The following is a 142,115-nucleotide window of genomic DNA, read 5'->3' as shown; positions in this document are numbered from 1 at the left end:
ATATAATCTCAACCGTAAAGCCATGTTGGCCAATCAGAAGCCTGAAAAAGTTTCCAGTAGGTGGAGATAACAGTGCATGCTCCGACATCACAAGCCAAAATCTCCGGTTTCGCTGTCTACAGAACACTGCAACCAGAGTTTTTGAAAAACTTGACCCTGGCATGAGTTTTCAAAAATGTTCGGTTTCAGCGACCTGGTGCAGCATTTGTGTGGACGAATGGCCAAACCGCATAGAAAAAGCTGCGGTTTTGAAAATAACCGCGTTCTTGTGGACAGGGCCTCAGATGGCCATTGTGCTTTTTACAACAGTGTTTCCTCAACCCTGTTTTTGAAAGTACATCAATAGACATTTTTGAAGTCCTAATCAAACACACCAACTCATCAGCTCCTTAATAGAGACTCCAACACCTGAAATAGATCAGTCAGATTAAGACATCCAAAATGTGTGCTGTTGGTGTGAATCCAACGCGTCGACTAGAAGCATAACTAGTTCACTATTTGGTGCACCCCATACTACTGAAATGCCTCCATTTGGTTGATACATTAGACACATCATTCCCCGTCTATGATATCCCAACAACTGGTTCAGTGGTTACTCGAAAAGTGTCTGATGGAGCAGTTAAAAGAAGTAATTTATAAATATTTACAAAGAAATAGGTGGGAATCGACAGATCTGAGGATATAGGGTTTTTGAAGCATGTCTAAAAACTTTAGGGCACAGTTCCATGGAGGGCCACTGCCCTCAAGAGTTTAACTCCAGCTGTTTTTTTTAAAGATTTATTTTTGCCGTTTTTTATTTGGATAGGACACTATTTAAGACAGGAAGCAAAGTGGGAGAGAGAACGGGGCAGGATTGGGAAAGATCTGCGTGCTGGAACTCAAACTCGGGACACCAGGGGCCTCATTCATAAAGCGTGCATACGCTCAGGTTTGAGTGTGCGTACACTTAAATCCATGCCAACGCACATATTTGTAAAAATTGTCTTTGACGTAGAAAAGTGCTTAATGTCACATCAGGGTCTGAGCAAACGTACGCACTTTTTCTTTCAAGTACTGCAGGTTTTTGAAAATGTAAGCTGTTCTTGCAGCTCGCTGTTCTAAATTTAAGAATTTGGATGATGACTGGTGATCTTTTACATGTTAATGGCATTAATTAGAGGAGTCGTTTACAAGACAGAGCTGAAATCATTCGTGCGCAAAGTTCAAGATCATTTGCGACTCATAGATTTCACATCTGAAAGAGGCGTACGTGCGCGTATTCAAGAAATGATCATAAGATCAATTTTAGGATGGTTTCGGCGCAAAATTTTATAAATGAGACCCCAGGCACAGATTTGAGGAACGCTGCCTTGAGGTTAACCTTCATCCAAAAAAAGTGATTGGGCAGCAGTTTCTTTGTTTCGGACACAGCCAATCTGTCTTTCTCTTTCTATGTCAAACAGCACTACGATACTCTCTCCCAGGTTTCATGTTCTCAGAAAGGGGCACAGGAAGTGACATGAGGATAATGCTCTCTGCTACCCACCTCATGCAACGTTCCTCCTTACAGATGCACATTTCTCTTTCTCTCTCTCGAACTCTGCAAGAGCACTTGAACGGTCACTCCTACCAAAATTGCACAACCTTCCAAGGAGTCAGGGAGAGATACTTTGGGAGCCATCATTGGAAGATCCTTCAGGAATTTCAGTGTGTCTGTTGGGCAAGTGGTGTATGAAACCAGCAAAAACACTCTTTTAGACGGTAGACCAATATCGGAGTGTGGCTGGAAGACTGATCACATCTCATTCAGGGTGGCGTGGGAGGGAGTTTTTATTTGTCGATTTGTTTATTTGTATGAAATGTAACTGACACACAATGTACAGTCCTTTTCCCCCCAATGCTGCAGGGTTACATTTGATTCGTGTTCAAATGTGTCAAGCTGTGTGATTCAGCCAAATTTCTTACCTTTGCCTTTCTTACATTACTGATGCTGATGTTTGTATTCAAATTCTATGCGAGAAAAAAAGTGCTAAACTCAAGTATTTTTAAAACACGGAGAGCAAACGATAGGCGAACATTTCAGGTATACAGTATTAGAAGATTTTTATGAGAAATTATGGTTAGAATGTTGTATAACCCTAAACCTTAACCCCCATCCGAATAGCATGAGCCTTTGAAAAGATCTATCTGCTTTCTGACTAAGGCAAATTAACCCTGTGTTATCGACAAGGGATTTTATTAACTGATAATGGAAGAGATTGTCAAGCAAATAAAAGTTGGGAAATTCAAACTTCCAGTGTCAGGTTTGTTGTAGTAGTAAACATGTATATGCTCGGAATTGCTTACACTGAATATTTTGGCATTCTAGAAAACAACAAATAATAGTTTAATGGTCGTGTGAGAATGAGTAACAACCAAAGCACAAGAAGTAGTGTTTATTGGATCACTTCAGTGAACATTCAGGGACAGACGGCTACATTATTAAAATATAACAAACAACAAGTTATTGTCATCTATTTGTGGAAGTATGTCAAGACCACCATAAGACAGCCATCTACAACTGCTGTATAAATGAGCTCTACTCCACTGAAGTCAGTATACAGCAGGGATATCCAATCCTGCTTCTGGAGGGCCAATGTCCTGCATAATTTAGCTCCGACACATCAGCCTGGATGTTTCTAGTAATCCTGAACATCCTTATTAGCTGGCTCAGGTGTGTTTAATTAGGGTTGGAGCTGAACTCAGCAGGACAGTAGGTATCCAGGAGCAGACTTGGACAACCCTAAATTAGCTTTGAAAAACAAAACCACCGGCCATATGTCACTTAATTCTTTTATTAAAAGAAATGGTTTAATGTTTACATTTAAGTAAATATGTGTGTTCTGGAGAAAAATCACATTCAGGAAGTGAGCATCAATGGAGCGTTGGCTCGGAGCTTCTTAAGGCAGGTTCCTAGTGAAGTTCTCCAGGTGAGTACCATCTTCCTGAGGAGTATCACTTTTTCAAGGCTTCGGTCAACTCCGGTACAACCTACAAATGGATACATTGATACATAAACTGGCCCAAATCTTTCAACACCCTGGCCCTGTTTACACCTGGTATTAAGATGCGTTTTTGACACATTTAGCATTTTAACATTTTGCGAAGTGTCAAATGTGGTTTCATCAACCATATGCATTTACACTTCTCCAGTTTCATCTGGAATGCGTCCCAGACCACCTCCTGAAGTGGTTTGAGTGATCGGATGATCTGTCTCGAAAGCATTTTAAAGGGCATTTACACCTGGTCTTTTCACGATCAACAGCAATCCGATTAAAGAAAATGCATGAAGTGACCAGGTGTAAACAGGCCCTAAAACGCATTCGACCGGATTACTTGTGACTGAAATTGTAGGTTTACTATTAAGGCAAAAAAAGTCAAAAGCACAATATTCTCTTAGCAGTCCTGATTCTAACCAACCCACAGTGTTTGGTGTAGTCTTGGGCCTATCAGAACAAATGAAAGCTGCTGCTCGGTTTCATTTTCTGTTGTCTCATTCTGCATTCCCATATAAATTGCGCAAGCTTATTTTGCATATATATATGTACCCGTCCATAGACTCTCCCTTCAAAGAAATCAGGACATTGGTCAAAAGTGGACAAAACACCAGGTGTAAATGGGAATGCGTGTCTCCCTCATCTGCTTGTGATCCGATTTACCAAAACCAAGTGTAAACAGGGTCCCTTAAAGCATTTGTATCCGTCAAACTTTTCTCCATCGTTTAAGCACCCTAGGCTCAATGGTATCATTTGAGAACATCCTGAACTTTTCCTATACGTCGAGTTTCTCATCCAAAACCGAGGTGAGGTATTCCAGAGCGCCCTGAAAAACCATATCATCACCCCAATATGTCCCCGGCTCACATTTCCATTTAAGGAAGGAGGAGAAAGCCCATACATTTTAATCAGTTATCTGAGGAGTGATCATGTGTAAGCTGATCTGAGAGCTGCCCCTGCTCATCGGCAATCACTTTTACACAGTTTACCTGCACACCTGTGTCTAGCACGCACTGCCTGAATAAAAGATGAGCGACAGGGCAAACACAGGGAAATAAACGATGCTAGCGTTACACAAGGTAAACACCAACAACAGATGGACGTGGTGTGTGTGGCAGCCCTCTGGCACCATGAGCGCGTGTGCCACCTTGAACTATGGCGCGCAGCCGGGCGTGTAAAGCTCTGGTGAGAGGAGACAGAAAATAAAGGTGAAAAACTACACCCGCACACTTGTGCCGACTATCAATTACTTTTCTGCTCCGAAAGAAGGAGAAGTTGTGTATAAGGCTTCTGGTTGGAGCCACGAGTCGCCACTGATTAATTCAGCAACTCAATAATTCAGAAGTTGCACACTCTCCATTAGGTGGAATAATGCTCCCTGCAAAATTTAAAAGGGAAATATGGGACAGCTTTTTTGAGTCGCTCTGGTTTTGGTTGTAGATGGGGTTTGGTTGAAGAAATTAATACCAGGTCATTTGAAATTTACAACGCTATTAATAATAAACTTGAGCGGTACTGCTGATTGTCTGAGGCACTGGATTAAAATGTCTCTGATGACCTGACGAGGATGTTTTGTGTAAATGAGATCTGTGTTTTAGAGGAAGAAGATTGTATCTTTCTTGTTACGTTTACTTTAGCCTTAGTTGGAGCTTAAAAAGGCAAAAGCCTTCTCATCCCTGTCCTGAGGAATTGGGCCTTTTTTTTTTTTTGACACTTTTATTGATGATGTTTTATTGATTATTGTCCAAAACAAACAAAAAAAACATTTGTTTTAACAAAAAAAAAAAAAAAAAAAGAGGGTTAGTATTTTCTCTTTGGAGTTGATTTTCATGGCATTTTTATCTTCATGAGGAGATTTATGTTAAATACTTGCATTTAATCAATTCATTTAAATAAATTCTTCAACTAAATATTACAAAGGCTGTTAACAAGACATTTCATGTAACTAAACAGAATTTTAAAACATCAGATGTTACAATAACAAATAATAAAAAAACAATCATTATAATAAAATTATGTAAACTATTATTCTAAATGATTATAGGCAGATCAAACAAAAAAAAACTTGGTATATTAATTATATTCATAACGCCTAAATATGAATTATATTACAAGATAACAAAATAAAAAACTTGCATGAAAATTTTAATTCTAAAACATCAGATGTTACAATAACAAATATATAAATTATATCAACTCATTCTAAATGATTATAGGCTGATCAATAAAATATAAAATGCTCAAAATATCAAGTGCTCTCTAATATAATTATTAGAACACTTGGACTTAAAACCATGTTTTAGCTGGTGAAAATCCAAGTGTATATATATATAGCTAATTGCTAGGTCACAGATACAAATAGGAGTCTTACCTTAAACAGATCTGCCACTAGGCCATAGTCAGCCACCTGGAAAATGGGGGCTTCTGGGTCCTTGTTGATGGCCACGATGGTCTGTAAAACAATTAAATTAATTATTTAGCATAGTGGGCTGTATTGAATAGAAAGCCTCTATGAGTTGAGCGCTGATGGGCTACAGTCTCCATAATTCCCAAAAGTCAATTCCCAGAACACGTGCAGTAGTAACAAAAAATGCTAACACATTATTCTTGTAAACATCTCATCAACATGATGCTCCTATACGCTACATATGGAGGAAGGTGGTTGTGATGGGCTCTGACAGATAAAGCAGTGCTACCAGAAACTCTATTCCAGAGATGCGGAATGGAAAATGCAGATGAATTATGGATGCAGGTAAAAGGCTCCTCCATTCCAACACAGCGTCACACTTAAGAGTGAGTTAACTTGGCATATTCTGGAAACTCTTGGAGACACCGCTGGTCATGGGCAGGGTTGCCTTTGATTGCAGATATTATAACAAAAATTATATCTTCTTAGTGTACTACAGTGTGTGGTGTGTATTTTGACATGTATTGCTAACTGTACCTTGCTATCCTTCATTCCAGCAAGATGTTGGATCGCTCCAGAGATGCCAACCGCGATGTACAGCTCCTGTGTAGTAATCAAAAAAGTATTTAAATGATCTATATATTAATCCTGGCCAATAATCATGTATCATATTCATTTAAATCAAAGGATATTGAGAACAATGTTCTCACACTGAGAACATTAATAACAGATAAACCGTAAAGCAAATCAATTATTTCTCTCATTTATCTAAATATATTACATACATATAACATTCTCTCTTCACGTGCAAAAGTAGCCAGTTATGAATCACTTGTGACAGGAAGCTCATTTAATATGCTTTCAGAATCACGTTATGCAAAAGCCCGATTGGCTAATGCCTCTGGCAACAATATAGTGTGGCATGTTTCAATTAGCAGCACTTAAAATGAACTGCAACAAGCCTGGTGCTTAAAGTTAAATCATGAGCTAGACTCCAGCTTGCATATTAAACAGAAATATGACTGAAAAGCCTCAACAAGCGACAATTTAGCCACAGTACAGGTTGCTATTGATACAATAAGGAAGGACGTTTAAAGATGTAAATTGAGCTAAACCGGGCAGGCTCTCAGCGTTGGTACGGAAGCGTTCTGCTGACCTCCCGTCCCGGAGTACAGGCCACAACATCCTCACAATTACTCAAAAGAGGAGCACTTGGGGGATGTGGCAGGGAGCCCCCCCTCGCCTCCACCCTTGTCCCGAGGGAGTGGTACATCAGTGGCTCTCAGCTTAATGCACTGCTCCATGAATATTTCAGTGCAGTTTAATGCGGCTGCGGCTCTCTCCCGGGGGCCACCGCTTCAATTTGCGAACACGCGGCCGGCCGGAGCTCTAAAAGCCAGTGGGAGAGGAAGGAGGGCAGGGCTGGTGTTTCAGATGGGCTGAAGTGATGGAGTCTCAATATCTACAGGATGGAGGAGGTTGTAGTGGGTGGTGGATAAAAGTGTGCTGAAGATTTCTTGTAGTTATCAGATAACTGTTGCCAAGCGTCTAAAAACCGATATAATCTTTGACATCCTCCACCTCCCCATCTACTTCATAAATTCAATTCTTCTTTTTTGTCCATCAAAATGTAATTTCTTCACCTCTAAAACACTTTTTCCGCTGATGTAACAAAGGCTGCACAGGCAAGGAAAAATAGTATTAACCAAAAATATCAGTCTAACTTCTCAATCAAATCAACTCCTGCACTAATGTATTTTTTGCTGAATGTTTCAATACACAAGAAACAGAAAAATCTTATGAAAAGATTATGAAAATTGCCACTTTACATGAATAGGGCACAAAATGGGCCTGAATGCCTGGAAACCTTCCTACCATACAGCTTTCTTTTATTTATTTTTTCAATAAATTGTCTGTGAAAACTGGTTCTTAACCTTCAGTAAAAGTTGAATGGCACAATAAATATTACAAGCTAAACTAAATATTACAAGAGCAAACTGAAATGTATATACTGGTTTAAAACTTTGAATAAAAACAAAACATATTAATAAAAAAGTATATACATTTTTTGTTAACATTGTTAAAAAAATTTTTTTAATTTTACTTCAAGTTTTAGTCAAATTGTTGTTTTTTTGTTGGTTTTTTTCCACTATAATAACCCTGGTAAGGACTAGCTTGTTTGGGACCAGATGTTGTTGTTTTTTTAACTAATAAACATTTATATTACCAAAAACTTTATCAACGAAAATAATTTTTTCTTACAATATATTGGACAATAGGGTTGAAAAGTTATACACACATACACACAATTATAATTACACTACACTCTAAAAAAAATGGTGCTATTTATCACTAAAGGTGGTTCTTTGGCTCGTAATCATAATGGAACCACTTTTGGTGCTGTATAGCACCAAATCTTGGTGCTTCAGCAGTTCTTTGGCATGACTGTGAGGGACTATATAGCACCACTGCCGTACAAAGAACCTGTTAAGCCCCTTTAAGAGCCAAAAAAAAACACTGTTGGTGCTGTTTAGCACCATTTATGTTGAAGAAATACAATTCAATATGGCACCTCTTATGGTTCTTCATAGCACCATTTGACAAAGGCGCTGTATAGCACCTTTAAAGATATGGTGCTATATAGCACCAAAAGGAGTTCCCCTATGATCACGAGCCAAGAACCACTTTTAGTGCTACATAGCACCATTTGTTTTTTTTTTGAGTGTACAGTCAAAGCTACTCCATGTCATACTTAAATAGTTGTATTTGCAACAACATGGTGCACATCTTTAATTGTGCATTTTACACAAAAAAATTGGGGAAAAAAACCCCTCCAAATCATGTACATACAGTCATCAAAACATCTCCCTGAGGGATAAAAGACTATGATTAACCACAAAAGGCACATTCAATTGACCCAAAACAACACTCATCCATCTTGACTCGAGTTCATTTCACTGGACTCTTCGCCAGCAGAACTCATTCGGGACTTGTTCAGGGTGAATACTAATGCACAACGGTCGCGTTGTGCTTGACAAGCTTGTCAAAACATTTAGAGAATTGGGTTTGGGGCTGATTTGCCCGGTTTGAGCTCAGGGCGGACCTGTGCGGTGCACGGTTCCACTAATGGCTCTGGTAAATCATTTAGAAGCTGGAATGTGCCATTAACTACATCACAACGCCTCAAAGCTACGCTAATGTGTGGATAATGACAGCAGGGAGGTCCCACTCGCAGCGGATAATGGAAAATTAACCTTTTTAAAGGGCAACATGGATCCATCTTTCTGAACTCAAACAGAAACAACAATTAGATGTTGTTGTATTCAAAGTGGAGATGGTTTAGCAAACCTAAAAACCTGGTGGTTTTATAACTTTGAGAGATTTTATTTTTTATCTCTGTAGAGGCAATTAGTGCATATGATGGACTGTAGGACACACTGAGAAATCAGACAACTTGTTTTGGACAGCGATACTTACAGGAGCCACAATCTTTCCAGTCTGTCCAACCTGCATGTCGTTGGGAACATAACCAGCATCAACTGCGGCTCTGGAGGCACCGACTACAAGAACATTTGGTGGTTTCATTTTAAATTCATATAGCTCGATTAAAAACACTAAAGATTAAACCTAGAGTAAAAATCAAGAAAACAAACATCATACCGGCTGCGTTCATTTTGTCGGCGAGGTCGTAGAGCAGTTTGAAGTTCTCGCCGTTCTTCAAGCCCCTCCCTGTTATGACAGAAAGACGGCAGATGGGCATAAAATATGAAATTACTGACAAGGTTATGACTCCAGTAGGATCAATACGGTCTCGGTTTACCATTGATTTTCTGAGCAAAAAAAAAAAAAAAAAGGCTGGTAATTTCTAGGGAATACCCAACATCATGAGCTACAGTTCAAACAAACAATGAACGTAAACACAAAGATGATGTAGTCCCTGTGGAAAGCAGTTTCAGTTTATTGTAATTGATTCATGTTATTTTTCTATGATTAAGCAATAAAATGAGAGTTTGTGCTTCATTGCTTTTATAAATTAATACATTTGTTTATAATAAAATACAATAAAGTACATGCAAAAAGCAAATTACATGATATCTATATTTAAAATTCCTTTATTTATTTAGTCATACCAGCCTCAAAAGCTATATACGTGGCAAAAAGACACAGATTAGTAATAATACAATATACAATACAATTTTTTTTTAAAAACTTAATTTAAAAAAATAATAAAATAGAAAAAATAATAGTTATTATAACAGTGAATGTAGTAGTAGTATATTTTTATTTAATGCCATGTCAGCATCTTAGGCTATTTTCATAGCAAAAAATACAAGTAAAACAAATACGATAAAAACCAGCAAACAAACAAGTTATATTACACAAGATTTTATAAAGTATTTATAATGTAAACACAAAGATGACGTAGTTTTAATTGCAATCGTTATTTTTTAGTGCTGTCAAACGATTAATCGCATCCAAAATAAAGGTTTTTGTTTACAAAATATGCGTGTGTGCTGTGCATATTTATTATGTACATGTAAATACAAACTCATGCATGTATACATTTAAGAAAATGGTTTATATATTAAATATAATATAATGAATATAAATGTTTATGCATGTATATATTTCCAAAATATATGCTGTATGTGAGTATCTATATATACATAATGTGTGTGTACTGTGTATATTTATTATGTAAACAAAAACCTTTATTTTGTATGCGATTAATCGTTTGACAGCACTATTATTTTTCTTTAAGCAATAAATAAGAGTTTGTGCCTTATTGCTTTTATAAAAAAAACTTGTTTAGAATAAAATATCATAATACAAAAAATACAATTAGAAAAATGAAATTTCATTAAAATTTATTTTTAAAAGAAAATTAATGACATGGTAATCTACTGCTAGATTTTCTAAATTTATAAATGCAGTTCATTTGTCTGTATGTCATAAGTTATATTCATGGTAAAAATAAAATGTAATACAATATACATGGAAACTTCATACAACATTATGATAACAGTTGCATAAAAAAAATATATATAAAAAATAAGAGTTCAGATGCAAAAGCCTCCAAGTGCCATCTGAAATTTTCTTCTAAAATTAGCATTTTTCTCAGGCTCCTATATTTTTGTTCAGTTATTTCTGAATAAAATCATTGTATAGTAACATTAAAAGTAGCTCAGGCCAGTAAAAATATAGAGATACCTTACTAAAAAGTAGATATTAGTGATTCTTCTGCTTAAAAAATGGTTTAGTGAAGTGATATAGATAGGTGAACAGGTTATCGTGTTATATTATTCTAGCATGTGTTTCATTATAGCTGAAACACTGAGTTAACTATGAATTCTATAACGTGCATTAGTTAATATAAGGACACTTTCATGTAATATCCAATGGATGATTGTGGTTCTAGTGCGAGGTTCTTACCTCCAGACACCACGACTTTAGCACTGGTGAGTTCTGGACGGTCACTCTTGGTCAGAGTTTGTTCTAGCCACTCAGAAACTCCAACAGGGGCAGACGGAGAAACTGCAAAAGCAACAACATCTCGTGAGGAGACGTCCAAATAAACAGGCAGAGTTGTTCCAAAATGCCCTTTACGATCCCTTTAAAGCCAATGTTTAAACAAACTAGCCCATCAAAACCTTGCAGCAGAGTGGAAGATTATATACAAGACTAAATACTATAAACCTTTGTGTGTGGTATCAAAGTCAGCATGGCCTTAAAGCAAAGCATGAACAAACAACAGTGTTTAACTTTATCAAACAATTCAGTACCTTGCTCTGAAGATGCGCCGCCCCCATCCACGGCCGCAGGTTCAAAGGAAGTGCCTCTAACGGTAAAGACCTTGATGCTTTCATTGCACTTGACTGTGCTGAGGGCATTTCCTGTGAACGAAAAAAAAAGGGAAATGAAGTGTTTAAAATGATATTGTTAATAGCGAAATATATAGTATAACAAAATATAAAACAATAGAGAACAAAATTAAATTAAAAATATAAAAGGAAAAAAACAAATACAAATATAAGATATTTAAAATAAGTTTTTAATGTTGGACTCTCCCACTATTTTTTGTTAAAAGGAGCTTAGATTCTCACTTCGTAATAGATTGTATTAAGGTCATTAATGCATATTACTACACTGCACAATGAAAAACATATCATCATAAAATGTCCATTCAAATACTTAAGATAATTTAAGAAACTATTATAAATCATATGCTCAGAACCTTTGTGGATCCCCCTGGTTGAAAACCATGAACATAAATGATCAGCACAAGTGGCAAACCACCACTTTTCATTTGATGTTTCGCATGAAAAACGTTTATATCAGATTTAAAATAACATTTAAATAAAAGTCTCATGAATAATATTTTTCTACACAAGCGCTTTGGGCTTGCCAAAGATAAAGTGGATAGAGTAATTAGGAAGTATTTATGGCAGTAGATTTAATGGATGAGAAACGGTGAACAGAAAATTAATACATGCAAAGTGGGACAAAAAGGCTCCAGGGTCCCCCTTAGATTTAAAAATGAAAATATACGATTTGTTTCAAGTCAGCGTGAGTCATTGTGCGTCTCTGTGCACGAAGGCCAGACTCCTAAATCACAAACTGTGTGCTGAACAACGAGAAGAATATGGAACAAATTAGGAAGGTTATTTGAAAGCAAACAAATTTAAAGCAAGCGGTTCATTGAGAAGTGCTACTTGCGCATGTTTACCGGCGTAAATGGTCCTCACAAAGGTGTCTGGAGATTTGATCTCAATTATATCTGAAATGGGAGCCACATCCAACTTGGCAGCCACTCTTGGAAGGAGATTCTACAAATAAAGACACACACACCCTTAAAGACAAACGGATGTATCCAAAGGATAAGTTCGAGCCATTAAAACATGTCCATTCTTATCTGCAGATGTGGTCAAATTTGATTTGTTTGGAAATAGCATTATTTCGGCAGACATTGATCAAAAGCCAGTTTCACCGCATGTCTGAAAACTTTGGCCATCCTGCATCGCAGACGGAATAAATATCGTTGAGTCTGAAAAAGAGCTCTAAGTTATGTCTGGAGGTGAAAAATATTGCATAGTGGTAATTCAAGTGTTTTATATAGTGACATAATGAAACCAAATCCACCACTTAAGAATCCATCAAATAAAATACGTTTAGCCAGTGAGGAAATTGAGACTAATACATCTCTTTGGTCTGGGGTTAGGCGACATAAGATACGGTTTAATGTATTACAATTCAATTTAAATACCATTAGATCTGCTGCCTGACAGTTTGGCTGTGGAATGACAAATAACCGTGCATATAACAGAGCCGCACTTATTGAGGACGGACTTCTCCCACCGTTCCAAAAGTAAGAAGCTTGATAGGGGCTCGGCAGTATGAGAGTTTCTAATCCATTTCCCATTTGTGCTTTTGCGCTTTGGGAAATAATCAAATAACTTCTGAATGAGAGCAACTAAAAAAAAAAAAAAAAAAAAAAAAAAAGGTTTGCATTTTGATCTGAACAATATTCATCAGCAAAAATAAAACCGGAACAAAAAAGGCGAAATATTTGGCAATTTTGTACAATCTGATAAAAGTTATTTTATCAGATTGTCAATTATGATGTCATCAAATAAAAAAAATTAAGGCAAAAATGTAAACACAAATGTAGTTTGATCTGATAAAAATTCATGATCAAATAAAAAATACCAACAAGGCAAAAACAAAAAGGTGTAAAATTAGCTTGATCTGATAACAATTAAATATATTATTATTATGTTTGAATTTTTTGCAATTTATACAAAGATTATCATCAAATAAAGCTATCAAAAACTTCTGTTCAATATAATAAATGTTTGTCATCAAAAAGTTCAAGGCAAAAATGTAATGTTAAATTCATAAAAATTTGATAAGTTTACAATAAAAAAAACAAAATACATAAAAGTATGAAATCAAACAAAAAAGGATGAGGCACATTTTTTACAATTTTAATTGTCCAAACTTTGTCATCAAATAAAAAAGATCAAGGAAAAACATACATCACTTTTGTTCCATCTAATAAAAACTTGTCATTTTGTTCGGTCTGATAAAAGTTTGTCACTGCAATAATAACATGACTACAGTATTGTTTTAACATTCAAGATAGACTGTTGAATAAAAGCATTAGAAATAATAATTATACATTTAGCCTGCTATTTTATTCTGACCATTTTAGGCCCATTTGTTCCATCTGATTAACTCATTCCTTTAATATTGTACATACTTGCTCAGTACACGTAATCTCATATAGATGCCGCATTTCATTAAAAACATACAATTCAAATGTAACCACAGTAAATGATAAAGCCCGTCAGCCCAACTTTCTCAACCTCTGTCTAGAACTTACCTTTCCGAAAGCAGACGCTCCCGCACAGATGTGTGTGAAACCGAACTGTTTCTGGGTTGCCAAGATGAGAGGTGTCAGCTCCTCTGTGAAAGAAAGCTTTTCATTTAAATCACTCAATACCTCACCTGTCAGACGCTTTATGCAAAGTTACTTGTATAAATCTTCCATAAAGAACAGTACAACAATCAAATACTTTCCAAATGTATGAACAAAACCAAATCAAGTTGGGTTTACCTGGCAATAAACCTTTGTAGGCTTCATGCTGGGCTACCAGAACTTTCTTCACCCCTTGAACTTTGGACAACTGCTCGGCAACCTGTCCAAAAACCCATAATCATACCCTTTTAAATTGCTACACATAAAACAATGTGCATGAACAGATAATACCTTTGCACAATTTGTTCCAGCAACCAAACAGGACACATCACTGCCGAGTTTCGCAGCAGCAGTGATGGTGTTCAGGGTGATGGGGGTCAGCGTCTCATTATTGTGCTCGGCAACAACCAGAGTACTCTGAAACCTCTGAATCAGACCAGACTGGAAAGATAAAAAAACAGGTTTGGTTAACTACCGAATCTGATACAGCAAGATATAAATATCTGGCAGGCCCTTTCACCCAAATAAATGATATGAGGAGACTATTTAATGCAGTGCAGCCATACATTGTTCTGTAGCCCACAGAGGTCATTAGAAATCTGAGACATAGAGATCAGATCCTACTTAGGGTCTGACCTAATATATTAACATATCAAATGCAATGTAGGTCACATTTTAAATGCATTGTAGGTCAAACAGTTACTTAAGGACAGTGAAGAGGTTTCATAATGCACTGTTTACATATTGCATAACCTTGACAGATAGTTAGCCAGCTGTTTATGAACTGATCACATACCAGTGCCTAAAAGTGTTATGAACAATGTTATATTCATTAAATATTGTTCAAAAGGTCAACATTTCTCTTTAGAGCTATTAAAAGCTGTGAGAATATGAAACTTAACGTTTAGACGCCTAGCTAACATACTGTATAACCATGAAAAATAGGTTAGCAAGGTAACCAAATATTTGACATTGCGTTTTAATGATCACGTCAACAATAAAACAAGATTATATGGAAAGGAATTTAGTAACATATTGCACAACTTCTGCTGAACTGAATGAGCGAGTTAGCCAGCATGCTAAGCTATTTATTCAAGTATATTTCTGTCGAACGAGTAACAGCTTTAAAAGAAAGTGCGCAGTGGTTAATGCATCGTTTCGACGGATTTGTCTTACCAACTGCCTGAGATGTGTCTTGTTTACTGCTTTGAGCATGATTGCAGCAGCACACTGTCACCGCTTTTGTAACAGAGGATAGAGGTCGAGTCGAGTTCTCGCGAGATCATAGAAGACACGCCCCCTCTTACGTATAAGTCACGGCTCAAATGTGTTTTTTAGGTGGTAATGTTCCTCAGGATGTGTGCGTAGTCAAAAATATATGTTTGAGAAAATTAATAAGCAATAAACTTAATAGAAATCGAAATATTACTGTCTAATAGTAGAGTGGGCGGAGTCGGGGTGGATATTTAATTAGGGGGTGTGGTTTAATCATCTTTGGAGCTTCTATTTTTACACGGAGACTGTAACATTTTTATTACTTTATTTATGATTTTATATTATAGGCAGGACACTGCTGGACCAAACGCATTGGCTTTTTTTTATTATTATTATTAAGCAAAATAGCCTAATACATTTTGGTATGAATCTGAGCTTTTTCAGTTCTTTTAAGGGTATGATTTTTATTAACGTGCTTTTTGGTTGTTTTATTTACTATTTTAGCCTATGTAATTTACTGATTTGATAGACTGTTTAGATGTTGCTTTGCATTCACGTGCAAAATTAAGTCATTAAAAAGAAAAAAAAAAAGTTGAAGACAAAAGAGAAAGATGATTGATTATTTATGATTTTTTGCATGTAGTTAGCCAATTAAAATAAGCATTTAACGTTCAAGATAGGCTGTTCGATAAAACCATAAAATAAAAAAAATATACATGCTAAAATCATAAATGTGTTATTATAGCCTACACGCTTTTTCAGAAAGAAAATAGCTTCTGGCCATTTTTAGGCCTTTAACTCATTCGTTTGAATTGACATTATAAATAGCCGACACGACTAAATGTTTCAACTACGATTAAAGCAAATTAAAACACTTATATTGTGTTCTGTACGTCTCTTTTCAACCCCCTCATGGAGACAACATGGTTTCTTGGTACAGCCTAAATGAAATGTATTTCTTTGCTGGGTGAGAGGTCAAAGGTGAGCTTCGACACGTGGTCACTCAGTGAGAGTAAGTGGATTTGCAACAACACGACTTTCAACATGATTGCCCGATTCATTTTCAGGGTGCAATACACGAAATTATTCATTATGGTCGCTTTTAAAATAGGCTGTACTTTAATCCACATAAAAATGCTGGAGAAGAAGTGTTTATCTATATTGAAGTAGGCTACAAATATGATAAAAGGACAGAGTAAAAGATTTAAGTTTAGGCTAATTGAGCGAGAAGCACAAATTATTTGCAATAACTGCAGAGTTTATTACCAGTTAGCTGTTATAAGCAAATTTGTGCTCTGAATCATTTCTGACAATTTCAATAGAAGCGATTAAATAGGCTATAGGAGAAGAATGTATATGTAGGCTAGATCAATTATGATAATATGCGTTTTATTCGCAGTCAAATTAAACTGCTTACAGTCCTTACTCCAAGCAATGTTTATTTTTCTAATATGCACTGCTGTAATTTTGCAATGTTGTTAAATTTATCACATTTAGTAAATTATTTTCTACCGGAATTATTCTCTTTTTTAGACTTCAAAGGCTTGGAATGGCAAAAATGTAACTAACTATGAACTGCATTACATATTTGACATATCAAACAATGTGTGATGTTATTGTGATGTCCAGTAGAGGGCTCACGAGAACACATGGACTTAAATTCATATGGATTTACCTATGCTCCGTCAGACTCGTTTTGCAACAATATATAGTGATATTCTCAATGTTACTCAGAAAACAGGATACAGGAGGTTTAACTCATTCGAAATACTTCTGCTTAATGTTACACTGTTATATATGCAAAATAAATCTCTCCTATCTCTTGCTCTGGCTATAGACCGCCAGGGCCATATACAGATTTCCTAAAAGAATTTGCAGATTTCCTCTCAGATCTATTGGTTAATGTTGATAAAGTGCTAATTGTCTGAGATTTTAACCTTCACGTTGATAATACAAATGATGCGTTTACTGACCTAATAAACTCTTTTGGAGTCAAGCAAAACATCACCAGGCCCACTCATCGTTAAATAAATACACATGAACTAGACGAAATGACTAGCAACATGGGCACTATCTTCTCTAATACATTAGAAGCTGTTGCCCCCCTCAAACTGAAAAAGGTTAGAGAAAAATGTACTGTGCCATGGTACAACAGTTATACCCATTCTCTCAAGAAAGAAACTCGTAATCTTGAGTGCAAATGGAGAAAAACTAACTTGGAAGTTTTTAGAATTGCGTGGAAAAACATGTCCAGCTATAGACAGGCTCTAAAAGCTGCCAGGGCAGAGCATATCCGCAAACTCATAGATAATAACCAAAACAATCCAAGGTTCTTATTTAGCACAGTGGCTAGATTAACAAATAAACAGACACCGCCTGGTCTAAATATTGCCTCACAGTTTAATAGTAATGACTTTATGAATTTCTTTACTGATAAAATAGATATCATCAGAAACACAATATCAAATGTAGATTCTACTGCGTCTAGTATTTCAGCTTCATTCATCGCACCCAAAGAAAAACTGCAGTGCTTTACAACTATAGGACAGGAAGAGCTAAATAAACTTATCAGAGCATCTAAACCAACAACATGTTTATTAGATCCTGTACCCACTAAACTACTGAAAGAGTTGTTACCTGTAGTAGAAGAACCGCTTCTCAATATTATTAACTCATCGTTATCTTTAGGTCACGTCCCAAAACCATTCAAGCTGCCGGTTATTAAGTCTCGTATTAAGAAAACACAACTAGATTCTAATGAACTGGCAAATTACAGACCCATTTCAAATCTTCCGTTTATGTCTAAAAAATTTTAAAAAGTTGTGTCTGCTCAATTGTGCTCCTTCTTGCAAAAAAATGATCTCTATGAAGAATTTCAGTCAGGTTTCAGGCCTCACCATAGTACAGAAACTGCACTTGTTAAAATTACAAATGACTTGCTTCTTGCATCAGACCAAGGCTGCATCTCATTGCTAGTTTTACTTGATCTTAGTGCTGCGTTCGACACTATAGACCATGACATACTCATAGATCGATTACAAAACTATACTGGTATTCAAGGGCAGGCTTTAAGATGGTTTAGATCCTACCTGTCCGATCGCTACCAATTTGTTAATTTAAATGGGGAGTCATCTCAATTATCACAAGTAAAGTATGGAGTACCACAAGGATCTGTTCTAGGTCCTCTGCTATTTTCAATATACATGTTGCCCCTTGGTAATATTATTAGAAAATACGGGATTAGTTTTCATTGTTATGCTGATGATACTCAACTATATATCTCAACAAGACCAGATGAAACTTCTCAACTAAGTGAGATAGTGTGTAAAAAATGTCAAAGATTGGATGACCAATAATTTCCTCCTATTAAATTCAGATAAGACAGAGATATTACTTATTGGACCAAAAAACATTACACAGAATCTCTTGGATTACAATTTACAACTAGACGGATGTACTGTTACGTCCTCTAAAGTCAAAAATCTGGGTGTTATATTAGACAGCAACTTGTCCTTTGAAAATCATATTTCCCATGTTACAAAAACAGCATTCTTCCATCTTAGAAACATTGCCAAGCTTCGAAACATGCTACCTCCTTCTGATGCAGAAAAGCTAGTTCATGCATTCATGACCTCTAGACTGGACTATTGTAATGCACTGCTAGGTGGTTGTCCTGCATCTTCAATAAACAAGCTACAGATAGTCCAAAATGCAGCGGCTAGAGTTCTTACCAGGTCAAGAAAATATGATCATATTACCCCAATTTTACAGTCTCTGCACTGGCTACCTATTAAGTTCTGTATCATTTACAAAATATTATTACTTGTCTATAAGGCCCTAAATGGTTTAGCTCCTGCGTACCTAACTCGTCTTCTACCACGCTACAATCCAACCCGCTCCCTAAGGTCGCAAAACTCTGGACTTTTGGTAGTACCTAGGATAGCAAAGTCCACTAAAGGAGGTAGAGCTTTTTCACATTTGGCTCCCAAACTCTGGAATAGCCTTCCTGATAACGTTCGGGGTTCAGACACACTCTCTATGTTTAAATCTAGATTAAAGACACATCTCTTTAGCCAAGCATTCACATAATGCATCTTATAATCTTGTACTGCAGTTATATCTGATCAAATGTACATTATTATTATTCTTTAGCTTGGGTTGAACAAATCATTTTTGCTTAGATGGAACAGCAGCTACGATAATTATGTCTCTATTTGTTTCTCTGTTTCTGCAACATTAACATCCCGTGGTAACTAGGAATGACAGAAGCTTCCGTCTGGATCCAACCCTTAAATGATCTGAGATGACCGAGGATGCCAACGCTCAGACAACATACAGAATTACCAAATTTTGCCATAAGTTAAATATATGAAGGTTCTGCAAAATATAAATATATTGTGGAAGCTTAATTTCCTGTAGAGCTGCTTTGCAACGATTTGTATCGTAAAAGGCGCTATACAAATAAACTTGAACTATAGAGAAAAGTAACGAAGACGCATAGCCTATGTGTTCCTTTGTTTTGAGAAAGTGCTCATTTTAGAGAGTAGGCCTATTAATTTTGAAGAGGATCAAAAAAAGTTAATCAAAGTTGTCCTAAGACAAGAACGCATTTTGAAGTTAGGTTTTAGGACAACTTTGATGAAAGGTTTTGATCCACTTTAAATGTTGACTGTGTGTGTGTGTGTATATAGCCTATATATATATAGCTATACACACCAGTCAACATTTGAAGTGGATCAAAATATATAGCCTATTATAAACTATTTATGAACTTAAAATATTCCCTGTTTAATGCATTTCAGCTACTTCTCTTGCCTGTTCACTGCAGCCCTCCGTACTGTCTCACAGTTATGTTTGGACAAGCAGGAGTGTGAGTTTAATCTTCAGTTCCTCGGTATCCAATATTCAAAGCACAACTTCCCGTGGTCGGATCTGCTCGCCCGGCTGCTGGTTTCTCGGGAGCGAGCGTGTGTCCAGGTTTGCATGTGACGTCAGGCCCCGGTGACGTCAGAGCCAGTGTCTGTGTGTTGCTCTTCCCACAGGCTCCTCGGCCAGAAGTTATTAGTCAGCTCGGGACGAGGCAGTTTCCCATTCCATTTCCTCATCTGTAGCCTTCTGCCTTAACCCTCCTGTATGGTGGATATTCTACCCCATCCTTCTTTCTTGGGTGATATGGGGGATCATTCAAAAAGTAAGTGCTGGATGTTTATTTTACCTACACGTTTTTCCTCACTGAAGTTTGAATATCGTTTATGCAAAAGTAGTTTTTGGCTACACCGTTTTGCAAACAATAATGACATTTAACATGTCAAATTAATAACACTTATTATTTTTCTCCTAAATTAAAAAAAGCACGACTCGTTTGCACACAGTTTTTGGTGCAGCCATAAACACGAAGTATTATAGCCCAATGAAATAAAACAAGGAATCGACATTTTTGTGGTCTAGCGACATTCAAAACAAGCATGCATGCATGAAACATGAGCTCTTATGTATAATGATATATTTACTCGACGCCGGTGTTTTGCGGGATTGAATAGGGGTACAGTCGGTGGACACTAATCCCTGCTTTCCATATCCAGAGAAGTCTGGAATCGCCATGTGTGTAGGCTGTGGAAGTCAGATCCATGATCAGTACATCCTGCGAGTGTCCCCGGACCTGGAGTGGCACGCAGCCTGTCTGAAGTGCGCAGAATGCAGTCAGTATCTGGACGAGACGTGCACTTGCTTCGTCCGAGACGGCAAGACTTATTGCAAGAGAGATTATGTACGGTACGAGCCACTCTATATTTGTGATTTCACAGCTTTGGAATTCCGTCGAGGCCCCTGTTTTCACAGATTCATGGCCCAAACAGATATGGGAAAACTGCAAAAGAGATTTTACCATGAACTAATGAATAAAAAGCCTTTGCTGCGAAGGTAAAAGTGTAGATTACAATTAGATATATTAGCTAGCTATTACATTAGGCCTATACTATAATATATAATTGTAAACAAAACAAAAAAAGCTAAGATATCTAGCGGAATTTAATTAATTTTTTTCAGCAAAATTCCAATTGCATGTAAATATTTCATGGAGTAGCCATGAATTTAGATCATATATTGCCATCATGTTTGATTTAGGCTTGCCATGCTTGTTTTCTAGTACCGGTGTTTGTTCAGCTTTGTTTTCAAGTTTGCTTTGTAATTCCGTTGTAACAGTTTCTGTAAGGGACTGCTGCATTATAATGCGTCTAAAACACATTATAGGCAATCAGCTGCATGCTCTAATAAATATGCTATAGCCTAATACACTAACGTAATTTTGTAAAGGCTATAACGTATTAAAACAATTGTCAAACACTCAGTGTTAGAATGTATAGGCCTATAAATTCATTTGCGCCCAGAAATAAATGCGTAACTGTGCTTACAAATAATCATGAAAGAATAAATGCATGTAGGCTATTATAATATGTGATTTTATAGCCTAATGCATTAAGAAAAGAGTGGCCTGTCGTTGCGTTTACGGTCCGTGTTTCTCTGCCTTGTAAAATCAAGCTGAGGTGGGCTGAACGATTTTGAAAACGAACTCTAAAATAAGAGAATGTTTCTTCTGGAAACTGCAGGTTATTCGGGATCAAATGCGCCAAATGTAACATCGGTTTCTGCAGCAGTGACCTGGTGATGAGGGCCCGGGATAACGTCTATCACATGGAGTGTTTTAGATGCTCGGTGTGCAGCAGGCATTTGCTCCCGGGAGATGAGTTCTCTCTGCGGGACGAGGAGCTCCTCTGCCGGGCGGACCACGGGCTGCTGATGGAGCGCGCCTCAGCCGGGAGCCCCATCAGTCCCGGCAACATTCACCCCAACAGGCCCCTGCACATCCCAGGTAGCAGTAATAATACTATTAATAATAATAATAATTACAGTGCCCAAGATGCGCATATTTATAGTCGGGAACTTATTAGGCTAAATAATTCAAATCCTGCCAGTTTACAACAATAACAACAACGTTATAATACATAATAATGTCGTTGTAAAATTATTGAAGTACGACCAGTGTGGGTGTCTTTATTTCTGTGTGTTACAGCTAATCAGCTTGTGAAACTGTTAACAGACTGAACCGAGCTTGTGTTCTGTGTCTGCAGGCCAGTTTGATGATATTGTTTTCGTGTAAAATCCCTGATGGCAGACTTGTAACTGGCTGAGATTGTTTGAGGATATTCTTGATTGAATTAACATGACCTGAAATTAATCTGAAACCGGTTATTGGCATAAGGATTTGAAATGATGGCCGTAGCGTTTTAGTTCATTAAAATTGCTGTAATATTGCGATCTTTTAAATCAAGAGGTCTGTTATGTGTTGGCTGCTAGATATCAGAGCTATCACAGAAAATATTTTTTTGTTGTTGTTTTTGTAGTTAAATACATTATTGGTTATTTAGGCGTCATATTTAACTAAACATTTCGAACTAAAACTGCCTTTAGATAATTTGACTAAATAACCAATGTAAATGTTGAACTGTATAATGCTTTGATATCTGGCTTACTTAAAGCTTAAGAAGCATTAAACCATACAAATAGTATTGTGTTCGATTATGTGTCACTACTTAACCCTCTTATTACTCTGCAAGATGGTGCACTTATTGCATGCTATACTTTTATATTTATGTCGATTTTTGAACATTTTGCACAAACAGCAAGGTTGTGCGTAAAGGCCCTATGGTGTTCTGACTGACACGCACTTGGCTACACACCGATGTGTTTATGCACAATTTAACCTTCAAGTAAGCGTGCTCTTCTGCAGTGTGTCTAAATGATGAAATGACCTCTTAAGCCGAAAAGTGATTTATATGCCTTGTATTCGCAGAACCTGTGCCAGTTCGACAGCCACCCCACCGGAACCACGTTCATAAGCAGTCTGAGAAGACCACGCGTGTGCGGACAGTATTAAACGAAAAGCAGCTTCACACTCTCCGGACGTGTTATAACGCAAACCCTCGGCCGGACGCGCTAATGAAAGAGCAGCTCGTGGAAATGACCGGCCTGAGCCCACGAGTCATACGAGTGTGGTTTCAAAACAAACGCTGCAAAGACAAGAAGAGGTCCATTCTTATGAAACAGCTCCAGCAACAGCAACACAGCGACAAAACGGTATGAATTTAGCAACTCTAATGACTAATAAAATATCAAGGAGGTTTAACTTAAACTTGTTTCGTTGTCGTGGTTACAGCACCTTATCAACCCAAATTTAATCCTCATCATTGTGCTGACTGTAAAGCTGCTTTGGAGATTCAAATAAATTCCTGATGTTACATAATAGGTTTTTCGGCTTTTTCTATGGTATCAGGCAAGTTCTCGTTCTGTCGTTTATTTTTTATATTGACATGTGAACGATGTAGACTAGCTACACTCTTAAAAATAAAGGTTACATAAGAAGAACCATTTTGGGTTCCTCGGAGAACCTTTCAGTGAACGCTTCTTTAAATAGGCCCATTTATTTATTTTAATTTATTTATTTATTGTTTTAGTGTGAAGAACATTTTACTCATCTAAAAAACCTTTTCCCACTATCTATCTATCTATCTATCTATCTATCTATCTATCTATCTATCTAAACACTTTTGCGCAGTAGAAAGGTTCCATGAATGTTAAAGGTTCTTAATGGAACCTTAGATGCCAATAAAGAACCTTAAGTTGTAAAAGTCTGTCTGTCTATCTATCTATCTATCTATCTATCTATCTATCTATCTATCTCTTCATTAAAGCACTAGTAATTAATGCATCATTCATTCATAATATACATTTTACAAATCAGACTATATTATTACATATATCTGTGATCTTTGAAATTACGCCCAAAGTGTTAAGCTTTGAAAATTGAAATGTGATAGATAGCCTATCTCATACCTTTCTGCAGAATCTTCAAGGTCTCACGGGAACGCCTCTGGTGGCAGGCAGCCCGATTAGACATGACACCACAGTCCAGGGAAATCCTGTAGAAGTTCAAACCTATCAGCCTCCGTGGAAAGCCTTAAGCGAATTTGCCTTACAGAGTGACCTGGACCAGCCTGCTTTCCAACAGCTGGTGAGGACTGCCATCCCCGAACAGACTATCATGCCGACTGTGTTTCTTTAAATCAAAATGATCAATCATACAATTTAAACATTTTTTACATTTTAAACTTTTGTTATATTGGCTTGGCTTTGTACGTTTGCCAGTTATTTCAAATGGATATTTTGCTTAAAATCAAGCGAGCACTGTATTGTAGCCTAATTCTTTTCTTAATAGAAGAAATATGTCCTAGTCGTTGTTTTTAAGTGTTTCAGTAACTATTAGCTACAAATTTGTCTGAACATTTTCCGTATAGGCCTATCGCTGTACATCGACAAAATCAAGTGTAATTATTTATTATAAAATTTAGCTACATGTTGCAAGCGTAAGATAAAAAAAAAAAAAAATCACTTTTTTGTTGTAAGTGCGCGGAAATACTATCTTTGCGAACAGATTGCGCGAAATATCTAATGGAAGTTTCTTGGACAAGTTGAGCCCACACTGGTTGTTATCTGTTGCCATAATGTCTGTTATTGTACTGCATAGTTGTGTAGGCTTTTGTAAATGTCAATTGCAAATCGTATGTAAAACTCTGATATTTAATCAAATTCGGGTCATAGGTGTATATTGGCCTCAGACAGCAATCGAACAGCCCACTGATTCCCAACTCTCCCCTCTTTTCTATATAGGTGTCATTTTCCGAGTCGGGTTCGCTGGGTAACTCGTCTGGTAGTGATGTGACCTCTCTGTCATCGCAGTTACCCGACACCCCCAACAGCATGGTGCCCAGTCCCGTGGAGACGTGAGAGCCCACCGGAGACTCCTGCCCCAGCATGCCCTCACCCGCCCTGCATGAAAACCCATCACCTCACCGCCTCAAACGGAAAAAAGGGATTAACCGAGATGGATTTAAACAGTTTGCCAAACGGAGGAGCCTGTCCAAGCGACTTTGGGGTTTCCAGACGTGTTACAAAACTGATTATAAAGCATTTGGACCGTATATCGAGGACGTCCAGAGGAATATGAACAAGTTATTTTGGTTTTGATTATGGACCACTTACGAAACAACAGTCTTAACAGTGTTTATTCAAGACCATCATTGTGTAGCTTTATCAACAAGTGGTATTTTCCTTAGCCTATAAGACAAAAATCTACTTTTTGTCTTAATGCGCATGATTTCTCCGAAGATGTATAAAACTGAGCTGTAAAATATTTTATCGTAACGAATGGAGGACAGATTGTATAAACTTCTCGATTTAAAAAAGTAAGTTATTGTTATTTATTGTCAGGACAACCGTCCATACCAAAAATTGAGAAATTACCTAAATAAACGACGTTAAATGCTGTTTATGTCTGAGAAAGCCTGCATGCATATCATGTTACATATCTTTTTATATTAAAACAAGAGACACTTCAGTTACAAAGGTATAGGCTGGAAAGAAAAATAGAATTAAATAGTGAATGACATTTCAGTGTCCTGATATCGGAATTTATTCTGAAAATAATTTGGAAATTGCATTTTGCTTTTATATATATATATATATATATATATATATATATATATATATATATATATATATATATATATATATATATATATATATATATATATATACATACACACACACACACACACAGACGTACTACTATTTTAAACAATAGTTGGGTTAAATGATACATTTGCTTTTTTAAATGATAGAAATAAAGACGGAATATTTGGAACTGTACTAAATATAAAGAACCGCATTACGCAGAATTTGTTCTTTGTTTTGGGGAATACCTTCAATCTAATTGTGTTCTTTCAAAGCACGGCTATGGAACCTCTAAGACTGAGCACCAAAATGTTAAAAAGAGAAAGTGATAGGCCCTATTTATAAGAAGCTGCTGGCCAATCACTAATAAAGGTGCATTGCCATATTGAGTCCATAACTTGATCACCGGAACTGTCACATTCAACTCTTAACGGAGGCTACGAATGAACAACTGATACGGATACTGAAAGAGTACTTGAACCCCTCCCGTAGCAGTGATCAATCTCGTGTTGCTCGTAAAGCTGAGTCTAGACGGAGGACAGGGACCGGCGGCCGCTTATCTGCGCTCGGCATCACCTGCAAATGATCCACTGAATGGAAGCACGACAAACCCGAAGCCTTTCTCTTAACGGGACTCCCTTTCGGCAAACGCACCCTTGCATGTCCAGGGTTTATTTTCAATGCGAGTCAGAAGATAGCCGCTGGACACCAGAAGATCCTGCGGGCCATTGTGGCAAGATAATCCCAGTTTTTCAGATAACCAAACTAAAGATAAGCAGTTGTAAGACAGAGCTAAAACAGCTCTATAGCCTATTAATTTCTGTTGCTTCAGTTATTTTTCCGCAATTAATTCAGGAATTTAAACGTTGTTTTTTTTTAAATAAATATTTGACTCTTAAAGCCTGGAAAATCACAAAGGGAGCTTTAGTCCATGCATATTTAAGATGATGTTCTGCTAAACGTTATCAAACACTTCTGTCAAATATGTGGATTTAATGCGTATTTTCTTCGTGCAAAACAGAACAACATTATTGATGACTCATCCTGCACTACTGATTTTTGTCCAATCAAACGCTCTCTAAAATGACAACGCCCCTCCCTCCAACAATGACTAGCATCTATGAAATCATTCAGATATGCCTCCGTTTCTATATATTATGCAAAAAGCAGTCTGCTATTAACAGTGACATCCTTTAATGTCCTCTCTTTTTAACTTTAAGTGTTAGAGATAGCAAGAAAGATTAAATGTGTGGTTAAATAGCACCCATGTTAAGTAGCCTAAGTATTTTCACAGACATTGCTTACATGATGTGTATTATAGCCTATGTCCATAAATGTAGGCCTATACACAATGCATAGAACATCCTTTAATAATTAAGTTCTTCATCTTACATACTCTGAAAGAATGGGAATTTCGTCGAAGCTATAAATCTGTTTTCCAAAACAAGCCCTTGAACATGTTCTCCTCTAGCTTCCTGTTTCAATGGGAAATGCGTAAACGCAAAAACAGCGATAGTTACGCGATTTCACGGGGTCTTTAGGAAATACACCAAAATCTGAAATCTTACACTGAGGTGTTGTTACAATGTTATCTATTCAAAATCGAACAGCAAAATTTCACAGCGATTAAATACTCAAAAATATAAGATTTGCATAGGTTATTAAATTTCGATAGGATAACTGAAGCTTTAACCTATGTACTTAAACTTTACCACTTCTTTTGCTGTCTTGTAAGCAGGTTACTGGCATTTCCTTCAGAAAAATGCGAATTTAACTGCAATTGAAAAATGAAATGTTGCCTAAACTGTATCAAGCCACGTTTCAAAAGCAGAAGTCTTCTTGTAAAATACCATATTTCTTAAAAAATATAAAGCGTTTAAATTCCAGTCAAATGACCAATCTTAAAATGATTTTTCATTGCTAAACTGTCTTCAGATCTGATCCCGATTACAGCCCATTAAATCGACTGAAATGAAGACATCAGATGTCATGGCCAGAGGTCAAGAGCCGCATCTTGGTTCAAATTCCGACACTAATTTAATAATTTAGGTCTAATTAAATAAACGCACACTTAAGCCAAGTTCATGTTTGCATAAAACAAATCTTGAAATTTTTGTAAATTACAACTCGTGTCATTTTAATCTGAAAAGTCAAAGTATTTAGGCCAACCTTTGGTTTATAAATCTAAAAACCAACTTAAAACAAATATTCGACTCTTAAAGCTAAACATCTAATACATGTCCCTTTATGGAAATGCTGTGTTAGTTCATACATTCATGTTTAAATTATTCCTTGCAATTCATTTAGAAAACTGTCACAATAAACAACCCTTAAACCTTGAAATATAACGAAATCATCTATATCCAAATATTTTGGATGCTGACAACAGGCAAGAAATGTCAAACACATTCAGGGCTTTTCTTCAACCATTTAGTTTTTGCCTGTTGTAAAAAAATATTTATTTGCCTAAAATATAAATTTCGTTGGCCTATATATATATATATATATATATATATATATATATATATATATATATATATATATATATATATATATATATATATATATATAAACAGACAAGGTAAACGAAAATCAAATGGGGGAAAACTGGAAAAATTACAAAGACATTTAGGCTAAATAAGAAAAATAACCAATAACGCAGGCTGCATAAAATGCAGTTAAAATAACTCTCGACATTCAACACAATTAAACTAGCCTAATAAACTCTAATTAAATAAAATCCCGAAGCCTATTAATTAAACCCGTAATGTACCCAAATAATCAGAATAATCCATTTTTTTGACTAATTTTCCCACATAACGAAAAGCGTGATTTTGCCGCAGATACACTGCTAATCTGTATTTCTTAGTATGATGCATGCGGTTATTAATGATGTAGATTTAATAAAGCTGTGTTTTGCACACAAAACATTTTCACGCGTTCACAGCCGCGTTTCTCAATTAAATGTAGACTCTCAGATAACAGATTTAGCAAACAAATTCATGCAAAACATCGAGTTGACTTCAGTCTGCCAAAATTACGAGAACGTCAAGATCTCAAATAAATAAAAACAGCTCCCTTTCGAGTTGGCACATTTACACCCGCTTCAATTTCAAAGTCCCCCAACTAGATCTCACATAAAATACATCCATTTTACAAGACTGCATCTAAAAGTAATATATATATAAAAGTCTCGGGCAATCCAAGTGACCTTAATTGAAAATTTTTTCCACATTTGGAGCAGAGGCTCCAGCGCATGTTGACACATCGGTGACTCACACAGGTACAGAAAAGAGAGGAACGGTGTATATACACCAGTGTGAGAAGAAAAAGTGTATGAAAGAGAGAAGGATTGAGTGGAAGAACAGCGGGCTGTTTGTGGTGCCCCGAGGACCCTGGTTAGGAGGCCACAACCCTTTTACAATGCCTTGAACAAACATTGCAGGTTCCAACTCCACTGCTTTTCCCAGCAAATAAGCAAGTTAGCCAATAAAAGCTCTCAATTAAAACATCCCATGTTGCTTATTTGATTTTTTTATATATAGAGAGAGATGTTCCTATAGCTAAAAAAGCGTACTTAAAATATGCGTAAACATCACAATTAGGCTTGGGAATAGTGTAGAACGAAATGATAGATATATAAACTCTTAAAAGTAAAGGTGCTTCACGATGCAATAGAAGAACCTTTTTGTCTAAATGGTTCCATAAAGAACCTTTAACATCTGAAGAACCTTTCTGTTTCACAAAAGGTTCTTTGTGGTGAAAGAAGGTTCTTTAAAAGAACCTTTGACTGAATGGTTCTTTGTGGAACCAAAAATGTTTTTTTTTTGTGGCTTCGCTTGAAGAACCTTTATTTTTAAGAGCATAAGATGCAAGCTGCAGAATGTATCGAGGGATCCAAACATCTGAGACCACATTGAAACCTGAGATTCTAAAATGTTAAAACTGGGGATAAACAAAGCTGTAGGAAATGAAAAAACCTACAGTTTCAGATTCTGTACTATTTCTGGTCACTAATATCATAAACAAATGTGAACACCTTTGTACAGATGGTCAGATGTCCTTTGGATCATCTCAAATCGTGTTGGACAACATGATGTTTGATAAACTTTATGCAGCTCAAGTGCTACTTTCATTAAAAAGCAAAGATATTTAGTAATTCAATTTAAATTTTCACTAAAATGGTTATGTATGCCAGTTAAAACATTTAGTTTAAGCAATTTCATTAGTTGTCTCAGACTTGAAAATTAGAGACCCTCTCCACTGCATATATATTCAAATATCCAAAACATATTCTGCCAGACAATATTTCAAACCAAGCTACAATGAAAGAACTCAAAGTCTGTGCAGTATTAAATATTTTATTAAACCTGTCCATTTCTTAAATTAAACTTAAGTGCTTCAATGCGTTAACAAAGGGAAAAAATGTGTAGGATATATCTTCACGGTGTATAAATTACAGTATAAAACAAGCAAAGAACCACAACAAAAATTATTAAAAATCATAACTTCAGCTACAGGAAGAAATCCTCCACTTTATGCATTGAAACAAACTGGAACAAGAAAACCAACGGATGAGGAAACTCGTCATTCTCTCTAAATTAAATGAGTGCTTCTGTTTAATCTGCATCATTCCCCAATATCTTTTTATGTACAAAACAACACAATTACAGCCAAACTCAAACCTAACAATTAAACCAAAAAATTCTTCCATCCGAAAACTGTTGAAAGCTTAGAAAGAGATTTGCTCTTTTTGTGAAACACAAGATCACTATGAATGCGTCCAAAAATGTATTTAAGGTAAAATCCTGTCAATTAAATGTGTAAACATTCTATTGCTTATAAACACAAGTCAGTTTGTTTTCAGTGTGTGCTAATATACGTGTTAACATACAGTTACTGCATAACTACTAGGAATGCCTCACTACTGATTGACGGGTTGGATGATGGGCTGATAACCGGCAGCATTCGTACCCTAAACCCTTCTGGCACAGCTTTGCATTGTAGAGTGTACATTTCAGCTTATCGTCAAATGTGCTCTTGTAAATGACTGCAGTGCACTCGTTCGCTCACTCCTCCTGCTTCTTGAGGAAGAACTGAAGTGCGGAGTCCCACTGGTCTCTGGGGAAGCGGTTGGAGAGCTCGCAGTAGTCCAGAGGAGCCCAGCCCTTCTCTGATGGGGAAAGATCAGAGCTTTAGAACTGACACAGGAAGTAAAGCATTAAATCAACGCTAGAGAAGGATCCTTTTGTGAGCAATAAAGACATTTATTTTTAACTAACGCACTTTAGAACGGAATATGTGGATTTCTGGATCCATTTGTCAATTGTAATCATTTAATCCCATTTAAAATGTATAATATGTGTATTTAACTTGCGCTGCACTGAAAATCCTTTAACCTAATTTGGTGTTAAATGACCGTACCGCTTGTAAGTTTCTCATTAGGCTTTATAATCACCAAATCTTGGATTCAAACTTTGTCAACTCGGTTACTTATAATTAGCACAGGTTTTGTATTTGTTTTTGGAACTGATTGATCGCAGGCCTCATTGATCTGAGCTTATGCACCTCAGGTTTTGAGTGGAAAAAAAGCATTATTTGTGGATAATGTTCACTCAAAAACTGAACTGAAAAAGCCCATATCAATGAGGCCTACAATAAACCAGTTTCAAAAATAAATACAAAACCTGAGATAACTGAAAGGAAACAAGTTGATAAGATTTCCATCCAGTATTTGGGAATACTATAGCAAAAAGTAGTTTTTTTTATAAGCCAGGTTTTGATCAGAAAAAATCCTGTTAGTAAATTATAGTCCAATGCATTAACTAGCATTTTCAGTCAAAAGAAAATCTTCTACAGGTCCAAAATGACTGGAAGACAACATGAAGATTAGGAAATTGTACCAAATTACATTTATGCATGCATGCATTTTAGCAAAGATAAATTGATGCAACAGAGCAAATAGTCTATAGATCTTACCTGGATGTGGAGCTTTGCTGTCCGACTGGTTCTCGTTGGTAGCACAGTCCTAGATTACACAAAGTCAACAGATTTTATTATTTATTCCATTTGATAAAGTTTGTGCTGCAAATAATTCTGTCCTATCCAAATATGAACACCAACTATAAGTAAACCATTTGAATTGATGAAATATTCTGTTTGGTTATGTTAGTGGTGCAGGAGTTACACACTTCAGATTAAATCACTTTTATTTTTGAGTTTTGGATGAAGTGGAGTTTGTCATATTTTGGAATAAGTGACTTTGTCAGTGTCTTTCCATTGTTTGAACAAGTTGACGATTCCCTGTCCTTGTTAGAGTTGGAGCTAATCTCTGTGTAAGTAATGGCAGCGGTGCTGTGGTGTGGAGAGCGCTGTCAGGAACAAGATGAAGGGAGAGCGTGTTTACAGGAGGCTCAAGTAGCGGCAGGTAAATCCACTCAAACAGAGGAAACCATCCATCTGAGCAAAGGAAGCTGCTTCTTTTAGTGAGGGTGGTGGGGCGCTAGCAACACAAAGGTCATAGGTTCGATTCCCAGGGAGTAGACCAATAACATGCATTTAAGTGAAAAGAAATACATTTACAATGTAAATTGTTAATATTTTACTAAAAGATGCAATGCATCATGAAATCTAAAATTTGGGTGTGATTTCAGGTGATTCGATTCCAGGTGAATTACTATAACAATTTATAAATGTTCTAAAATATGCTAAATGACAGCATGGATACAATGGATACAATAATATTGTGTATAGGTTTTTTGCATAGGTTTCTTGAGTAAATCTGTTAAGGGGCATTCACAATAGAGAGTTGCGAATTTAAAAAAAATTTAAAAATCTGAACATCGCAAAAACAAAGAATAAAGAATATTTTGCGAAAAATGCAGTGTTTCATTCACGTGTTCTTGAGATTTGGTAAATGTGTTTCCAATGACTTCCAGTTGTTTTGCAGATGCAAATCATTGTCAGTGTGATCACCCCCATTTCAATCCCATGCATTACGACATTTATTTGGTACATGTGTCTTCAACGAACGACTTCTAATTGTTTTGCAGTTGCATATTGCTTTGTTTGTGGACGTTCATGAAACAAAGTCTGAATTGCACGGTAGTGATGGAGTAAAGGCAGAGCGATTTACCTGTATGAAGGTGGCCAGCAGCACACAGCTCATTTCCTGTTGCAGGATGACCTTGTTCTGCAGGTTATTGTAGCAGGCGCAGATGAGCGAGGGGAAGAGCACTTTGATGAGTCGCGGGTGGCTGAAATACTGGAATGGCAGCTGACACAGTTTCTGCAACACGCTGGGCTGGCGGCCAGACTGCACAATCACCTGGAACACACACAGTGACAGCGCGCACGCACACACACACACACACACACACACACATAACCAGTGAGGCCAAAGCCACAGCCAGCTGTAAATCAACCCGCCCCTCACTGCCCATCCCACACGTAAATCTGCCACTAAAACAACACACAAACAGCCATTAAGAGGAGAAATAGAGGGCAGTGCCTCCCAGCGCACAATTACACTCCATAAAACACAGACAGAGATGCCTCATCCACTTCTGCTGAGCATGTATGCTGAACACACAGGTTCAGATTTGCCCAATGAGAGGACACACTTGAGCTCTGTTCCAAAACCTATTGAGCTGCCTTGCTACCCAGCATTGAAATGGACACGGAACTTCATAAGAGACCAATTTGGATTGTTTTATGTACAGTGGAGGTAACTCACACTAAACAAAATGCGTGCAGGAGACTCAATGTGCAACTAACTTTAATAGAGTTTAACGTTAACATGTTGCTATTCTAACAGCTTCATTAAATACTGAAATTAAATGTCTGGAGTGTTTTATATAGGTAGTAAATCTGTGCGAAAACAAATAACACACAAGACATGCATTTGCAATTGGCCTTAGCATGTTGCTGTAACCCCTCCAGTTCTACTCGTCCACACTTGCTCTGAGCGGGATTCGACCCAGCGTTTCCAGCATTGGAGGCAAGTGCGCCTCTTGAGATCAGAAGGGTGAGGTTTACACTTACTAGCTGGACTCAGTTACACTCACCCCCCTAACACTCTCTCACATCCGGGTCACGGCACCAATATAACCCCTCTGGTTCTACTCCCCTTGCTTCGAGTGGGATCTGAAACGGCGTTTCCAGCATGGGAAGTGGGCACACTCATAAGAACACTAAATACTGCAGCCTCTAGCGTCTGTCGCTAGTACTCCTCTTGAGATCAGGGGAGTGAGGCTTACCTGTAAAGCACTTACTAGCTGACCTCCGTTATACTCACCTCCCTAACACTCATTCATCCAGGTCACGGCACCAACATAACCCTTCCGATTCTATTCCCCTTGCTGGCTCCGAGCAGGATTCAAACCGGTGTTTCCAGCATTGAAGGCGGACACACTAACAAGGACGCTAAATACCAAAGTAACTAGCGTCTGTCACTAGTGCACATCTTGAGATCTGGGGTAGAGGTTTACCTCTACAGCACTTACTAGCTGGCTTCAGTTATATTGCTATGCTGACAGCTCTGACTGAGTAAAAAAACAAAAAAACAACAAATATTGGTTACAATAGTCAATTTTAAAAGATGCTGAACTATTTTAATTGACAGCTGTCTGTATTAATAGAAATATACTTGTAACCAAAAATTTTTCAGACTAGCCTGCCACATTGGATTAATTTTTTTTACTGAGTTTGTTTTCATGAAGGATACATGCAATTCAGCCTTAGAAGTTATTTCAAGGTGCACCTTTCAGTTGGGAGCACAAAATTGTGGCCAACTACAAATGTTGCAGCAAATCACTGTTCAACAAATGACAGGAAACTGACAGAGGTTCATGTCGGTGCAACCTCTCACCACAACCTTTAAGAACATCTATTCTATATTAAGGTCTATAACATGTTGAAATGCATGTTTGTGGGTCAGGTTTTGGAGTTGAACCTTGTGCGAAACACGCAAACAAGCCCGGTCCCACTTTAATAAATGAAGTAATACCCGTAATGGAGTTCGTACCAGGCGTATGGCCCCCCTCCGCCTTCCCATTTATCACTGCCTTCAAATCACACCGTTAAATCCGGCCCACCCCTTAGAATTAAAACGAAATCACCGCAGGCCTGGACTGATTAAACACAGTGCTTGGGATGGGAAAAAAATGGGGCATAGCCCCTAAATGCTACAAGCTTCCGACTCCAATGGTTTGGGAGCCTGGGAAGGCCCTCGACTCCTGGGAAGGGAACCAGAGAGTTGGGAGGTCACCACAGTAAATCCTGACTAGAGGGATTTGGGGGGAGAAAGATGAAGAGAATGAGGGGGTGTGTTAAACAGTCCCTATTACAGGTACACGCATCCGTCCATTGCTGCTCAGCCCCAAATGCAAACCATAAGGGAAAAGGGTGACATAAATTACTAGGATTTACAAGATTTTAAAAATACTCTTAACAATACTCTTTTTCCATGGCATTCTCCGCTTTAATAATACCCCTCAAGGGTTTAAGAGCATGACAAACAAAGCGATAACTCACTACTTTTATAATTTAAAGGGTGAAGCACCTTAAAATGTAGTTCTACAGCAGTGTTCAAAGGCTTTATGTCCATGTCACTCTGTATTAGGAACTGTTTAAAGATGCCTGGCTGAAACGACTAAAACAAACCACCGTGGAGCCCTTTAATGGTACTCAGAGCTGGAGTACAGTCTAGTCCATGATCGTCCGGCATCTGTCGACCAAACACCATGATTCAGAAGCTTTTCGCAGGGTTGAAATTAATGCTCTTGCTCTGCTACTATGGAACAAATGGTGTAAAACATCTGGTTGTTTTCAGCGTAGGAGCGGTGTAGTGTCAGAACGGTGGGCGAGATTAAGGAAAGTCTTTTTTCGGCCAAACGCAGAGAGTACAGAATCAATCTCTCACATCAGTTCTGGACAAAACTAGGGAGTGGTAGAGATACTGCTGTATTTCTAATCATTCATGAGACTGTTAAAAATTACAATGGCACACTGGATACCCGTTTACCTCATGAACCCTTGGGACCTTTAGTGGGTATTCAGAACTTTAGACTAATTACTTATCATGCAACAAGCTGACAACATGCTAGGTAATGTAAATTAAATGTGATGAATTTTTTTTTTTACAAACAGGCTGTTCTTTGCGAAGGATGTTGGGTAGGACTTGATTTTATTTATCGGGAATTGACTGGATTGGGAAAACTGGCCATTAAACACCAGAATTTGCAGTTAATTATTATAAACTACTACTACAAAACACCTCCGGCACCTGTTGATTGAAATTTACGAGGTCTTGAAAAAACATTTCAAAGGTCATACAAGTTATTACAGAGAAACAATTCTGTTAGAATGTCAATAATGATATTGATATCATTGGAAACATTTTTTCCAGCTGATGAATGATAAAAACAACCACCAATCAGAATCCATCCTGCCTTAAAGGGCTTGAGCATTTAAAGCAGCAGACAACATAATTGCAGCACATGCTTATAATATACAGAACATTATTGTGCCTTGGTGTGGACGCTAATAGTTATTATCTTTATATTTCTCATTCTTGAAGAGAACAGTCCTCGAGTCCAAAAATGTGTATCATACAGAGCTTATTTTCGGTTTCAAATTGAGCTAGATTTTCACCATTTTCCCCTTTGCATGTAAAGATCTTAGTCCTTTTTCTGTCAGCTTATTCAATGCTAAAACGTCTGACAAACACTTTCGATGTTCTAAGTTCCCAATTTCAAAATCTCACGCAAGTACGGTTTTCATTAGTTGCCAATATCTCAATTTGCTCCCTTAAAGTTGGTTTAGTTTTGATATATATCTGCGTTCTGTTGTACACATAAACTCATTTGCAAGGCAGAATGAATTTGCGTAAATCGGTTGCGAAACCGTTCTTTCCCAATGTGAGAGTATGAGTTTGTGTCCATCTGTGGGGGTTGCGGTTTTGTGGACATACTGCCCACAAATCACACAGCCATCTCATAATCCCTCAGCACACGGTGCTTCATCTTCACACACCTAAACAATGAGCCCCCCTTCAAGTGTCCGCGGAGGGGAGACGTACAGCTCTGAGAGCATAGAGGTTACCTACCATCCCAACCCGTTCGACAAACTCACCCGCCTCCCTCCAGCCGGGAGAAATGACCCTGCCCCTAACTGGCCCCAAACTTGGATTAGGACCTCGGCCAAGTCCTCCTGTACCAGCGTCTGTAGAGGTATCCGTTCAGTCATTGACATCATAAAAGCAACGGCAGGCGTTTGAACTTGCGATTCCTCCCCCACTTTAACACAGATGGCCATAAAGAAAGAGACAAGGCCTAGTGTCTAGTGTTGGTCTTAACTAGAGAGCACTGGAGTTTTCAAACAGGGCTTTTACAGGCGGCCCATTACATAACTCCCGGCCTGTCCACTGAAAACAAAGGGAGTGTAAAGTTAACGCAGTGAAACGCAAACATGCACACTGCGAGCGGCTCAAGGTGAAGAGGAAGGAGACCTGTTTGCCAGGGGTTTGTTCTTTGATGAAGACTTGATAAGACGGCCGAGGAGAGATGAATGGCGACAGTAAAACGGATGGCCGGTAGGATGTGGGGAGCCATTTCGATAAAAAAAAATTCTTAATAAAAACAATCCTTATTAGGATTGTTAAAAGAACTGGCTTGTGCAAATTGTTCTTTGAATCCTGTATCGGACACGAGGGTTGAATGCAAATCCAGAAATGCATTTCTCTTACTGTCAAATGTGTATTAAGAATATATCCAGGAAACATAATGATTTCTGGGTTACTGCATTGAGTATTTATTTTAATAATGGAATTATATTAAGGTTATTGGAAGTTGGCCACTGATAATTATTATAAACTTGACCCTCATAAAATCTAATTTGCATGAGGGGGGGGGGGGTGTTAAATAAATCTGTTCAGAACAGATGCCAATCTCCAAAGGGGAAGATTATACATTTCTTAAATCAGGGGTTTTCAAACTTTTCGAAGCCCCTAAAAAGGATGATCCCCTTTAAAGGGACCCCCTTGCAGCAATATATTTTAATGTATAAAGATCCATTTATACTTTGATAAAAGTAAAATATTAACTGGAAAGGATTTACTTGCCATTAAACTGACCAAAGAGAAACAAAACTATGCTTGTCTATATAAATACTTATAATTAATTGAAATAGAACACAAAAGAAATCATTTTATTAATTTATTTATTTTCAAATTATTTGATTTTTACACTACTTCCTTCAAACTATGGATGAGCAGTTCGCTCTACTATTTTATGTTGCTTCATAAATGCCTATATTGCATGGGACTGTAGTGCTAAATACGTTTATAGTGCCTTTCATTCATATTTTCAACATGTTAAGCAGGATAAAACAAGCTCAGTGCTAAAACTCTACATGCAGCTATGTTTTTGCTGTTTAGCACCCCGCATTGCTTGTGCGTGAGAATGACAATGAAATAAATCTGTGTTAGGTTCACGTACAGTGTGAAATTTGCCTAACTGTTGTTTTTCAATATAAATGGGAGGAGATGACGCACGCGTCCCATGCTGCCAAGACACCTCAGCAATTTTTCGTTGGGCCCGCGATGTGTCCGCTCTTGCAAAACAACTACAAATCCACAGATCTGCCTTAAAGATGAACCAAACCGAGAGGATGAGAGAATGTTAGTGCCGCTGATAAGACAGGAGGTCTGCCTACATACAAGGATGCAAAGAGAGCACTCAGAAGAGGAAGTAATGGCTGAAAGGCCTTATCTGAACAACGCCTACCGCCCCCTCTTAACCGTCCATCCAGACAACCTGACGGCGACTGGTACATGGGCGTAAACATAAAATTAAAAAACAAAAAAAGATCTGTTGGTTTTCATCTCTCATAGCAGAAAGAATGCTTCTTTGTCATAAAAACGGATCTGCTCTCCAGTGTATTGGCAAAGGATCACTGACTTACTACTGTTTACTTAATAAATCAAGTGTCATCTTCGATCCCTCGAAAGATAATCTTTTGTTCTCGAGAAGCCGATCGGACCTGGATCATGCTCAAACACAGCATTAGACGCAAATGGACCCATGAACTCTGAAAGATTTACAGGCAAACAAACAAAATTAAACAGACGAAAAACTGGAAAAATTTGACAAAATTCAATAGTATGTTCAACTTGAATTCACCCTTCAGGGAGGCCGTAAATCTTCCTCACTGTCGTCAATCACGGCTGTCCGCCTGCAACGTTTACAATCTCTGTTACAAGAAAATCAAAGACGTTTGGTGAATTTCCATAACATTGGCCTGCGGTGGTCTGGTCCATCTAATCAACGAGGGTTGGGTTATCACTGCAGTAATGGACTGTTGAAGGAAGCGGTTCAAATGTCAGTTAAACCAGGATTAGAAGCTCTAGGTTTGAGGGCAAAGGAGATGCCCTGCACTTGTAGAGAACAATCACACATGTGAAGGAGAGATACTATAGGAGGTAAAAGAGAAAAAGAATGGGAGGCAGAAGATAAGAGTGCGGTGGATTGGCTCAATCTGGCACTTTTGGAGGAGGGGTAGGGACTACAGGCTAAAAGGAGCTAAAAGGGTTGTTAGCCTTCACCTTGCTATCGTCGCTAAAACACCAAGCGTGTATAGATAATAAAAACAGATTTTTGCCTGGAATCGCCTTAGAAGCTACGCACAAGGAAGTTTGATGATTTCATCGACTGGACAATCTTTAGAATAGTACTTGATGGAGAATAACTTAATGTTTAGTAAGTCTACAGACATGCGAATTTCATTTTAACTTGGAAATAACCTCTCTTGGATTGACAGTAATGAACAGAATCAATTGAACTATGCGAGCCAGATATGAATTAGCATGTGAAGTAAATGTCAAAACAAACAATGGTCAAGTATATGCTTCTTTTTTCAAAATGATGATTATTTGCTGTATTTGTAACTGTTTATGATTTACAACAGTACATTAAACCAAATAATTATTTGGATTAAATAATATTGACCAATAGCGAATATGGTCTAAACGGTTTACACGTTTGGGGTAATTTTTTAATGTTTTTGAAAGTTTTTTATACTCACACCAAGCCTGCATTTATTTGATTAAAATTACAGTAATATTAAGAAATATTATTACAATTTAAAACAGCTGTTTTATATTGGATTATATTTTAAAATGTAATTTATTTCTGTTATCAAAGCAGAATTTTCAGCATCATTACTCCAGTCTTCAGTGCCACATGATCCTTCAGAAATCATTCTAACACTGATTTGCTGCTCAAAAAACATTTCTTACAATGTTGAATTACTAATAATTTATCATCATCGTTGAAAACAGTTGTGCTGCTCATAATTTTGTAAAAACCACGATGCATTTATTTTTTTCATTTTATGGAAAATTCAAATTCACAGCATTTATTGGAAATAAAACAAATATTTTGTTAGATTATAAATGTCTTAATACATTTAATGCATGCTTTTTGAATAAATAAAAAACTCAACCCAAATGATTGAGTGGTACTGTATGTGACATCAGCCAAAATAGAAAATCATTCTTTGATGAAAGTTTACAAAGACATTTTTAAATTTGTAATAACATGCTCTGATAAATTGTTCACAATAAGAGCAGGAATGTACGTTAAAAAAGTAAACAGACTATTTTGAATTCAGGTTGACTTTAAACAATATTAAAAAAGAATTTCTCTTTGCTGCTGGCCATCATTCAGAAGTCTTTATGCCCCCCTTGAGTACAAACACACTTCCTATCAGCTATGACGGTGCATATCTCACGCTCTAAATGGCTCTGTGACTGAGGGTCTGAATAATATCCATGTGGAAAGAACAAATGTCCACCAGTAGTTTTTCCTGCCTTTATGAGCTGCATTATTTCTCAGATGCACACATGTAAACACAGGCAGGCCGAAGCAGAGCGCAGCGCTGCGAGACAGACCAGGGTCAGCGCCGTCTTTGTCTTCTGCCAGTGCTTACATTAGTCTGAAAGAGTCAAATATTCCCGCTCCAGTCTCCATTTATCCTGCACGAGAGCTGTGTGGACATATACCAGGGCCCCTGACGCTGGCAAGTATCCGAGTGGAGAGGGGCGGGGCCGCAGTGCCAAGATCTAGGCTGATGTTTATGTCATTTAATTCAGTTTAAATGTGCTGAAGTGCTTTTCGTGATTGGTTGGTGTTGCTGCAGGCATACTGTATATTTTTAGTTGATGGGAAAAATAACAAAGAAGAGAAAATTACTCAATGTGGTTGATTTTGAAATTTAGCAGGCAACCATGCAAGTAACTTTTCTCTTCCTTGCCATTTCTTCCATCATACTATTAGACTATTTTTGCATTTAAAAAAAATAAAAAAAAGTTTGCAAACTTTTTGGGAGTGCCCCTCTCTCTCACCTTTTTGGACTCAGCTCTCACAGGACCTATCATATTTGTTGGGTACTGAGATATGTTTGACTCCACAACATTTTTTCATGAATGACTTTTGGGACTTCACCTTGTCCGTCCAACAAAGATCTTTACTGTTAGCTGCAAAAAAATAGCTGGTCAACCGCTGGAATCCTCGTCACACAATAAACAGATGAACCTGGACGGTGTATTTGTTGGACATTATCTCAATGGAACTCTCTACTTCTCGAATACATGAATCTAACGTGAAAACTGTAAATTCATGGCAATCAGCTTTTAATGTCGTGTCTTCTTTTCTAAAATCTTTGTAAAAATTATTTTATTATTTGTTTATCTATTAATATTAATTAATATATTATTATTATTATTATTAATTTTATTGTATTTATTATTAATTTTTTTTAAAGTCTCCCGGGGGTGAGATGGGTTGGGGTGGGTTCTGAATTTGTACAGCTGCTTTTTGTTTTGTACTACTGTTCCACAGAATAAAATTCAATAAACAGTTATTAACAAAAAAATTAAAAATTCTTTAGAAAAATCTCTTATGCTCACCAAGGATGCATTTATTGAATTAAAAAAAATACAGTAAAACAGTCAAATTGTGACAATATTAAATGACGTTTTCTATTTTAAAATAAAATTGAATGTTTAATATATTAAAATGTAATTGAATTAATATTAGTTCATTTTCAGCATAACAGTAGTCTTCAGTGTCACGTGATTTTTCAGAAACCATTCTAATATGCTGATTTGCTGCTCAAGAAATATTTCTTATTCGATTTCTTATCAATATCATTTTTTGAGGAATGAATAGAAACAGCATTTATTTGAAATATAAACCTTTTATAACAATCTACAATTTTTCTATTGACACTTTGATCAGATTACTGATCCTAAATTTTTTTTACTGATATACTGTGGGGAAAGGAATACTACATATATATTAATTTTTTTTTTTTCAATAATAATATAAATATTTTTTCTTCAATAACGACAAAAATTATTTTAAGATGAATAGAAGATATCCTCAAGATTTTGTGCCCAGGATAATAGTGAAGGAAAATAGCTGGAGATCATAAATGTTCTTTAAATATATTACAAGACCGAAGTTACACAGTTTACGTATACATGAATAAAAACTGTTATGTTCAATTAATATTGATGTTGATAAATGTTATGAATCAACTACCTAGAAATAAAAAGAGGAAATACGGTTCAATTAGACAATGGCCAAAGATGTCAAATCTTGAATGTGACACTGGGTAAAAAAAATGCAAATAACACATGAGCTCAACTTTTGCTTACCAAAATTCCTCATGCAAACACGCAACTAACAGCGATGTAAAATGATGCCACAAGTCACAATTCATTACGTCAACTTGCGGTGGCTGTGCACATGTGGTAGGTGAATCCAATAAACTTAAAATTCTCATGACCTACCAGCAAGAACTTTAGCCAAAATGCATCTTAGCTGAATAGCTTCACCTTACTTTTTCCAGCTCTCTCCAGTGCACCTGCCAGTGTTGCTGCTGTTTTTAATAATAAACCCTAACGTGCAGCCAAATGGCAGCGTAAAACAGCAGCTTGCGTCCTGGAGGGAAGTCACAAGTTTAAAGACTTTGCAACCCGGCATTTTTCAAATTAACAAAGTGGGCTGGGAAGATATGAATATTCACGAGGCGTTATTCCCAACCCGCTCATCGTTTAAGTTCCCCCATGTGAGCACAAAGCCCAATCATCTGTCACGCCCCCCTTAATTCAATCATCAACCCTCATTCAATTATCCAATATAATATGCAAATCAACCCAACAATGGCCAACAAATGCTAATTACCTACATCAAAATAATTAAATTGGACGGCGGCAGCGCAGAAGGACTGAACCGCCATAAAAACGGAGGCCGTTTCTTTAATTAAGAGCAAAAATGTTTTAAATTAGTAGCCCATAAATTGTGAGGACTCTGACCCCTCCCTTCCCCGTCCCCCAAGGGGACATTAAGACGTCACGGACGAGGTTTCCGGTGATGCACGCATAACTAAAACCCGACCGAGTGTGGCGTACTCACACCAGCCACGCAGTCGGCGGCTTCCAGGTAAACGGAGCATGCAAAGAGTATCAGGGACTCGCACTTCTTCATGCCAGGCTGATCTGTGATCTGTGCTGCCAGGTGAGTTCAGTCCCCTTCCCCCTCCACCAGGGCCGAACAAAGAGCGGGCCAACTGCCAGGCGGCGGATAACAATGTCTGTTCCTGCTACACAGCGCAGAGCCAACAAAGGTGGCAAAGTCGCTGCATTATTCAACAGCCTCCTTTTGTTGCTATTGTGTTGGTTGTTTGTAAGGAGAAAAGTACACCTGCTCTTGATCTAATGATGGCCAAACATTATACACACCTCAGTGACGGAGAGGAAAGGACCTTTCACAGTGCTATAAATATGCCATCAGATACTGTATGAAGCACTATTTGCAAACTACTGTTTATTTACAAATGTATCATACTTAGCAATTTAATCCCATCGGTAAAATTTACATACACACACACACACTTGTTTCACTATCCTTGTGGGGACTCTCATAGGCGTAATGGTTTTTCTGCTGTACAGACCGTATATTATATTGCCCTACACCAACCCTACACCTAAACTTGGCCCTCACAGGAGACTGTTTGCATTTTTAGATTTTCAAAAAACTTCATTCTGTGTGATTTATAAGCTTGTTTACCCGTGGGGACCTCAATTTAGGTCCCCACCGTGACACAAGTCCCCATGAGTCTGTGTGTATTCAGGTTTAAGTCCCCACCGGTATATATATAAAAACAAAAACACACACACACACACACACACATACAGTGGGTACGGAAAGTATTCAGACCCCCTTAAAAAGCAAATGAGAATCATGAGGTCAAAGGAACTGCCTGAAGAGCTCAGAGACAGAATTGTGGCAAGGCACAGATCTGGCCAAGGTTACAAAAAAAATTTCTGCTGCACTTAAGGTTCCTAAGAGCACAGTGGCCTCCATAATCCTTAAATGGATGACGTTTGGGACGACCAGAACCCTTCTTAGAGCTGGCCGTCCGGCCAAACTGAGCTATCGGGGGAGAAGAGCCTTGGTGAGAGAGGTAAAGAAGAACCCAAAGATCACTGTGGCTGACCTCCAGAGATGCAGTCGGGAGATGGGAGAAAGTTGTAGAAAGTCAACCATCACTGCAGCCCTCCACCAGTCGGGGCTTTATGGCAGAGTGGCCCGATGGAAGCCTCTCCTCAGTGCAAGACACAAAAAAACACTTGAAGGACTCCAAGATGGTGAGAAATAAGATTCTCTGGTCTGATGAGACCAAGATAGAACTTTTTGGCCTTAATTCTAAGCGGTATGTGTGGAGAAAACCAGGCACTGCTCATCACCTGTCCAATACAGTCCCAACAGTGAAGCATGGTGGTGGCAGCATCATGCTGTGGGGGTGTTTTTCAGCTGCAGGGACAGGACGACTGGTTGCAATCGAAGGAAAGATGAATGCGGCCAAGTACAGGGATATCCTGGACGAAAACCTTCTCCAGAGTGCTCAGGACCTCAGACTGGGCCGAAGGTTTACCTTCCAACAAGACAATGATCCTAAGCACACAGCTAAAATAACGAAGGAGTGGCTTCACAACAACTCCGTGACTGTTCTTGAATGGCCCAGCCAGAGCCCTGACTTAAACCCAATTGAGCATCTCTGGAGAGACCTAAAAATGGCTGTCCACCAACGTTTACCATCCAACCTGACAGAACTGGAGCGGATCTGCAAGGAGGAATGGCAGAGGATCCCCAAATCCAGGTGTGAAAAACTTGTTGCATCTTTCCCAAAAAGACTCATGGCTGTATTAGATCAAAAGGGTGCTTCTACTAAATACTGAGCAAAGGGTCTGAATACTTAGGACCATGTGATATTTCAGTTTTTCTTTTTTAATAAATCTGCAAAAATGTCAACAATTCTGTGTTTTTCTGTCAATATGGGGTGCTGTGTGTACATTAATGAGGAAAAAAATGAACTTTTGATCAATTTAATGCATCCTTGCTAATATATAATCATGACACCATATGTATTAATGAAACAAATGTGTTGGCACGCTTGCACATTACATAACAGTAATAATGAAGGGAATCCCACCTGGTTGTCTGGGTGGTTGATGGTGAAGTAGCCGACGCAGATGATGAGCTCATGGAGCAGCTCCTCGGAGCTATGCTGAGAGCAGTACCACAGCAGAGAACTCACAATGTGTCTGAAGGCCAGAGACAGACCCTCCGCTCCTAAAACACACTGGACACAACAGACACCTACATCAGAATCTGATCAGTGGAAGAGTGCATGACAGGGATTTTGACACTATTAAATGAATAGATCACACACAGATTAAAACTGTTTACTCATTTAATGATGCTCATGTCGTTCCAAAAATGCATGTCTTCGTTCTTCTTCAGAACACAATAGAAGATCGGTTTTGGAGAATGTTTTTAGTCCATGCAATAAGTGTCAATGGGGTCCAAAACACTTTTATTTTATGGACAAAACCACACTGAGATATTTTCTTCATCTTTTGTGTTATGAGAAGAAAGGAAATCATACAGGTTTGGAACATCATGAGGGTGATCTTTTCTCAGCAGGAGACGTGGTGCAAGAGAAGGAGGTGGAACTTGTCGCTCGTGAAGGTCGAACTGGTTCTGGAATTAGTAGTCCCACCCCAATTCCCTCAAACTAAAGAGATGCTATCTGCTGGTCTAGAGACAGTATTTATTAAACATGTCAACATGACTGAACGCCTCAGGGTCAGCACTGAAACTACTGACATTTTCTGCTGGGTTGGAGAGTGTTATGGGATGGAGAGTCTAAACAACCACAAACAACAATACCTGAAATTCTCAGCATATGTAATGGGAGCAAGACGCTGGGTTTGCATCACCACAGACAGTCTGTTTGAAAAAAACTCTGATTAACATTTCTTACCAAAATGAATAATTGCAAGATTTTTAATTTTTAAGTTAATATTTGTTAATAACACTATTGAAAGGCAGGCAAATTATGTAAATATTAAATTGTGAACGAATGTAATTTTTAGTTTTAGGTTCAAAGTAGGCTATTATGTGTTTATTCTAGTGTTTAGATTGTAAGGATGGAGTACCGTGGATGGAGGCAGCAGAGCTCTTTGCTTGTCTCACAAAAAGAAAACAAATCGAAACAAAACCAACACTCACTTACTCTCACGCACACACCAAAACAAACCTTAAAAACACTAAACGGAACAAAAACAAATCAAAAAACAAAACAACAAAACAAAAAAACCAATGGAAGCCCATTTCCGCCACTGAATAAAACATCTCAGAATTGTGAGATATACATTCGTAACTGCGAGTTATAAAGCCATAATTGCAAGATATAAATTCGCAATTGTGAGAAAAAAAGTCAGAATTGCGACTCTCTCAGAATTGCAGGTTTATATCTTGCAGTTGTGACTTTTATATCACGCAATTCTGAGAAAAAAAAAAAGAACTGTGAATTTAAATATGTATATTGTGAATATATATATATATATATATATATATATATATATATATATATATATATATATATATATAAATAAAAAAAAAAAAAGAGTCAGAATTGAGAATTTGTATCAAGCAATTCTGAGAAAAAAAAAAAAAAAGTCAGAATTGCAAAATGTAAACTTGCAATTGTGAGAAAAATCTCAGAGCTGAGATAAACAGTCACAATGACCTTTTTTAAAATTTCTTATTTAGTGGCGGAAATGAGCTTCCATACAAATCAAACCAAGCTAAACCAAAAAATACAAAATTTTGAAATTTCAGAAACCAAAATTTAAAAAATGAACTGTGTTAAACATAATTAATCGTATGCATTAACACTTAATTGAAATTAAAAAAAGCAATAATTGTGTTTTTAATTTTGTTGCACCACCAATTTATATGTACTACCTGAGGACAAAGAAACACCTACGTGCCACAAGCTGCCCTATATAATATGAAAAGATGGATTGCGCTCTATCAAACAAACACAACAATTAAAACCTAAGGCTGTGTTTTGTTACTGCTACTAAGCAACCAGATCTATTTTATAGGGCTATACTTACACATCCAGTCTGGTAACAAGCTAAACCGGCATGAAAGACACCACCTCAATGAGTCTCTAGCTCAGACTCTTATCCACATCATCTCATGAAATAATGTTAATGCATTATACAGAATGCTGCTAGTACTTCCTATCTTGTGTTGAACTTGTTTTTATTTCTATGTGGATATAACCAAAGTTTAAGGGATAGTTCACCCAAAAATGAAAATTCTGTCATTAATTACTCACCCTCATGTTGTTTCAAACCTGCAAGACCTTCGTTCATCTTCAGAACACAAATTAAGATATTTTTGATGAAACCCGAGAGCTTTCTGACCATCCATAGACAGCAATGCAACTGACATATTCAAGGCCCAGAAATGTAGTAAGGACATCGATAAAATAGTCCATGTGACATCAGTGGTTTAACCGTAAATTACAAAGCTACGAGAATATTGTGCGCAAAGATAACAAATATAACGACTTAATTTCTTCTTTTCCGTGTCAGTCTTCAGCGTGCGTTCACGACAGTACCGCGATGCATGTGTGTGCATTCCTCTGCTTGTAAACAAGGTGCAGCGCATACGTCGTGGTACTCGGCGAGTAATTAATGACAAAATGTTCATTTTTGTGTGAACTATCCCTTAAAAGCTGAAATCCAAGTAAAAAGAGGAGTAGGAGAATACAGGGTATATAGAATACACCTTCTGAACAATGTATCCTGATTTTACAGTTTCTCATTATTAGTACATTGTTTTAAGATAGATATAAATATATATATTGTATATAAACATTCCCATGACTATGGGATTAAACGGCATTACACTTGAATAGGCAACTTTACATTAAACTCAAACTAATCTATCAACACACTAATTTATACATTAATTGATATTTTCATAGAGTTTGAATCATTACTGCTGTCACTCCACTGGAAAACTAGTAGTTACTTTTAGTTACTCCCCAATACTGTCTTTATTTATAAATTACAAAATTAAATTTGCCCATCATGCTGATTCCCAGCTGTTTCGAATAGTTGGCACGAGAAACTGAAGAAAGCGTGAGAGACACAGAATATCTACAGCAACACACTGAAGTAATTCATAGGTTTTCCACCCTCCTCGTTCACGCCTAGGTGTTTACATGATGATTTAGCCTAGCGATACCGTTCTTGTCTCTTTATCATGTCGGCTGAAGTACAACCGGAGCCTGTGCACGTTACGCCACTCTCCGTCCGCATTACTCACCCGGAGCTTTCAACATGACTGGTCGGGGGTCAGAGGTCAGGTGTGTTTACATCCACCGGGTTAACTTTGTTCTGTGAAGAAACACTGATATCCTACCAGTGGCTCTGAGGGCATTTGGAGGAAACCCTGGACCATTAGCTTGAGGCTTATGTGTTTATGGCCCACGTTTGTGTGTGCAGACGTACCTACACAACCATTAATGAGAGCCCAGGAGCTTTTTATTGCTTTCAGAACGTCTGTCTGAAGGATAGGGCTGACAGATCTGCCGCTAGCTGAAGGCCAAACCAGTGGTCTGAATGCTGCGTTTAGAAAAAAACAAGCTGTGCTGCATTACTTTAAACAGACAGGGTGGCTTCAGAGAGCTGAACTACTCTAACAGGATGGACAGCATACTACAAAAGAGATGGTCACATACAAGCATCCTTCCGCAGAGCTTTGAATCAAAGAGGCAGGATCTCACAGATTGTAAACAGGACCAGAGCAAAAAGGTTATTCATCACATGAGGCGTAGCTCAACAGAGGGTCGCGGTACTTTTCAGAAGGTAAACATGGTCTTCTGTACTCTATTAAACACTTGAGCCAGATTCTTTTTTCTCAGTGTGCTCAAGTCGGGCTCTAAAAACCGAGATGTTTGGTATGCTAACTAATTAAATGAATATTTACCCTGAAGATTTGTCATTGATATTAATTTAATTTTTCAACCATTTGACACATCTATACCATACAGAAGCCACACCAGAAATGAATACCTGGAAGGCTGAGAGGTCCAGCAGGGCGAAGATGTTGAGGAAGCGCAGTCCCTGGAGGGCCACCTGGATGACGGCGGGGCTGTAAGGCCCCTGGGGGCCCACAGGGCCGGCTGAGAGAGAGTCAGGGAGGGCACTGTGAAGCAGGATGCAGTATAGCATGTGGAGGACGCCCACCAGGTCGGTGCTCTGCAGGAGGGCCGTCAAACCGGTGGGGTCCTGACGTTTGTTGTCAAAGACGCTCAGGGAACTGAGAATGAGAATTGGAGGGTGAAAGAATTGCAATATGGTTATTATGCAATGTCCACTTTTTGTAAAATAATAACAACAACAATTATTAAATCTATAAATTTTATATTGCCATCAATAATAATATTATAAAATATGACCATCATTATAAAATAATTGGAGGAATTGGAGGGTGAAATAATTGCAATATGGTTATTATGCAATGTCCACTTTTTGTAAAATAACAATAATAATTATTATTAGTAGTAGAAGTATTAATTCTATTAAAATTTGATATGGCTGCCAATAACAACAATAATATTAATAATGATAATAATAATTATAATTATTATAAAATATGAATATCATTATTATTATTATAAAATCTATTTAACTCATATTATCATGCTGCCAATATTATTAATAATAATATATTAATAATAAACAAATATTATTAATACTATTACAACAATAATACTAATAAATTATTTTTAATGTAATTTTTTGGCAAAATAAAGTTTACAGATTTTATAATTCTGTAATAGATCGTGCATATCCTTATAAACATGCAAATAAAAATCCATATGAAATCCATATTTAAAATATTGCATACACTTCACAGCATTCTCCTTTCTTTTCTTTTTTTAATAGAAGGCAGTATGACAATATGAACATAAGCCTAAATCAACAGACAGCAACAGACATTCAGAAGAAGCACATAACGCTGTGTAGGAAAAATACTCTTACTCAAATATCCACAAACAAGATCAATCACTCATGGTGTCATACAAAAGGCCACTTTGTTCAACAGCTAATACCCTTTAACCAGTGACTGACACGCAAGAAATGAAGAACAAATCAGGGTCAGAAATACCATTATTCTATTAGCAAGTCCAAAGGTACTTATCATTGTATCACATGTATCAGGCCAGTACAAATAAGGTCCTCATGTTTATGCACCTATCACTCTGAATCACTGGCCTTTCAAACAAAGTCAGCAGCGCACAGGGCAATTGTATGATGCACAGTGTGGCCTAAAAGCATCATAACCTGAGGTGTTGCTGGTTATTTGCTTAAGCCACAAAAACTGAAGACCCAGGATGTAGGGGAGTGTGGGATGTCTGGTCCCCGCGGCTTCTAGATTTACTTGCTAAACCAGAGCCTGCCCATTTTGATATAAATAACGAAGGCAAACCCCATCTGTGAAGCATGCCTATTGGGCAAATATGTTTAACTGGTAACATTTGGCCCTGTTTGGCTCAGGAATGAACACAACAACACAGTGAGGGTGGCTGTGGTCTAATATATGAGGAGAGATAGGAAAGACTTTACACTTCTGAGCCTGGGATCAAAGACTGGAGATCGGAGAGAAAGACAAAAGAACAGAGGAGTAAAATAGAGATACAGGAGAAGAAAGAAGGGGCTATATAGAAACACGCACATATACATATATTATGTAGAGTGACGCATAAAATCTGATGGACAGAACTAATATAGAATAGATGTATAGAATGTATACTTGGACTAAATGTGATGATAGATACATTAAATGCATGAATGTAGTGTTAATAGAGAGAAGATAATAGATGTATGAAATGAACATATAGAATGCACAGACAGAATGAGATTGACAAATGAAGAAAAATATTTGAATGTACTGAGAGATGGATAGATAATTAAAACAAATGTATACAATGTACAGAGAAATGTATACAATGGGCAGATTTTTTAAATGAATATAGAATGAATAGCAAGAATGTGATGGCAGTTGTAAAATAAGAATGCACAGAATGTGGTGTTATAATAGAACAGATATATAAAATGAATGTAGAGAACATATTGAGAAAAAAAAATTAATTTGGTGGACATATTTATAGAATTAATGTGTAGAAGTGTAGTCATGGTGCACAAACAAATAACGAATGCATAGAGATGACAGAATGTAGTGGGGAGATATACCTGTAGAATAAATGTGTAGACTGCATAAACAATGTTTTGGACAAATGTATAGAATAAATGTGTAGAATGTACAGAGAAAAACAGTATATAGAGGTCAATGTTTAGAATGAATATATAGAATTTAATAGAATATTGAAGGCAGATGTAAAGAACTAACATAGAACTTATGGAGATGGACAGAAAGTGGTGTATAGAATAAATATATTGAATTTATAGAGATGGATGGAATGCGATATATATAGAGAATGAATGTACAGTGATGATAGAATGTGTTAGAAAGAATTAATATATAGAATGTATTGAAATGGACAGAATGTGGTGGCCAGATGTATAGAATATATAGAGAGATGGACAAGATGCTGAAGAGATAAAAAAATATATACAGAGACAAATGTGACAAACTTAAATATAGAACATAGAATACTTAAAGAGGTGGACAGAATATAATTGACAGATATACAGAATGAATATCTAGAGCGTAGGAAGAGATGCATATAGAGGTGAGGTAAGGACATCATCAATAAATGTGACAAATCACCAACTGATCAGGTGAATCTTGGGGAAGTTGAGCCTTTAAAGCTATGAAGCTGACCGCCCAAACATCTCATTCACCAATGACAATCCTGGAGCGCTCCACACAGCAACAGAAGAGCCAAAGTGGAGGGAAGCCTTGGAACTTGGACAGCCATCTGTCAGCCAATAGCACTGGCTTCACAACTATGCAAACTCACCTCACTCTCTGGCTATCTAGTGTTGCAGCACATTTAATTAAGACCCATTTTACCAGATTTACAGCAGCATGTTTGTGCGTCTCAGCCAGGACAACACCCTGTAGATTAGCAGGATTGGTAACTTCATACCCATGAGGGTCTGAGCAGAAGCGCTCCTTAAAGCTGATCTGAGACAAGATTTTCCGTTACCGTCTCAGTGGCAAGAGTCTGGATTTTGGTATCAAGGGCTGATCCCTAAACAGCGCAAAAGGGGCAGGTTCTACAAGGTCTCACATTGCAGTTGAGGATACGTCTGTGAACACTACACCAAGTGCACTGGAGGGGAAACAGACCTTTTGGAAAGCCAAGGGGGAAAGGAGTGTCAAGCTCGGTGAGGGGGAAACCTCACCCTCGACAATGAGATCACAGCAAGTGCAACTCTGGAATATGCTTCTGGGAGGAAGCCACCTTGTGGGACTGATCTCGGCTCTGCGCCTCTCATCTACGTTTAACCTTAACCGGCAAAAGAAAATCCCCAGAACTGGTCTCAGTTCAGAGGAGAAGGGCAGCATCCTCCGACAGTCGTGATCAGTGTCTACATGAGGGAACAAAGACTTGGTTCTCACAGAGTGACTGTGCATGACGTACTTCACATCTCCTGACCCTGAAACAGGAGACAGCGGAGTGGGATGAAAGTGAAAGGCCTGACAGAGGCAATTCGATCCTAACCGCTGACCCCAAATCAGCATCGACTGATTAATCCATGCTTACAGCTAAACCTATGGTAATGCTGTTAGTGTCTATCCGATTTAGAGAGGACGAGATAAAATATATCTGAAACTTTGATTTGCCATGAAATGATTTCCTTGAAGGAAAAGGGCAACTTAATGACTCGAGAACAACAACAAAAAAAAAGGTTTCTAAGTCGGTCAAGGTGTCTAAAACTCTGTTGGATCCATGACACCATGGCATAGAGTCAGAAAGGGAATGGGGTCAGGATCCGAATACGTCCTGAACCATTTCCCGACCCCTTTCCTGGTCTCTCTCCTAATGCTTTCTTGTCGCTTTACACCAGGAATGCTCAGACTTGCTTCTGTTGATTTGAATCCAACCCTGACCAAACTCACCTGCGCCAATAATCACGGTTTAGGAGTCCTAAAAGACTGCAGACAGGTGTATTAGAGCAGAAACTTTGCAGGAAGGTAGATCTCCAGAAGCAGGATTGCACACCTCTGCTTTATAGCAAGAAAAAGTCCCATTAGTTAACTTAAAGGTGCCATAGAATGCATTGATACAGTATTTTAAATTGTTCTCTGATATCTACACAGAAGGTATGTGGCTTAGGTAAGGGCAAAAAATCTCCGGAAACGATTTTACATGTCCATTTACAACCCTAGGATTTCTCCCTAGAATGAAACGGTCTGTTATTGGCTTATTTGGCAGGGTCATAAATAATAATGAGCTCTGCTCTGATTGGCTGTTTCACAGCGCTGCGCAATGTTGAGCTCTGCTCTGATTGGCTGTTTCACAGTACGGCTCATCAGCAAGAAGGAAGCACAGGGAGGAAAATATATATTTAAATACTTTCTCTCGCAGTTATATCGTCGGGTAATTATACTGTATATAAAACGCGGGCATCAGGGAGCCGTTATTAATATGCGAGGCATTGAAACTGCTTTTGAACGATCCATCGATCGTGTTATAGTTCACTTTCAAGAGACGCGATCACACAAACTATGTTTACATTATGGAGCAACAGTACTTACCACACATTTCACAAGATCATATGCTTGTCAGTGGTGCTCAGGATCTGTAAGTCATTCGCCATCATCCTCATCTCTCCTTACTGAGAGTGAAATCGTATGTACTGTAACAGGCTACCGCTAGAAAGGAGCTAACCATGTCCCTTTAGTGGCTCGCGTTATTTGCTTTCTGTGCCTTTCTGAATACAGACACCAACCCATCCCTGCACTTCACACCCCCTGCACGGCCTGGAACATAACATTTATTGTGTTATTTTCGCTGTTGTCCGCGCTTGTTTATTTACAATACCTGCAGAGCTTCTGATGCTTCGGCCGGCTTAGAACAAGTGCGGGTTTATGCAAATGTTGGGGGTGTAGTGATCGCGACTGTTGCGTCACAGTCGGTGTTATGTTCTGATTCGCCTGTTTTTCAGTGGTCTTTTTTAATCACGAGATTTACATATGAAGGAGGAAACTATGGTGTTTGAGGCTCACTGTATGTCATTTCCATGTACAGAACTGTTATTATTTAAATATGCCAGGGTAAAGACAGTTTTTCATTCTATGGCACCTTTAAAAAAAAAAAAAAAAGTCCCCAGATCCAAAGCAGAACATGCACCACTATTTCAATCTATTCTGACTGCAACACAAGCCACAACTCGTAAGCTAACACGTTGTCGTTAGCCAAGCACAATCGCTCCTTGACAAGCTTTCATTGGTGTTGATGACTATCGATATTTAATCCCACCAAATACACTGGTAGTCAGTGACAGAAACACAAAGCACACGCTGTAAGAACAAATCCCAGGGTCTGGCAACTGTAAGTGAGCAGAGCAACTCGGAAATGTCTAACACGAACCACAAAGGGACAACTTCCTGGCCTTCAGCATAGTGAAGAATGACAGAATGGAGCGTTGACTTGATTATGAAAGATGTTGATTATGCTGCTGAGCAGGACTATTAAAGAGAAGAACTGGCACTGGGGTTTCTCACAGATATTCAGTGTCAGAAGCCAAAGGATGTTGGGAGAGACACTGGAGTTGTCATAACCAGCTGGGTGGCGTTATACCATGCAACAGCTGGAACAGAACATATCTGGCCAATAAAGGAGGAGCTATGACCTTTGAAGAAACTCCAAAATCCAAGTGGAATGGACTGAAATATGAATTTGTGCAAATGCAAGGACTCATTCAGACTATTGTGGAGATCAAGAGAGTTTCATTCAAATTGTTCTGAAACACATCAGTAGCATGGTTGAAAATATTTCAGTATCACTTTCTTCCTACCTTTTATCACACCTTACAATCAGGTCTAGACGAAATATGCATTTTTTTCAACATCACATTTCACGTTAGATCGTGTTTTCACAATGTACACAAACGGCCACTCCTAAAATGTTTACAGTGCAATTTAACGAATGTCGAAAGCAACAGTGCAGCATCACAGTGATTTGTCTTTTCTGCAAGTCAGGGTCAGAGGTCAAAGGCGGGATATCACAAGCTGCGACTGTGTGGTTAGCCTCTGTCAGCAGTTGTGCATACACAAACGCACTCCGACGCACACGTGGGTGGGCCGCAGGCAGGAGTTTACAGTGCGGGGAGACAGAGCTGCGGGGCCGCTAGATGACTATCAGCACAGGCTCTGCAGGGCTAGTGTCAGACACTGGGAAATGAGCTGCTGATTGATGGGGCTGCTGTCTCTGTTCTGCACCTCTTCAGACATCTGAACAACAAAACTACAGTGGACTTCACCTATTCATTCAGATAGGAATGAGGTTATCTACAAGTCCGGAGATGTTTGGGAAGGGTGCAACCACGATAGATAGATACTGTGGATGCATCATGGTACAGTGATTGTAGTATGATTGAACTTTGAGAATGCTATAATGCCAAATATCAACCATGGTAACTAGTAATTCAAAAGCAATTCAAAGAATACCAAAATATTTGAAAGATGTCCTGGTATATGCCATGCTACTTTTTTGTAAGCGGACTGGAGGGGCATTTCAAAAAGTGGATGACAATGGAGACAAATGAAGTAACATTAGAAATCACTCACCGACCAGACACAGCAAAACACAACTTGCACATTCCATGGAGGAAAGCTGTGGCTTGCTCGAGAAAGGCAGCCATCTTGGGACTCTCGTCAATCGGTCCTTGTATGGACAGGAAACAGCCGTACAGCTTGTCGATCAAGCCCATGTTCACCACATAGCTGAGGGAAACAAGCCAAAATGCATCGACTTAACAAAAAACATTTGAATGACAATCACATTAATCATTTCCTTGAGTGGATTTTGGGTATATTTATAGTCAACATTTGTTTTCTGTTATTGGCCATTTTGGATGAATTTTCCATCAACCACACTACGTGGGATTGCCTTTTCTGGGGAAAATATGAAGGTGCCTTAAGGGGTTAGTTCACCCAAAAATTCTGTCATTAATTACTCACCCTCATGTCGTTCCAAACCTGTTTTTTTCCCCAGACTCGCTCGTTTACGTCAGTACCGCGATGCATGTGTGTGCATTGCTCTGCTTGCAAACAAGGCACAGCGTGTCCAGGTTCTACGTCAGGACTTGCGTCACACATGCGTCGTGGTATTGTTGTGAACTTGCATCGAAGACAGGGAAGAAAAGAAATCGTTGAATAAAGTCATTATTTTTGTTGTCTTTGCACACAAAAAGTATTCTCATAGCTTTATAAAATTAAGGTTGAACCACTGATGTCACATGGACTATTTTAACGATGTCTTTACTAAGTTTCTGGGCCGTGAACGTGTCAGTTGCGTTACTGTCTATGCAGGGTAAGAAAGCTCTGGGATTTCATAAAAAATCTCAATTTGTGTTCTGAAGATGAACGAAGGTCTTACGGGTTTGGAACAACACGAGGGTAAGTAACAACAGAACGCTCATTTATGGGTGAACTATCCCTTTAATATTGGCCAAAATGAGAGCAGCATATGGTTTTGGACTTTCTGTAACAGGCTTCAAAGTGGCAGCACACTTATGATACCTTAAAATGCTGTCTAAGTAGACAGCTCACGGTCATGAAGGCCACTGCAATCCAGAATACTCCTGGCCTGAAATCTGAGCTCTCATCTGAGACCACAACTCCTGCCTATTATGTCTATATCTCTAATTTGTCTGGTCAAATGAAAGGTCTCATGACCGTGTTGGTCCGCACCCTCCTGGCTACAAATCAGGCCTGACAGTATTAGTGGATGACTGTGTCTCCGTATGCCAGCTCAGATCTAGAACAGGAGAAAAGCCCTCCTTCTTCCCTCATGGCTCAGGTATTCTGTCCCTCCACCCTCTCGCACTGCCGAAAGTCTCCTGGCAGTCAATCACTGGACCTCCCAGCAAAGTCTGGGCCAGCGTTTTGTGGTTCCAACGCAGCAAAAAGCTGAGTCAGTTGCAGATCCGCATCTCACATGCTCTACTTTAGCTTCTGTTTCCCAGTCTGTATCTTTCTCCCCTTCATTCTCTCTTTTTCTACTTCTCTCATACCTCCTTTGTTACGGCTGTCAGTCAAATGAGGCCGCACTCAAAGGTAATTACAATTCTCCCTCCCCCTTCTTCTCAAACAGGTCGGCCATCACCTGAACTTAAGTCCCTTGTTATGGCTTTATCCTCCTCTTGGGTTTGGCTCGAGCAGAAAGCGGCTTTCCACACACCATTGTGCAGTCTTTCAGACGCTTCATCCAGGCAACATAAGCCAAAGTGATCAGTCACGATTAGGTTCCGCCAAAGATCTAGCGGACCTGGATGTGACTTATTCAGAGTTTTTCCACCTACATCAAATTAAATTCTACAAATTCTGACTACTATCATTTGGTTTTCACTTTATTTTTCACATTGGACAGATACTGAGAGAAAAGTGACCATTTCTTGGATCCGTGGGCAGCTGTTAATGCCTGCATTGAGCCTTGCTGGTCATATGGGAAATGCAGGTTCGAATCTGGTTTTTGTACCACTTCTATTGCCCTCATAAGTCTGTTTCCTTTTTACTTTTGCAGCCAATGAAAAACTAAAAAGGACATAATTTCTTCTCTGTAGTTTTATTTTTGGTGATCCAGCCACTACTTGGTCTGTTCCGGCCATGTCTGTAAGGTCACTCCACGGTCACTGCACAGGGCTTCAGACTGCTCGTGTCAAACAAATCATGGGAGGGAACACTGAGGGATTGTGGGAAGCTTGGGATTCTTAGCAGGCTGGGCTGTCTGCCTTTCCTCAGAGAGCAGGGGAAAGCCCAGCACTGGCGCTCTCCTCCACACTGCCCTACTCTAATGCAGAGTTCAACTTCAAGTCGTGCACTTCCAGAAGGGAATTTTGGCTGATGTGAAGATGAAAAAACTTTGGTTTAGAGCACGGATATAAGAAGGAGTTTATGGCTAAGTTAGGAAAGAGGTGCGTCCAAGAGAATACTCCACCCAACAAATGTGCAAAAAGCCAGGTCTTTATTAAGTGCACAAGATTATTATGTCATTAAATTGGAGTAGACTTTTGAACAAATTTCCCAAATTGTCTGTCCAAGCTAACCTCTGGATCCATTCCAAGAGGTCATTCCATGCACAAGGGATCTCATTCCAAGATTTGAGAAACTCTTGTGTATTTTACATTGGAAAAAAATATTGTTGCTAACAAGAGCCATGTCATGTTTTCCTGCCTCCATTTGCCTGATGAGTAGAAGGTGAGATGTGTGGAAAAGGGAAATGAAAAAGGCAAACTTTAAGACTGCAAAGTAATTCAGGTTACTCTGTGTATACTTGTTTGGCTGATTTTAAACCAGCACCGTTGTCCAAAAATGAATGTGATTATGTAACTTATGTGTTACTCAACCACTGGTCATAAGATTAGCATTCAAGAAGCTGAATCAGGAAGAGTCATGGAAAGAAAACACATAAAGCAATAACCTGATGAGATCTTGAGTACGTGTGTTGAAGTTCTCACTGGCAACAGGTCTGCTCTTGGCATCCGGAGTGCATATACGTGGAGCATCTCCATCCAAATTAGGTGGGTGCAACTGCCCCAGCACTGTCGCGACTGTCTGGAGAAGTCCTGTAGTCAAACCCTCAAAGACCTGCTTATTGACACTGCGGCCGAAGATGGAATTGTCCTCATCTGGCACGAAGAGCTACGGAAACAGGTATAGATGTGTTAGCCGGCATTGATGGAAACAGAAAAAGCCATTGTGAGAAGTAGTCACTACCCTGAATTGTAGTCACTACCCTGATACTACCAAGAAAAAAGACAATGGTGTCTAGACACGTTGGAAATTTCAGGTTTCATCAAGAGCTACAGATGAAGCATCTTCGTCAACGGCTCTCAACATGTCTACGAGTGTGTCAAACATGGGAATGTCTAAAACTACAGTCATGTTCAAACAACTGTAGGCATTTTCTTTAAACTCTGTTTGGAGCTTTCATACTATGTTGTTACCATAACTTACACCATTAAGCTACAAAAAACACAATCATATCAATTGCATCCCTACAAGATGTACAGTATTCAAAGCAAACATTGAAACTGATTTGGAAAGGTCTAAAAATACCTTTTTACATTTGCAAACACTTGCTCAACTGACTGATGGTTGCCTCTTACACCAATCTTGGCAGTGACGGACATCTGAGATCACTCAACAACGACCCATGCTGGTCTCAATATCCGGCCCAGCACTGTTGCACAATAGACAGGGTCATTTAAACCTCAGCTTGCATTTTAAAACATGTCCAATTAAAGCAAAGGGTGCAAATAAAAAGGATCCTGTCCTCTTTTGTTTCCACGCGCAAGCCATTAATCTTTGGTTGGAATCCTGATCCTCTAGCGCATAAATAACTACAAGGGTGCTGCTCTATTATTCATCAGCTCTGGGTTATAAATTGGTAGTTACAACTCGAAGCGACATTGTCACTGGTGGCGTGCCAATGGCGGGCATATGAGAGGTATTCCCTTGTTGGCGGGCACCACTGGCAGGCTTGAGAAAGATGGGTCATGTAACAAGAATGGGAGCAAGGATAGAAAACATAAATGGATTTTTTCACTCAATGTTTATGCATTAAAGAGTGAAGCTTGCAAGGGCAATAATATAAACTGTCTTCTTCCATGATAATTTTCTTTCACGCCAACTACTGTCACAAACAGAATTATAATGGCGAGTTAGTTAATGCTAATTAAACTGTCAGCATTTTTATAGCTACCTAACTGAACCATGAATAAAGTTTGTTGCCGCCATAGTAAAGCAAGGACACATATTAGCCAGTACAACTGGACCATTCACATTTTCCAAATACCTACCTAAGAGTATGTTTCTGGCCAAAAAAGTTATTTAGGGTATATATTTTGGTCATTTATAATTAATAAAATAATTTGATTAATTAAAAAATAAAAATGCTTATATTTAAAAGATGTATTATTATATATATATATATATATATATATATATATATATATATATATATATATATATATATATATATATATATATATATATATATATATATATATATATATATATATATAATAGCAGTATATAATAGCAGTAATATTGTTTTAAGTAATGCTTGCTTTTTTTTATAAATATATATTTTAAATAAATTCATGAATTAGTGAGGGAATGAATAATTAATAAAAAAGTAATTCTGTAGCATATTTATTAATTTCACAAAACATGACCATTTTGTTGTCTGCTATTATACAATTGTATGCATCATATTTATTTTAAGTGAAATGTATTAAGGTGGTTTTAGACTACTCAGACGTCATTGGTTAAAGACAAGAAATACAAACAGACTTTAGCACAGGTACAGCCCCTGTTAAAATGGCAGTTTTTACAGAGGAGTAGGTTAGTATGCTGAGAGAGCAGGCAAAACCAGCTACATTCTCCACAAATCTAATTACAGAGAAGGGAAGGGTAGACGCCAATACTGGCCACACTGAAACACACACACACACACACACGCACGCACACGCACACACACACACAGGTAAACTGCTACATAGGTCAGCTTGCAAAAAGAACTTGAATATCGCTCTTTAATGACTTACTTCACTTGGGTGACTATTCTGTCCGATTATATAAAATCACATGTCAAATAATCAGCGGGCTGACTGACTGTTGTGTTGAGTTTGAAATAAACCCCTGTACCCCCAGGAAATATTACGGCTCTTAGACTGGGACGCACACTGACTGGGGTTTAATGATTTGCCAAACCAATGTTTCTTGCGCAAACACACACACACACAAGCCCTATATGACTCAGTCACTGGGTCTCATTCACTAATTGAATGCACATATTAAAATGTAAAACCTGCATGCACAGACATGATTCATCAAAATCTGCATTATGTCTGTTCTCCACATTATGTCACAGTAACAAAAATGATATGGGATATGTTCTGCATGAAAACGCAGCCAATTGTGTGTAATTTGGGTCTATATATATATATATATATATATATATATATATATATATATATATATATATATATATATATATATATATATATAGAAAAAAAGTGTTAGCACCTGTTGCAAATTCAGTGGAAAACGTTTCTGTTACCGTTTATGATGATGTTCTTTTCAATCAACACCGAGAAGCTTACGTAAACACAACCCCACTGGCATCTGTGTGTCTTTCCATACTTAGTCTCAATGACATCATAAAAAGCTCGAAGCATAGCATGCACTTGGTTCTGAAACCCCCTTTGCCAAAAATCAAAGGACAGGGTGGTGGGAGAGAAGGATGGGGGGGGGGGCACGCTGAAGTACAGACAAAAAATAAGGGACAGACGCAATGCGAAATGTGATTCAGCAGTGGAGCTTTCCCAGAACTTAAGATGATTCAGTGAGTCATATAAACAAGAGAAATGCTGTATGCATTAAAATCCATTTTGGCGCTTGCTTTAAACTGGTAGATGAGCTACACATGCTCTGGCAAGATGAACAAGACAGAAATGACCCTTTAAACATGACAAACAGCACTTCAGGCCTTTAAAAGCTGAAGTGGAAGTCGCATTCTAAAAGTATTAGTTCACTCAAAAATGAAAATTCCATCAGTTTTTGCTCTCCTTCATGTCGTTCCAAGCGTATGACTTTCTTTTTCAAGTGGAACACAAAAGGAGATATTTTAAACAAAGTACTGGTCGCTCGTTTACATGCAGTCATAATAAATAGGAACTGGAGGTTGCGCAAAAAAAATAAAAAAATTCAAAATTTCTGGTAAATAAACCATTTTTCTGGTAAATATTCCTTAAAAATAATATTTTAATAATATTATTATAATTAGTAGTACTATCACACAATTTCTTCAAGTTAAACCGAACTTATATTTATGACGGGTTGTGAAGACTGTTTCTGTTTGTGTATGATATGAATATAGTTTTTCTCACAAGAAACGTAAATTAAGTGACACTCAGAACAGTTCTAGATGTCATATTCATGTGCTCATATATTGAGGCAGCAGAGGCTGAAAACACCGACAGCATTTTTTACGTGTAATAAACGAAACCGCGTGTCTGCACCATTCATTCACAGACGCGCAGAACATGCAGGATTCATATTTAAAGAGTCTTTTTGCGGCTTAATATTCACAGACACTAGTCTATATAGCAAATTCCGTGACATTCTGCATTATACGGTAAATTCCGTTTTTATGACCGGATCTCACGAGTTTTCCGCATCGCAGAAATCATAGGACTCTACATTATGTGGACACAGGAGGCCAGTATATTTACATTTTGGGATGCACAGAAGAAAGTAAATCATAAAGCTTTGGAATGACATGAGGGTGATTTTTATTTTTGGGTGAACTATCCCTTCAAATGACAATAGTGTAGTGACAAAAACGTGCATTTACGGCACAAAGATCCTAAAAAGGAGTAGGATTAGGCAAACTCAAGTAAGCTTGAGCCAATAATACTCACTGTTAACTGATGGAGGAGAAGGTCCATGAGAAAGGTAATTTTGTTGCTGTAGAGAACATAGGAACAGTTGTTGTGGCAGTGTACACAGGACAGGTAATATGTGTTCACCGCAGTGCAGAGGGACCTAAAGAGAAAGAGAGAGGGGGGGGTTAGTTTTCAAAAGCCGAATGCTTCTCCTGTTTTGAGGTTTCCATCTAAATAATCAGGATACAAAGCAGGCCCCATATAAACATTTCAGGGTTACTCCGACTCGCAGTGTAAAAGATCGCCAATCAGATGAGCCGGCTTCTCTGCCGTAATACAGTAAGGTTATCTGAGGAAATTGACACTTAAAGCTCAGAGTGTGAACATCGCATGCAATCCAAGAAGCATGACAACACTTGGAATATTACGCTCAAGGGAGTTTCTCTCAGGAACAGCTTCTTACGCAATGCTGAAGAGAAAACATGAGATGTGCCCTAATGAGGGCTCAGTCGCTCACAGAAAAGAATGAGCGAGGTATTAGTATGATTTTTTTGGGACATGATACCATAGTAATGCCATGGAAAGTGTTTTTTTGGTCACACTATTTTAAGGTCCTCAATAAAACTCCTAATTTGCTGATTATTAATAGTAAGGTGGTTATTAAGTTTAGGTATTGGTAGGATTAGCGATACAGAATATGGTCATGCACAATAAGTACTAATAAGCGCATATGTTAATAATAGGCATGCAAATAAGCAACTAATTAATAGTAAGAATTGGTCCCCACACTAAAGTGTTACTTTTTTTTTTTGGACACAAACATGGTAAAAGAAGGGGAAAAAAAGAGAAGAAACCAAACGAAAGGAAATACGCTGATAATAATAAAAGTTTCTTGAAACAACAGCATATTAGAATGATTTCTGAAGAATCATGATCAAAATTCAGCTTTGCATCACAGGAACAAAATACATAAAAAATATATATTAAAATAGAAAAAAGTCATTTTAAATTGTAATAATATTTCACAATATTACAGTTTTTACTGTATTTTTGATCAAATAAATGCAGCCTTCGTGAGCATAAGAAAATTCTTTCAAAAACATTTTTAAAAACTCTTCACCAACCCCATATTTATATATAAAATACGACACCATGGCTTTCCCATTGCTCCGTAGTACTGCCACAGCTCTTTATTGTAAAGGATCTTACAACAGACTCAATTAGATGAAATGGAGAAGAACTGGATACTGAAGATCTGCCTCTCTTTCACGTTTCCACCATATCTTTCTCCAACTCGTTTTCTCTTGGCTCAGATAAGAGTCTAGCCGTCAGCGCCTTCGGGCCAGCAAGCCACTGTCAGTCAGTCAGGCCTCTGTATTTTGTCTGTTCCACACCAGCCCGAGAGGAGATTAATGTTGCTGATAACTGACCAGTCACTCCGCTCCCACTCCAGACCCCCAATCCACTCCTCTTCCCAACCACCCCTTCATTAGTTAATATTTTCTGACAACTGTATATTTTATCCCAAAGCAGAGTGGCGGGGCCCTATCTGCCATACGGATAAATGGAATCTGACTTTTCTTTTTCAAACCAGGCCATGTTTACTTCCAGCCCTAAACATTTTGATATCCACCGCAACCTTCGCCATCTGTTCGGCATTTTCAGCCAAACCGTATTGGCACTCATAATAAAAATAGCGCAAGCCTCAAAGTCCTCAGCCTGTCAATAACTTCCACCCGGCTGACAAAAACACCAGTGTATATTTTACCCACTGGCGGGCTGATCAGGGAGATAGTGGTGCGAGTATTGACATAGTGGTGTAAAAGCGTCAGACATGCAGTATGAGGCCGCAGGGAAAACATTGTGCCTGGTCTGCTGGGAAAGGATCCAAGTATTCCCTGCACGCCTCGTAGCCTTGCACATTCAAAGCCGCTCGATCGTGACCCGTTATAAAAATCGTGTGTATGTGCACCGTTATTAATTGACAAGTTTTCATCTTTTCCGAGTGGACGATAAACGCGGTTGACGAGGGTGTCGAAAGAGGTCTTGTTCAATTAATAAGCAACGTTTCAAAATTGCTCGACAGCCAATGGAACATTGATTCACCAAAGCGCAAACGCTGAAGTGTTTCCTTTGTATTGATAGAAGGATCCCGGGGAGTGTAACGGAGCTTGGGGCGAAAGGAGAAGGAAAGGAAGGACGGATGGTCATGGGTGAGTGGACTGATACACCAGGCTCTTTTCAGTCAGGGAAGGGAAATGTGAGATCCCCTCCAACCTGTGCACTCTGGGCAGCAGACCAGGACTGCTTCAGCCACACTGATTTTCCACCATAGCGTCAACTTTAAACAGCTTTTTTTTTTTTTATTCTTTCCATCAAATGCTCAAACATTTTCAATGTGACTGTTGGGACGAGCAGGTTTTGGCTAACTGAAACCTAAAACATCCTCCCACAACTTTAATATCATTTCAGGTATCCATATTGTTTCTAGGCAAGTTTTTAAAGGATAAGTGTCAAATGTCCAGGCGAGGATTGAATGACAGGCCTCAGTGTCAAGGTTCACATCGGCTTCTCAAATATAAACAGTGGATTGAGGGCTTAAGCACAAGATTATCACATTATTGTAGTACCGCACATCAACTGGCAACGAAAATTGTGCCAACAAGTCTGAAAAACAAATTTTAGCACAGATTTATAAAAAGCAATTGTATTAATTTGTAAAAAATAAATAAATAAATAAAATCCCTACCCCAAAACATAACATTTATATAAAGTTTAAGTATTAAACAAACTGATCATAAGAAATGTATATTTTAATAATTAAAATAAAACCGCCAAGATACATACATGAAACTATTCTAAAAACGTACCAAGTTTAGACTACTTTTGCGTTAATGAGCTACAAACTCTTGCATGAGCTCATAAAAGATTCACGGTAAACCTGACCTAGGCGCACGCTCACAGGGTTTTTGAAGGTACGACCGAGGCTATCTGATGCCTGTCCAGTAACGTGTGGGGAGGAATGTGAGGAGTGGGGGTGGGGTAGCCCCAGGTGGCTCGCATGGTTAAGCGGCAGATTATAGAGCACACGACTAATTTCTTTACACTAATCTTATTAAAGTGTAAAACAGCTGTCGACTAGCCAAATCTCAACACCAACCCCCAGTGCTTGCACTGAACCCCCAGTATGAAACAAATAAGAGCATTTGGGGTAAAAAAAAAGAAGTAGCAGAATGTCAGGAAAATGCTATGCATGTTAGGATGTTAAGCTACCAAACAAGTTGCTCTACCTAGCTTTTGTTCATTGTAAAATGCACATACACATGAAGTGCCAGAAAGCGAGTTCGTCACAAAAAATGTCAGACATGTCACGAAGAATGAACGCCAAGCATAGCTACTGATTGAAATCTCACTTGGCTAATCACCAGTAGTGATGGAATATCACATTGACTCACCTAAATGCTTGTAGCACTTTGTCAGATAATTACCCAAATTACTTGTTTGTCAGCTCAGCTAATTGTCAAAAGCGATAAAAACCATTTAAGCATGTCTAGTTTGAAAACGGTTTCTAACTCTTTGTAAGTGATAAATATAGTATGACAATGAATAAGCATTAACGAAGACTACCATAAGTTATTTTCTAATTTGTCAAAAAATACACAAAATAACTTCTGCAGTATGATGAAAAAGAAACCATTTTGGTTAATGTGATGGATATCTGACAATAAATGAGAGCTACCTATAGCTCCTTGTTTATCTCTGTTTGCCATAAAAGGTAACAAAAATGTGACAATGTCAAACATTTTTAGACAAACTAAACTAAACTATCAAATCAAATAACCTATCAAACAAGTATCTACGTCTAATGCTTTATTTTCATTTGAATTAAGTTCTAGAAACAGTTGTCAAAAGCGACAAAAACATTAATAAACAAATTAATTAGCATTAAAAACAGCAAACAAAAGTTTGCCATCTCTTTTTAGTTATTTGACAAAAGTGGCAAATATTGCATAATTTGTTAAAGCACAAAATGATTTCTTAACGTTTTAACTTGAGCGGTATGAAAAACTATTTTGGTTAATGTGACATCTGGCCATAAATGAGCACTAACCACAACTTCTATTGATATCTCTGTTTATCATCAAAAGTGACGACAATGCAAAGTACAATATCTAAACCATTTTTGGCATTACTAAACTATTTTGCTGCTGTTGATGAACAAAAGGAGAGAACAATCTAGTGCCCATTCATTTTCATATGCTTTTGACAGCATTAAGTGCTAGAAGAGTTGTTTCTTATACCACAATAGTAAAGATGTTACTGTGTTTTAGTTGCATAGCTGTGGTTGGTTGCGGCCAGTTCTGTTTCTTGTTGGGTGTTCATCACATTGAATATCCAAGTTTTTCCTTTCATGCTACATCAATATATTCTGCAGCTTTTGATGATAAACTGAGCATGAAATCTAACAGCAGTTGTGGTGCTGTGATTCGTACACATTTTGCTTTTTATATGAGCTTTGTCAGCTTACACAGACACCTCACCTCATCTACATGCTAAATTGACTGCGTTAAACAACCCATGCTGCTACTGTCTGAGTAATGGGATGTTTTTTCAGGCCATCCATCATCTTGAAACCCGTTAGATACTTAGAAGCTGTCACTGTCCTGCTTGAAATGATATCCTTACACCCCAGCCCACTGCCAGCCATAAACCGGGGTGCTTTTCCAGCTCGCTCTCCTCTAATTGACGATGATTAGCATGACATCCAACACCGGCCCGCCGTGCAAGGCCTCTGCCTGTCTCTCCCCTTGACGATGACAGCCTGCGTCAAAGATTTTGAAGAGCAATTTGGTGAAGTGCCATTGTAGTCTGTCTCAGGTTACTAGAGTAGTATGTAACACTGACCCACATGTGCCAGGTCGTCCCCGTGAGCATGCGGCATTCCTCTACCTGATTGGATCCGAGATTCCCTTGTCACGAGTTACGTTTTGACAACACGATGTGAGCTCTGCCACAGGCCACCAGGTCTACAAACAACAGGCATATTGTTAATCTGCCCATAATGAAGCATTATCTTGTAGACATAGGATTATGTTGCCAAACTAACCAATGGAAATGGTCTCTATAGTGCTGTATTGCACAGAAAAGGAAAAGAAGGACCACCGAGAGAAAGAGCATGCTAGATGGCAAGAGATAACAGCTAGATAGCTGCAGATAATAAGCGCCGAGATCTCCTCACCTACTCAAACTGGCTTAACCTCGGCTAACCATGAAAATCTGCCCCTCCGATTAGTCATTGAACACAAGGGGTGTGGACTTGCTTAAGGTGTGCCACAGGGCTCCGTCCTCTACACCTTGGCTTTCTCTATTCCCATTCACCTCACCCCCTGAGGGCTGCTTCTCAGCTTGGGTGGCCTCTGGCCTGGATGGGGGTCATTGGACTGACCTCTGGAACTGAATTAACCCATTCTGAAATCCATAGGCTTGCTCAGAGACAGGGAAGCAGATGGCTAAGAAGAATTCGAGATGAGGGGGAGAACACCCCTAGACTGTCTGTCTGGCCTAAAGTTGACGTTTCTCTGCAAGAAATATTGGCATGATCTTGTTCTTTAGAGACAAAAATGAACATTCTTTAAGAAGGTAAATACAGTGCCCTCCAAAAGTATTGGAACAGTAAAGACAAAATTGCTCTGTTGGCTGTGGAGTCAAGACATTTACAAATATGATTAAAAGATGAATATGAGACAAAACTACAGAATGTCTCATTTTATTATTGGGTGATTCAACACAGATGTTTTACCAGCTAAGAAGTTCAGCACTTTTATAGTTTCATCCCTCTATCTGATGTGACCATAAGTATTGGAACAGTTGCCTCACAGGCCTTTCTAAGTGATAAGCTGTGTCCTGTTGCATTAATTCTTCAGATATTAAAAGCAGGGAATGTGTCGTATCAGTTATATCCATTACTTCTGTATTCTGAATCTTGCATTCGATGATGACACACACAAACCAGGATGAAGACGAGGCAGCTGACTTTGAGAGAAAAGCAAGCAATTTGGACGCTACAAGAAAAGAGAAAGTCAGTTAGAGCTCTAGCAAAAACAAAGGGCATGGAGAAAATCAAGAGTTTGGAAACCACCAGCGACACCAGCAACCAACAACGACCTGATCGGCTGAGAAAACAACAGTAGTTGACGACAAACAAATCATAAAAGCTGTGAAAATGAACCCTAAAAAGACGTCTGTAAAATCACCAACAACTTCCAGAAAGCTGGGGTGATGCTCTGACAATTTACTGTCCTCAGGAGACTTTGACACAGAATTACAGATGCTACACAGCAAGATGCAAACCTCTGACCAGCACCAAAAATAGAAAGGCAAGATTAGTGTTTGCAAAAAAGCACAAAGGTGAGCCAGAAGTGTTTTGGAACTGCGTTTATGGACCGATGAGACAAAGATGAACCTTTATCTAAGTGATGGGAAAGCAAAAATGTGGAGAAAAAAAAAGGGAAATGCAATGATCCCAAGCATACAGCCTCATCTGTAAAGCAAGGTGGAGGTGGTGTTGTGGCATGGGCATGCATGGCTGCCTCTGGAACAGGCCCTCTCAACTTTACTGATGACTTAATGTATGATGACAGTAGCAGAATGAATTTGGAAGGGTACAAAACCATCTTGCCTACCAATATTCAAGAAAATGCCACCAGATTCATTGGGAAGTGCTTCATATTGCATCAGGACAATGACTCAAAACACCCTGCCAGTTCAGTCAAGGAATTTATAAGGGCAAAGAAATGGAAAGTCTTAGATTGCCCAAGTCAATCTCCAGATTTAAATGCGATTGAACATGAATTTCACCAGCTGGAGAGGAGAGTAAAGGCAGAAACTCCCCAAAACAAGCAACAACTGGAATTGGCTGCATTAAAGGCTTGGGAATGCATTTCAAAGGATGACACCAAGAGTCTGGTGATGTCTATGGGTCACAGACTCGCTGCTGTGATTGTGCGCAAGGGATCTGCAACTAAATAATAGCTTTTAATCTTTTATATCTGCATTTTGTTCAACTGTCCCAATACTTATGCTCACATCAATGAGTGGGATGAACTCTAAAAGTGCTGTTCTTTTTATTTGGTAAAACATGTACGTGTTGAAACGGCTAATAATAAAATGTGACATTCTGTAGTTTTGTCTCATATTCATCTTTTAATCATATTTGCAAATGTCTTGACTCCACAGCCAACAGTGCAATTTTGTCTTTACTGTTCCAATACTTATGGAGGGCACTGTATATCATGTTATACCATTTAAAGCACTGCACAAACAAACCTGGACATGGCCGGTAACACAAATGGTGTGATATGTAAAGGTCTCGGAGTGCCATCCATGTAAATTGGCTATCAAGCAGGAAAATAGGATCACTTGGGCCTGTAGTTCTCATTTCCAAATCTATTCCCCATAATCCCTATATTTGCATTTCACACTTTTATTCAAAGCAACTGACAGCACATTCAAGGTATATGCTTTTATCTATTATGCTTGTGCCACATTCTACCAATTGAGGAAAGTGTAAGACAGGAGTGTCTAATCCTGCTTCTAGAGGGCCACTTTGAGTTTAGCTCGGTTTCTAGTATTTCTAAAGACCTTGATTAGCTGGTTCAGGTGTGTTTAATTAGGGCTACAGCTAAACTTTGCTGTATAAGGTGGCCTCCAGACGCAAAACTACATGCTCCTGGTGTAAAGGTAAGCTAAGTCTTCGACTACTAGTATAAATTCTATACCTGCTTTTCAACAGGAAGTGGTTAAAAAAAAAAAAAAAAAAAAAAAAAAAAAAAAAAAACTAACTAACTTTGAGGGACAGAAAAGGGATCTGGAGCCGACGAGAAAAGGTGACGAGCAAATCCACCTGTCAAACAATCCTTCCTTTCACTGCAATCCAAATGACATTTAATTTGATTCTACCGTTGATCTTTCCTGATATCCTGAATGATTCAAAAGACACCTTTTCGGCCCGCTGTTCCACAAAAGGCTGGCCATAAGCTGGGGCAAAAGTCCCGGCAAGCTGTCACGCACCACACAGTGCACACACACATGCACGCAGATAGACCTGCCACATAATGGCATCCTGAAATGAAACCACTTGGAGAGAGCTTGCGAGGAGCTTTCACTGGGCACATTTAGTCATCATGTGACATGGAGGTTGAGGTGACAGGCAGTGGCGCGTCAATGCGTTCACTTCCACTTAGAAAAGTGAGACAGCCGAAGTCGAACAGAGTCGGGCAATCAGTTTAGCAGTCGAAAGTGCTCTGAAATTTCACTGATGTGTGTAAGAACTCAGTGATTTCCTGCTGCCGTTCAGGAGGAGTAGTTTTACTAAAAGTCATTTGTGAAACTCATTTAGCAGTGACCTGTGGACTTGTGAGTGTGTGTGAGGCTCTAGGGATGAGTGTGACTGGATTAAGCTCCATTCTGTTAGAGGGGACTGTGCGCTGACAGCAGTCTGGTTCAGTGCCCACCTTATAGCACTGACTTCCCCCTCTCCTCCTCAGCAGTGACCCCTACTGGGAGACAATGGGACTTGTCTTTTCCTGGATGGACTGAAAAGCTTCGTTAAGTGTAAATAAAATTTCTTACTAACGGTGATCCTGACCACCTGGTCCCAGAGAAATGTTGTTTTGGAAGAGTAGAAGTTTGAGTCTTAATGCAATTAATTTTTGCCCATAATCTAGAACACAGCAGTCATTGTGGAAGCCAAATGCCATATACTAACACAGAGCATTCAACTAGCTCTAGCAGCAACTGAGAATAATAGTTTTGAGATTGATCTCCCTTTACATTTTGGGAGTAATGCACAATCTTCTACTAATTCAAAGGTTGAAATGTCACTAAATACATTGTTTGCAATGTCATCATAGACCAGTCTGATCCATAAAAACATACCTTCATAACAAATGCACACATCAAAAGATAAGTCCTTGAAATAGTGACCCAAATCTCAAATCAACTTCTCTGTTCTTGAATGTAAATGTATCCTCAATTTTAAACTGAATGAATTGACAAATGTGATAACTTTTGATTATATATATATATATATATATATATATATATATATATATATATATATATATATATATATATATATATATATATATATATATATATATATATATATATATATATATATATATATATAAATAAAATAACAACAGTTAAGGGAACTCCAATTTCCAAATTTAACAGTTTTCTATTATAAAAATTAAATCACTTTAATTTATTTGAATATTTAAAAAAAAACCAAAAAAAAATTGTAATTATAATTTCTAAAAAAAAAAATCCAACTTTATGAACAAGCATTTGACAATTGCAACAAATCAAATGCACAAGCACTGACCGACCTGACCATTTAATGCTCCCTTTTACGTCAAAATCTCGTAATATTTAAAAGCTAGTGAGCAGGTTAACGTTTAGGTTGTTGCATGAGTTTCCTGGGCCGGCTCACTATCCTTGGTTTACTCATGCAAACAAAATGGCTTTCCTGCTCTAGACATCCGACCCCATTTCCTTCTTAGCCGTCGATTCCCTCCAAAACACTCAGCTCCAAGCCGCAGGGTTGCACAGGGACATTAACGGAGCCTCACTGTGGAATTAGCCCATTAATGTAATGCTAACAAGATGGAATCCTTCTCCCATGGGGGTAATATTACAGCGGCATCTCCATAGTTGTTCTTTTTTGTAAATCACTCAGCTTATCTGAAAGGAGGCGATCGATACGCAGCATTACAGTAAATAGATAAACTAGCGCTGCTGTAAGGGTTAGCGTCTGAGCCAACCATTATACCGTGCAGATGAGGGGGAATGATTAGCACGTATTTGCTTGCGCCGTGCCCTTCACAGACACCTGGTGCCATAGCAAAAGTCACTGCTGACAAGAATTCACGGAGACAGATTGTCTTCCAACGAATTGTCTAAGCTTGCAATTTTAGTGGAAATGTAATCAATTATTTGCAAAACTGCAGTAGTGGTATTTAAGAGCTTTTTTGCGGTTCTTCGTTCATGAAATTTCCCAGAACTTGCTAACAACGATGTGGATGATTTTTGGACATTTTCCACCTATCCCAGAGCGACTGGGGCCACCTGGAGCTCCACTCACGTCTTTGAGAAGCTAGTGGAAACATGCAGGAATAATCTGACCCCTTAAAGGTTATCACTGGTTCAGCACCGTATGGCCTTAGGACACAGAGAGAGTGATAAGAAGAGAGATGAGGTGATTAAAGAATTTTTGTATGTTATTATATATTATTATTATTTGTTTATTATTTTAAAAATGTCCTGACCATTTTTGCACATACACTCTTCTGTTCAAAGTATGGAAAAAGTGGGAAATATTAAGCAGCACAACCATTTCCTTTTTTTCCTAAAAATATATCTAAATATATTACTATCATTATTATTATTTATATAAATCAAATTTTCCTTCAAATTAAAATTCAACATTGCTTATTATATTGGGGCATATAAAAAAAAATTAAATACTACTTGTATTTATTTTGTAAAAATGGATTCATTTAATATTTGGTAAAAAAAAAAAAAAAAAAAAAAAAAAAACTTAATTATATTAAGCAAATACATAAATATCAATATGATATTTAGAACGCTGAAACCTATTGAGACAGATTGAAATTATTCAAATTAAAATAATCTATGTTGCCCAGCCCTAGTTGTGTATAGTTGAATTTAAAAATAATTTTGTATAAGAAAGTGTTAGCTTGCACTGACACAGCATGGAATATTAGCGAGTCAAACACTTATTCACTGATCATTTGGATCTAAGGATAACCATTGTTCTTGGCTTCATGCTTGGCAGAGGACTTTTCAACAAGTCAAGACAGGGCTGAACCTCTGTCATGAGAGTGAGGCGACTCTTTTATCCTCCGAGAGGGACCACTTCAGCGTTTGATTGGACAGGACGTGGGAGAATGACAGAAATGCCTCAGAGATCTTTACCTCCTCCTGCACATGTCAAGTGGATCTTTCAAAACAAGAGAGGAGGATAGCGGCGGATGTGTTTGCACAGCCTGACCCAACATGCCACAAACACACACACACACACACAGGTTAAAGTAACAGTTCACAAAAAACTAAAACTGCCATTATTTACTCACCCTCATGTTTTTCCAAACCCTAATACGTTTTTTTTTCCTTCCATGGAACACAAAAGAAGAGATTTTTAAAAACGTGCTGCTCAGTCTTTTCCATGAGGACTGAAACTTTCAAAAAGGATGCAAAAGAAATGCTTGTGTCCATATGCTTTCTATTCGAAGTCTTTTGAAATATGATAACTATGTGAGAAAATTTTTTATCATAATTCTCAAATAATTTTCTCCTCCGGTGAGCTGTTAACCACCATGACTGCATCACTGAGTCAGTCAGTTGAACTTGAGAACTGAATCGGTCTGATTGGTGAACAAATCATTCAGGTTTTGTGAACCGGATCAACTGATTCATTCAAAAGAACAAATCATTCTCATTATCTAATTTTTGTCTGTTTTTTAATAAAAAAAAAATCTAGGAGTCACGCAATAACAGCTCTATTCAAAATTGTTGCAACTTTTAATTTTTTGGCCTCCGGTTCTTTTCAACATACTGTGGCTTCTTTATTCTTTATTCACGACTACGCTAATTTGCATATTGCATTGGTCGATCTGTAAATGAGATGTTGCGTCTGTGTTCTTTAATTTGCGCATTGTTAGTAAATCTCCTGTTTTGAAATTGCACTCTCGCACTAATTTGGTCTGTATAGTAAAACTGGCCCTAAAGCTTAGTGTAAATGTGTGTTAAAAATTTCTCCTTTCACGTTCCATTGAAGAAAGAAATTTGGGTTTGTAGTGACACTAGCATGTAAATAATGACTTTATTTTTTGGGTGAACTAATCCTCGAGTCGAATGCAATGCAGTGTCAACCTCTTCAAATACTGAAGTTCATAAAAATTCATTATAATATTAAGGCCCACTTCAAATTTTCTGGAATTAATGACTGAACGACAAGGAGGCGCAGAGAACGAGAGTGAGAGTATGAGAGAGAAAAATCAATAAACACTAGATGGCCTGTAAAAGCATTATAAATATAAGTAGCATTTCTCCATTAAGGGAGATTTGGAAAACAGCAAATGCTAATGAGGAAGGCAAAGAGGCTATTGAAGTCCATTAGGAGCTCTCTCTAGTGAAAATAGCCGCTCTCTGAGGTTATCTACTGGCCAACGCCACTAGTTCCAGACCCACTTTTCAAACCCGACTCCCATTTCCAAGTGACGGATAGGACAAATGTGCTTTCTGTATAGCAGCGAGGGGCCAAGGGAAGAGTGCAAAATGGATGATTCAAAAGCAATGCTTTTGATTTTCTAAACAAGGAACATTCTTATTCATTATACATTTATTGTGATGCAGAGCGCTTGAAAGAAGGGAAATGACTTCACAGCTGAGCCGGAGTCACTTTGTGGGATTGGAAGGAGGCCACAAATCATGATCAAAAAATGGCTAAATATTTCTCAGTTTGTGAGCAAGAAAAAAAAAGTGGTTTGTGTTTAAGAGGACAGTTCATGTAAGAATTTAACAAGTCAGAGCTGTGGCCTAGTGGTCTCCTGATCCCAATCCTGCCAATTTCATCATTTATCACCATCACAGAAAAGGCCAAATATAGGATTTCTAAAGAAAAGACTGAGTATATTTGATTTAAGAAGGGACACGACTATTTTAGCATATGCCATTATTAATTATTCACAATTAAATCGCATATACAACATATTAAAATTTGCTGAGAAAAGCAAGAAATTGAAGATGAATTTAAGACATTATATTATAGTGGCAGGAACATCTAATACAATTCACAAAAAGTTGCATTGCATTGTGTCACATGATTTATGAGAGTGTTTAAAAAGTGTTAAACTATTTAATTTTCACACCAGCAAGGCTAATGGTGAGAACAAAGTGAATAATAAAAATTACATACAATTAACAAAAAGCTTTATAAATACAATAAGAATGAATATAAGTAGTGTTGGGAAGGTAAAAATGTAAGGAAAATGTAACAGGTTACAAATTACAAGTTACCTCGTTTAAATTGTAATCAGTAGTGTAACTATTTTAATTACGTTGTTGAAGTAATGTAACTGATTACACTTGATTACTTTTCTAGATTTCTAACAAATGTTTTCAACCGTTAATCATTTTGAAACATTTAAAGCAGGCAGTAGTACTCAACACTGATTACTGTCAGACTTCGGAAATCCTTCATCACTTGAATAAAGATAATTTCATTTTAAAGCATAGCCACCACAAAACAGGCATTAGCACCGCTTTTTACTTTGAGATCATTCTGATGTTAAATACAGATGTAACATCATAAAATATAGTTTAATACAGTAGCTATGATACTGTTTTTGAAATCAAATCTTTGCATAGCTATGACAAGAAACACTGGCATCTAACAATGCCTTGGAAAAACGCAGTTAATCTTAAAAAATAAAGCATATAAATAAACCCAAATAGGAAATAAAACAGTTATCTAATAAGCATGTGTCCTAAACTCCTGAAACATTGGTGTCAGTGCAAGAGCAGTCCATGCACTATTGAAAACTATTGAAAAAACAAACAAAAAAAGATATTATGTGAAGCTGAGCCTGTGCTTCTAAGTTGGTACTCACTTGAGAGGAATACGGGGTACTGCTGTGGGACTGGAGGCCGTGGTGACAACCAGCAGGATCTGTTCCAGTGCAGACAAACCCCCTCCTACCTGAAAAGCTACCTGATCTGCATTATTCTGAAAAAGAGCGATAGCGACAAGAGAGAGAGAAACAGTCAGAAACATGGAGAGGTGAGCAGACTCAAGTATCACATTGTTTTGGCATTGGTGGTATCCTCTTGTTGCCGACCTCCTGATTTCTAGAGGGGAGCTGGAGTGAAATTTGAAGCAAAGTGATCCCCAAAGAATTCCTGCTACATCTCAAAAGTGCACAACCCTTCCCAGCCCCCCCACGGCAACCAAAAACCAACGCAAGACAACAAACGCACATATCTGCACACAAAGCAGGGGTGGTCTGCTTGACAAAGAAGAGATTAGAGAATACATAGAATGAGTCAAAATTTGGACTGGACAAAAAACCTTTTACGTCACAAAGTCACAACTGAGCCAACAGTATGCATGAGTCAATGACGAAGACTGTTGAGAGAAAAAATAAAATAATTTTATTTAAAAATTTTATTTAAAATACATGCACAAAGTTCCTAGGAATGTGATCTTTGCATTAATGAAGTGATTTTGAAAAACTCTTAAAATCATATTGAAACTTGTTAAAAATGGTATAAGAATGTCATGTGGTGCAACCATGTAAAAAGCAATATGTTCCTTGTGAGAATACGCAATTGAATATACATATTTATAAATATACATTTTTTATATATTTTTCTAAGTTAATTTTTTTTTCAAGCATCATGAATTAATTAATAAATCATTGCTTTAAGGGAGTTACACCACATTACATTTTACAATTAGTGCTGGGCAATGATTAATCGCGATTAATCACATCCAAAATAAAAGTTGTGTACACAATTTGTGTGTGTACTGTGTATATTTTTATGTATATATAAATACACACACATGCATGTATACATTTAAGAAAAATATTATAGATTGTGGATTATACATTAAATATATTTATATATAATATAAATTATATGAATACAAATAAATACATGTAAATATTTTCAAAATATATACTGTATGTGTGTCATATATATATATATATATATATATATATATATATATATATATATATATATATATATATATATATATATATATATATATATATATATATATATATATATATATATATATATATATATATATATATATATATATATATATATACACACACATATTATATAAACAAAAACTTTTATTTTTGGATGCGATTAATCGTTGCCCAACATTATTTACAATCTAAACTAACCTTGCCTTTTCATAAAAAGGCCAAATTATCTGATATTTCTAGAGACTTGTTGACCTTGACAAATAGTAATGAGGGTCTGCAAGGGTCCTCCTTATGATTCCTGTTGTTTTTTTTTCTGCATGTTGGTTACATGTTTGATTTGGCAAAGTTTTTCAAATATTAATAAATGAAACATTATCTCATAGGGAAAAAAAAAAAAAAAAGTTTAACTTACTAATATTTGCAAAAACTGTTTGCCAAATCAACGTCATCTGGTGTAACCAACATGCAGATAATAATAAACATGCAAATAATAATAACAGATTATGCCAAGCTACTTAAGATATTTTCTTCATTATGATATCAGGACAATTGTATCCCTCCCTATAAAAATGGTCAAAATCAAAAAATCTGCTATAAATAAATAAAAAGTGTTCAGTAACTCTGTGAATAAAATTAACATTTTCAAAACATTAACAGATACCGTACAACAAAAAATATGAGCATCACATCATTGACCTACATGCGTGAAGTTATTTCAGGATTTTCCATTGTCAAGGTTCAAATGCAACCTTCAGTTGTTGGTTATCATAGATACCAGCCATAAAACTTTTAAGAGGAGGGTCAACCAAACTGTGCCTGAAACTCATACGGAGCGAATGAGCGTCTTTGAGTAAGAAGAGCCGTAAAACAGTCATTTAACTGACGTGCTTTTCAAATCAAACTGTTTACAGATGGGACATTTTTACTTGCATCATAAAATTCTTTAAAGTTCAAAGTGGAACCCCTTTAAATGAGTCATACAGTTTAGAGTCCAAATTCCCCAGCTCCCTTACTTTGAGAAAAGGAAGTAAGCGCCTCAGAGGTTGGCGATGAGTTTGACCCCAATGTTGCCACAAAACTACACATAAATCAACAACTCTAAATTTGAAAGTGACAGCAGATGAGTCATTTATTTGCAGGATCGCAGAGCAAAGAAGAGAAGAACAGAACAGAGAACGTTGCACCTACTCCATATAATGAGGTCAGATTCTCATACGCTATGTGACGGCACTCAAAGTCAGGCACTTCAAGATGTTTTTGTTCAGGGGATGGTGGGGACTGCCAACAAGCCTGAACATATTGAGCAGCAAACAGAGGAAGCGCTTTGCAAAATTACATATAAGCTCCTCTCTTGTCAATCACAAGTGCCGCCAAAGACTCATTCCTGGAGATCCGGTGGCAAAGAGAAGTCTGAACCTCTGCCAGGGTTAAGAGATTGGAACAAGCTTGTTGTCAGATACACCAAAGGTGGAGCACGCTTGAACAGCGGCTGGGATTAAGAAAAGCTCACTGACAGCTAGGTGAAGACGGCCATGGAGCCTCGCTGCCTATAGCGCGAGGATGAAGCTAGGTCGCAACAGTAAATCGAGTGGGTTCGCAGTGCACCCATCAGTACAGCCCTGTCAAATGCTCTAGAGGCAGGAGGGTTAGACGCTCATGGTGGCCTATTTAAGAGGCATTTGGAGGGGTTAGCTGGGGCCTGTACGGTGATGGCGGGTGGAACTCAGTTCAGAGGGAGGTGTCTCACCTTGCCCTTTCTGGCTTATTGACAGATCCCCATGCTGAGCAAAGAATCTGGAATCTGGAGGAGTTCAGAAAATGGTTTGAAGATGAGATGATAAACATTAGATTGTGAAGAAAGATACAAAGAGTTTAACAAAATACATGCTTAGCAAGAAATCTAATTAATACAATATGGAAAGTAAGGAGAAATGCCTTGTTTGGGCAATAGACAGAGCTGCAAAAAGTACTGAGAAACATAATTAAGTTATTGTGTCAAGAGTCAAAGTACTTCAATACTAAAAAAAAACATTATAAGGGGTGAAAAGGACAATTTTTGCCTCTGAACTGTGAGTAAAAATATTCCATTTCAATAGTACTCAAACAATATTTTGGATAATTTGCATTAAGTACAGTAATGCAGTATCCCTGGAAACAAGTGGCAATTATAAACAGAATAAAAATGTCTCATTACAAGCTATACATAAATGTCTCTCTTATTCTGCTACAACCAGGCAAAATAAAACATGAGAGAAATAACATACCTGTATTTTATTAAACGGATTCTAAAGTAAACTGAAAATCCTGTGAAAAAATAAAGAGTAAATCTTTTAAACGACATATACTGTTGTGCACTTCTGCACACTGTTACCAAAAATGCAACTTTAACATGCTGCCAGGGGCTTCCCATTCTCAATAGTCATCTGGCATTGATATTGCTTTTCAGCAGGCCACGTCAGACGAGCAACCCAAATGTTTATTTATTTGCGACCAGCATGCCTCTACAATAGCAGGAATAATGTGTTAACATGTCATTTGTATCTTACATAACTAAGGAGGCACTGTGTTCCACTCGTGCGATTTTCTGGCAACAGAACAAAACATCTCAATGCCACTCCAAACAACAGAAAAAGTGAGTAAGATTTAAGAAGAAAAAAAACAAGCCTACTGCTCTAAATATTCAAAGCTTTATGAATATAAAAATAAATGCTTGCTAAAGTCGGTTCAAAAGCAGTATGTAACAGTTCAGCAGCAGTGTTAAACAAAGCTACTTGGTGTGGCGTCTCCACTCTTAATTCATTTGTGAACTTGGTCACGATACTACACAATCACATTAATCATCGAGGCAGACTGTAATATGACAAAACATCACATGGCATGTCATAAAAAACATGCTTGGAAGTGATGTGCAAAGCTGGTAGTAATCTTTGATTCTGCACAGAGTGTTGTTGGATTTGCCTGGTGTACTGACCTCCTTCAACAAACACTCCACTGACACTATAATAGGATGAGAGCTTGCGTTTTTCAAATAGGGAATTCAAACAGAAGACCTGAAGACAGATCAGATGGTTAGAGAGGAGGGAGGGTGCAGAGTAAATCTAAATTACATGGCTTGAACAATCTTATCCAATTACTAACAAGAGTGGCCATTTTAGGCAAGGCTAATCAAAGGGTCAGGCAGCTGCGCTTCCCGCTGGCCGGCCAGGACAAGGGTAAGGGTGTGGGGTACGCGTTAAGTGGGAGGGAGGGCTGGATGTGTCTGCGTGTTCACCTCCTACAAACCACTCTAATTAGCCGACAAGAAAAGTCAGGGGGAGGGGAACGCTCCTAAAATGCTGCATCCCCCTTCTTGCAACAGATGGAGAACAACTGGCTGGGGTGTTCATTGACGGAGGGGTTCACCAAGGTTCCGTCTTAGGCCCATCCATCTTTTGGCAAGTGGTGCACTGATGTAAACATGCCCCCTCCAGTTACAGCGACAGCTCCAAATCTCAGAATGAATAAGAGCGCTGGCATGCAGACGAGGTACAAGTCTGTGTTTTGCTCTCAAAAAGTAGTATAGAAATACACAAAGAAGCTTAAACACTGTTCCCATTTAGTGAAGAGGCCTGTGCTGACATAAGAAAGGAAAAGAGCTGTAAACCACATCAAGAGCATTGCAGACAGTAAAGCAATAAGTTAGTTTTTACAAGGTTTAATAGCACACATATAAGTACACACTGAAGCAAGAAACAATTTAGGAGGAAGTGTTCAGTTTTAGAATAACAATAGAAACCAAATGTTAATTGGAAACAAGTGAAGATCATCAAAAGGAACCTTGGGAATTTTGTAGAGTGTGTGTCAGTTACAAACTGGAACCACAGTACATGCTACATAACCCAAAATCAGCAAGAAATGCTGTGCATGACAGAATAATAAACCTTTAACTCTGGAGAATAAAAAACCTCCAAGTTCATTCATGGTGTGCTTCTTTTAACCCCTGACCGAGAACATGGAAAACTACACAGCATTATTAGTTCAAATATCAAGCTGATACCCAAAAATCAGCCACCCAAGGGCAACTCTTTCCACCATGGATTTCTGACTTTTCAAATAGCTGTCTTCATGCCCCTTCAAACATACACCTGAGGGGAAACATGAATCCTCTACTCTCTTACAGTCACATACAACAGCCAAGTGGAACAAAAGAATTACTAGGCAATTAGGGTTTGAAAATGACCTTACTGACAGCACATGGTGAAGGAATGTAAAACTATGTCCATGGTTTTTTTTTTTAAATTAACTAGCCAATTCCTAAAGCTCGACCTGTCCCTCAGCAGCAGAGAGACAACACCCAATCACCTCACACATCTTTATGAAGAGGCTTGCTGAAAAATGTAGTTCTTGTTCATGCATTTCAATGATCCTAAAACCAACAACTACAACTTGTTCTCTTATCGGTTGGTTTTTGAGGTTGAAGACAAAAAAAAAATGAAACATGCAAGATTTTAAAATATACTTGAAGTATGTGTTTTTGTTGTTTTGAATGTCATGAATTTTTATAAATTAACACAAAAGACCAGAGTTTGGTTGCATAAAACGCTTACAAGTCTAATTTTCTTCTTTAAGATTGATAATTTTTAAAAAGTTTTTAAAAAGTTTGTCACATAACCTACATTTTCTAATTTGAATCTGAAAAATAAGACTTATTACCCCTTGGCTAACTGCTAGTTGGTCAGACTAGTTCCAAAGAGACAGTCTTAATACAGAGGCTAATTTTATGCAACTGGCCTCAGTGGTTCCCAACTTTGGATCCTCGAGTACCCCCAACACTCCGCATTTTGAGGTCACCCTTAACTTACACACCTATTTCTTGTCTGGGAGTTTCTTCTAATGAGTTGAATTAGGTGTGTTTGATTAGGGAGACATCTAAAGGGCACATTATGGGAGTAGTCCAGTATCAAGGTTGGGAACCACTGCTATATACAATCTGGGAATGAATCAAACATATGGCAGGAGGTAAAAGTTTGGCTACCTATTGGATTGGACAGCAGACTTCACCTCTTGCTTAATAATCTTCAAGCAACACTGACATAATCACTAATGTCCTTCTCTACTCTCAACCAAGGCTTCCGCCAACATTTGCTCGGTCCTTTCTCCACTCCAGGTCATCAAACATGGATTGAGGGCAAGCACAATGCTGGAAGGGCCCCTTGGCGCCTCTTTCCACAGCCTTGGGCCTCTTGATCAGGTACAGCTAGCCACCAGTTGGCCACCAAGGGGAGCCAACCCCTGACAGCTGGCAAATGAAAATGTAAATACTGACTGGCCCAGCAGGCCCAGAATGTTCCTGACAGTCCCTCAAGTGTCATAAAGGCAGTCGATCTTGGCCTGTTCTTTATTTGAAAGCAGTGACAAACACTCCCTGGCAGAATGTAAATACGTGAGCTCATTCCACTAAAGGTAAGAGAGCGCAGATCAGAGGAACAAGAAACTCCCCTGAATATTCCTGAACGACAAGAAGGGAAAAAAGGCTCTTCGATCAGCCAGTTCTCCCAGAGACAAACTGAAATCTGGTTTGACACAAAATAAACCATTAGAGGGCTCAGAGGGAGAGGCGGGCAAAGGTCGGAGACTGTGCCCAAGCAAAGTCAGCATGAGGAACTAGGAGTGGGGGAGGCCGCACTGCTTGAGGGGCTAGAAGGGGCGCGGAGAGTCTGGTGTAGTTCGAGGAATTAGTGGAGAAAGTGGAGACTGAATCAGATATGGGTATGAGAAAAAAAACAAATCTGTAGGTGAGTCAGTGACATGAGAGATGCTTGTTAGGTCAAATAATCTAAACGTTCTTGACTTGAGGTGACGCTGAGGGGGAAGGGGTGTACGCAGTCTCCCAATAAAGAGGGAGAAGAGTATTTATTTGACTTTGTCCTGGGATTACAGGCGGAACTGCCTTGACAACTAGGGTTTCACAGACTTGCCCAGTTTTGGTGGCGTGCAGACCTTAGCTGGACACTGCAGGAACCGGGTTTGAGGAATCCACAGCTGTGACTGACAGTCTAAATGAAGTCCAGATACTGTACTCTTAAGAGAGAGTCTAATTCCCAAAAGGCCAGAAGAAAGAGCCTGAGGAGCTGACATTTCCACAAGCACTTCACCGTTCCAGCGACTTACAAAAACAAAGACGGCGAGAGTTCTTTAAAGCAAGGTCTCTGTGGAAATCTCCAGAATGAGTTTGTGTAGGAGGCCTTAGGGACAGTACACAAGAAATGTACTCATGTTCTTGATAGAAGCTGTCATTCAGAAACACTTCCAAGCAGTACAGGGCCTGGAGAGGGTGATGAGATGACAAGGCCTGATCTGAGAAAATCTGTTGAAGGGAATCTGAAGCATGTTGGTTATATTGTAAGTGTTAAGTTACCTCAGACCTACCTTGCTAGATTTAAGGTATAATAAACAGGTTGTTAAAAGAATCTGCTGGGTTAACTTTAACTTATCGTTCCATCCCCTTCACCCCAATCAAGCAGCTTATGATCTCCTCTCCTCCCCTCCCTCAGTCCTCCTCCTCACCCATTAGCTCAGCTTTACCACCCTTTTCTGTCTCTCTTACCTTTCTCCTCTCCCTCCAGAAAGACCATTAACAACCCACATCTCCTCCCACTGGTCAATACAGGCACACCATCAATGCACCATCCATCCACCCACAAACACACACCCACCAAACCACACATCCCTTCATTTGATGAGTGTATTACAGAATGGCATCAACAGAAACCGTAAATGTCCCGTTTCATTACCAAAATGTGACGTGTCACCAATCCATTTCTCCTTTATTGATCTAGAGAAGTATAATACAGATGGGTCACTATGGTCGACCAAATACTGACTAGTTGATTAGTTAAGGTGACTAGACAAGATTTTATAGTGTTTGTTAACTTTAGTGGCAGTGCTTTAATTTGCATTCTGTTTTAACAGCATTAGCCAGTTACACAGCAACACCTTCAGAAGAAACCTTTAAGGCCCGTTCACAGCAAGAACAAAACTATATTAGCGTCCACACCAACGCACGATACCATTCGGTTTATTATAAGCTTGAACTTCAGTTATAACTTCTGCTGCTTCAAGTTCAGTCGGGTGGATTCTGATTTGCTGTCAATGTTTTTAATGGCTCATCAACTGGATTCCAATGATTTTATTCTTCTGTGGCGTTAACGTTATAGTTGTGGTGTGGACTTCCCTATTCTCTTAGAATTAGAAGGATTGTTAAAACTTTATAATTATAGTTAATCGCCCTTGGTGTGAATGGGCCTTTTACTGCTGTCACTCCTCATAGCTTTTTGAGTGTCCAGCTACACACACACACACAGCGTTTCGAGTGTCAAAGTTTTAATTGTGTCTCAAGTCTCATTTTCAAGTCTCAAGTTTCATTCTATTTAGCCATTTTTGGATGTAAAAACATGTCTTATGTAAACACCCCCTAAGGTTCAACTGGGGTCAAGTGAACCTGAAACCAGTCTAATTATACAGGGGTTCCAGTTAAGACTGATTAGTCAACTAGTCACTCAGGCAACCCACAAATGAGTTTCTTTGGAAAATGCGATTTGTCATACACAAACACTAAATTCAAGCACTTCGCTAATTATAAGATAACATTACGCAATGCTTTAGCAAACACTATGCAATGGATTACAAGAGTAAATTTGGCTATCAGTGAAACACAATCATCGTTAAAGAGGTCATAAGACGCGATTTCATGTTTTCCTTTGTCTTTGGAGTGTTACAAGCTGTTTGTGCATATATAAGATCTGTAAAGTTGACTCTGCCACGCCTTCCTAAAACGCCTCATTTTATTCTCGCTGTAGTATTGTTGCTGCTGCTGGCACCATGTCCTAGAGACGCTGTGTGTTTCGTTGTGAAAGCAAAAGTACTTTGTTTGGCCTTCCAAATGAGTACACAACTAGAAATCGGTGGTTAAGATGTATTTACAACACTGTTCCAGAACAGTACAACGCAAATATTCAAGTGTATGCAGCGCATTTTACGGAGGACTGTTTCCTGAACCTGGGAGTAGCCTACAATGTGAACACTATGAATGGCTGTAAACACTATAAAGTGGGGCAATTCCAACGTCGCAAGGACAGTCTGTTGCTTCTGACTCACAGCCTGTAAGTACGTTTCGATATTTAAAGAATTTGCTACTGACTATTCAAACATGAGTTTTGAGCAGTGTAGAGTAGTGCTTGTTTGGTGTTTCTATGATCACAAATGCAGACATGGTGTCATGTTAACGCGGCGCAGCGCAACAATAATGTACAGTATGTGGAAAATAATGTGTTTTTTGAACCTCGAACCACGTAAACATTGCATTACACCAAATACACAAAATAATGTTCTTTTTACCAACATCATATGACCCACTTTAATCATCATTACCATATTAAAAAACTTTTTAAATGAACAGGTGAATTGAATTTCAGAACAGTTTATCCTTTAAAACATTATCATATACGTCAAAAGTCAACAGCTCTTTTATAATTGATGGATTTAATCTTTCAGCTCTTACTGAATTGTGAGATATTAGTAGAGCTCTGTTATGGCAGCATACTAAAAAAACTTGAGTGATCGCCAAAATGCATCTTCAAAAGCTTCCCTGCTTTATAACTTAGGTCCTTTGGACTATGTTTACTTTTGAAAAACTAACATATTTTTGTATAAAAGCCACAATGCACAACAGTAGCCAGCCAAACGCTCAGAAACATGTTCGCCTGTTTGACAAACGGGGATCTCCGCCAATTAATAACATCTGCAGCAATGAAAACAAGCACCTAACCTGGCCCTCATTACCAAATAACCGAGGGCAGAGAGTTGGGGATGGAAAGCGATACTCTGCATAGACTGCGAGACGGGGAGGACGGCAGCCAAAGCCGGCGGTTCAGGGGAGTCGGTGTTGAGAGCAGCCTAGAGGCTTATCTTCAAGTCAAATCCCTTTACATACACACACACACACACGCACAAATACACATTCAATCCACATAGACTAGACTTCAGACAATAAACCCCCCAAGCCACTGACATAAATTGGTCTGATGCTTACTGTCCCAGAATAATCCTTGTGTGACTGTGCAGTTGTAAAGATGAACAGATAAACAGCAGACATCATACATCCATTCAGTCATTACTGGTATCTCCAGCTTTCTCCGGTCAGCAAATGGTACTGCATTCTGAATTGAAGTTCTGAGTCTTTTCAGGAATATTAGTTTAGACGGCATGTCCCTCTACAGGGACATCAGAACAGACCATTATGAGATTATGAGATATATGTACAAACCTGTTTCTCCAGAATGCGGGAGATTTCTCCCAGGGTTCTCTCCAGGCCAGACACTTTGTTACTGGCCCATTGGCCACTGTCCTGCCCCTGCTGCTGCTTTACTAGATCCTTCACCAGACGCTGAAGCCTGGAAGCAAAGAGACACACACAACTGGGTCAAAAATAATTATTTAAAACACAGCCTTATTTTAATTTAGCATTATTTTTTTTTTTTTTTACAATTTACCACATATCTGCTACCTTATTCTTAATACTGAATTGTGAAAATAAATGTTTAGATTGTAAGGTATTTATATATCAAGGTAGTCTGTATTTGTTATTTTTTGTACTACTATTAAATGATCCTGATTTAAACTTAAACAACTCAGCATTATTAAATATATTATACAATAATTTTACTTGAATATATAACATTATATTTTAATTACTAATTATTACAATAATTGTAACTTATATCAAATGTATGAAGACACTTGTTTGTTATTGACATTAATTTATTACGTCACATATTTATAATATTAATTTAATACATAAAGCATGCATAAAATTTACACTATTTAAAATAAACAATCAGAAAAAAAAAGTACTGAACTTTATGCAAAATACAATTAATTTTTTCTCCCTTTGATTTTGGTTTGAAATATGAAAAGTGCTATTTTAATAATATATTACAGTACATTTTTTACATTTTCAGTTTTCATTTGAATTTTAGTAACTTTGTTACATGCTTTTCTAAAATTTGTTTTCAGATTTAGTTTTAGTAATTTTAGCCAGTTTAGTTAAGAATTTTAGTAAGTCTTTCATCTAATAATTTTATAATTTTATTTCAGCTTTCTTGCAATTAAAGAAAAAAATATTTGTAATAGTATTTAAATTTATTTAAAAATAGTGCCCCTATTATGGGTAATGAAAGGTTCATATTTTGGTTTTGGGAGTCCCTAACAACAGGTTGACATGCATGCAAGGTCAAAAAACACCTTCATTGTCTTATAATATGCATTTATTTTTACCTTTACCTTTTTCCAAACCCCACCTTTGCGTGACGCTAATCTGCGGTGATTGGTCTGATTGGTCTCATTTTCATTTCATCATGCCTGTAATGGCAGTGCAGATTTATATACAGCCGTTACCGGGGAAACTGCTATTTCTACCACTCCAAAAGTGGCACCTATTGGCCAAGAATGAATTAGCATTTCCAGTCAGACCAACACGAAAAGACCAACAAGTGGGTGGGCAATATGCTAATGTTTCATGTTGATGTCAACATGAAACCGCTTGGGATTTGTTTTAAAAACGACTCTTTTCAATGATTCAGAATCGTTATTTGTTATTTTGAGAGACGATAACTTTATACAAGGTGCACTTTCAGATTAAAAATTTTGCAAGATGTTTTCATTCACTTAGAGCTGTGTTACACTGCATGAAAGGCTATTTTCAAAAATCCATAATAGGAGCACTTTAATAATAACAGCGCTGAACCCGCAAGTTTCACCTAAATATATACAAAATATCTTACTCGGGTTTATCTATAACCATACTCTGAGAAATTTTCAGCATTTTTAAATAATTTTATTTAAAAATAAAAATTTTAAATAATTAAAAAAATTAAATATTATGGCCTTTTCAGGGACTGCTGGAATGCTACACAGGTGTACGTGATTTCACATTTTACTATCATTGTGCAAGAGCGCAAACCTGATCCACACAAAGCAAAAGAATTATAGACTGTAAGATGAGATCTGTGACAACACCGCTAAGATATCAGTATTGCACTGCATTGCACCTAATGGGCAAAACTATAAAAGGTGTGATTATGGAAAGCCCAGTGCTGGCATAATTTCTGAAGCTTGGATTTAAAAAGACAGCATTAAGACACGAGTACTCAGTGGAAGACCTCAGCTTGGGTATATGATCCTTAAAAGTGGAGCGGGGAGCTTACTTCGCCTTGTAAGGAGAGTCGGTGGTCTGGGTCTTGGCTTCCATGCATGTCTCGTACTCCTTAGCCCTGAAAAAGAAAGACAAACAAGTCTGTCAGAAAGAGACGGAAAAAGAGAGAAAAAGATAGACAGAGAGAAAGAGAGGAGTCCGATGGCTGTCAGCCAGAAGACATGAGGAGATAAGACGAGGTGCTGAACAAAGGAAATGTCAAGAGGTCAAGCTGAGCCTCAAACTGTTTATTTAGTCTTTGGGCCGCACTAGCAGCAATCACAAACTAACAAGCATGAACGAGTCCCAAACGCTCAGTCTTCAGAGAGGTATCACAGCAGAGGATGTTGTTTCACAGCAGGGAATACCAAACTCTCCAATAACCACACCATTTAAGTTCAGAAATCAAAATAAATGAGATTGATTGGCTGATGGTTGATTGGCTGATTACTCCAACATTCCCTCGTGAGTCACAGACCAAAATAATGTGTGCTGTCAGTCAGCTCTAGCATGCTGGTGTGGTCCAACAAGCAAAATTCCTGACAATCACACATCCCGTTCCGTCAGATAAGGATGATCGATCAGCTCCTGAAAAAAAAAAAAACCGCTTGATGGATGGATGTTCAGGGGCTGATAAACTCAAACGTCTCTTTCCGGAAGACAACGTCAGAGCAGAGTGGTCACAAGACTTTTAATAGTTTAATCTTGATTTGAGTTGAAATTCCTAAGTGATTTTGGTTTAACCAAAATAGTATTGGTATACGTTGCTAAATAAGAAACAAATGAACTTTTCAATCAACATATTTTCAAAAACATTTCAGTCTTAAGGAAGCTTATGTAGTCTTATGTAGACTGTTTAAAGAACTATAACCTGTTATTAAAATTCTAATTTCTCCGCTGGGGCAGAGAATTCTACCAATTATGCATAACGACAAGAATGTTGTTCACAGCCGGTCATTTCTGATCTGATCTGTAAAACTGAGTTTTAAATTAATTCAATATAATAAATGACTAAATAATATAAAAAAAATAATGAACAACTAAATAGAATGAATGAACAAGTGAATGACTAAATAATAATAAAATGAATTAATAAACAAAAAACTAAAATAGAATGAATGAATAATAGATTTGAATGACTAAACAATGAATTAATGAATTAACGACTAAATTGAATAAATGACTAAAACAATGAATGAATCAACGAACAAACAAACAAATGAACGAACAGAGGAAATTGAATTTTTTGGTAGATGTTGTTACTGATCTGTAGGAAGCAATAAATCACTAAATATGTGCTCATTTGAATAGTGACTTCAAATGATTTTATGGTGTCACAAAGGAGACTTTGGAGATTCAACAGGGCTATTCGATGATCCCTTAACCCTAAATCTTGACTATTAAGATACTTAACAATAACTTGACTATTAACACAGTTATGTTTAACTCCACCTTCTTCTGAGTGACAGTAGCATAGCATGCTTTACAAATTCTGAACAGTGATTCCAATGTGCTGTTTTGTAGGAGCGAAACGATGCTCGCCAAGCCTCAAGATTTGAGCAGTGGTGCGCTCAGAGAAAGATTGTGAACCGTACCTGGCCTCGTCCTCATGCTCCAGATTGCAATATTCCTCTTTGACAGCTTTACGCCTGCACGGGTTAAACTGAGGGGCAATCGCCGGACTATCAATCTCCGAACACGGCAGGCCCCATTAAACGGGCCGGGCACCATAAATATTAGTAACCAGCTATAAGTGGGGGGGGGGGGCAGCTACAAAGCTACAACGCCGAGCTAATCATCAATTCATCACGATGTGCCCCCCTATTCACCTCCGCCCACGCTGGATGCAGACGGCCTCCTCCCCCAAACGACTGTAAAACCATCTATGCCTTCCGACGGATAAAAAAAAAAGAAAACAAATACAGTGTATCCGTTTTAAATGTGCTATGGGAGGCTCAGGAGTTCGGCACTCCCGATTACAGAGAACATTTGGTTGGGCAGCGGTGCAATATTTAATATTGGATTTGAGAGGCTCTCAATCAAATGGAAGACAATTTGACTGATGATGAATAAAAGGACGAGGAAAAGAGAGGGAAAAATGTGACCTGTGGAACATATCCACCGAGAGAAATGAGGCTGGATCCATCTATAAATTCAACAAATGTATATAAGGGGTTATGTGTGGAATAAATATTGGATACATCCCGAGATTAAAAAGATTTACATGCACCTGATGGTAAATAAAGGTCTGAGGTAAGCAGGGTCCAAGTGTCTTAAAGTTAAAACTATCGGAGCTGCAGTCTAGTGGATGCCGCTCAATCTCAGACACTTTGGCCCTGTTCCAAATGGAACATTTGATGTGGACTTGTCGTCTAGTAACCTTAACTTGCAAGTATCCCCAAAGTTCACAAGACTGCATGGTGTCCCATGTGTTTTAAGATTCAGAAGGGTGCCCACAAACTTAAATCCTTATTTGTAACCACTAGGTGTCCTTTATGTTGCCTTTGGCAGAGATCACACTTAATGCTGCAAAAAACTATTGTCACTAAAGGTCACCAACATTTGGGCTCGGAGGAGGACGGAAAGGGTACAAAGGCCACACTTGATGTGAACTTGAAGACTTGTGGTCTTTGCCACACTGACCATTTGGGGTATCCAATTCCTCAGTTTGCAAAAAGGGTGTTCACGAATGCCTCCTTTATGGATGCCATGATCCCTCAAATGTGTCCTTTTTCTGAACCTGAACTGGTACAAAATTCACAGCAGACATCATCACAGCAGTCTATGCAATGTTGTGTCACCAACATTTGGACTCAAAGGACGGAAAGGGTCTAAAGCAGAGGTCTTCAACCCTGCTCCTGGGGACCCACTCTCCTGGAAAGTTTATTTCCAACCGGCTTCAGTACACTTACAAGCAATTTTCAAGCAGTCTTGAGGAGCTTGATTGGCCGCTTCAGGTGTGTTTGATCAGGGTTGTAGCTAAACTCTTCAGGATATTGGGTCCCCAGGAACAGTTTTTTTTTCTATTTTACTTTTGTTAGTTGTGAACATTCATTTAATTATAATCTTGTAGCATATTTCAAGTTACTTGCGTTGCTCAATGCAACCACAGAATTTCTTGTACAATTACCTAGTATGCTTTAACTATAATTTATACTCAACCTTCGTTAAATTGTTTCAAAATATTACCTCTTTTCCTTCTTACAAATAAAAGCAACATTAAAATAAAACGTATATAAAAAAACTAAAAATGGGGGTAACTATATACATCGAGGGTGAGAACATGTCACCTACTTCAATTCCATCCATAATAACCTCAAATGATCTTCATTATGTATATAAATATTGAACAGAGTATATGCGTATTCGTATGCACGTACATTTACACACAGGTATATATTATACATGTCTGTCTATATATTGATCATCTTTTATTTATTTATAGCAACAAGACCTTCTTTCTGATACAAATTCAACCCATTTCCTCCACTTTCCCAGAAAGACATCCTTCTTTAAGTTAACCAAAAAAGTGATCTTTTCCATTGTATAAACACATCTATCCAGTTATAGATCTGGTCTCTCGTTTTAACCATTTACGTGTGATTGCTTTCTTACTGGCTGCCGAAAGCACACCCATCAGGTATTTATTATCTGCTGTTACTATATCTGGATATCCGCAGCCGAAATACAACAGTTTGCTTTCTAGAGGTATGTCTCTTCTAAAAATACATTCAAGAGCCTCCTGTATTTCTTTCCAGTATTCTTGAATATGTACACATTCCCAAAATATATGATAGTGATTCGTTTCATTACATCCACAGTTTCTCCAACAGTTTGAAGAGATATTATTGTATTTGGCTGTCAGTACTGGTGTTTTAAAATATCTAATAAGGTTTTTCCAACAGTACTCCTTCCAATTTAATGAACTAGTTGATTTCCATTGAAATTTCCATATATTAGACCACTCTTCGTCAGTAAAGATTATTCCACATTCTGTTCTCCATTTCTCTTTGATACAAGTCGTAGAGTGTGTTTTCATATTTTCCAAACTCTTGTATATCTGGGAAACGATCTTATATCGAATGCCTGATGTGTGTGCCTTCTTAAGTAGGTCTATCAATGGATTCAAATTATCTTTGAGTTTTTATAATTTTGAACCTGGAGATATCTGTAGAAATCCTGATTTTCTAGAAAAAAAAAATTCCTTTAACAATTGAAAAGTTAAAATTTCACCTTTCTAAATGATGGTACAAAAAGAAGTAATCCCCTTATTTGCCCACAGCTTAAACCTGTTATCCAGCATGTTTGGGGTGAAGTCTGAATCATAAGCAAACCATTTCAAAACTCTACTGTATTCCAACAGATTACTTTTACATTACAGCTTACTATCTGTTAATATGGCCACTATGTTCCCTCGATGTGTCTTTTTGCTGAGCCTGAACTGGTGCAGAATTCACAGCATTACGTTGCCAAAAGAAGACCCCAAGGATTAAGGACTGTACTTCCGGGACAGAGCCACTGGTACTCCTATAGGCAACTTAAATGTGTTGAAAAGGCAAAAGTAAACACAAAAACAGGACTAAGGCCCCACAATTTTGGCCTACACTGTGCTCAGGTTTACTGAAGCCCTCAAGATTGAAAGATCATCACGTGTTTCCTCATAGCTCTATTTCCTCCCACTCTTCCCTACCTTCCTCACAGACTCTCCTCTAGATAACTTTTTTCTGTATTTGTAAGTAAATCGATGGTCTCTGGGAGTGCAGAACAGGGGGTATTTTGTGTGCCGCCCCCTCTGAAGTAGACCAACACAGAGCGCACTGTTCTCAAGCCGGGGGAAAAGACAAGCAATGCAACCAGCCAAACATCCTACACGAGAGAGAAAGGGCCATCAGAGAGAGAGGGAAAGAGTTAAGAGCGAGAGACTCTGAAAGTTTAAAGACCACATCCAATGCGGACACAGGCATACATGCTACTTTCATGGTAATTAAAACCACACATGTTTGCACACGAAGAACAAGCCATATATTTGAAGAATAAATCAGGGTCCAGCTAAGGAAATTAAACGGCCTTTTTCCATGCCACGGCTGTGACGGGGACTGAGCAGGCTTAACAATGACACTGGGGGACAGGGCAATCTGGGAGGGCTGAGAAAAGCTCTACAGCGTTTTACAAACGCCACACTGTGCTCCTATAAAACGGCTCATTTCCACCCTGTGGTGGAGCCGCCAACCTCAGCAACCCAGGCCTGCGGGCGGCCGTGATTTATGATCGTGTAGCGCCTGTTCTCTCCCTTTCATTCTTTCCTCCTCAGCCTCTTTCCCTCACCGTGTGAGTGTTGCAGGGCTCAGCACAGGAGTGACAGAGAACAGAGGAGGCTCATGTTGTCACTCTCCCAGCCAAAGCTCAGAGCAGTTTTCTGCCCTCTAAGCTACCTCTGTATTAATGAGCTCAGAAGCAGTGCAGACTGCCGGTCTCCTCTCCACTGCAAGAGACTGTTAGTAGACATCACATAGAGAGAGTGCGAGAGAGGAAGCCTGCAAATTACAATTACTGTAAGGCCACCAATAGGGATGTAGCAACCATTACAACTTACAAAAATCAAATCTTGATAACAGTATCACACTTTGTCGAAATTTCGATAACTTATGAAAGCAGAAATGTTATTACAAATTTCCGAAAGCAGAAACATCATTACATGTTCAATAGAAATTGTATAAAGCTGAAGGTTAATGAAATTTCAGCATTCATAAATTGTAACAAAATGCGTATTTTTGTCAATGTAGTCAATGCTGAAATCACGACAACTTACAAATATGGTAATTGTGAGAAACGCAGAAATTTCATATTGTACCAAAACTAAATAACACTATAACTTCTGCGACTCTGCATAGGACAAGTGGTTTGGAGAATGGATGGATCATTATAAATGATGAACATAATTTCATCAACTTCCGTTGAAATTTCAACAATCAAAAACAAACTTACTTAAAAATATAATTTGTATAAAAATGTTGTCATAAGTTAATAATTACTCTAAGTGGTACTGTAACTTCAAGTTATGAAAAATCTACAACTTAGAAATTTTATAACTAAAATTACATTGCAATTTAAGAAAGTAGAAACTTAACCACAACTTGAAATACATTTACAATGATTGAATTATGTTTGAAAGTATACATTTACATATGAAGAAAATATATTGTAGTAGCAGTGTCAAATATCATTGCAACTTATGAACACAGAAATTCTATGTAAAAACTTTATACTGTATATCAACTATATAAAAACTAAATAATCAACACCCAAGCGTTATTGTCCTGCAATTAAACAAACACCTTACAGAAGTCACTACAATTCACAATCAGACTGAATATTAGCATTTGAATGTAAACTTGCATGGATGTAGAAAGTTTTATATAGGGTCTTTAGGATTGTACACTGAACAAACCATCTCTGGAGCGGTTAATTCCATTTTTAGCATTACTGACAAACAACCACACCACATTACCTCTCATACACCAAAACACACACACACAAACGCTGACAGTTGTGACAGGAGGCAAAATTGATAGTGCCCAGGTCTAGGATCTGACACTGAGACACGTTCGCTCCTATTTGTTGATTACTATTGATTTTCTTTGATACTTCATTTAAAAATCAATAGTTGGAAGAGAGAAAAACAGGCATGCTTTACACATACTTTAACATACTATTGTACACTAGAGAAGCCTTCAGTTTTGGCAGCGTGGTGGCAACCAATTAGGAGAAAAGCTCTTAACAGGTGAAAGTGAGGGGGGGCTAACAGATCGATTCTCACTTTTTCCTCCCCAATCACAGAGAGTGGCCATAAATTAAGCTCATCAGTGTTGCTGTGTGGACAGCCGGGATGCACATCGCCTCTGCTCTCCATCTCCTTGTCACTCATAAAGCTCTCACAAGCACAACGCCACACTTTAGCCACACAGAGGAAGAGAGAGAGAGACAGAGATAGAAGAAAGAGAGGAGACTGTGATCGCATCACCTTGAGTTCATGCGTGCCCGTAGTTTCTTGGCCTTTTTCCGAGCTTTCTGCCTCTCTTCTCCCTCTTTCGCACTGTCGGAGGGCACGCTGCTGTCAGTCACAATGTCCATGATGTACTTTTTTAGAGACAGGTGTTCCTGTCGAAAAAGAACAAAAGGAAATTTCATTATGTAAATGTTGCTTTCATATTAGAGCAGATTTGTTTGACTGGTGTGAAAGGTGTTTTTCAAACATTGTTGGGGGTAATATGTAACAAATAACAGGTGTTACAAAGTTTACTTGTTTGATGTAATAAATAAGGTGTTACTTGTCATTTTTGTTTACATCATTATACTTTTATTACTTTTTCAAATAAGCTGATGATTGTTGTTGCGTTTCAATTTATTACCATATCAGCTTCACTGGCTATTACAAGGCATACAGATTAAATATTCAACAATATAATATAATAAATACAATATAATAATAAAAATAAACATTTTATAAAATTCAATAATTTAAAAAAAGTTTTGTACATGCAATTCCAAAAAAAAAAATCTTTCAAAGTCCTTAAAAGTTTGTCCTGAAAATAAAGATTGTTAATTAAAATCATATCAAAAACGTGTTTTATAAACATACATATTTATACACACACACTAAAATAAACAATGCAACATTTTAGCATTATGAGTAATACAATCATGTAACACGTTATTTATAAAAGCTAATATTCCATAGCACAACTTCAGATTTATATAGAATATTAATATTTAGAATTTAGCATTCACTTTTACATTCTTTTTTAATTTTAATATTAGCTTGATTTAGTAAGTTTCTTTTGAACTTTTGTCATTTTTATTATTTTTTTTATATTAGTCATATTTATATAGCTTTATTTTATTTTTGTTATTTAAGCTTAGTAAATTTTAGTACCAAACGTTTTATTCTATTTATTTCAGTTAGTTTCCAAAGCTACATTTTCAAGTTTCTCATCTAATATTTATATTTTATTTCAGCTTTATTTCAATTACAGGAAATTATTTTTAATAGATCAAATTTAAGTTCAAACGGAAGCAAACAAGTGTAAGGATTCAGGAATTCAAATCACGAGAAAGGCATTAGTATAAAAGACAAGTATTAAACTAAGGAAATTAGGATGAGGTGGCTTAATTAGAAAGTTGTAGGTGATACCAGAGTGAAACCTTGCTTTAACCAGCCCATATTTTGCCAAAAAAATAAATAAAAATCCCATTAGATTATTTACAGCGCCACAGAGAGACCTCTCAGTTCAAAGCCATGCACATCCAGAAAAGTCCCTACAGGACAATAGAATGAAGACACATGGGTGTGACAACAGAGTGACAACAGAGGATTCCGCCAATTCCACCAAGCACATGTCCAAAGGCTGGGCTTCAACTCCCATACGATGTAAAGCAGAGCACCTTCATTGAAATACCAGGTGTTAAGCTCTTTGTGTGGCATGTAGAGTCCTCCCGGCCCAGGCATTGTGCTCCGCAATTATGAAGGCATCTCCTCGGATCGCTGGTGGCATTAAAGCGGCGGAAGTGCTGAGGGGCAGAGAGGTATAGCTTTCCGTCTCTTTCTGATGATGCCGATATTTCCATGGGAAGAAAGACGGATGTAACTCAATTTCGGACGACGTGATGCATGTGCCAGAAAGCAATTATCCAATTATCCTGTCATCCGGCACCTCGGAGGATGGGAGCAGCGGGTGAGATAGATAAGAGTTCCCACTCTGAGTCGATACCTCAGAGGCTGTATGCTAACGGAGGATGGGGCCAAAAACCTACTAGGTTGATTCTGGATAACTTGGGTACGTGCACTAGAGGACCTGGAGCACAAAACCAGTCATAAGTAGTATGGGTATATTTATCGTAATAGCCAACAATGCATTGTATGGGTCAAAATGATCGATTTTTCTTTTATGCCAAAAATCATTAGGATATTAAGATATATTTACAGTAGGACATTTACAAAAATATATTTATCAAAACTTAATTTTTGATTGGTAACATGCATTGCTAAGAACTTCATCTTTAAAAAAGACAATTTTCTCAATATTTAGATTTTTTGGCACCCTCAAATTTCAGATTTTCAATAGTTGTATATCAGCCAAATATTGTCCTATACAATACATCAATGAAAGCTTATTTATTCAGATGATGTATAAAAAAAAATAAAAATCGACCCTTATGACTGGTTTTGTGGTCCAGGGTCACATTTGTCCTCATTTCAAGTTATATTTACAAATGAAGACCATTTGTCAGAATCAATGGTATCTTGAGTGTACTGCCCTGATGATGGTAGAAGAATCTTTTCAGAGCTTTCCATAGTAAATCAAGTCACGAAGAGCATTTACTGGCAGTTTAAATTGGAGAATTGGACCTTAAAATAAAGTGCGACTGCAAAAACATTTTAAAATGCCACGTAAATACTTAAGACCAACTGTTTTTTTTTGCAATGTCAGACCAAAGGTCATTGCACACATAGTCCGAAATTCCACACATTAAAAAATAAATACGACCTCACGTTCTGTCAATCACGTTGTGTCACACACTGCCTCCGAAACTTTTGTCGGTCATCAAAAATTCGGATAAGGTTTGATTTTCTGCGTTTTCGCATCTGTAGCATGCATTTTGATAGGAAAGGATGAGGAATACGAAAAAACAGAAAAATGCACGCAAAAATTTCGGACTCCGTGTGCAATGACCTTAAAGCTGCATTGAGTTTGGCAAAATTTTGCAGACAAAAAGTCCATTGTCTCATCAAGTTTAGCGATGAATCAAGCACATCTCACACGGAAGTATCTTGCAAAGCCAATGCAGCAAATTTGGCAAATATGCATTGGGAAATCTTTCATTCTCACGTGAAATTTCTAAATCGCATAGATTCCTATAAAAATGACTGTAAATGTGGCTGCACAGACAATGTGATTGATATCACATTAATCAGATTATAATTGGCCTCTCTTGTGCGTTTGCTTCAAAAGACAGAGGTGATGCAAAATGTGTATTTAATGCTTAAAAAACCTGCGGTAGCTTGATTAGAATGGTGCTTGGAAACATACACTGAAAGTTTAGAAAATTAAAAATTGGTAATTTTGTCATTTACTCGCCATTATATCATTCCTGTATGACTTTGTCTTCTGTGAAACACAATGGAAAATATTTTGAAAAATGTTTAATCTTGAGTCCCAATTCACCTACATATAGTACTAAAAGTATGTATTCCTTTTGTGAAGAAAATGTACATACTTTTAAATAAGTAGGAAAATAATAGGCAAGCTTTGGGACATACTGACGTCATATATCCTGTCACCATTTAAACTGCCCTGTCAATCATCTTGACATAGCTAACATCCATCAAATTTTGTTTAATTTAATTTCACACCATAACAAACTGGCATGTTGACCTACCAGTCGCGTGTCTTTCAAGTCTGGAACTCACCTCATATGTTTGCATAATGATGCATTTAACAGTTAATGACCAAACGCATCTTTACAATAGTTCACAACTTCATTGCACATGAAATATAATGTGGATAACATTAAATATTTTTTTCTATCAGGTTAGATACAGTTTATTAATCACTCAAAACAATTTGTCTAAACCTTTCTACTTAACTGTCGGCTTCGCATATCTGAAATGCATGTATTTTAACACTTTTAATTTGTCTAATCGAATCCTTGTCCAATGCAAATTGTTGTGGGTTGATAAGAGTGTGAATGTATCTGCACTTCAAATTTTCAACGTAAACCATCCTTTGGGATACTCATTTCTCCATACTATGATTTGGGAAACACCAATTCTAATTTCAAAGACTATGAAGGACAGACAGTATGTGAATTGGGACGCAGCATTATTGTTCTTTTTTCTTGTCAGTACAATGAAAGTAAATGGGGTCCAACACTGATTGAGAAGAAAGACATACAGGTTTGCAATGACATGAGGGTGAGTAAATGATCCCAGAATGCTATTGTCAAAATCGTTATTTTCGTTTTCTTTGCACCCAAAAAGTATTCTCGTATATTTGTAAAATTATGGTTGAACCACAGATGCCACATGGATTATTTTAACAATGTCTTTACTAACTTTCTGGGCCTTGAACGTGTCAGTTGTGTTGCTGTCTATGGAGGGTCAGAAAGCTCTCGGATTTCATCAAAAATATCTTAAATTGTGTTCTGAAGATGAACGAAGGTCTTACGGATTTGGAACGACATGAGGGTGAGTAATTAATGACAGAACTTTCATTTTTGGGTGAACTATTCCTTTAAGACAAAAGGCTACGGAACATTTCACCTGTTTTATTATCTATGTCAGATCAGTATTATTTATGCTAAGAGCCAAGGGTGAGGGAATTTTGGAATTTGTTTGGAGACAACGAACAACATATCTGAATAAACATAGACTCTGTTTCTACTAACAGCTCTTCATAGATCCTTTAAGGTTGAACAATAACAACATTTTAACGACCACAGCCTTGAATGCTTGACACCTGTCCTTAATGAATTACTTTGAGACAAATGTGACAAATTGCCTCATGGACCTCCGTTTGAAATCTGTACATTTGCATCATATAGTGTTTCAAGTGGACGAGTTATTGTGTGTGCTGGACGGGGCTTTCACCCCGAGTCCCTCGGGAACAGGAGTCAAGCCCTGCAGTCATAACCATTGCCTCCCTGTGGCCAGAGAGGCATCTGTTGAGTAATCTCTCTGAAAGGCGATCTAGTTCGCCTGCCGTTCACTTAATGGGATTGTTTCTGTAACACCTCAAAGACGTGCACCATCTTGAGATTATAAAGAGGGGTTTGGAGGAGAGGAGAGCACCACAAAAACAGATCTGTGAGGAGATCAGGGCCGGAGCTAAGCTCGTAATGTGCAAGTGCAACAGTCCTGGCAAGTCAATCGCTTCGACAGTTTGAGACTCAAATAGAATTTAATTTAAGAATACATTTTAAGAGAAAATCATATCAAAGCACCACTGCTCTGGATATACGCCGACCAAACAAAACTTACCTCAAGTCAAATTTTAATGTACACTTTTTTTTTTTAACAGGGTTTCTGCAGGTTTCATGAAAATGGTTAAGACTTAAGACCAAGAAATTTAAATTTTAGGTAAGAAATTGAAGGCAACAATATGTCAATATGGTTGTAACCTCCAACAGATCTCTTTATTAATTTTTTATTAATTTTACAAAAAAATTAAGGCTTGAACAGCTCTGCTCACAAACACTAAAATATGGAAATAACTTTTACAGGATGTTCTGGTTACACTTGAAAACATTGATGTTCTTCCTCAATATTTCGTCTTGTTTTTCGTGTTTTTTGTGTCCAAAGATTCTTAAATCAAGATACATTTACTTGAGAAGAAAAATGTCATAAGAAGTCTGATTTCAAGCAGAATTGATCAAAATTAATGAGTTTATTATTTAAAATAAACAAATAAAAGCTAGCGGGCTAAGAAAAATAAACTTATTTTCATACTCCTCTGACAGATATTTAAACTAACTCACTTAATTTTGTTTAACTAGACTTAATTTCTTCATTTTGTGTCTTGATTTAAGGATGTAAGGATGACAAAAATACAGAGAAAGATATATTTTTTGCAGCGCATGCAACATTTAATGCCCTGACTTTGAATTTAAGACTTTATATTATCTTTAAGTTTAATACATATAGATAATCTAAATAGGAAAAATACTTTATAGATTTCATATATGACTCAAGTCTGTGAGATTTTTTTGCTAGATGGAAATAGTCGGATTGTTTTAACGAACATTAGCACACGAAAAACAACAAACTCCAAGTATAAGCAATATTTAATAGTGATGCTTTCCTCAGAAGAGCATAAAAAATTGATGCTATAGAAAGAGGACAATATGGCATATGACGACCTATCAAATTCATGGACGGACAAGTGATGGACAGGTGTCCACTTGCACACTGTGATAATAGGAGGCGTGCGAGTGGCATATAATAAGTGAGAGAGACACCCAAAAAAAACAGAGTGCTTTCTGTGGGGCGTAATGAGAGAACACTCAAAACATCACACCTCCGCCGCTGCTCAGGGGCTGTGAAGAAGCTCTCACTGTCACACTGATACATGTCCCCATCCTCCACTCTTTTGTGTGACACAAAAGAGCCGGTAAAAGATGGCTCTCTCCAATGTGAAATGGACAGCTGTTTGTCATTCAGGTACAATGTAAAGACAGGAGGTATAAGGTAACTCACCAGCAACCCAAAAAAAAAAAAAAAAAAACTTGACTTGTGCATCCCTTGCAGGACATGATGTCTTTGAACTTTTTTTTGAGAGATCCTGGCCCGCGTTGGTCTCTCGCCCGCCTGCGCAGCTCAACTATTCCACGACTGGGAATTTAAGTCTCGACTACCTGCCCGCGCTCAGGCGGCCGAACTCACACGGCTGGCCCGTCACTGGCTGCTCGCTGGGGGTCCCTCCGCTAACCAAGTCGTCGAGCGGGTAGTGATCGACAAACTGCTACGGGCCCTCCCACGCCCACTCCGGCAGGCAGCTGGCATGAGGAACCCCCTCACCACCGGAGAGCTCGTAGAGGCCATCGAGTTGGCGGAGGCCACCCAACACCGGGATGCTGGGGAGCGAGCGCCGCCTTTTCCCTGGAGGGTGCACCAGGAGCGACGTGCGCCGGAGGGCACCGCGCGACCAGCAAGCAGGCCTGCGGTTCCCGGCCCACAGGACGAGCCCATGCCTACCGAGCCCCCTCTTTCACCCAACAGGGCCTGGCTGGCCGGCTGCGCGGTCCACCGTGAACCACCCCGAGCGGCACCAAGGGCCGAGGTGAAAGTAAATGGCCGGCCGTTTTTAGCCCTCCTTGACTCGGGCAGCGCTGTCAGCCTCATCCAGCCGTCCGTCCTGGCCCCGCATGCTGGTTCAAAGACGACTCTGTCCATCACCCCGCCCGTCGGGTGGATATCTCTGCAGCCCAGGGGGCCTGGCCGGTAGAGGTGGAAATTGTAAAGGATCTGCCCGTGCCCGTCCTGCTTGGAAGGGACTGGCCTGGCCTGGACCAGCTCCTCTCGGCCGCCGCTCAGCCAGCCAGGAACCGCCGCCGTGGGAGACCGAAACGCAATGCCCGCAGCCGCCCCGTGTTGCTGATGACAGACAGCACCCGAGATGGTGAGTCCCCCTCCCAAAATTCTAACCTTTATTATAATGTGTTCCAGCAGGTGACGGTAGGGGGCGCATTCGCAAAAGAGCAACTCGGGGATGACCGCCTAAAGCACTGTTGGGCACAAGTGAGAGTGATGCAAGGAGAGGAAAGGCAACCAGGACCCCACCCAATCCCTCACTTCGTCGTACGGAATGGCCTGCTGTACTGTGTTGCCCAGCGGAGGTGGGAGGAAAAAAAGCTGTTGGTAGTTCCGCGGACCAAGACCGCAGTAGTGTTGGAGCTGGCGCATACACACCCGATGGCCGGACACTTAGGAGTCCACAACACCTGCCAGTGCATCCGGGACCGCTTCCCACTGGCTGGGCCTGGAGGCCGATGTGAAGCGGTTTTGTCAAGCCTGCCCAACCTGTCAGCGAACCACACCCCGGACGCCTCCCCCCAGTCCAATGATTCCGCTGCCGATCATCGAGGTGCCCTTCGAGCGCATCGGGATGGATCTCATAGGGCCGCTGCCATATGTGCTCTTCGGGATCCGGGAGGTGCCCTAGGCCTCCACCGGCTTTACGCCCTTCGAGCTCCTGTTTGCCCGCCAGCCGAGGGGTAAAAGGGACAAAAGAAGCCTTGGAGCAGCAACCAGCCGCCCACCGTACCACCATCGAGCACGTTCGTGACATGAGGGAAAGAATCGACAGAGTGATGCCATTAGTACGGGAACATCTCGTAAAAGCCCAACAAGCCCAGCAGCGCCACTACAACCACGGGAGTTCCAACCAGGTGACCACGTGATGGTACTAGTTCCAACCTCAGCTTGTAAATTCTTAGCTTCGTGGCAAGGGTGTGATCCTTCACCCCGTGACAATATATATATATATATATATATATATATACACACATACACACACATACATATATACACACACATACATATATATATATATACATACAGTCATGGCCACAAATATTGGCACCCTTGGTAAATATGATCAAAGGCGGCTGTAAAAATTAATATTCACAATTTTGAGCACTCCGGGGTGATTATGAACATGACATTATCCAGCCATGGCTTCCTGTTTCACAGAAATATAAATAGGAGGGAAAACAAAGCCCAAATTCCCTTAATCATCCATCACAATGACAAAAACCAAAGAATATATTTCTGATGTGCAGAAAAAGATAATTGAGCTTCACAAATTAGTGAAGTGGCTTTAAGAAAAGAGCTAGAGCAGTGAAAATTCCCATTTCCACCATCAGCGCAATAATTAATGATTTGCAATCAACAGAAAACGTTACGAAACTGCCTGGAAGAGGACGTGTCTCTATATCGTCCTAATGCACGGTGAGAAGGAGAGTGAGTGGCTAAAGACTCTCCAAGGACCACAGCTGGAGAATTGCAGAAAATAGTTGAGTCTCGGGGTCAGAAAACCTTTAAAAAAAAAAATTGTCAAACAGCACCTACATCACCACATGTTGTTTGGGAGGGTTTCAAGAACAATTCTCCTAGCTCATCCAAAAACAAACTCCAGCATATTCAGTTATCAGACACGACTGGAACTTCAAATGAGACTGGCTTCTATGGTCAGATGAAACTAAAAAATGAGCTTTTTAGCAGAAAACACTCAAGATGAGTTTGGTGAACACAGGGATAAAAAAGTACCCCATGTGTACAATGAAATATACTGCTGTATTTTTGATGTTGTGGGCCTATATTTCTGCTGGAGGTCCTGGATATCTTGTTTAGAAACATGGCATCATGGATTCTATCAAATAGCAACAGATAAAAAAATCAATAAGTGACTAACTCTGTTAGAAATCTTATAATGGGCCATATTTGGATCTTCCTACTGCACAATAATCCAAACACAAACCTGAAAAACAACACAAAAATGGGTCACTGAGCACAAAACCAAGCTTCTGCTGGCCATTCCAGTCCTCTGACCTGAACCCTGTAGAAAATGAGTGAGGTGAACTGAAGAGAAGAAGCACCAACATGGAGCTGTGAATCTGAAGGATCTGGAGTGATTCTGGATGAAGGAATGGTCTCTGATCTCTTGTCAGGTGTTCTCTAACCTCATCAGGCATTATAGGAGAAAATTTAGAGCTGTTAAACTGGCAAATGGAGGTTTCAAAAAGTATTGAATAAAAGGGTGCCGTTAATTGTGGCCAATGTGTATTAGAGATTTTTTTTTTATTTCATAACAATGTTTCCCCCCATTTTAAATTCTTATAATCCAATGAAAGATTAGATTTTTGTGAATTTTTTAAATAAAAGCTCAAAAGGATTAACAATGCAGATTAATTTTCACAGCCGCCTTTGATCATATTTATAAGGGTGCCGATATTTTTGGCCATTATTTACAAATATTAAGTACTGAGATGTTCATATTTATTGTAATGTTTAATATGTGTGTGTATATACCTTTTATTTTAAAAACAGAATATCATTCTAACGGTCACACTTTATTTTAAGGTTCAGTTCAAACCATTAACTACGATTTTTGCTTTAAACTCCCAATTTGCTGCATATTAATATTTAGTAAGGCAGGTGTTTAGTTTAGGTATTGTGTAGGATTAGGGATGTAGTATATGGTCATGCAGAATATTTGCTTTATAAGTACTAATAAACAGCCAATATGTTAATAATAGGCATACTAATAAGCAATTAGTTAATAGTGAGAATTGGTCCCTATAATAAAGTGTTAACCAAATAATTAGTATAAAAATATCACATAATTTACAAATATTAAGTAGATATTACATATCTGAGATATACATATTTCAATGTTTAATGTATGTATATATATTTTTATTTTATATTCTTTATTCTAGTATTCTATAAAAATATAAAAGAAATAATTCCTTTTTTATATTTTAATCATTTATAATTTAATCAATATTTTATAATAAATATACTAATATATATATATGATTAAGATTAAAGATTAAGTAAATATAATAGCATACTAAAGTAGAAATATATATATATATATATATATAATTTCTACTTTAGTATTCTATTATATTTACTTAATCTTTAAATTACTTTAAGCCACTTAATGTCGATACACAATACAAGTCTGTCCTTAAATCCGCTTGTCCCACATGAGCACTTGTGTGCCAACCACTAGGCCGTGACTCCAACAAGCTGTGTGATATTTTAGCTGGAATAACTGAACGATCAGCTGTGTTTCTTGATCTGGCATCAAAGGTTGAGGATAAATAAAACTCTTACGTGTCAAACACAAGGGGCCTAGAGCCACGATATATCACATTAAACCAGAACAGATGACAACCAATAAAGGATAATATAGAGTCCAAGAGGCAATCCAAGTGTCCCGTAGCCGCACTGATCCATTGCTGTTGATAATCGCTGTATTTTCAATTTAACTCAGAGTCTTTTAAATAGCGAAATATGACTAAATACGAGGACAGACGGAGGCTCTGGACCCGCTTCTGCTGAAAAACTATGTTGTGACCTCTGCTCGGTTCAGCCAACCATCTTAGTTTTAATTAAAAATCTTTCATAACGGCAAGAATTATGGAAGTGCCGACTGGAAAATAGTTGGCGGTTGCGTGAATGAAATACTGCGCACCAAAATGAGCAAAGACATAAATAAGAAGCACTGGGGGCGTCCATGGCAAGACTATCCAAACAAGTCCCGCGGCCAGGTTTCCTTAAAATGTGAACGAATTACCAAAATTGCACATTTAGACATATATTACTTATAAACATCTATAGCAACATGTTCTTTTCCAATAAGAGCCAAGGACACGGTAATGAACAAATTTACAGTTTCCAATTTTGCTAATTTCGCTGACTGCTATAGATTGCGTCGTATAAATCACAGGTAAACTGTGGTTTCCTTTTGAATGTAAACCGAATGAAAGTTGTTTAAAAACTAGTTCCACTTGAACAGTTAATTCAATTAAATACATCAAGCTCCACAATCTAGACAGGCCTAATTAAGTGGGCTGCACCTGACGTGTGCTGCGCAGTTGCGAGCCGTGGCGCGGTGGCTCGGCTGTTTGTTAATCACACTGTCAGGCAGAGAAATAGGTGGCCGCAGCCAAGGCTAATGATTTAGTAGCAGTGGGGGTTTAAATATTGCTCGCTGAAAAAAGGTTCGAATGAAGGAGGTCCAGGGGCCAAAGGTGCGACATATAGCACCAACAGTTGTCAGCCGTACAAAGAAGCCCAGTGTGAAAGCCAATCTCATATTGCGGTGAGAGATCCCGCATTTAACGAGCGGCGTTCAGAGGAAAGGCACTCTGTCAAGCACAGAGACAAGGCAGGGTGATCTCACCCCATGCCATATACACAAACACTATTAGTGTTGATTCGTTGTAGCCTTTAACGGTCCCACAAACTGGGGAAAATATGGGAAAGTTGGTGTTGATACCCTCAACCTTTACGTATATGAAAAATGATGTACAAAATCATAAAAATGAACTTGAATGGAGTGTGTGCGTACTGTTTGTGTGAGAAACATGGCAAGAGTGAAATTATTTACATGAAGAACCTCCAAATATTCAAGTAATCTTTTAAGGTTTCGAGAACTATAATAAATAAATGTAATAATTCATATTTGTTTATAAAGTCAGAGTGAAATGCTATATTCTGTTTGCTTTTTTGTATGTAATTGTACGTATCATTTATAATAATTGAAAAAACAAACCAAAACAACAACAACTGACATTTGAGAAAAATACGCTGATAACAACAATAAAATCAAACAGTTTTATAACAATTGTATGTATAATTTATAATAATTTATTCTTTTAAAAATACTTTATAAATACAAAAAAAATAAGCACATTCCATTCAGAATTATTGTTAATAAAATATATGCAATAAAAGCAAACCGTGTGTCTGTGTGTTGTGTGTGTGTGTGTGTGTGTGTGTGTCTGTGTGTGTGTGTGTAAAATATGGGCAAGACTAAAACTATTTACATTAAGCACGTTTTTTTAAAGTAATGTTTAAACCTTTCAATAAATAATGAATAATGAATGTAAGATTTCTTATTTGTGTAGAAAATTTGTAATGTTACATTAATTTGCTTTATTTGTATGTATCATTTATAATAATTGATTTTTTTTTATAATTTAATAATTCATAATTCATAAAATCAGGGCCTAAAATTAACACTCACCAAGCACCAAATGCGAGTAAAAATCAGCGTTGGCGAGTAGATGTGGTGTCAGTTTTATGAAATATAACAATGCAATGTAGTGAAAAACAACAGCCAGTTTTTAAAGAGAATCGCTGTTTCTGACGTAAGCGAATAAAATTATATTTCCGAAGACAAGATCATCGTTAGCTGTTCAGTCATAAGCGACAAGAGCGAATCAAATAATAGATACAAACGGACTGATAAGGTCAGAGCAGTGTGATGGCCAGCTTGTCCCTAGACACGGTTCTAATAACTTTTGCCTGAGAAGATATTACTGCTTCATTTCGGAAGACTAACTTTTCCCATCTTTATTCTTCATAACTCGAGAATGTGGCGACACATACCTGGGGTTTCGCCGCCTAAATGGTGCTGTGAAGTAGGTTTTAGTTTGAAAGGCTGCGCGTTCGGCTGTACACATACGCCGAGCCGCACCAGTAGCGCTTCAACGGACGAAAACACACACAATTATTTGAAAATACGTGGTTTTGGTGAGTTAGCTCGTAAACGTAGCTTTAAATGAGTTATAAAGTCTTAAATGACCGTAAAGAGTTTTGAAGAGACAGACAGCGCTGATTTTGAAGTGAAATCCTGCTGAAGTCTGTCATTGATGTAATCAAAGAACAAAAGAAAAAGAGAAATCAATAAATCTGTTTGTCGTTTTTGTCTTGTAAGTAAAGTACAAATTAAAAACATTGTAAATATGTTTAGTCATTGTAGTAGTAATAACGGCCTGTTTTTGCAAAAAAAAGTTTCTTGGCCGGTAAAAAAGAATTTTGGCTGGTAAATTTGATCAGGTCACCGGCCATTGGCAGGTGTAGCAAAAAGTTAGTTTTAGGCCCTGAATTAAATTATATTTAAAACATTTTATAATAATTAGAATTATGTATTTGTAATAATTTATTTTTCATTTTAAAAATACTTTAAAAATAATAAAAAATAAGCACATTCAATTCAGAATTATTGTTAATAAAACATACAAGAGCAAACAAACATATAAAATGACAATAATTAAGAATTAGATTTACTTGCGGCAAATTACATATCAATTAAGTGAATTATTTTAAATAAAATTTGCAATAAATAAATAGAAAATGTATAACATAAAAAGTTGTTAAATATTAAAAAGTATTAAATAATTTGTATATACTTAAAAATTGTTTAGATTTTTGGAATTACCAAGTATCTAACTCAATTTGGCCTTTTATATATAAATATATTTAACTTTTCTTTATTTTCATTAAATACATTAGGACGTTAAGTCACTTTCATATTTAAAAGTACATGCAATTTATACATTTAATTTGCATTTCTATCAAAACTCTCTGCATTTTCACTATGGACTCCTGGGGAAGATCCTTGTTTCATCTGTGTTTTTTTTAGTGGGGGAGACTCACCACCTCTTCGTCGGACAGCTCCCGCCCTTGAATGCTGCTGCTGTCCCGCACTGCCTGCTGGTGTCTCTTCCCCTTAATGTGACTGAACAGGTGGACCTCAGAGGTGATCTGCAACACAAACACAGGGGTCGGAGATCATGTGAGGCGATTCGCCAACTATAAAGCCATGGGCCTGAAAAATACCAATCTACCACACAATGCGTTTCGGCATCATTCACGGCCTGACAGTTCTCAGGTATCAAGACATATGTTCCAACCCTTTAAAGCTAAATATGATCCCTTGATCCTGACGGACATCTGCAGAGCTGCCAGACACCTCTCATAAGAGCCAGAAAATCAGAAAACACTGGTGAATAACTGATAAGTAAAATGGCCAAAGAGCTTTGACAACTCCGTTTTGAATGTATCGGCGCCTCGAGCACTGTTTTTCACCAGCTCAAATATCACCTCTTGAGTTTGTAAGGCAACTCACCGGTCCTAAAACTCAAGAAGTCATGTGAAAGCATATAAGACTCCTTCTCTACTGAATGTCTCTATTATTCATGTAATGGTTCTGTTCATCATGAGAAACTGGGCTGGTATAGCTTAAGATTGATGGTTCAAACCCCATAAGGGCTCTTGAACTCTCACCACCATCAAAACATCTCCTTTTATGTTCCACACATGAAAGTCATGCAGGTTTGATCACCATTGTGCACTTTTAATCTTTTTTTTGTGCTACGTATAAGACGAAACATTATTCAGGATTGGAATGACATGAGGGTGAGTAAATCAGAGTTCAATTCTTGGGTTAACTTTTCAAATAAGCGATAAGGTTGTGGGGTTCAAACCCCAGAAAAGGTGATCACTATTGTGCACTGACTCAGTGCTTCCAAAAATCATTTACTCACCTTCATATTGTTCAAAAACCATAATGGAATGACATGTTGGTAAGTAAATTATGACAATTTTCATTTTTGGGGAACTTTTCCAATAACCAGAAAGGTTGTGTGTTCAAACCTCAAAAAAGCAAAGTATGAACTACCCACAACTGTGCCCATGATCAAAACAATTAAAAAAAGGTTCTTTTAACTCCAAAAATGATGTAGTTTGTGAAATAATCTGTATAACCAGCCAGGACCAATTTTAATCAATTAATAAGACAAAACGTTATTCAGGATTGGAATAACATGAGGGTGAGTAAATTCGAGTTCAATTCTTGGGTGAAATTTTCCAATAACCGAAAGGCTGTGGGTTCGAATCTCAGAAAAGGTGAAGCATGAACTATCCACAATCATGCCCTTGATCAAAAGAACTAAAAAGAGAGTTAAGTCCATATTATCCATTTCAGGGCTCCAGACAAAAAAATCGAGTAAGGAGCCATTGGCTCCTATAAAAGAAAAAGTTAGGCGCCAAATTATTTTTTTAGGTGCCACAGAATAAAAGTGGTTTATTTTATTATTATCATTTTATTTTTCCCCCCTATTTTAACATTTCAATCATTTTGTCATGTGTTTATGTCTTATCTTTTCTAGGCTTTATCAGCATTTTAATCCATCTTGTAGATGATCAGGTCGACCGGGGGACTAAGGTTCACTTAAAGTGTGAATTAAATGTCTTTTACAACTTGAAATATACAGTCACAAAGAATTGTTCGTTACACAGCATCTGTACCAATATCATGGACCATAAGCATCACTTGGCAACTGAGTGCAGTGCATCCTATAAATGTTGTCACGTCTTTCACACATTCAGTCTGTTTTTCTTCATTAGTAAAATGCAATTTTATAGGAGGAGTTGAATCATGTACAACAGAATAAGTAAAAATATTAATATGCAACAGCGCATAAATATAGCAAAACGCTCCTCTTTATAGTTATTTTTCTAGCTGACTGATGAGTTTATGGACACTGAGTGGTTATTCTGAGGTAAATGTATTACAATGCAATGTTTACAAGCTTTATACATTTCCTCAGTTTGAAACACTGAGCTTTTACATAAAACATTTCAGTAAGTTCAGTAAGCCAGTATAGGCTTTCTTATTGCCTACCTTTTGATCATGTTCATTTCATATTATAGTAGTAAATCGAAATATATAATGGGTTCACTTGCTGCTTTAACTGAGGTGCTAAAGAGATCGCGCCTGAGCATTAAGTGCGATACTCTCCGCTCGCGCGATCCGGACGCATACACGGACCGTGTGGACGCGGGGTACTGGTGTTTATATTATCACCTTTCAGGTCTCTCTCTCACTGCGTTCAGCAGACTGTGTGCGGCAGAGACGAGGACTGTTTGAAACTCTTTTCCAGTAAAACTTTGATGCGCATCGTCTTATGTAAGTTTAATACGTGAACATAACAAAAGATGTGAGCGCAAAACAATCGGGAAAAAAGTCCTTTCATGCAAATTATATATAGTCGCCAGTGGCAACCTCAGCAAAAACTTCACTCGCAAATTAATATTTTTGGTCGCAAATGCGACCATTTTAGTCGCAGTTTGGAGCCCTGCATTTTATGAAAGTCAGTGGGACCCAAAATTCTAAACCACCAAAAAGGAAAGGTGAAATTAATCTATATGATCTGATGGGTAACAATTTTTGGTAATATTTTATTATAAGGTGTCCTTGTTACACGTTACATGTACTTACTATTATAATAACAACAACACTTAATTATGCATAATTACAAGCAAGTAAACCTAAGCCAAATCCTAACCATATAGTAAGTACATGTAGTTAATTAATATTACTCAGTACTTAAATGTATAATTACACTTTAACAAGGACACAAAATAAAGTGCAACCCAATTTTATTTTAATTTTTTTTTAGTATTCCATGGAAGAAAGTCAGTCACACATGTTTGGAAAAGCTGGAGGGAAACTATAAATACATATATATAATGACATTTAAAAATTTTCATTTATGGGTGATTTTTTTTTTTTATGATATATTCTGAAGAATGTTTCAGCTAGATTCTATGAAAGTCAATGGAGGAAATTTGAAAATCTATACAACTTGAATTTTTCTATATTTTTTGTGTTCCACAGAAGAACGTAAGTAATACATGTTTGAAACACCATAAGGCTGAAAAACTGATGACGATTCATTCATTTCTTGGTTGAACTAACCCTTAAATCTCACGTTACTCCGAAAGGACTGAACCTGAAAGGTGCTTTGCATGAAAGTGACCTAAGTGAAAAATCTTTTTTTCAAAAAAGTTTTTTTTCCCCTATATCAGGTGAGGACAACAGTATCTGGACGCTTGTGTTGTTTGTCTCCTTTGAGTCCTGGAGTCGAGCCCACACAGGACAGTCTGTGCATAATGTCATTAACTAGAGTGCTTCCCGCTGACCTAAAGATGATCTCTGGTGTCAGAGCCTGGCCAAGGTCATCTGACATTTTTAACAAGATTTCATTCTCCCCAGCGCTTAATCTGATGTCAGTTTGAAGCTCCAAGGTGTCTGGCCCCAGTTGCAGTAAAAGCAGGGCGCGTCAGAGATAAATGCAGCCACTCAAAGATTTGTTGCCTGTCGCTTGAAAAGCATAATCACGCCCAGCTATTAATCTCCGCCCAGAGTTCATGTTTAATTAATGCAGTTAAATTCTCATTTACATGCATTCTCTATGAAAATCCTCTGAATCACCTTGTGGTCTGTGATTTTATGTACTCTGCCTGGCAAAGCAACAAAGACGGACTGTCCATCCTTGCAGGAATCTCTGCACTCGTGTTTGGAGTGGCTCAAATGTTCCTGATCTTGGACTGGGAAAGAATTCCTAGTTTTCCTCATGTCAATGGTCCTGAATGTATTAAAACCACTCAAAGAGATAAGAGAGAATCCCATAATGCAGTACCTACCACAACGTTACAGAGTGAGCAATGCTTCTTCCGTTCATAAGGGGTGAGTTTGGGGGCGTAGTCTGTGTTGGCGTGTCTTCCGCTGCTCAGCTCAGCGGCCTTTTCTTTCCTCTGCTCGATCTGCTCCATGTGTCGACGGCTGCTCTCATCATGCTGAAAATTGTGTCTCGTTTTACTTGGTCTACTTTTAGTCAAGTAACTCCACAGTAGATTTTGTAGACTAAAATCCAACAGATTTAGTAAAATTGTAATGCATGAAGTAAGCATTTCTCTAAAATTTCCAAACTCGTATACTCCTGGAGAAAACATATATTAATGATATAATATGAATGTTTTTTGAAGTCTTGAACAAGCAATACAACATGCAATACAATATTTATTCATTGATGAAAAGGCCAATAGATGTTCATCATAGCTTTTGTCAATAAAAGTGATGTTTATTTAGTTATCGACTCGTTTTCGCCAGTGAAACAGCAGTTACAGCAGTTTTGTCCAAGGTACAGGATTTTTTAAAAAAAGGGGATAAGATGATGTCAGAATAATAATTATGATAGTTTACCTTCATCTGGATTTTCTTCTGTAGTTCCTCCATGGCTTCCTGTTGAGCCGCACTGAGAGCAGCCAAACGCTCCTCACGGTCCCTACGGTGTGTACAAAAAAAAACATTCAGATAGGACATGCAAAAAGACAACACAACACATCTAACCAATACAGATCTCAAAGTATTCATTCTATAAAAGGTTTATGTGACTTTTTAGATTATCATCAAACAGCTCAAGAATTCAACGTGTTAAGGTTATTTACGTCTTTAGTTAAAATGTCCTGTTAAAGTTTATAAAGTGGTGCTAATGCAAGAAACAACATACACTAACATTCAAAACTATGGGGTCAGTAATATTTCTTATTGTCTCTTATGCTCACCAAGGCTGCATTTATTTGATCAAAAATACAGTAAATATAGGAATGTTGTGAAATATTCTTACAAATAACTTACGTTTTCTATGCTAATATATTTTAAAACTTTTTTTTTTTCTCTCATGTCAATGCTGAATTTTCAGCTTCCAGTCTTCGGTGTCACATGATCTTTCAGAAATTATTCTAATATGCTGATTTCCTGCTCAAGAAACAATTCTGATTATAATCAATGTGGAAAATAGTTGTACTGCTTAATTTTTTTTGAAACCGTGACAATTTATTTTTCCAGATGTTTTTGGGATTCTTTCATGAGTAGAAAGTTTAAAAGAACAGCATTTGAGATCTTTTGTAACATAAAAAAAAAAAAAAAAAAAATCTTACTGACTTCAAAGATTTTGGTTAAGGGTTACACAAAACATTCCCTAAATCAGGCCGTTTCTCAAAGCCTAAATTCCCTAGAGTTCTTTGCGCTGGTCTTTCTGTCCTTGTGTTTAGCTGAATCAGGATTCTGGTATGTTTGGCAGGACACGATGCTGACCTGGCTCTCTCCCGCGCTGCGTCTTCTCTCGCCCTCTCCTTCTCCTGTCGCTGTTGCTCAATTCTGGCCTCTTGTTCCCGTCTCTTCATCAGAAGCTCCTCCACCCGCGCCTGCCGCTCCGCCTCCAAGACCCGCTTACGCTCCTGACAAATTTTAGAATTATATAGTCACACATTTAACGCATTAAACAAATAAACAAAAAGAACCCAGCTATACCTGAACGGCTTCATCCCTAGCTTGCTTTTCTTCTTGTCTGCGCTGGCGTTCCTCCTGCAGCTCATTAAGCCGTTGCTCGTATTCATTTAGTTTAGCCAGAACATCGTGTCTCTTGTTCTGGGCTTCTAGAGTGTTGATGAATGCAATCTCATTCACCTAAACAAATCAATGAATTACATTTTAGTGCTGTCAAACGATTAATCGCATCCAAAATAAAAGTTTTTGTTTGTATAATGTGTGTGTGTACTGTGTATATTTATTATGTAAATATAAATACGAACACATACATGTATATATTTCAGAAAATATGTTATGTTTATATATTAAATATATTTATTTATAATATAAATTATGAATGTAAATACAGGCATATAGTATATATTTTGAAAATATATACATGTATGTGTATTTATATGGGGAAGTCATGGCCTAATGGTTAGAGAGTCGGACTCATAATCGAAAGGTTGCGGGTTCGAGTCCCCGGCCGGCAGGAATTGTAGGTGGGGGGAGTGAATGTCCAGCGCTCTCTCCACCCTCAATACCACGACTGAGGTGCCCTTGAGCAAGGCACCGAACCCCCGACTGCTCCCCGGGCGCTGCAGCATGGCTGCCCACTGCTCCGGGTGTGTGTTCACGGTGTGTGTGTGTGTGCGTGTGTGTGTGCATTTGTTCACTACTCACTGCTGTGTGTGTGCACTTGGATGTAAACATATATTATGCAAACAAAAACTTTTTTGGATGCAATTAATCGTTTGACAGCACTACTACATTTGAACATTTTTTGAAGAAAATATCCAAGTTTGCACAATAGAAATACTGATAGCAGTACAGTAACGCACTTAATCAGTTTTAGCCTCGTAAGTTTAGAACTTCTGACCTTCGCTTCCTCTTCCTGTGCTTTCTTCACGATGGCCTGGAGTTGAAGCTCTCGCTTGAATTCAGCATGAAGCAGCTTCTCGTCCATCATCCTCCTCCTCTGATCCAACAGCTCTTCTTTCCACTTCTTCACCTCCTTTTCCTGAGAGAAAAAAAGAGGGACACAAAAAGATCAAATCCTGTCAAAACAGTCTGCAGAAGTCAGACTTCTCAGGGGTGTGAATAACATATGTTAGTGGTCCACTTCAAGTGCGGATATATAAATACTCAATATTGTCTTAGATCTCACTCCTTCGACAAGAATGGAGCACAGAGTTACCAGCATCAGATGTATGAGTCTCACCAGGAGTGAATCACACTGAATGACTAAAATGGCGATAAGTGATTCTTTCAACATGTATGCGAATAGGATTTTCCCCTGCGGCCGAGGCGAAATGAGCTGTGTCTACAGGTGCTAAAGGGAAAAACATACCCTTTCCAACAGTTTCTGCAGCTTGTGGGTCTTCTCCTCTCTCAGTTTGTCTCGGAGCTGCTGGGCTTTGAGTTGCTTCTCTTCATGTTTCTTCTTCGACTCTGCAATGGTTCTGACAACAAACAGAAAAACCCATTTAATTGATTTACATGATACGCAGGTTAATTAATCACAATTAAATCACAAGCATTAAAATTCAAATTCACTAATAAATGAAGATCATTTACATTTATTGAAAGACATTACATTATTGAGGCATATAAAAGCATTACAATAGTCATTACAAAATTCGTTGCATGTCAACTTAATGATTTCTATGAAAATGGGCACAAAATATAATGTTTTAGTATAATACACTAAATTAATAAATTAAATTGACAGCTCTAAGTATAATGTTTTTACATTTGTGATTGTGCACAATGTAATTAGCATCAATACAATTACTATGAAGTGTAGGATCGCAATCGTATGGAAACGTACTTCCACCACAAAAATAAATAAATATATAAATGCATACATAAAAATACAGATAAAAAGTGACTTTATATTGATCAATTCTGACTTTATTTCTAGCAATCTGAGTTTTAAGTTGAAATCTGAAGTCCAATTTCTTTCCTCACAATAGTGAATTTACGGCACTGTTTGGACATTTGTTTTTTTTTTTATTGATGAGTTTACATCTCAAAATTCAGAGAACTGCGAGATGTAAACTCATGATTCACAATTCCCTCAATTTCCTCTTTTGAATAAAAAAGTGATTTCCTTTCAGACAATTCCGAGCTATTTCTTGGAATTCTTGGAGTTTTGAGTTAACAATTGTTGAAAATAATTATCACTTTTTTTCTTAAAACTCAGAATTGCGAGAAATAAAGAAACTTTGATTCTGAGTTAAGTTTTTTTGGGGTAATAATTGTTTTTCTTAGAATTACAGTTTACAAGAGAATTAAAGTCAGAGTTGTGAGACAAAGTTGCAAACTTTTTAGTTTCTTATTCTGTGGGAGAAACTGAATTATACACAATATCTATTTTCATGTACACAGCATAAAAAAATGAAATGCTTAATTTTTGCACCACTTATGGCAAATTTTGCAGTCTTTAAGTGTTTAAGTGAATGTAACAACAGTGCCGTAATGGTGAGTTTGGGGATAGGACTACCTTTTTTCCCTAACAACAGAAGATGGCACAAGTGTTCAAAAAAATTACTTAAATTTTTTGCAATTCTGTTCAGAAATGACACTTCAACCGGTAATACTACCATGTTTAAGACATGTTATTTTCCTAGCAAAAAAGATGTAAACTTTTAGAACAGAAACAATATTCTGTAACATTATTCTGTAACACATAGAACTATGAGACTTCGTTACCGTTTGCGTGAAGGAGAGGACAGCTTCTCATGCATGTGAATGCCATGACCCGGCGGGCGGGCCGGCTCCTCCTCCACAATGTCACCCCAGGAGGTGCTCTGACGCCAGGGCTCTCGAGCTGAACCAGGTGACGCAATATAACACATTTACAAGAAGTGTTAGACCGATATATCATACTTGTCATTTTGAGATTATCAGTATCCAGTGTTATGAGTGAAGCTTTTATGTAATTTGATTAAATGCAATTTCTGCAAAGTCTATATAACAAGCATACATTCTTCCAAAAAAAAAAAAAAAAAAACATGACAGCAAGAAAAATTAGCACTTGTTATTTTACATGAATAGAAAAAAAAGGTAAAATTAGTGTTGTCAAACGATTAATCGCATCCAAAATTTTTGGATCCAAAAATATTTACATGTATATATTTATATAATTTATATTATATATAAATAAATTTAATAAACAAATATAACATATTTTACTTGAATATATACATGCTTGTGTGTGTATTTATATATACATAATAAATGTACACAGTACACATACATGTATTATGGAAACAAAAACTTATTTTGGATGCGATTAATCGCGATTAATCGTTTGATAGTACTAGTAAAAAGTAATAGGGAAGTCAAGTCCAAGTTTAAACATTAGAAGTCAAATTTTCCAGAAAATGTTGCTTAAAATAAATATTCATTTAATTCCAGCAATTTTAGCCATTTTGTTTTGTCATTAAATAAACAATTAAGTTATAGACTTATACATACAGTTAGCAATGCAGATGCTAATCGCATCATTACCGTCATAATCAGCTAGCATCTCGCTCCAATCTAAATTCAAGCCACAACTTCCACTCCCGATACTTGCCTTTAAGAGAGCAAAATAAAAATGACGCTAAATTCAGAAAACACATAAAAGAACAAAGAAGATTGATGCTGTTGTAATTACATCAGCCGTATAAACCACTAGGATTAATTGTTGACTTACAGAGAGGTCACTCTCGTTGTCGGTCTCCAGTTCGTTGTTCTCCGCTTGAATCTCCCGCGTCAGCTGTTCCTCCTCAGCGATGGCACTTGCGATTGCCTCTTCGTTAGCTTTTTCCAGGCGGTCGGCCAGCTCTTCCTTCTTAGCCAAAACTTCAGCCATGGATTGGGGCTGACAACAGGCACAAAACACTCGCACTCAGCCACTGAAGTCACCACACCAAGCAGAGGCACAAAACGAGCCATACAGTGCCAAGTTGGCCACACCAGGCTCTTGAGTGCATGCCCAGGCAGCACAACTTCAATTAAGACATGGTGCAATCATTTCAGCACTTCATCTGAAATTAGGCTAGACTCAAATTTCTGAAATGCAACCAAATTTTAAATGCTTGGTGGAAGCCTGCACGCCACAAAAACTTCCAAATGCAAAAAATGTTGTAAGAAACTGAACAGAGATAAAATGAAATGATAATCCAGGCACACGCCATAAACACAATCAATCACAAAAACCGCGCATGGGGAAGCATAACGAAATCATGCAGCATACAACCACATTAGGGACAAGGAGATGGGAAGGAGTTTTTTTTAACAACATGTTTAAGCAATAGGGTATGAGAGCCTTTGTTGTTTTGTGAATATAGTCATGGTTAAAAGAAGAAGTTATTAGCGATTTACTGTACTCTACACACATTTGTAGTTGGCAAAATAGGTTAATTTGGAATGGTTTGCAAACAATTGTGTTGCACATGTCAAAGGTTTTAAGTAATATGACAATATACTCATGTAAATAAATATAAATAATAAGTTTATCTATATAAATGTACATAATTCATCCACATGTATAAATGTGTACATTTGTATAAATAATTTTCATATTTAATATAATATTTAATAGATTTATTTACTTAAGTAAATTTATATAAATATATTAGTTGTAATATTTTATTTGGTCCATTTAAAACAGCAGTTCTCAACGGGGGCTTAAGAAAACTAATAAGGGGGCAGCAGGATGAGAATTTAAATCAATTCATTATTGTCGATATATTAAAATACTCTTATCTAATTTAAAATGCTAAAAAATAAATTAATTTAAAACAAATCATGATGTAAACTGAAATTAATTTTTTCCCCCCAAATACAATACTTTTATTCTTCTGTCACGTGATCCATGGTCATAATAATGGCATTGCAGCTGTCACATACCTGCCACATTTGTGTTTCAAAAGAAGATATTTTGAAGAACACTGGGGTCTAAACAATTTCGCACCCCATTGACTTTCATTATAGACCAAAAATTGTATCAAAATATTTTCTTTTGTATTCCACAGGAGAAAAAAGAAAGAATGCCTATAAAGCCGATTTTTAGGTGAACTATCTCTTTAAGATGGCCAAAAACCCTGTGCAGCCCATTTCGCAAAAAGCCATCAGGTGACTCTAGTGTTCTGGAGAATAGATACCTGTTGGCAAAAAGGGTTTATTCCAATTTTAGAGTGGTAACAAAAGGGGGATTTGTTGAAGGGCACATTTTTGTTCATACATCCCTTCCACGGGTGCACCTGTGGGTCTTCATGACTCGTGATGACTGGTAAATTGCCAAAATATTTTGGAAAATGTATCCTACCCACTGCCATCAGAGGCCACAACACTTGACCCCCGCTTTCAGAACCTGACGAGTGAACAGTATGCCAAGTGCCAATTTCAGACGGCCGTGGGAGAAGATGGAGACGCCCGGAGCTGCACTGAGGTCAGTGTCAAACGTCATGCTAACGAGCATAATAAGAGGTGGATTTCTCTCAACAGCTCGCCTGCTGGTCTTAGATCTGGAGTCTAAACAGAGCTAGGCTTATCTGACCCACCCAGAGAGGTGGTGTCTGGACATCGGAAGCAATGATTCCGGATTCCGACACGACTGAGATTGTGCTCCTGTCTGGCCGTTTAAACCTCATCCATCTCCATGGGTTTTGCACAGAAGCCAACACCCGTTGAGTAATGGAAGCCGGTAGCTCACAGAAAATGCTGTGGGTCTAGCCTTAATTAACCCCTTGGAGGTTTCTCTTATAAGGACGAGACAGGAGACAAGCAGAATGGCAAAATAGGAGTCGCCGTCTCAATTCTACAGCGATTCCGTGTAAAGAAAAGCCATTTGGCATACGTCTGTGGGTCAAGTAGTTAAACCAATCAATAGTCTTGAACTTCAAGCAAAATAAGTTCAAGCAAAACATTTTGCAGCTAGTTGGTTGCTGGACAGAAATTTGATCATTGTACTTGGATTCTAATCTGGCCCTGTTCTGTGCAGAACAAAGGGTAGTTGTGAGCTGGAAGAAATTGCACCAAACTTGTTCATTTTAAAACAGGAACCTCCAAAGGAATCTTTTCATAGTTCCTTGAGAACTATTGGCAGACGTTCCTGCTTTTTTGGCGTGTTCACAGCGCAGGAACTAGGGATGTATTCTAGGAATTTAATTTGGGGGAACTAAATTAGGTCCTACTTCAGAGTAGGGGCTAAAATATTTCAATAGGAACTACCAGTGACGTATGTGTACACTGATTGGCAAAACGCATAGGAAACACCGGCTACCCAGCATTTTTAAAAAGCTTAAAATATTTACTCCATGAACATGGAAAATAGAGATAAAGGGCCAGATTATCCAAACAGGGCAAATTGGCATTAGAGCGTAATTCCATAAAAGCGCTGATGGAAAGGGAAAATTCTGCATGTGATTTACTGACAATGCACACATTAAAGTACACAGACGCAGCCAGTTCATTTCCATAATGACCAGCGCAATCTACCAAGCGCAGCGCAAATTAGTGCCTGCTTTAAGAAATGCATTTTTTGGCCGTTAAATAATGCCGCAAATACCAGTGAATTGACAAGCGCAAATATTAGTAAATCGCGTTGCGTGATTCATTTTAATACTCTTCTCCCATAAATTTTGTGTCTGAAAGGGAAACTTCTACAAACGCATATGCAATAAGGTCTGGTGCAAAAATCTCTGTGTCCATGCCTTTTCAGCGCCAATTCGTCACCGCGCATCTTTAGTAAATCCTGATAGTACTATTTTAACGTGAAAAGGCCTGGCGCAAGCTGTTAGTAAACCTGGCCCAAAAGGCATTTACCTGTTGTCTGCAGCGTTTTGTTCTTTTCTTAGCCTCGATGACAACACTGCAAGTTTCCATAGGAGATTTATTCAGATTTTCATGCTCTTTCAAATCACGGAAATTGTGCATATTGCATCTCTGTCATGACGACACAAAACAAAAACAGCTCCGATCACGGCGTCCTCCATTTACCGGTTGTTAACGTTTGTAAATGCTGTGAATAAAGACGTCGCTATCGGCCGCTTCAGAGTTCCCGCTGCAACCAGGAAACCACTTTAGGAACCACCACGCTGGCTAGTTCCCAGAACTAAGAACTATGTGGTGCGAAATTAATATAATTGATCAGATGGGCTCTGACTGTAAGAGAGATCTGCAGATGCTCTAGGAACAGCCTCTTTTGTTGCATGTGTCGTGGCACCTTCGAATCTAGCAAGATTTTGGGAGGTCAAGACTCGAAGGGAGGTCAAGGTTAATGACAGCCCATGGGGACTAAACCAGTCAAAGTGTCTGACTGGTGCAGGAGACACTTGATAAGCCTAAAATAAAAACTTGAACAACTGGTGCAACTCTCGGCAAACACTGGGCCTTCCTGTTCTCTACTCGCAGTGATAATAGTTCACCCCTGTCAGCACGCACATACATATACTTGCTGAGAGAAAGGAGGAGGGAGGGGGTAATCCTGCCTCGCCTGGAGGTTTTTGGGATTGACTTTGTTTAGGCGGCAGTCCTGACCCTGGCCTGTGTCTCTCAGCACTCACGGTTGAAAGTTCTGTGGGGTCCAGTATGCTCTCCAGTGTCATCGCTGCCAGGGGAACGTAGACTGCTGCCTCCGCCTTTGCTGACGGTGCCGTGACCTTCCACACCGACCCCTTCATCCCCTGCTCTACTTTGGCTTGCCCAGTACCCGACTCCTCTGGCTGGGAAAGGGTTACAGGGGGAGGACCTGGATCGGAATCCAATTCCGGGCACTGGGCCTGCGAAGGCGGAGAGGTAGGGGGTGGCGTGGGGTCAGAGGTGAGGGGTGGCGTGTCCTCAGAGGGGGCGCTGACACTCTGCCCTGGCTCTTCAATAATTTCTGCTGGGGGCTGTGCAATATACACACAGATGCATACACAAATATGAACACAAACATGCATGTCACAGCACTCCTTGCCACATCTGTATGACAGACCATTTGGCAGATATGAGAGCAGCAAGAAAACAAACAGAACTAAAGAAACACAGCATGCTAAATAATTAAACGATATCATGCATTTCAAAACAAACATGTAGCATACCAAGAACTGTATGATCAAACCACAAACATGCAAACAAATCATTTTGAGTCACTAGTCTCAACTACATTCTCTGTTGTAATTGTACAGCAATTGTACAGGCTGCTTAAAAAATAAGCAACTTAATTTGGCTGCTTCCTAATAAATGTTGGCAAAATTCTAGGAAAGCATCAAACGCTCTTTGGAGAAGACAACACCACATTGCACTGTAACAAGTTAAGCGGAAACATCAAGATTGCCGATGAATGTTTTATTTAATGCTAAATGATGTGAAATTTTATGCCCACTGGCAAATTGTGAAATTAAGTAAGCAACAGGCCAACGACAAACTCGTTGAAATCAATTATGGGTCAAGTCTTGTACTATTTGTAAGAGATGCTGCCTGCATAGAGCGTTTCAAATGTGTCACTAATGATGTTTTATTTCAGAGAGGGTGCTCTTTTGAGCCTATGCAGGAAGTAGGTAGCATTGGCAGTTCACTAGGATTTGCAACAGAAATATTGGCTTCGGCATATTGTCCAAATGTAACCTAGGACATTGTATCATCAATATTTAATAAATCTCATTAAATCTGATAAACATGTACAAAATCGATGCTTGTACACTTGATACTGCCCTGTCTGGACAGTGGACAGTGTATCTATGAACACACTGTGACCAAACAAAAACATTCTGATGTTACAGACCCTTCATATCTATGCCTGGGCTCTAAATAATTAATAAAGGGAAGCAGGTTGATGTCAGTACCTCAATGACGGAGGTCTTTTCCGTCTCTTGGCTCTGCTCTTGGGGTACAGGTTGCTCCCTCACCTCTTGAGATTTTTCCTGAGGTGAGGGCTGGATGCGCTGGTTCTCCTTGTCGCTGTCATCTTTGGGGCTTACATGGGCCAGAACGGGGGCCACCTTAGCCACCATGGTGTTGGAGCGTGGCCTCATGGAGCGCCCACGCTGCACGGTCTCCCAGCCCTCTGCATCTTTCTTTGCTAAGGATTGATGGATACCAATACATACATAAACACAGAAATACTTATACATCTGGTTTTGAAAACAAATGACTGTCAATAGTGAAGATCCGTTCACCTGGTTTTTCAGCAGGGATGTTGACACTTTGGCTAGGGACAGGAAGGGACTGGGAACACTTGACTCGGTCAGCCCAGCTTGGTCCAGTGTGGGAAAGACGTGCCACAGCCAAAGTGGGAGGGGGACCACTGTAAACACACACAAGCCATTTAAACCAGAGGTCTAAGATTCAAATTCCCAGATGGACAGTAGCCAGGTGGTGTTATTAATCACCAGTTGCACAATTACAATAGATACAAAAGTTTTACAGGCATTAACTATATTGTTAAATAGTCCCCGTCTATGGGTAGCCATCACAAATGCTCCAACTATGCATCGTTGCACTGGGCTTCCTCAAACACTGGGAACTAAAATGGAAACTTCAGACCGAGGGCTCTCCGTCTTGATCAATATCCATTTCCTGTGGCGTCCAATTACAGCATAATACAGACATGGATGCCCGTGCTTCAGCAGTCTTTAACCACACTTAGATCTGCACCCCCCACAGTCTCAAGCACAGGCCTGAGGAAAACCCGGCAAAAATCGCATTAAACAAAACGCTTAGGCTGTTGCAGATCGATTCCCCTTCTCCTCCCAGCCTCTGCCAGACGGGCGTAGTCTTTCCGGTCTCATAGTGAGGCCAAGATATGTATCATATCTGCCATTGATTTCTCCATCTGAGCATTCAGTGGCATTTTAATCGCATTATCAATTGCCTTCCCTTCACGCTATCAGTAGAAAAAAAACACCTAATGCCTCATGTCTTGCTCCTCTGTTAGGAGTTGAAAGTCGCCACAGTTTGCCAACAGAGACAACAGTGTCAATTAGCATGCTGTGAGCAGGGATAATGGGTTGAGGGCAGATTCAAACAGATACACTATGTCTGAAATTGCAAGTAAACCTTGGTAAAATAAAAATAAAAAAGGACCCCTCCAGGTTAAAAAGTTGATGTAAAAAAAATAAAAATACAGGATATTTACTACATTTTCCAAACAATTAATATTATGCAAGTAGAAAAATTCTGATTCGATACATTGGACATCATTTATCAGTTTTGCTATAATAGCAAATTATATAATACAAATTAAATATAGCTCCTATACAGTAATATTTTACCTATAAACCACATTATTAGCTTTATTTTTTCACAATGGGTATCTACTGGAAAAATACTAAGCATATTAGAATAAACAAGAGCTACGATTGGAGAGGAAGTACTTGTGAGTACATGAGGGAAATGTTTTTGAGTGATCCTGGGTGTGATGGATGTAACTGGATTGGCCTACCCAAAATTGAGGGCACGGCGAACGCCAGGTGATGGAACAATACGGTCTGACGAGGGGCTGGACATTACATGTCGCCCTGGTGACATCTTTCGAACTTCCCAAGCCAAAGACGTAGGCCTGCGGGAACAGGATGAAACATTCAAAGAAAGGTACTGATTCAAAACAGAATCAAAACATATAAAAATCATTTTAAAAAATCCCCAAAATATTTAATAAACAGACATGCAGGGGGCCAGGGCATGCTTACATGCTTCTAAAGGATGCACATTCAAATTCTGCAGAAATGTACAGGGCTTTCTAAGGAGTACTTTACAGTTTGACACACAACTTAAAAGCTCTTTTTATACCATAATCAATGTACCGGTGCTGTGGTCACTTACTCATTACACAAAGGGGTGAGACCATAAAATAGTGAATCAACACAAATTACTCATTGATCAGGCTGAAAGCAGGGTTTGTGTACATGGTGAAATAAACTATTTATATAATTTAACTAGCTGTATATAAAAACAACAGAAGTCTATGGAATGTGCCCATTTAGATAGCAAGCATATTATCACCTGTTCTGAGCGTCTGTTTTTTCCAGCTTTTCCTGTAGCTGGATCCAGTCGATTAGAGCTTTGAAATCTCGGACGTAGTTATCCAACATCATCAGCACCTCCTGGGGGGAAAAGTATGTGTGCTGTCAGTTCTGAAAGCCTCAATGAGATAAGGGAGAATTACATGCAACTCCGATATTTGCTTAAGCACCGACCAACAATCAAAAGGCAAAGTCTTCTAAACTGAAAAGGATGTGCTTGCAAAAACCTGGCAAAACTTGCTCCAATCTTGGTCCTGGAGGGTCACTGTCCTGCAGAATTTAGCTTCAACCTCGACACACCTGAACCAGCTAATCAAAGTTTTAAAGATCACTAGAAACTTCCAGGCAGGTGTGTTGGGGCAAGCTGGAACTAAACTATGCAGGACATTGGCCCACCAGGATTGGACAGGACACCCCTGATCTATGAGCTATCAAAATGTTAAAGGTGGCACCAAATTTCTTAAGTTGTCAACATCAAGGCAAAGTAATTTCAGTAGAACCCCCCCCAAACACATAGAATTTAATACAGAACATCTCTAAATCATCCATCGCTACTTTCTCTCCTCAGAATTCAGGCCTGTTCACCTCACTGATAAAGCTGTAACCCCAGAGACCTGATCCATGCAAGAGGGCCAGATCGGCCCCCCACCCTAACATCTCTTTTGTGGCATGTCTGAAGAAACAATGAGCAGGGCCCCAGCTGAGACCCCGGCAGAATCCAGTGAACTCTGGTAAGCAGAATCCCGTACGATCCCCCGATTCTTGTTCACACTGAGGAGCTGGTGTAAACCAACACCCTGTTGTCTGTACTAAAAAGTGGGCATCTGTAGCTACTGGAGCACATCTCACCCCCCCAACCCAACCCAACCAAAAGGAGCACTCCATTCACAAATGCCAGGAGTGGACAAAAAGAAAAGGATGAGGACGAAAGAAAAGGGAAAAAGAGTGCTGCTGTTCTTTCCCGCCTCAGTGGTCTTCCACAAGAGGTGCGGCTGAAATTACCAATTAGCTTTGCAAAAGGGGGCTGGCAAATCTGATTGGGGCTGTAATCATTTCTAGTTACTGGCAAAGAGTGTGCAGCAAATTACGAAATGTTCATTGTCTATCCGATATTTGATCTAGGAGTGCCGTAGGGACGCTGGGGAATCCCTTTGCTCCAACAAAGACGCTAGAGAGTCGCAAAGCCTTGCCACAACACAGATTAGAACAGGTCTACAACCCTAGACCTACCACGGGCTCTTAAGATTACAAAAAACCTGCATGCGATTCTTAAATCTGCCAGAAACTGTCAAGATCAATCTTAATTTGAATGCTTGTATGGTTTCCAACAAACCTATTAATGAAGCAGTAGGTCCTGTAAAATTTGCATTTTGTAGTGTTTAGAGTCACTTCTGCGGCACTAAAGTGGAGTGCATGTGAAACTGATCCTGCAGATTCAATCCCTTGCGAGTATGCAGGGTCTTCTTCACTTGTCTGATGCAGTTTCAACTGCGATCCAGTTGCCGTGCATGACAATGTGTTGACACCTGTATCACAATGTGCATTATATTGTGAGGTAGTCAGGAACACCCAGACCTCCTGTTTGTTGAGATACAGTTCAGTTGCATTCAAAATGAGTCTGTGGTGTGACTGATGATCTGGATTAAATGGGTGACGGTAGGCGATGCTGTGAAACAGGCGTGTGTGTGTTTGCGTGATTGATGGACGGTAATGAGGGAGTGGCAATTGTGAGGAGAGGTCCACAGTGCTTTTAGTTAATAGGGGAGTCAGGCCCAGTGAAAGATGTGTCCAGCAGCAGGCCTGTTGATTAGGGCTAGTTAACAACACCAGGGCATGGTGGAGGACGATACTGGCCCATAATGCAACAGCTAAGGGAAAACAAGTTAAGCTAAGTGCCCTTACAAAAAAAAAATCACTTTAGAAGAAGAGGAACAAGACGTATATGACACTTGATTGGAGAATGCTTAATGTGGTAACATTTTAACTCAGTCATTTGGTCAGATGAAAAATTAAATGACCCCTCAAACCCCCCAAAACAATTATGAGTTATTCTACTTCTCTCGTTTTCATAGACGCATTCACACAAGCGAAAGGATAGTTGTCTCGTGCATGGCCTGATGTGACATAAATCAGGCCTGAGACGAGGGAGAGGCCTGATAAGAACTAATTAGTCCTCTGGGCTGTGGGTTAAAGATGTGGGCGTTACTTGAATATGAGAATAAATCAGCCACTCGACCGAATCATGAACCAGTCAACACTGGCAGAGGATAAAGAATCAGAGACAGGTGAATTTGGGTGCTGGGAAACAAACAGGTTTTTGTTTTACACTGAATAACATTTATGAATAAACAAATATATTTATTGCAAATGCTGTACTTAATAGTTGTTCAAATAAAAATAGTTGTTAATTTTATATATGTTTTTTCCATCACCTCTGAAACAACTTCTTGTTCCCTTTTCTGCTGAAGTCATGTAGGTGGGAAAAACCAACATTAACCAATAACGTCACAGCCTAAGGTTATAATCTAATAACTTGCGATGGATAAAATTAAAGTGCTGCTCATGTTACTTTCCATTGAATATTGTGCTTAGTTGCATTTTGCAAATGCATTTGCAAACATTTTAAATGTTTTGCATTTTATGCAAGATTCTGTTGTTGATCATATTCTAAATTTTACGCAATTATGCAACACACACACAAAAAAAAGTGCTGGTAAATGCACTTGACAAAGTGCTGAAACATAGATTTATATCTTTATAAAGGAGCATTTATGTGGGCTTCAACAGCTCCAAGGGACATTTTCCTACTGTAGGCCTACAGTCGGTCATCAAACAATCCTCTACTGTCACATGGCAGTGAACTACAGGTCTGTAGCAGAGCATGGACACATACACAAACTCAGACCAAAGGGCCAGGAAGTGTGAACAGACCCACCGGACATGGAAACACAGCGGCCAGATAGTTTACGCACATTCGCACAGGTCAGCTGTCAACAAGGTAACCACAAAGGAGGCCGGTTAGCTTCGAGTGGTTGGCCGAACCCTGCTCAGCATAATTCTAGATTACACGTCAATCGATAAATCAGAGCCAGCAGTGTAGAGAGTGGACGATGGGCCCAAATACAGCCCGGCGCCATACCTGCCAGGGTAAACACAGTGAGTGCCCCGACATGGGCTCTGCCAACCAAAGCTAACAGAGTTCAAACGAATGTTTGCCGACACCGGTCTCAAGACCAAACCGGACACAAAAACACTGTTGATCAACTTGAAGTGACAAATCGTTATTGCGATCGTTGCGTGCTAAAAGGTTATTGGTCATAGTGGCTGACTGTAGTACATGTTTTGCAATCAGCTTTTTGCTTTTACTAAAACTAAACAAAGAACCTGAAGTGGAAAAAGTTTTGGGACGTCACCTAGACCTCGTACCCTGAGCCCCCCTGATTGCCCACACGGAAGGAGTGGGGCAGGGGGCCCTTTGTTTACACATGTCATCCATCTCCACTCCCTCCAGAAAGGCCCTGGAGAGGTGCAGTGATAATTCTCTCACCAAACCCCTCTCTGACACAAACCAGAAAACAAAAGGAATGCGAGGAGGAGGAGGCGGCAGAGGAAGAACATCACCACAACGCTTCACTCCCTCTAGTGGTCAGAGTGCAAAAGCAGCCACTTCAAAGCTATAAAATAATAATAAAAAAAATAAAAAAAAATTACAAAAATGTGTACATTAAAATTATATTTTAATTTAAATAAAAATTATAGAGTTATAAATCTATAATATGTGACCCTGGACCACAAAACCATAAGTCATAAGCAGCACAGATATATTTGTAGCCAATAATACATAGTATGGGTCAAAATGATTGATTTTTCTTTTATGCCAAGAATCATTAGGATATTAAGTAAATATCATATTTTGCTAATTTCCTACTGTAAATATATCAAAACTTCATTTTGATTAGTAATATGCATTGCTAAGAACTTCATTTGGACAACAAGTTGATTTTCTCGATATTTAGAATTTTTTGCACCCTCAGAATCCAGATTTTCAAATTGTTGCATCTCAGCCAAATATTGTCCTATACATCAATGGAAAGCATATTTATTCGGCTATGATGTATAAATCTCAATTTTGAAAAATTGACCCTTATGACTGGTTTTGTGGTCCAGGGTAAAAATTAACAGTTGTTGTTGATGGTATGTGGGTCATATATAATCATACCCTGCACTCCACCACACTCTGGTCGGATTCACAGGTGACATAGATCTCATCCACTGCTCTCCGTAGATTATCGAACAGGAAGGCCCAATATCGTGCTCGGAGGTCCACCTTCCGTGGCAGTCTAGTCTTAGTGGGGCTCTTCTCGGGTCCTTTGTCCAGTATCGACCCAGGTGCGTTTTTGCAGTCCAGTGCTGAGTTCTGTAAAGAGCAGATGTGATTGCATGTTTTAAATGGTCTAGATACCTCGGTTTGACTGAATGAACTCCATTTGCCATTAACTTTACGAGCTAACGGCTGTTTTAACAATCAGTGTGTGCTGCTTATATAAACACTGAGGTCAAATTATGGAAGAATTGAAATTAGACCCCATAAATATAATGTTCAAATAAAAGGTCTCTGGCGCCCCCTCGTGTTTAACATGAGTAAAAGCTTTCCAGTTCAAAGCTTCCTGGTTAAATTATCACTTTTTTTGAAGGATGCAAAGAAGCATTTTCTTTTGATTTAGACCTGTTTGTTTATTTTCATACTGGCCAACTCATGTTTCAGGTTATTTTTATTTTTTGTTTTGCCCGGTTCCAGATTTGTTGTAGATGCAAATAGAGACATTATACAGGTACATCTCAAAAAATTTGAATAATCGTGAAAAAGGTCAATATTTTGTCACTCATTTCAGAAAGTGAAACCCATATATTACATAGATTCATTACACAGAGTGAAATAGCCTTTATTTCTTGAAATTTTGATGATTATGGCTTACAGATAACGAAAACCCAAAATTCAGTGTCTCAGAAAATTTGAATATTACATAAGGTCAATAAAAAAAGGGTATTTTAAACAGAAATGCCAGGCTTCTGAAAAGTATGTTCATTTCTATGCACTCAATACTTGGTTGGGCCTCTTTTGCATGAATTACTGCATCAATGCAGCGTGGCATGGAGCCAATCAGCCTGTGGCACTGCTCAGGTCTAATGGAAGCCCAGGTTGCTTTGATAGCGGCCTTCAGGTCATCTGCATTGTTGGGTCTGGTGTCTCTCATCTTCCTCTTGACAATACATTCAGGTCAGGCGAGTTTGCTGGCCAATCAAGCACAGTAACACCATGGTCATTGAACCAGCTTTTGGTATCTTTGGCAGTGTGGGCAGGTGCCAAATCCTGCTGGAAAATTAAATCAGTATCTCCATAAAGCCTGTCAGCAGAAGGAAGCATGAAGTGCTCTAAAATTTCCTGGTAGATGGCTGCGTTGACTGTGGACTTCAGAAAACACAGTGGACCATCACCAGCAGATGACATGGCAGCCCAAATCATCACTGACTGTGGAAACTTCACACTGGACTTCAAGCAACATGGATTCTGTGCCTCTCCACTCTTCCTCCAGACTCTGGGACCTTGATTTCCAAATGAAATGCAAAATTTACTTTCATCTGAAAAGAGGACTTTGGACCACTGAGCAACAGTCCAGTTCTTTTTCTCCACAGCCCAGGTAAGACGCTTCTGATGTTGTCTCTGGTTCAGAAGTGGCTTGGTAGCCCTTTTCCTGAAGACGTCTGAGCGTGGTGACTCTTGATGCACTGACTCCAGCTTCAGTCCACTCCTTGTGAAGCTCTCACAAGTGTTTGAATCAGCTTTGCTTGACAGTATTCTCAAGCTTGCGGTCATCCCTGTTGCTTGTGCACCTTTTCCTACCCAATTTCTTCCTTCCAGTCAACTTTGCATTTAATATGCTTTGATACAGCACTCTGTAAACAGCCACCCCTTTCAGTAATGACCCTCTGTGACTTACCCTCTTTGTGGAGGGCATCAATGATTGTCTTCTGGATTATTGCCAAGTCAGCAGTCTTCCCCATTATTGTGGTTTCAAAGAACAAGAGATACCCGGAATTTATACTGTAGGGATGGTCGTTTAATCGAAACTCAAATGTAAATATTGTAATATTTTGAGATACTGATTTTTGACTTTCATGAGCTGTAAGCTCTAATCATCATAATTAAAACAAAAAAACTTTTGAAATGTTTTACTTTACATGTAATGAATCTTAAATATATGAAAGTTTCACTTTTTGAAATAAGTTACAAGAAAAAACTTTCACGATATTCTAATTTTTTAGATGTACCTGTATAATGAAAAGAAGCGTATTGTATGGTAGTAGTATTTTCAGTTACTTTAGGTTTTCATAAAAGATTCAGAAACGATAAACCATCTTTTTACAAATGAGTCACACCTGTTTTTTGTTCCTGTGGAGCCCAGAGTTGATTCGTTGAGCTCTTGCATTGCTGTTACCGTGATTCTTCGATTTAGCTGCATGTGAACAGAAGAACACAATACAGTTAATAGGCAGATAAATATTGCATTACTTTATATGTCCAGAGCACTCCACCTAACAAATTTAAAATGGGTGACATCAGAGCATTTATTGTAAAACTGAAAACCTGAAAAAACTTTCCGATTCTGAAATGAAACAATGCTCTCTATGAATTTAAGTCAGGAATACTAAAACATTTTAAACATTTTGCAATTTTAAAATAGTTTTTTACTCCCATTATGAGGTTACATCACTATGTAGCATACTAGCAATTTAAATGTTTGTAATTACATCACGCACGCTATTTAAAAAAAAAAAAAAAAACATAGCCATTGTAAATACCACTGGCACGAAAAAAAAGGGTTATTTTAAGCATGTTTTAGGATCACTAAGATCCCTCCACCCCATTAACATTACTGCAATGCAAATAAATAAATAAAAATAAGTTTTAAATCAAATAAAAATAAGTAAATCAAAATATAATACAATAATTAAATACAAATTTTTATTATTTAGTTATTTTTAATATTATCTTATTAATAAAATAATATTTTTATATTGATTGTTTTGTTATTTTTTTTAATTAAATTAAATAATTACATACATATGATTAATTAAATATATAATAAACATTATGATAGATATATATATATATATTAGTGCTGTCAAATGATTAATCACGATCAATCGCATCCAAAATAAAAGTTTTTGTTTACATAATATATGTGTAATACAAACACATGCATGTATGTATTTAAGAAAAATATGTTATGTTTATATATTAAATATATTTATATATAAAGAATATAAATATATACACATATATATACACACACGTAAACATTTGCAAAATATATACTGTATGCGTGTGGATTTATATATACACATACATATATATACACATATATCGTTTGACAGCACTAATATATATATAAAATTATTAATAATTTTTTTTACACTATATAATAAAGTAATTTACATCAGGGTAGTATTTTTTTTTACACGGTTTTATTCACGCTTAAAGTTATCTTTAGCCAGTCCTTGCATTCATAAAGTATCTCTGACTATTAGAACTGATCTGGGATCAGTGCCTGTTTTGTGTTTTCACTATAAGAACCGGATCAGCTTTCTGTAGTCATCTAGGATCAGCCTCGTCTAGTCAACATAATCCTCTTTATCAGGATATGAGGGGCCAAAACTGATTCTCAATCAGCACTTCTAACTATTAAGTGTACACTTAGGGTTACAACCCTGATCCAGAAACGGTCATTGTGCATGATGAATGCAGGCACTGGTGAGTAGTGTTCACTCGGACATAACACATACTGCAGTCCCAAACTAACAAAAGACTCCTGTGGTGACCTGTCAGCGCTGACAGTGAAACAGAGGATCTGGGTCAGCTTACACACACACACACACACACACACACACACACACACAGACAAAGAGTGGACTGTAACTCCAGGTACAAGAGAGGGGATGACAGATTTGGAGCACTTGTTCATCGCCCACATTTGCTTTGCAAATGGATGCTCTTTACAAAGCTGGATGCATTTTAAGTTGGTAGCCTGATGGGCGATGAACCGCGTGGGATGTGAGACTGTTTATGACTGCAAGAAAGAGCAATCATGTATCGAGTATCATGTATATTATTTTATTTATTTTTAAATACGTTTATTCAAAAATGACAGTAAAGACACTGCTACAGAATATTTTGATTTCAAATAAATGTTTTGGATATCTTTTTTTAATTCATTATAGAATCCAGAAGAAAAAAAATGTATTAGGGTTTCCACAAAAATATTAGGCAGCAACACAACTGTTATCAACAGTGATAATAATAATAAATGTTTCTTGAACAGCATATTAAAATGATTTCTGAAGGATCATGTGACACTGAAGACTAAAGTAATGATGTTGAAAATTAAGCTTTGATCACATGAATAAATTACATTTTAAAATCTAAAAAATAGAAAGCAGTTATTTTAAATTGTAATAATATTTCACAATTTTACTGTATTTTTGATTAAATAATTGCAGCCTTGGTGAGCATAAGAGAAAAAAAAAATCTTACTGACCCCAAACTTTTGATTGGCAGAGTTTATAAAATCTGCTAATTGTTCTTCATAAAAAAAATCTTGGATATCACAGGCATTTCAACAATTATTTTATGTTTTTTCCCCCCTTATTTACGATAAAATGCAATGCAGATGTCAAGACTTATTATATGTGTGCATGAGTGTATCTGAATGGATCTAACCCTCTTCTTCCTTGCTCTCCACTGGGACACTCCATGCGATGAGGTTTCGAGCAGCCCGGCCTTCTTCTGCCACGATCTTCCGCACCTTGTCATGGCTGTTGGACCGCTGGAAAGAGGCCTGTTGCAAAGAGAAAAAAAGTGTAACTAGGGGGAAAACATTTAGTTTCTTCATGGGAACAGATTTGGAGAAATTTAACATTGCATCACTTGTTCACAAATGGATCCTCTGCAGTGAATGGGTGCCGTCAGAATGGCAGTCCAAACAGCTGATAAAAACACCACAATAATCCACAAGTAATCAACACCCCTCCAGTCCATCAGTTAATGTCCTGTGAAGTGAAAAGCTGAATGTTTATAAGAAAAAATCCATCATTAATGCACTTTAACTGTAAACCATTGCCTCTGCCCAATCCATAATCCATAATGATGTTTCTTCCTGTAAAAAAGTGCAACACTTCTTGAAGGAATATTATGGATAGAGGACTAGTAATTTAGCTCCATAAAACATTGTTTGATGGAGGGGTATGGATTACTGTGATGTTTTTAAATCAGCTGTTTGGACTCTGACGGCACCCATTCACTGCAGAGGATCCATTGGTCAGCAAATTATGTAATGCTACATTTCTCCAAATCTATTTTTATGAAAAAAACTCTTTAGTATCTTGGATGGACTGAGAACTTAATGGATGTTAAGCAAATTCTCTTTCTTTTTTTGGGGTGAACTATTCCTTTAAAGGCTTATTCACACATTTTTAGAGCAACTTCTTATACTCAAGGAAACAAGTAAAAACTTCTGTACGGACACTAAACTTCGTAAAATTTCACAAACATATCCTGCTTTTTCCAGATTGTCCATGAATATGAGAAACCCGAGGCTACCCATGAACTTGTGAATCAAATACACTTGAATTTATATAGGACATTGTTCACATAAACAGGGCAGAAAAAAAAAAAAGTGTGAGCTATAAAGTGGCCACAGAAGATATCCAAGTGCTTGTCCTTTTCATTATAACATCCACAGACAGAAGCAATGCTCTTAGCAACTGGCAAGAGTGAGCTTACTCAACTTACTTGTCCAAGATATAAGGACATTAACCATTAATTCACACCTTCTTTCTTGTCACCTTATATGACTTGCAAGTGGTGATAATATAAGCACGTGATGCCAAGATCACTGGTTACTCACCGTCATGTCAACAGCACCAGTGGGAAGACAAACAGTGGTATGTTTATTGCACTCCATTTACACATGGATCCTCAACTGAGATGGTTTCTGTCTTTTGAAAGCTGTCGCCTATTTGTGCACTTACAATGGAGCCAATTCGTAAACGTTAAAATGCTGAATATTTCAAAACTATAGCCACAAGGCGTTAAAATTATGCACACTGACACAATTTTAATGTGAAAAAACGCTTACTAACCTCCTCTGACTAAAATTACATCCAATGTAACAATTATGGCCAAAAAAACAAAAATACCATTTTCGGCCGATATTTTTCAGTGGCCGAAATACCAGGGCATGCATCCCTAATTTTATAATGTGGGCATGGCACTCAAAAATGAATGTGCTCTTGTAATCAATAGTGGGGTGGGGTTTAACTGGGGAATTTTCACCAATTTTCACTGATTCAGAAGATGAAGACTTTGATTAAAAAAGTAAAAAAAAAAAAAATAAAAAAAAAAAAAAGTAAAAGAGGAAACTATATATCAACAAATTGTTCACAATCAGATCTATAACATGCATTTACTTAATTTTCAATTCACGCCAACTTTAAAGAAAACGAAGGACAAATAAAAAAACCCTGAGGTAATCGACTTTATGCCACAAATGCTAACATTACAGCTTAAAGGCCCGTTCACACCTGGAATGATAATTATAAAGATACCTATATTGGCGTCCACACCAGCGGACGCTACCTCTTTAAATTCTTGAGCTTGTGACAGCAGGATTGATTATGATTGAAAAAAAAAATCATTCTGAAAGTGATTCCAACAACTTTGTTTCTCTGTGCCTTTATCGTTATAGTTGTGGTGTGGATTCTGCTAGTCTTTTAGACGCATTTTTTAGACGCATTTTATTTTAAGGTCCAAATCTCACAATTAACTTACTACTAACCATGACGTTTGCCTCAAACTCCTATTGCTGCTTAATAGTTAGCTAGATTTAGGTATAAGTTTAGGTATGGGGTAGGATTAAGGGATCTACAATATCTTCACGCAGAACAAAGCATTAATATATACTTTGTAAGTAGTAATAAACAGCCAATATGCTAGTAATATGCATGATAGTTAATAGTGATAATTGGTCCTTAAAATAAAGTGTCAAAAATAGATTAGTTGACTTGACTTTATCCATTTTAATTTAAAACCAATGCTTTCAGTATTTCAATTTTGTCTGTACATTAAATTTAATCACTCTGGATAGTGTGTTACACTCCTTTGATACATTATTGAATATAATCTTAAAAATATATAATTTGGCATACAGCTAATTATTCTGTTGTTTGTTGGTCATATTCCAGCGATATGCAAATGCAAAGCTGCTCTGTCTGACACATTCCCTCACAAAGAGGAATATTTCATCAGGCTCACTGGTTTTTGCACATGCATAAACATTTTATGGTCCTCCCCAGCCACTCTCTCATGTCCTCAGGGTTAAAACACACAACTGACCTACTTAACCAATGACAACAGCCCTCATTACACAGCTTTACTCTCTAGAGGTCTGGAAATAAGCATGAATGAGGCTTTGAGATTGCGAAACAAACAATTTTTGCAATTCAAAAAAGATGCAAGTAAATTAACTTGTTGCCTGTCAGCACGGTGTTTGGATGGTAAATATTTAGTCTGGGTTTCCCAGGCTTCTGGCAGCTAACTGGCAAAGGAAGGCCTGAGTCTACATTTGCATCTCGGCAGAAGGGGGGTGGGGGGTGGGTGGGGCTGTTTCCGATTTGGCAGCCGTCAGTGCAAAATACCCAAGGTAAACATGAGAAGGGTGCATCTGATCTCAGGTCAGCGCTCCATGCATGCGTGAGACGAATCGAGCTAATCACCTAATCACCAGCAGGCCCCTTGACACCCGAGGTCACTGGAGTTAGATCTAACCAAGCCCCTCAGAACTGCAAAACAAGGACGTCCAGCTACAAAGAACTGCTTTACAGAGCAGCAAGGATAGAGTTTCAAGCGCATCTAAGCAGCAAGAATGATGGGAAGAGGAAAGCAGGTACGTACAGAGTAGAAGTAGAGTCTGTAAGCAGGTTCCTCATCCATATCCGGCCCTGACATGCTCCCAAATTTGTTTATGGCAACCTGTTTTCCCCCTTAACCAGCATCTCCGCTGCACGAACGGCCTGTCATCATCATTTGACAGCTGGACCAAAAATAGCCCTGTGGTTGAGCGTGAGTCCTGCAAACTCGTAGAGTAGATGCCTCTGCCAATCAGCAGCACAGACTTCTTGTCCTGGCCATAAGGACCATCTTTCTGCAACGTCTCGGCTGCACAGCGACTCTGCCGCTACTGTTTTGCTGTCTTAGTTGTGGCTAAGTCACCCTCCACAGCTTGGCAGAGTATCGTGCAGAGCTCCTCTCTCTCTGTGCAGTCATGTGCACATGACAGGCCGCCCACTCGTCCAGCATGTGCTGGAGGCGGCAGGGCTGTGTGTGTCAGCGCCGAAGACTCAACGTCCGATTGGAGCTCGGCGGTGCATAACTTACACCGGGGATATAGATGTAAATAGAGATGTGGAACAGACACAGCTGCGAGGATGAAAGGGTGCAAAAATATCTACGGTCTGAAGACTAAAAGATATTCGGTATGTAATATTTACATTTTTATAAACTAATTCTCTATTTTTAATGTTACTATCATATGTGCATTAAAGCTTAAATAAATACACAGCTTTTTCAACTGATCCAAGTCAATCTTGTTAATCTGTCATTGATCGGAATAGTGTTGTCAAAAGACCCGGTACTTCGGTACCAAGTCGGTACTAAAAAAATGAAAACGTCACGGTACCATGTTTTTTTTAAGTACCGGTGGTACGGAGTACCCGGTCAACCCGGTTCTTGACGCGTACGGCCCTATGATTTCCACGATGCAGAAAACGCGGACGGAATCTCGGAATCCAGTCATAAAAACTGAATTTACAGTTTAACGCGGAATGTCACGGAATTTGTCAAAGTTTGGATGAATTAATCAAAAGCAGGTCATTACACTTAAATCAAATCGCGATATAGACTAGTATCTGTAAATATTAAGCCGCAAAAGTCGATTCAAATATGAATCCTGCATGTTCTGCGGATCTCGGTGTGAATGAATGAATGGCAGAGACACGCGTTCTTGTTTACTACATACACTGAAGCACGTAACGCTCGCGGTCTCAATGAGGACATAAAGTGAAAGAGAAGTAAATAAAGTAAATACATGAACAATATCTCCAAAACTGATCTGAGAGTCACTTTACGAGCAGTTTACCATTTCATTTGAGTAAAACCAGCGTCATATCATATACACACAGAAATGTAAAGGGATTCACTGCAACCCGTCAAAATAAACGTTTATCTTAAAGACATTGTGCCAGAAAAATATATTACTATTATTTAGTAGAATGTATGTGATACTATTACTACGGTTGAAAAAATTTATAATTTTTTCACACAACATTTCTTCCATATTTTAATTTTAATAGTAAATCCCCTTAATTTACAAAAAATTAAATGTGTTTAAATTTCATTAATTAAAAAGACAAATTAAATTTGGGTGAAACTTGTTGACTGTTTTTCATACTTTTTGTTTCATACAATTTTAAATAAGTATAAAGAATGGCTTTGATTTTTGTACATTTTATTTTTGTTTGACTTTATTAATAAAAAGTGTGTTTTTTTAATTAGCATGTTTTTGTGTTTTGCTTTGGTACCGAAATTGGTATAGAGAAGCGTGGATCGTGGTACTGGTATCGTACCGAATACTGACATTTTGGTACTGTGACAACACTAGATCTGAAAAGAAAATGAGTAAGTGTACTTGGAAGAAAACAGTTTGTTGGTTGATAAATAACTGGCTATGGTAATTTGCTCTCAAATATTAAACAAACGCAACACTTTTGCATGGTTATTTACACTCTAGGCATAAGTGTGCATTAATATGCATACTTATGTTTAAAAAAAACATGGTGATGTACTAAAATAGTTTAATGTCTCTTAACAAATCATGACATTTCTTTGAGGACGTCATTGATTTTCCAAACTCTTTCAGGCCTGGAACACACAATTATAAACTTCCATAGTTTCTGAATTAGGAATTCTAAATGAACGAAAGGACAAATATCAAATTCATGGCTACTACTACTCTGGCACTGCACCTTTGTCTAAACAAGCAAAAACACAAACCTTGTTCCACAGACAATATTTGCCATAACTCTTTCCAATTTTGTAAAAACAACATTATAGATCAATTAATTCAACAAACTGCTGCCCGATATCAGGTTCTGTTTCCATGTTCAAGTATTAATTAAGCAGCTGTATAATAAGCAAGATAAAATAATTGCAATTGCAGTATATATTTTTCCTTTAAATATTTTTGTGTTTTGTTATTACCGATTTACTCATTTTATTTTTATTATCTGTGCCTTGTGTTGTCACTGTGGAACCTTCTGTCATCAAAACAAATTCCTCGTATGTAACCATACCTGTCAATAAAGCGTTTTCTGATTCTGATTCTAAATGCTATGTTGAATTATATTAGATACGTAGTAATGTTATTGACACGTAAATGTTATGTACTGTACTGTTATGTTATTGTCATGTTAATATGATGTATTTTTACTATAATGGTACACTGCATTGTTACTGTTATGTCATGCTGTGTAAATACTATATTGCTGTTAATTTGTCATGTTCATGTGAGATACTTTTAAGTTATGTTTTCTTGAGTGTTACTGTTATGTCATGTAATGGTGGCATTTGTGTTGTGTATCTGTGAGATTGATTATGTTCTGACAAATTGTGATTGCTTACAATACCCTGATTATCTGAAGTGACTGAAACCTTTCAGGTCACAATAACACACAGAACGTAATCCCTCAAAAAATACACCTTGGAAATACACTCTCTTGCCTCAGGCGTTTAAGCATATGTACTCTATAACGGTCCAGAATTACAACACAATCCATGTGAATGCATCACATCTGCACAAACTCCTATGTGACCCTGGAGCACAAGACCAGTCTTAAATCTCTGGGGTTTATTTGTAGCAATAGCCAATACATCGTATGGGTCAAAATTATTTTTCTTTTATGCCAAAAATCATTAAGTAAAGATAAAGTACCATGGAGATATTTTGAAATTTTCATGCCATAGACATATCAAATTTTAATTTTTGATTAGTAATATGCATTGCTAAGGACTTCATTTGGACAACGTTAAAAGCGATTTTCTCAATATTTCGATTTTTTTTTGGCAGATTCCAAATTTAATCCAGTTGTATCTCGGCCAAATATTGTCCTACCCTAACAAATTTATTCAGCTTTCAGATGATGTATAAATCTCAATTTCAATAAAATGACCCTTATTTTGTGGTCCAGGGTTACATTTACAGTTAAATACACTACTGCCTGTAGTGTTAACAACAAGAAGCGTTCAGAATAACAGCAGGCATCAAAACTTTACCACTGTTTTGTATTTTAGCAACAATAACTGTGATATTTTGAGGGGAAAGTACTGTCACCATAGTAACTCTGTTAGGGTCATGCTCTAGCACCCAAACTGACAGCTGAACGCACTTCAACAGAGCCCTTATGATCCCCAAATAATGCTGTCTAGATAGGCATCTTGCTATGTTTTGAGACGGCTGTTGTTTGTTACCTTTAGGGCGATGTTGATGGGCGTATTCCTGCCTTTCCCTCCTCCGTGAGATGATCCAGAGCTGTTGCTGGCCGATCTGTCTCTAGCATCCCCGCTCTGAGCCGGCCTCAGCCCAAGCCTGTGCTGCTGAGCCCCGCCACGCCGGCGCCCGTCCTTCGACATGAGCCCGCCGTCAAACGAGCGACTTTGAGCAGACGTGAACTTCGCAACCAGACGGCGAGAAATTAAACAGGCCTCCTCTTCTTTTAAACTGAACAGTCACGGATCACAAAGAGCGCGGGAAAGAGTGTGACGCCGCCAGCTGGACTGGAGGACTGGACTGATATCACCATGGTAACCACAGTCACAGTTCCCACCAAAACACCAGTCTAGTTGTTGTTCATAAATAATGCATAATTTGAAATGATTGGTGCTATTTTTCGATAATAGAGAGATCATGTCAGAAAGTAGAATAAAAATTAACACACTTTATGCATGTCAAATGCATGATGTAACA

The 142,115-nt window shown here is 38.1% G+C and overlaps 3 protein-coding genes across 7 annotated transcripts; 1 reads left to right on the top strand and 2 right to left on the bottom strand.

Annotated features, from left to right (window-relative positions):
• Nucleotides 1-2,399: 2,399 nt before the first annotated feature.
• Nucleotides 2,400-15,184, bottom strand: LOC306866655 (electron transfer flavoprotein subunit alpha, mitochondrial-like). The gene is made up of 12 exons (XM_079411932.1): nt 15,077-15,184; nt 14,192-14,341; nt 14,039-14,120; nt 13,805-13,887; nt 12,149-12,248; nt 11,205-11,315; nt 10,855-10,956; nt 9,082-9,150; nt 8,899-8,981; nt 5,959-6,024; nt 5,386-5,466; nt 2,400-3,009 (listed from the first exon to the last, which is right to left on the bottom strand). The coding sequence occupies exons 1-12, from the start codon at nt 15,113-15,115 to the stop codon at nt 2,974-2,976; spliced, it is 1,002 nt and encodes a 333-aa protein (XP_079268058.1). The 5' UTR covers nt 15,116-15,184; the 3' UTR covers nt 2,400-2,973.
• A 5,038-nt stretch (nt 15,185-20,222) lies between these two features.
• Nucleotides 20,223-25,494, top strand: LOC306866476 (insulin gene enhancer protein isl-2a-like). 2 transcript variants are annotated; one of them, XM_079411707.1, is made up of 6 exons: nt 20,223-20,306; nt 20,698-20,887; nt 21,721-21,989; nt 22,965-23,248; nt 24,015-24,182; nt 24,839-25,494. In XM_079411707.1, the coding sequence occupies exons 1-6, from the start codon at nt 20,249-20,251 to the stop codon at nt 24,953-24,955; spliced, it is 1,086 nt and encodes a 361-aa protein (XP_079267833.1). In that variant the 5' UTR covers nt 20,223-20,248; the 3' UTR covers nt 24,956-25,494. The 2 variants fall into 2 exon arrangements, with proteins under 2 accessions (XP_079267833.1, XP_079267834.1); XM_079411708.1 differs by having other exon boundaries at nt 22,977-23,248; nt 24,839-25,295.
• A 4,527-nt stretch (nt 25,495-30,021) lies between these two features.
• Nucleotides 30,022-141,886, bottom strand: scaper (S-phase cyclin A-associated protein in the ER; the record flags this gene model as incomplete). 4 transcript variants are annotated; one of them, XM_079411396.1, is made up of 31 exons in its annotated part: nt 30,022-30,854; nt 31,661-31,709; nt 32,817-33,008; nt 45,242-45,391; nt 49,191-49,437; nt 55,885-56,040; nt 58,739-58,959; nt 62,748-62,871; nt 76,409-76,524; nt 86,823-86,949; nt 88,762-88,827; nt 95,770-95,906; nt 109,480-109,587; nt 113,314-113,466; nt 113,873-113,954; nt 114,767-114,909; nt 114,983-115,138; nt 115,860-116,000; nt 116,331-116,442; nt 117,695-117,812; nt 118,496-118,562; nt 118,683-118,850; nt 122,539-122,865; nt 123,802-124,037; nt 124,135-124,262; nt 125,400-125,516; nt 125,960-126,060; nt 130,199-130,396; nt 132,418-132,494; nt 134,759-134,876; nt 141,620-141,886. In XM_079411396.1, the coding sequence occupies 31 exons, from the start codon at nt 141,779-141,781 to the stop codon at nt 30,751-30,753; spliced, it is 4,401 nt and encodes a 1,466-aa protein (XP_079267522.1). In that variant the 3' UTR covers nt 30,022-30,750. The 4 variants fall into 4 exon arrangements, with proteins under 4 accessions (XP_079267522.1, XP_079267523.1, XP_079267524.1 ...); XM_079411397.1 differs by lacking the exon at nt 141,620-141,886 and adding an exon at nt 137,990-138,353; XM_079411398.1 differs by lacking the exon at nt 122,539-122,865.
• Between the last annotated feature and the right edge of the window lie 229 nt (nt 141,887-142,115).

This window comes from Barbus barbus, assembly GCF_936440315.1.
Source record: "Barbus barbus genome assembly, chromosome: 48".
Lineage (NCBI taxonomy): Eukaryota > Metazoa > Chordata > Actinopteri > Cypriniformes > Cyprinidae > Barbus > Barbus barbus.
Note: the sequence above shows the minus strand (reverse complement) of the source record. Positions and strands in the feature narration are given on the sequence as shown.

Excerpts from the sequence above, each read along its gene's own strand:
- LOC306866655 (XM_079411932.1), bottom strand. The coding sequence starts at position 15,115 with ATGCTCAAAGCAGTAAACAAGACACATCTCAGGCAGTTG. Across the intron at positions 14,342-15,076 it reads AGACACATCTCAGGCAGTTG|TCTGGTCTGATTCAGAGGTT; the intron begins GTAAGACAAATC and ends TTATCTTTCCAG. Across the intron at positions 13,888-14,038 it reads CTACAAAGGTTTATTGCCAG|AGGAGCTGACACCTCTCATC; the intron begins GTAAACCCAACT and ends TTTCTTTCACAG.
- LOC306866476 (XM_079411707.1), top strand. The coding sequence starts at position 20,249 with ATGGTGGATATTCTACCCCATCCTTCTTTCTTGGGTGATATGGGGGAT. Across the intron at positions 20,888-21,720 it reads TGCAAGAGAGATTATGTACG|GTTATTCGGGATCAAATGCG; the intron begins GTACGAGCCACT and ends TGGAAACTGCAG. Across the intron at positions 24,183-24,838 it reads AGCCTGCTTTCCAACAGCTG|GTGTCATTTTCCGAGTCGGG; the intron begins GTGAGGACTGCC and ends TTTTCTATATAG.